Source organism: Schistocerca nitens, chromosome 2 (assembly GCF_023898315.1).
Source record: "Schistocerca nitens isolate TAMUIC-IGC-003100 chromosome 2, iqSchNite1.1, whole genome shotgun sequence".
In the NCBI taxonomy this organism is placed as follows: domain Eukaryota; kingdom Metazoa; phylum Arthropoda; class Insecta; order Orthoptera; family Acrididae; genus Schistocerca; species Schistocerca nitens.
The window spans coordinates 1060810854-1060955032 of record NC_064615.1 but is presented as its reverse complement, the minus strand read 5'-3'; positions in this window follow the sequence as shown (position 1 = coordinate 1060955032).

The following is a 144179-nucleotide window of genomic DNA, read 5'->3' as shown; positions in this document are numbered from 1 at the left end:
CCGTCCCACAAACTGGCGGCACCTGTACAAGACAATGCATGCGCGTCTGCATGCTTGGGTTCGACATTCCGGCAGTTACACCGGTAATTAACGTACCAGCATTTCACATTAGCAATGACTTATCTCGCGCTTACATTAAGCTGTGATCTTGCACTTTTAATCACTTAAATATATTACTCAGAGAAATATTCTCGAAATTTCTTTACTCTACGTTATTAATTTTTGGTCTTGCGATTTTTTTCCTTTCAGTGTATATTAATTCAACGTGTATAAATTGAACGATATAAATATGTTTAAATGTTTTAAGTAGTAGTTTCACATTTCGAGGAATTTAAAAAAATAAAAAGACGTTGGCATCTGCAAGAACCGAACGCAGGTCCACGACTTACCAGTGTGTGCTTTGAACAATGCTACAAGCAGAATGGTCCTTCAAATTAAATACTTTCACTTGTAAATTGTCTGTATACACACAGCTCGCTTATTGAACCAGCTTGAATATACTGATTATTAGGTTAGTAGAGGATCATAGTTCGATCTTAGTACCACACAATAAATTAATCGAGTCACATTAAAATTGGCTGCAAAACACACACACATGGGCATTACTGCTGACCAGAGGTACAGTCTAAAGTGCATTTATCAGTGAGAATTTCCAAAGTAAACAATGTTATACTTCAAAAACTCGTCTCTAAAACTGATATCAAAGTGGAAAGTATATGGCACTTCGATGGAATAGCATACTGAATGGTAGTAATACACATGTGTTTGCTATGCTTTCAGAGTCATACAAACATGACAGCGGCTCCACACTAGGATATTAAATTTATCTTGCAGTACAAAATGTTTGACATATTCTGCTGGATTCTGTGCACACAATATGAATAACACATCTTAATTTAACAATTAACCAATTTGTTATACCGAAACAGAATCACTTTAGTGTAATGATTTTATTCATGCTTATTATACACTTCAAAAGCAAGAAAGTGTTCAGCAGCTGGAAAGTATTCCACCTTTCTTAGACAGCGTCTTCCAATCATGGACGCCATCTTCATTAACGTAATCATCTCTGTCTTCATCATCATCTCCATCACCATCATCGTCTTCATTCCGGTCATCCTCTTCTTCTTCTCCACAGTCTGCTTTCACAAATACATTACTTTCCTTGACTTTGGTGTCTTCATCTTCTTTGCCTTGGTCTGTCGTCTTCTTTTTAAATAGCCGATCTCCTTGTATTAATATCTGAGTCTGATGGGAAGTTAAGACGTATGCTTCTTGAATCGCCTTTTCAAACGCTCTGTAGCTTCATTTGTTTTAACATGGTGTGCACATCTCCTTGGACTGAATTCATTTCCTCTCTTTAATCTGATATGCTGTGTGACAAAATATATTCTAAATTTTTCCGGCGGCTTTCTAAAAGATAAACCATCAGCAACAGCTTGATTTGCCGATTTCAAATCTTCTGCAGTTCATTTGCTACCCACCTGAAACATGATAATGGATGTCAATGGCTCAGTGATGGTCGATTAACGGGAGGTGGGAATAAGAATTTTGAAATTTTTCTGGTGAATTGAAGGTTCAAACAAATTTCGGGTTTGCAGCCGGTCATCGTTCAACACACACCACGTTATTTCAACTGGGCCCCTGTCAGTCATCCTCAGGTGGCCCATCGAACATTGACAAAGACGTCCTACGTTCCGTGATATATAGCGCGCTACGAGTATTTCGCATATGCGTCAAAATAAAGTTGACAGACAGACAGACCACACTACCCAGCGGCAGCGCCCACGTTGGTGGAACCACGACCTCAGCTGTTCTGTGCGTTATCGCTCGCCGCGGTTGTTGGCGCAATCAGCCGCCTTCGACTAAACAAATCTTAGAGATGGTGCGGTTTCACGCACTGTCCAACTGATAGCCACTGTCATGGTTCATCGGCTTTACCACCAGGCGTACTTCCACGGATTCTTTAATAACGGAGTATCAAAAAGATGTTTCTGTGGCCAGAATCATTGTTTTGTCATATTACATTGAACGTCCAGTGGAAACGCAATGTTCGGCAATAGCGGACTTGCTTGATTGAAAAAGCCGAGTGCAGCGTTCTTCCACGGCGCGTCTGGTCTGATCTGTATAAGCCATACCTTCCTTGCAATTTATTTCGTAAATTCTGGCCTTTCGGAGTAACAAATCGTCCTTCACTGATCACAGAAAGTATGCAGTCGTTGGCGGTGGGAGGAAAACCACTTTCACATGAAATTTGCGGAGAATTCTTGCTATCTTAAACACCAACCTACATAGAGAGAAACGATTACCACGATAAAATAAGGGAAATCAGAGCTCGTAAGGAAATATATAGGTGTTCGTTCTTTCCACGCGCTATACGAGGTTGGAATAACAGAGAATTGTGAAGCTGGTTAGATGAACCCTCTGCCAGGCACTTAAATATGATTTGCAGAGTATCGATGTAGATGTAGAAATGTTATCCAGAATAGGAAGAAAAGCTAAAGATTTTTCCGGCGTTCTTCTCTTTATCCTCTTCCCGGTTCTTGATTTTAAATGATAGCGCCCTGTTAATCTACAGAGCAGAATATTCACTGTCTTTAGGCGGGCGAGCTCTTTAGCAAACTACCTGGATACGAGACTTTGTGAACTCCGCGTGCAAGTAGTTTAAGCACTCTCAGTTAGCGATGTGTGATGGTAACTCTACGCTTATAAATACAAATCAGTATAAGTGATCTTACGATAAACTAAATGTCCCAGAGAGCCATCATTTTTCCGTCCAACGAAGACACGCAACTAAGGCAGATAACTGTATTTCTCTATTTTTATGGTGAACCGAATGTTGGTATGAACGGCACTCTGTCCTCGAAATCCTCCAGAAAAAGGTTGGCCACCAAGGGAGACACAGAGCTGCCCACGGCGACGCCGTTCAGTCCGAATAGGATGAGGTAACAGCGTGCAGAAACAATGCATTGTTGTCCGCATGAAATTCATCGCCACTTAGTACCAAAGAATATGCAAGAGGGACGTTTTAAAAACTGATTCCACATCAAAACTAGGTACAGTCGACATGGCGTAAGAAGGTCGCTGACAGCTCGCAGCGCTGTTGACAGGTCTCAGCTGCGAAGCGCTAGTAGCAGCAAGCGGAAACAGTAGCCGTCAACAGAGCCGTGACAACACAGGGGTGTTTCCGTAGAGACGTTTACAAATCGCGTTGCGCTATTGGTTGAGGTAGCCGCGCGAAGCAGACGTGCCCAGCCCACTGCAACAGTCAAGGATCAACCTACGCCCACTCAATTGTAAGCGATCTGAACTGCTTAGACGGTGGGAATCCAGTCAGCTGCGTTGCGGATATGATGTGAACATTTGCCCACAAATGGTCTCAGCAAAGAAGCAAGCTGTTTAACGAAGTCGTATGTAGGAGCTCCACTGCTGCTACGTATTGGACGTAAAGGAAAATTTTCTTTGTAAGTTTTTGGAAGACCATAAAGTGTTGGTGGCGCACAACCATTTGGAATTAACCTTTTGATGATCTCCTGAGGTGAGGAGGGGGAATCCGGGAGTGCAGAAGTTTTGCGTTTCACACGTCCTGTATGGTCATGCTTTAGGTAGAATCACTTAGTAGACCATCAGTTTTAACATCATACACTCAACCAGGTAACAGAACAGTTGCATAAGGTGTTAGCATTCAGTACAACAACATCAGGATCCTCTCGTAGATGAGATGTTAAGTTACTGCATTGAGGAGAAGCATTCAAAGTGCACGGCAGGTTTCCCTTCTTTTTTTTCTGCAGCAGCCTAAGGAAGACATCGTACGCCTACCTGAACACTACTCACGAAACTTATTAAAGGCGGAGTTCCAGGAGTATATGCAAAACTGATCCTCTTGCTTAATACAGACATCATTGCGTGATGCAAATTTTTACCCGTGAACCTGACAACGGACCGTCGTGTAGTTATCTCTTGTGGCGATGAATGCTGTGCCAATAGAGGATCAAATTTCGACATCTGCTGAAAAACTGTATCCTTATGAATCCAGTCGAACTTGGCTGAAAACACTTTCATGAACCCGATCCCATGTACAGGAGAAACATTTGCTGCAACCTTTTGACGCAACTAATAAAATTCTTCTGAAATAGTATACAGTGTCCGTCTTGTGTAGCAAATGCTTTCTTTACAATAGCATGATTAGCCTTCTCAATAGTCTTCGATAGACTGTGTCATTCTGGAAAATTTTGGTATTATACCGTGCTCCTGAAAACTCAAGAAGAAGGCTACATAACTTAAAAATTTGGCTCTCTTACCACGCAGCTTGTCGGAACTTCGGACATCTGAGGCCACCTCCTTCCCGTAAAAGCGTATGACGTGAAATTTAACGTTTTGCCTGCAAACTGAAGTTATTTGAACATTCAGTTCGTCTGTTGGTGGCGACAAGCAAGATGAGCATAACCCAGCAGTTGATTTTATTTTACATCTAGGAGTTTTGTGGAATACTACTTAAAGTAAAACTCGTTTCAGCAATTAATAATTCGTTACTTACATCGCGTAAGGAAACATGCATGATGTCCGAAGGAACACGGATTCATTCTCCTTAATGATGCAAGAACTTCAGTATCGTATTTATCCACTTATACTAGGCAGCGACTTTAAATGAAAATGTCCTCCCCAGTACGAGAATTTCGTAATTTGAGTACAAGTGCAGGTTGTGACGCAGAGAGCGCGACATATGCAAGTATCGGTCTGGCCATGAGTTTTGCACGGAGAACCAAAGCGATTGAGGTGGCCGCTCGCCTAAAGTGAGAAACCCGAGTTCGAGTCCTCGTCTGGTCGATTATAGAGATGATGGTTTTTCCTATTCGCAACTGCGAATACATTTCATGTATTTCATAATGGCTGTAGTCGCCACAGTGCCTATTCCTTCGGATATGCATGCATGTCTGATGCACTTTTTTCTTAACGACACAGACGCTATAATATTGTGCAGTCGGGTTAGATATGCAAGATTTATTGTTATTCCACTAGCAAAGCTGTGCTAGTGTCACCATCTTGGATTTTGCTCAGGAGAAGAGGAGAGGTGGAGGGGGAAAAGGGGCATGGCTTGACGATGTCACTAATAAGACTAATGGTATAACTGACAAAGAGGGCCTGGTTGTTGACGCCATTCGTGTTCACATGGCAATGAGGCGATAGAGTTCAAGGTTATTTTGTAACCAGAATACTCATTACTTTCCTACTACTTACTACTTGGAAAATCATAGGAAAGCGTAGTCCATCTATAAATGAGACTGCATATGAAACACTAGTGTGACCCATTCTTGAGTACTGCTCGAGTATTTGGGATCGCTGTCATGTCGGATTAGGGAAGACATCGAAGCAATTCAAAGGTGTAGTGCTACATTTTTTACCAGTAGGTTCGTTCAAAACGCTAGCATTACGGAATTATTTCGCGAACTCAAATGGGAAACCGTGGAGGAAAGACGACGCTATTTTCACGAAACACTATTAAGAAAAGCGGCATTGGGGTCGACTGCGGAACGATTCTCCTGCGGCCAAAGTAAGGACCACGAAGACGAGATAAGGGAAATTGTTGGTCGTACAGAGACATATAGACAGTAAGTTCCGCCCGCTCCATTTGCGAATGGAACTGGAAAAGGAAGGACTTGTAGTCGTACAAGGTACCCTCCGCTATGCGCCATGTGGTGGCTTGTGCAGTATGTGTCTAGATGTAGATATATGCGAGCGCGATGTTACTGCGACGTGGATGCAAAGGGTACCACCCACTATACCGCGTATAGGGGTTTCTTGTCGTCCCATTCGCGGATGGAATGCTTAGAGAACAGTGTGCTTCAGCGCTTCTGTGCATGCCGTAATTCGCCCTAGTCTTGTTTCCACAGCTGCTCTGAGAGCGAAACGCAATTAATTGCAATAAGCTGGTAGATTCATCACTTAATACTGGCTTGGCGGGATAATTGGCAACTGTTCTCAGGTGCTACAGTATTTCCGTGATGCCAACACGTCGGTCAGAGGTATTCGATCCGATCTTCTTATGATGTACACTGGCAGTCCCATTCGGAATGGTTCCCACACACTTGGGCAACATTCTGGGATTGGACGTACGTGTGTTTTGTAAGCAGTCCCGTTTACAGACATTGATCATTTCCCAATATTCTACTAATGAACCGAAGTTCACCATCTGCCATACCTACGACTGAGCCTCTGTGAGCATTGCATTTCACATCCATCTAGATCGTTACAGTCAGGTATTTGTATGAGCTGAACGACTCAACTTGTGTCTCACTGATATTATAGTCATCAGATGCTACGGTTTTTTGTTTTCTTTCTGAAGCAGACAATTTTATATTTCTGAACATTTAAACTAAGTTGCCAGTCTTTGTATCAGTTTGAAACCTTATAACGATATGACTGAATATTTGTGCAGATTTGTCACACAGTGTTTCATTATAGGTAACTGCAGCACCTATAAAAATGTGAGGTTACTGTTAATCATGTCTTCCAGGTCATTAACACTCAGCATAAACTAAAAGGGTTCCAACGCACTTCCGTGGGGAACGCCGGAAGTTACTTCTACTTCGGCCGATGATACTCTATTGAAGATAATATGTTTCGTCCTCGGCTAGCAAGAAATCTTCACTCCAGCCACAAATTTCGTTTGATACTCCATTTGACCGTTCTTTGTGTTTTTTTGAGTCACCCGCCTTCTGACTGATTTGATACGGTCCTCCACGAATTCGTCTCTTGTGGCAACCTCTTGTGACGTAGTGCAGGATTAAATGTTTTCTGGAAGTGTAGGAATGCTGCACCTGTTTCAGCGTTGATTCATGGCTTTCAAGACATTATGTGAGAAAAGTGTCAGTCGGGTTTCGCATGACTGATGTTTTAGAATTAATGCTGGCTAACATGAAGGGATTCATTCTCATCGAGGTACCTTGTACCTCACTGACTCGTTCGTTGATGTTTCGTGTGCTACCTGTCAACATTTTTGTGGTGTCACTGCCAGACACCACACTTGCTAGGTGGTAGCTTAAATCGGCCGCGGTCCATTAGTACATGTCGGACCCGCGTGTCGCCACTGTGTGATCGCAGACCGAGCGCCACCACACGGCAGGTCTCGAGAGACGTACGAGAACTCGCCCCAGTTGTACGACGACGTTGCTAGCGACTATACTGACGAAGCCTTTGCTCTCATTTGCCGAGAGACAGTTAGAATAGCCTTCAGCTAAGTTAATGGCTACGACTTAGCAAGGCGCCAATTGTCACAGTGCATGTATCTTACGAGTCTCATTTGTATAGTCAAGAGAGATGTACCAAAGGAAGCATTAAAAGTTAAGTATATTCCAAAGCTACGTATTTTCTTTATAGCAGTCATAACTTATCCTGTTCCAGACTTGACGCCAGTCGGCGTGTGTGTACGCGTGCCTTTCGGCTTCCTCCTCAGTGTGGCGTGACTAGCTTGTTACGCCACAACAATTTTCATGTACCTGTTTCTTATGTAATGTTGGAAACATACATTCCTGTACAGCCCGTGCATTTGGGAGCATGTGTGAATGAGTATAAATTTATAACAGGTTTGTGAAGTGCAAATGATGTAGCACCAGAAATACTGCAGAATGGCAAAAACTGCCAAGTGCACATTTGAATCGAAGTCTTTCGACGTCAACCGCTGCTAACATGGAGGGAAGAGGCAGAATGAGTAAAGAAACACCTTAAGTAACTTGTACACCAACTTTATAAACAAAACGCTATTTTTAATCTAAAACAACCAAAAATGTACAAATGTATGTATCCAATTTGCAGAATAACCACAGAAGATGCTTTATAAATAAAAGCGGAATGCATCTGGTGTAATTCTCTTTCATTAAATTGCACCCAGCTCAAGACGGATAACCCATAGTAACTGACAATAAATTTTCATCGCCTTCAGTTGAGCTAACCATAACGTATTTGTTTATACTTGGGTCAACAGTCGCAAGTAATGGTCAGAATTAAAATTTAATTCGTTTCTTTATCTGACCAATGATTTTACATTATTCTTGTTATTGGTGCTGCAGAATATGTAACAAATTAAATGCTGATACCATCGTTGTGTTTGCAGTAAAGACAATAGGTTCACAATAAATACAATTTTTAAAAGCCATAAAAAGTGGAATAATAATCGCTTCCGGTACCTCCATTCGCCAGTATGAGAGCAATATCTCCTTAATTATTGGGGGGGGGGGGGGGGATGCCGACTCAATGGGAATGTACAGAGAATGTAATGAAGAGGCTAGGACATGATTATGGTCTTGATATGAATCAAAAGGATGTGTTCATTCAGTGCAGTGTCTCGTGATAGAGTGTGAGTGAATAGTGTGACATTAGCTTTGCAGTTAACTAGAACAGTAAAATTTGTACACGTTGAAGTGTTCCAAAGTAATAGGCTTGGGAAAACTGAGTAGAATTTCTGAAGTTTACCTAAGGTAGCGCAGGAGGCTGTCTCAGGTCAGTAAGCAACAGCGGGGTGGACTGCCAACATGGAAGGACTGCTGATGTTACATGTATTACGGCCGCAAGATAGAGTTGATTGCTGGACAACGAAAAGTCTAGATGTCTAAGGCAGCAATTTAGCGGAATGACATGAGAGAGAGAAGGGTGCCGTGACACAGAGTGAAGTAATAAGGCGTAAAAAAAAATCGCCAAACAGCCGTGCAAATTGAGAAATTATTTTATTTTATATTCGCTACCAGTTTCGGCAATTCAATAAGCTATCTTCAGGCCCCATATGCATCTACAACAATTATCGATATTGGTATACTGGGGCCCTCTGGTTTTCGGATGTCGTGAATTTTCAAGTGCTTCCTTCGAAGACTTGAATGCAACTGCCGAAACTGGTAGAAAAAATAGTGTAAAATAAGCTCCCAATTTGCAACGCTGTGTGGTGAATTTTTTGGTTAAATATTTTACCAGACACTGTCCCACTTGCACAACGGATCAACAGAGAAGTGAATCCATTCTCGCCACACAGTAGCAACGTACACGAGAGGGTTCCTGTATAAATTTTACTCCTTTCCAGTGGCTTGATCTACGTGTACTCAGTTTGCAGCAGTTCCGCCTGCAGTGTGTGACGGAACTGTAAGTGCAGCCTGGAGGACATTGCCACAGTGCTGCTATGGACAATATATTTGGTGGAAAGCTGTCGGCGACATCCACCATCAGGCCTTCTGGTTTGACTGCTGGACCCAGGGGGCAGACAACTACTGTCACTGCAGACGGGCGCGCCGTAGCCACCGCCAGACTCCCATTCCTTTGGACGTACACTCCTGGAAATTGAAATAAGAACACCGTGAATTCATTGTCCCAGGAAGGGGAAACTTTATTGACACATTCCTGGGGTCAGATACATCACATGATCACACTGACAGAACCACAGGCACATAGACACAGGCAACAGAGCATGCACAATGTCGGCACTAGTACAGTGTATATCCACCTTTCGCAGCAATGCAGGCTGCTATTCTCCCATGGAGACGATCGTAGAGATGCTGGATGTAGTCCTGTGGAACGGCTTGCCATGCCATTTCCACCTGGCGCCTCAGTTGGACCAGCGTTCGTGCTGGACGTGCAGACCGCGTGAGACGACGCTTCATCCAGTCCCAAACATGCTCAATGGGGGACAGATCCGGAGATCTTGCTGGCCAGGGTAGTTGACTTACACCTTCTAGAGCACGTTGGGTGGTACGGGATACATGCGGACGTGCATTGTCCTGTTGGAACAGCAAGTTCCCTTGCCGGTCTAGGAATGGTAGAACGATGGGTTCGATGACGGTTTGGATGTACCGTGCACTATTCAGTGTCCCCTCGAAGATCACCAGTGGTGTACGGCCAGTGTAGGAGATCGCTCCCCACACCATGATGCCGGGTGTTGGCCCTGTGTGCGTCGGTCGTATACAGTCCTGATTGTGGCGCTCACCTGCACGGCGCCAAACACGCATACGACCATCATTGGCACCAAGGCAGAAGCGACTCTCATCGCTGAAGACGACACTCCATTCGTCCCTCCATTCACGCCTGTCGCGACACCACTGGAGGCGGGCTGCACGATGTTGGGGCGTGAGCGGAAGACGGCCTAACGGTGTGCGGGACCGTAGCCCAGCTTCATGGAGACGGTTGCGAATGGTCCTCGCCGATACCCCAGGAGCAACAGTGTCCCTAATTTGCTGGGAAGTGGCGGTGCGGTCCCCTACGGCACTGCGTAGGATCCTACGGTCTTGGCGTGCATCCGTGCGTCGCTGCGGTCCGGTCCCAGGTCGACGGGCACGTGCACCTTCCGCCGACCACTGGCGACAACATCGATGTACTGTGGAGACCTCACGCCCCACGTGTTGAGCAATTCGGCGGTACGTCCACCCGGCCTCCCGCATGCCCACTATACGCCCTCGCTCAAAGTCCGTCAACTGCACATACGGTTCACGTCCACGCTGTCGCGGCATGCTACCAGTGTTAAAGACTGCGATGGAGCTCCGTATGCCACGGCAAACTGGCTGACACTGACGGCGGCGGTGCACAAATGCTGCGCAGCTAGCGCCATTCGACGGCCAACACCACGGTTCCTGGTGTGTCCGCTGTGCCGTGCGTGTGATCATTGCTTGTACAGCCCTCTCGCAGTGTCCGGAGCAAGTATGGTGGGTCTGACACACCGGTGTCAATGTGTTCTTTTTTCCATTTCCAGGAGTGTATTTCTGCAGCGGCTTCTCACCTGTCAGAGGCCACAGTGTAACTCAGTCCGACTTCGCACACTCCGTGCAGCGCCAATGGATGCCTACTGGGGCAACAAGAGCAACATCAACAAGAGAAGCCTGGTTACCCGCTGCCCCGAGCTGTTACTACGAGGGGAATGCGGACAACATCGGCCGTCCTGTGGCCAGCGTCGCGTGTCGTTGCTGGAGGCTGAGTCTACTTCAACACCGTTGCAGCGGCTGAGACGATGCAGCCCGCTGGTGTCAGGGCATTCCGGCAAGTCATGCGCCACTTCTGCTGCGTATTTTGGAACAGTAAATGCTTGCTTCTTAATGATATTTTGTTAGCTCCCCCTCAGAGTTACAGGAAGCTATCCTCTCAGTACACTGTACCACTGCGATCAACAACACTAGAGGATTACCTTTGTATTTTGGTGTCAGAAGCAGCACACCTGCTGCCGTCCTTGAAGGAGATGGTTGGTTGATTTGGGGGAAGGGACCAAAGAGCGAGGTCATCGGCCCCATCCGATTAGGAAAGGAAGTAGAAGGAAGTCGGCCGTGCCCTTTCAAAGGAACCATCCCGCCATTTGCCTGAGGCGATTTAGGGAAATCACGGAAAACTTAAATCAGGATGGCCGGATGCTGCTTTGAACCATCGTCATCCCGAATTCCAGCGTGCTAAGCACTGCGCCACCTCGCTAGGTGAAGAAGAAATCCCGATTAGTTGTTGTTGTTGTTGTTGTTGTCTTCAGTCCTGAGACTGGTTTGATGCAGCTCTTCATGCTACTCTATCCTGTGCAAGCTTCTTCATCTCCTAGTACCTATTGCAGTCTACATCCTTCTGAATCTGCTTAGTGTATTCATCTCTTGGTCTCCCTCTACGATTTTTACCCTCCACCCTGCCCTCCAATGCTAAATTTGTGATCCCTTGATGCCCCAAAACATGTCCTACCAACCGGTCCCTTCTTCTAGTCAAGTTGTGCCACAAACTCTCCCCAATTCTATTCAATACCTCCTCATTACTTATGTGATCTACCCATCGAATCTTCAGCATTCTTCTGTAGCACCTCATTTCGAAAGCTTCTATTCTCTTCTTGTCCAAACTATTTATCGTCCATGTTTCACTTCGATACATGGCTACACTCCATACAAATACTTTCAGAAACGACTTCCTGACACTTAAAGCAATACTCGATGTTAACAAATTTCCCGACTAGTATAAGACAGTAATTTCATCCATATGCTGTACGGTGAATGCAGTGATTTATTTGTGACTGCAAGGATTACGGACAATTAGTGGGTTTTTTGCCAGATGTCTTGTTGTATTTATATGTATAAGATTAAGGAATGGAACGCCGATGATGTTCTGAGAATGTATGTCAATTGTTACAGTTCTGAACGGGTGATGCTGTACCTTGTGGGCAAGGAGTATGATCAATTGTGTTTAAATATGTAATAGTAATAGCTCTGAGTTCCCATTCAGGCAGAAAATTATGTTATAGCAAGTGTATGGTAATAGTCTATTTAACTCTCTGTATCATCGTTTCCTCTCTTGCTGGCTGCTGGGTTTTATGTAGTTGTTAAAGGATCAACCAATATTGTTGCCGCTAACACAGGGGCCAACTATGGAGAAAAGATTGAGAATGTTATCACCTGAAGTAGCTGTTTTATAGGCACGCAATGCGAATACTTTGAAGCAAGTACGGGCTAGGAATGCAGGCCTAGGAGCTTTAGCCGACAACAGGAAAATTGAGTGAGCTGTGTGAGGAAACACGTCTCTATCTAGTTTACTTGCTCCCGCCGTACGTCCAACCTACCTTTGATATAGTTAAATCTGTCTACATTCTGGGAGTGAGAAAGAATGAGACGACTGGCAGGAAGATTTCGTGACTAGCTGGATTGAGAATAATAGGACATATCAAGAGTGTATTGCACGCGAGGAAGGTCATAGTAGGGAGAAAGAAGGTGGTAATGGAAACTTATTTAATGTACTGACGTTATTGGAGTTAGGGAGTGTAATGTAAAAGTATCAGCGCCAATATCTTGTGGAAATGCAGAGTCCGAAGTACCTGTGGTGCCACAGGGAGTAAGTGTGTGCTCTACGGAAGGTTCAAAATGGTTCAAATGGCTCTGAGCACTATGGGACTCTGGGACTCAACTTCTGAGGTCATTAGTCCCCTAGAACTTAGAACTAGTTAATACTAGCTAACCTAAGGACATCACACGCATCCATGCCCAAGGCAGGATTCGAACCTGCGACCGTAACGGTCTCGCGGTTCCAGACTGCAGCGCCTAGAACCGCACGGCCACGTCGGTCGGCCTCTACGGAAGCAAATGAATGTATAAGTACGTGATGGGTAATTCTGATTTAGGTGCAGTAGTGTCTGTGCCACTTGGTCATAATGATTGTTGTTTGGAGACTGTGGAGCTTGTGCTAGAAGTACGTACTGGATGTGCCACCGATTTTTGCGTCTTGCAGAGCGCTACTGTAGACGCTGATGTTATGGTAGAAACTATGAGGAAGTGTTGTGGCGTAACAAGCTAGTCACGCCACTCTGAGGAGGAAGCCGAAAGGCACGCGTACACACACGCCGACTGGCGTCAAGTCTGGAACAGGATACGTATTGAATACTATAAAGAAAATACGTATCTTTGGGAATATACTTAACTTTTAATCAATCCTTGTGATACATCTCTCTTGACTATACAAAAGAGACTCGTAAGATACATGCACTGTGACAATTGGCGCCTTGCTAAGTCGTAGCCATTAACTTAGCTGAAGGCTATTCTGTCTCTCGGCAAATGAGAGCAAAGGCTTCGTCCGTGTAGTCGCTAGCAACGTCGTCGTACAACTGGGCGAGTTCTCGTACGTCTCTCGAGACCTGCCGTGTGGTGGCGCTCGGTCTGCGATCACACAGTGGCGACACGCGGGTCCGACATGTACTAATGGACCGCGGCCGATTTAAGCTACCACCTAGCAAGTGTGGTGTCTGGCAGTGACACCACAGGAAGCATGAAAGAGAACCAGTAGTTGAAAAGGGACTGAGACAGGGCTGCAGACTAGCCCCCATCTTACTGACCAAGCTGTAAAGGAAAAAAAAAAAAAACTGAAGTACCAATTGAAGTTCATGGAGAAGAAATAAAAACTTTGAGGGTTGACGATGACATTGTAATTCGATTAGACACAGCAAAGGACTTGCACGAGCAGTTGAACGGAGCGGACAGTGTCTTGAAAGGAGGATATTATGAACAGCAACGAAAGCAAAACGAGGATAATAGAATGTAGTCCAATTAAGTCAGGTGATGCTGAGGGAATTAGAATAGGAAATGAGACAAAGTAGTAGACGAGTTTTGCTATCTGGGCAGCAAATAACTGATGATGGCCGAAGTAGAGCGGATGTAAAATGCAGACTGGCTGTGACAAGAAAACCTTTTCTGAAGAAAACATCAATTATAGATTTAAGTGTCAGGAATCTTTTCTGAAAGAATTTGTTTGGACTGTAGCCATGTACGGAAGTGAAACATACATGATAAACGTTTAGACGAGAAGAGAATAGAAGCGTTTGAAATGTGATGATGCAGAAGAATGCTGAGTAATAGATGGATAGATCATGTAACTAATGAGGAGGTACTGAATATAACTTGGGTGCAAAGAAATTTGCGGCACAACGTGACTAGAAGAAGGGATCGGTTGGTAGGAGACATTCTGAGACATCAAGGGATTACAAATTTATTACTGGAGGGAAGTGTGGGGATAAACATCGTAGAGAGAGACCAAGAGACGAATATAATAAGCAGATTCAGAAGGATGTAGCTTGTAGTAGTTACTCGGTTGGGTGGTGGTTGATTTGGGGAAGGAACCAAACAGCAAGGTCATCGGTACCATTCGGTTGGGGAAGGAGGTCGGCTGAGCCATTTGAAAATAGCCATCCCGGCATTTGCCTGAAGCGATTTAGGGAAATAACGGAAAACCTAAGTCATGATGGCCGGAAGGGGGTTTGAACCGTCGACCTCCCGATTGCGAGTCCAGTGTGCTAACCACAGTGCCATCTCGCTTGGTCAGTAGTTACTCGGTGATGAAAAGCCTTGCACAAGATAGCATAACATGGAGAGCTGCATCAAACCAGGCTTAGGAATGAAGACCACAACAATAACAACGATGAAGAGCGCACAGGAAGCTACTGATAACGTTAGTTATCTTGCAAATGTTGTGGTTAATGAAGCAGAACAGGGGCACTTAGTATTATTATTACTCTCGATTATTTCCATTTAGGAGAGGATATTGACTTGAGCCATCACAGCATACTTCAGTTTTCTTCAAATGGCTCTGAGCACTATGGGACTTAACATCTGAGGTCATCAGTCCCCTAGACTTAGAACTACTTAAGCCTAACGACATCACACGCATCCATGCCCGAGGCAGGATTCGAACCTGCGACCGTAGCAGCAGCGCGGTTCTTGGCTGGAGCGCCTAGAACCGCTCGGCCACAACGGCCGGCTCAGTTTTCATCCTTCGTTTTGTTCCCAAAACCTCTTCGCCGGCCGGAGTGGCCGAGCGGTTAAAGGCGCTACAGTCTGGAACCGCACGACCACTACGGTCGCAGGGTCGAATCCTGCCTCGGGCATGGATGTGTGTGATGTCCTTAGGTTAGTTAGGTTTAAGTAGTTCTAAGTTCTAGGGGACTTATGACCACAGCAGTTGAGTCCCATAGTGCTCGGAGCCATTTGAACCATTTGAACCCAAAACCTCTTCCTTAATTGACTGTGTTTTTTCTTCCTGCTGCCTGTCCATTTTTTCCCTGTCGTTTCTCTCGTTGAGTATTGCTCAGTTTTCTTGTTTTCGATTTTGCTTCTGAACTGTTTCCTGTCCTCAATTTCATCTTCCGAAATTTTCACTTGTTTGCAGTCTTGTGTTTTTTTCATCCAACTAGTCTTCAATTTGCGTACATTAACGATATTAAAATTTTTGTTAGTGAGTCTTTTTTCATCCGTCTTACATAGGTCTTCGTAGAAGTGTAGGCGCCATTTCCTAAATTCATCCATGATGTTGTCTGTGTGGCATCTGACCCAAGATCCGCCATGGAGAACAGCCCCGTAGATTTTTCTAAGAATTTTTTGTTCTTGTTTCTCTATGTCACCAATTTTTGCCATCCTTCTAATTACTGTGGTTTCTGTCGCATACAAGGCTTCTGGTGAAACAACTGTTGTAACGTCGTAGTTTTGCATTACGAGATAATGATATGTTGTTACAGTGAGTCCATGTCAGTTTGTATGCCTTTTGCAGCTTGAATATTCTTTCCGTATTGGAGATGGTGTTCATTCCTGTGTGTTGGATGGTATCTGCTAAGTACAAGAATCGAGTGACATCTGAGATTTATTTATGAATGACTTAGATTCGTCGCCACTTATGATGGCACCGCTTTCTGCAAAGAGGGAGGCAGGAAGACAAGAAGGATGAAAAATGCTTGTAAGGCTTATGATCGACCCGAAAAGACGGAATCCTTTCAGGAATGTGTGCCTGACGATCACGGTAAATTTGTTGGTAATGATGAGGGTGAGAAAACACGCCGTATAAGTGTTATTAACGACACAGTTAAGCTTGGGGAGAATTTGTTTAAGGAGAAAGGGAGAGTTGCATGTGTTACGTCATCGTAAGGGTCTATTATCATGAAAGAAGAACCACTTAAACTCAGTGCAGCATCACTAAGATTCAATGCACACGATAGCGTGCCGAAGAACAAAAGGAAGTTGTGTTTGAAAGGGAAAGGTATAAGGAAGCATGACACTGCAGGGTGAAATCAATATGTGAGCAACTGTAACATAAGAGAAGTTGTTGGAGCTACGACCAGTATGTTGTATGTGTAAGTACCGTAAGTAGTTTTTGTGTAAGAGTAGTTTTAAGGATGTGTGTCTTTAGGAAATGGAAGGGAAATTTTCGTTTCAAAAACAGAATTCGAGATCTTTCAAAACAGAGGGTTAAAAACTAACCTGACAGGTAAAGAAAGGCGAAACATAACAAATAACTGAGTGGAACCAAAAAAATGGTTCAAATGGCTCTGAGCACTATGGGACTCAACTGCTGTGGTCATAAGTCCCCTAGAACTTAGAACTACTTAAACCTAACTAACCTAAGGACAGCACACAACACCCAGCCATCACGAGGCAGAGAAAATCCCTGACCCCGCAGGGAATCGAACCCGGGAACCCGGGCGTGGGAAGTGAGAACGCTACCGCACGACCACGAGATGCGGGCTGAGTGGAACCATTTGCTGTAGAATGATTTGCTGAAGAGAAAGAGTTTTATAATTTTATTGCACTATGTGTGGAGACGAGAGATGTTGATTGGTTTATCAGTTCTGAATAATAAGTAATTGAGAACGAGAGTAATAGGTTACTAATTACATTTGCAGTAAAAGAGATTGTGAACTGAGTGTATATGGGCTACGTTATGAGAAGAAATTATGGTAATAAGCAAATAATGACTTCGAAAACGTAAGTAATAGTAAAACAAGTTGCTCAGTAAGCTAAACGCTGAGGAATAATGTTGGGACTAAAAGCAGGAACTTTGGATTCGTGTTCAACTCAAATTTACAAAGTGAAAAAGGTCAAATGAGTGGGAGGGCTGAGTCGACTTCCAAATTGCATTTTCTCAAAAGCACATTGCTAACTCACGTTTGCTGTTGCTACTCGACTCCAAGCAGCTTCTCTTAGGAGCCGCAACAGTAACACTGCCCACAGCACCACTCTGAACTTCACAAGGCGAAGGTTGCGCCGGAGCTCGAATACGTCGTAACAGTGATGGCTTTTTGAGTTAGCACACAGTATAAATTTTTTTGTAAATGTTTGTTCTGGGGACACCACGAGTCAAGTTCTAGGCGGGTTTCTTAAGGGAAAGGGAAATGAAGTACTTGAAATGACAGACTTTAGAATGGAGCAGAATTTTTCAATTCTACCTCTGGTAATACAAGAGGTGAGCAAGGCAGGTCAATGCACAACAACTGGGCAGAATGTCAATAAGAAAGTACTGCTGACGTTACATGTAATATCGACAAAATACAGAGCCAATTAGTGCACAATATAAGAACTGGGTGTCCAATATGCCAACGCTGCAGAATGAGATCATAGAGAGAGGAGGATGCTGCCATTGTGTTGACTAAGCACAATAAGCAAGAAGAAATAAATCAGACGCAATAACGGTCATTCAGATAACTGTCACTGCAGAATATACCCGCCAGTGCCTCTGAAAGGCAAAGTTGAGACACCTTTCATTTACAGCCAGAGTGTCCAGAAGACTGACTGGTTAAGAAAAGGAGACCAAGTGAAGTCATTGTCACCTGACAGTAGCAACACACATGGTGCAGTTTCTGTACAACGATTACTCCTGTACAGTGACTTGATGTACTTTTACTGATTCGCAGCCAACCAAACTATGGGTTGGACCTATGTCGGTCCATCGTGTGCTTGTCGAGACCACCTTCAATCTCTGATGCGACAGGGGACATCGCTACTGGCACCCACGGTGCTGCCATTTTGGGCCAATATTGATGGGGGAGGTGTGGCCGAAACCCACTATGACGCCTTCTGGTGGCCTAACCAGTGGCTCCAGGGAGCAATCAACAATCGTCATCATGGAGGAGCGTAACTGCTAACTGTCTTCTGTTCCTGTGGACATGCTCAGATGTTTCTGGCCATCTGTCCTTAGTCCTGACGGCGTCGGCTGGACGACTCAGCCCAACTTTGCACACTCTGTGCAGAGCCGTGGCGTGGTTACTGGGGTACCATCTACTATGTCAACGAGAGTGCCCTGGTTACTCACTGTTTCGAGCTGTTAATGCCAGCTTGTATGTTTGTTAAGTTTGAACTATGCTTTGTTGTTGTTTTTAGCTGATATCTCTAATATTACTACAAAATGTTATAGAAATGAATAACCAGCTAATTAACTAACTATATTTTATAATTTTTAAACATCAGTATTTAAATTGATTTGATAGTTATATGTAGAAAAAAATATGAGTCTGATATTTATTTTTCTGTATTACAGTAAACATCATGCAGCAGTAACTCATATTTGATTTTTCTGTATGACAGTGAAGATCATACACCAGTAACCTATATTTGAAACTGTTTTACTTGAATGTACAGTTTTCTTTAGGATACATTATATTATGAGGGTATACACCACATTCAATATTAACAGCCAGTTGCAGCTTTAAGCAAAATTTTCAACTTTCCTTTAAATACTTATTTCCGTTCATTTGTGATAATCAAGATGAGTAAAAATTTAAATTTATACATGTTAGTCAATAAACAAACAAGACGCCGAAGCCAATATCGTTAAGATGTTACATTTCTGTATGAGTCAGAGTCAGTACGTGTGGTGTGCGTACTGTAAGACCTTCGGTACACACACCATCAGATTATTTGACTTGTCGCTCTAACGAAGTAGGCGAGTGTCAGCAATATGTCTCGTGGTCTTATCGTGGCGTGTTTATCTTCTGCCGTTAGGTCAGACGATAGAAATGCCACTTGCACGCTTAGAGTAGCAGTTTGACCGTGACCAACTTTAAACAGAAATTGATTAATTTTCACACACATTTATTAAAATAATAAAAAGCATAGACATTACGTAACTTGATTCTGGATGCTATTTACAATTGACAATCTGAAGTTCCTTTGGTCTTGGTACGTTAATCTTATTCTCACATATCTCTGATACTTGACAAAGTGTCTATACATTTATCTTCACGGCTATGTACAGGAATATGATAATCTTCTTAGGTGCAGACTGAAACTTGACTATAGACTGGTACAGACTAATGTAGACTGGTACAGACAGGTGCAGACAAATGCAGACTGACTAATCGGAGGTTTGTACACTCGTTATAATACCTCGCGCGTTCATGTATCACTGCGCGAGTATGATCCGCAAGGAGAAAAGGTTCTACGTTAGCAGCAATCTCATTGGCTGCGTTACATACACTCCGGGAAATTGAAATAAGAACACCGTGAATTCATTGTCCCAGGAAGGGGAAACTTTATTGACACATTCCTGGGGTCAGATACATCACATGATCACACTGACAGAACCACACAGGCACATAGACACAGGCAACAGAGCATGCACAATGTCGGCACTAGTACAGTGTATATCCACCTTTCGCAGCAATGCAGGCTGCTATTCTCCCATGGAGACGATCGTAGAGATGCTGGATGTAGTCCTGTGGAACGGCTTGCCATGCCATTTCCACCTGGCGCCTCAGTTGGACCAGCGTCCGTGCTGGACGTGCAGACCGCGTGAGACGACGCTTCATCCAGTCCCAAACATGCTCAATGGGGGACAGATCCGGAGATCTTGCTGGCCAGGGTAGTTGACTTACACCTTCTAGAGCACGTTGGGTGGCACGGGATACATGCGGACGTGCATTGTCCTGTTGGAACAGCAAGTTCCATTGCCGGTCTAGGAATGGTAGAACGATGGGTTCGATGACGGTTTGGATGTACCGTGCACTATTCAGTGTCCCCTCGACGATCACCAGTGGTGTACGGCCAGTGTAGGAGATCGCTCCCCACACCATGATGCCGGGTGTTGGCCCTGTGTGCCTCGGTCGTATGCAGCCCTGATTGTGGCGCTCACCTGCACGGCGCCAAACACGCATACGACCATCATTGGCACCAAGGCAGAAGCGACTCTCATCGCTGAAGACGACACGTCTCCATTCGTCCCTCCATTCACGCCTGTCGCGACACCACTGGAGGCGGGCTGCACGATGTTGGGGCGTGAGCGGAAGACGGCCTAACGGTGTGCGGGACCGTAGCCCAGCTTCATGGAGACGGTTGCGAATGGTCCTCGCCGATACCCCAGCAGCAACAGTGTCCCTAATTTGCTGGGAAGTGGCGGAGCGGTCCCCTACGGCACTGCGTAGGATCCTATGGTCTTGGTGTGCATCCGTGCGTCGCTGCGGTCCGGTCCCAGGTCGATGGGCACGTGCACCTTCCGCCGACCACTGGCGACAACATCGATGTACTGTGGAGACCTCACGCCCCACGTGTTGAGCAATTCGGCGGTACGTCCACCCGGCCTCCCGCATGCCCACTATACGCCCTCGCTCAAAGTCCGTCAACTGCACATACGGTTCACGTCCACGCTGTCGCGGCATGCTACCAGTGTTAAAGACTGCGATGGAGCTCCATATGCCACGGCAAACTGGCTGACACTGACGGCGGCGGTGCACAAATGCTGCGCAGCTAGCGCCATTCGACGGCCAACACCGCAGTTCCTGGTGTGTCCGCTGTGCCGTGCGTGTGATCATTGCTTGTACAGCCCTCTCGCAGTGTCCGGAGCAAGTATGGTGGGTCTGACACACCGGTGTCAATGTGTTCTTTTTTCCATTTCCAGGAGTGTATTAATACGCGGATCGGCGGAAGCAGAATTTGGTCCGTCTCTAAGGCAGCGCCATCTCGTTGTACAGAGACGGACGAGTGCTCCGCCTGCGCTGTTGTGCTTAGCGGGGCGCGCTCTAGTGGAAAGTTGTGTACGCGCTGACTACACGGAACTATGTACACAACAGTAAGCAATCGTCACTCTTCGAATAAGTATGGGAAGTAAGCAATGAATAACTTCGTCAACCATAGTGTACAGTATCACACACTGCGGTAACATGAGCATCATGGAGCGGGAATCCAGCTCCTCCGTGTTATGTATTAACCACACTTCTAGTGTAACACTCACCATTTTGCCAGCAGTTCTATGAAACATCTGCGTGGCATACATGTTTAGCTACATTTTGGAACATGATATATAATACACACGATGTGAAATGTAGATTACGGGGTGAAATTTTCAGGTGATTTTCATTACAGTGGTAACAATGTCTCACCATGAGTCATAAAAGTATATATATTTTCCAAATAAACGAAATTAACAAAGACCCCGTGGACTAACGTGGTATGTTGTGAACACCTGTCGCATTCTGTTTCTTCTGTGAGTCTCATACACAAACTGGTTTCCTCATTGCTGTTGGATTGGAAAAAGGGAACACTGAAGTTCAGCAAGCTCTCTTACAAATTTCATAGGTATCTCAAGAAAAACTCCTGTATGCAACAGTTTCCTAGAAATAACCCGCTTTTCCCTTGTAGAGACGGCGGGTATGCGGCTGATAACGCTGACATGACGAACCAAGTATCGCAACGTGGCACGAGGAAAACATAATACAGCAAATTTTTTTTGAGATATCACGTTACGAAATTGCTGAGAAGGCGGCTGATAACGGTGACATAACCAACAAAGTATCAGAAGAAGGCAAGAGTAAGGCAAAATACAGCAATGCTTTTGGAGATATCACGCTAAGAAATGGCGGGTGAATTGCGTAAACATTGCTTCATTATTCTATAATGTTGAACTTCCTAGTGTCTTCAAACATTCATCGTCTGAAGTGAAACTTGCTTTTTACTAATTGCGTCCAGTGTCCATACGTATTATTTCATAAGTTAGGGCTACTGAGAGACAGGTACAAAATCCTCATTTCATTTAAAGCTACAACTTTACTTGTGTGAAATCTGAATGCGATGCTCTGCAGCAGGTTGAAGTGACATCCAACCCAGTGACACTTACCAGTTAGCATAATAAATTTCCATACAGTTTGACAACTGAGGAGACGCACGTAAAACAACCGTAACATACGTACTTTTTTGTTGTACTCCACGATTACCAACTACACTCCTGGAAATGGAAAAAAGAACACATTGACACCGGTGTGTCAGACCCACCATACTTGCTCCGGACACTGCGAGAGGGCTGTACAAGCAATGATCACACGCACGGCACAGCGGACACACCAGGAACCGCGGTGTTGGCCGTCGAATGGCGCTAGCTGCGCAGCATTTGTGCACCGCCGCCGTCAGTGTCAGCCAGTTTGCCGTGGCATACGGAGCTCCATCGCAGTCTTTAACACTGGCAGCATGCCGCGACAGCGTGGACGTGAACCGTATGTACAGTTGACGGACTTTGAGCGAGGGCGTATAGTGGGCATCCGGGAGGCCGGGTGGACGTACCGCCGAATTGCTCAACACGTGGGGCGTGATGTCTCCACAGTACATCGATGTAGTCGCCAGTGGTCGGCGGAAGGTGCACGTGCCCGTCGACCTGGGACCGGACCGCAGCGACGCACGGATGCACGCCAAGACCGTAGGATCCTACGCAGTGCCGTAGGGGACCGCACCGCCACTTCCCAGCAAATTAGGGACACTGTTGCTGCTGGGGTATCGGCGAGGACCATTCGCAACCGTCTCCATGAAGCTGGGCTACGGTCCCGCACACCGTTAGGCCGTCTTCCGCTCACGCCCCAACATAGTGCAGCCCGCCTCCAGTGGTGTCGCGACAGGCGTGAATGGAGGGACGAATGGAGACGTGTCGTCTTCAGCGATGAGAGTCGCTTCTGCCTTGGTGCCAATGATGGCCGTATGCGTGTTTGGCGCCGTGCAGGTGAGCGCCACAATCAGGACTGCATACGACCGAGGCACACAGGACCAACACCCGGCATCATGGTGTGGGGAGCGATCTCCTACACTGGCCGTACACCACTGGTGATCGTCGAGGGGACACTGAATAGTGCACGGTACATCCAAACCGTCATCGAACCCATCGTTCTACCATTCCTAGACCGGCAAGGGAACTTGCTGTTCCAACGGGACAATGCACGTCCGCATGTATCCCGTGCCACCCAACGTGCTCTAGAAGGTGTAAGTCAACTACCCTGGCCAGCAAGATCTCCGGATCTGTCCCCCATTGAGCATGTTTGGGACTGGATGAAGCGTCGTCTCACGCGGTCTGCACGTCCAGCACGAACGCTGGTCCAACTGAGGCGCCAGGTGGAAATGGCATGGCAAGCTGTTCCACAGGACTACATCCAGCATCTCTACGATCGTCTCCGTGGGAGAATAGCAGCCTGCATTGCTGCGAAAGGTGGATATACACTGTACTAGTGCTGACATTGTGCATGCTCTGTTGCCTGTGTCTATGTGCCTGTGGTTCTGTCAGTGTGATCATGTGATGTATCTGACCCCAGGAATGTGTCAATAAAGTTTCCCCTTCCTGGGACAATGAATTCACGGTGTTCTTATTACAATTTCCAGGAGTGTATATTTCAACAAGAGACCCCCAGTTGAATTTTTCTTGCTAGTATTTACTTTTCAAGTGTTGGATAGAGTCAGTCATTCAGTTGTTGAAATTCATCAGGCTACAGGAGGGCTAGTGACAGCTTCATGGGAACCCAAGACCTTGAGAAACTTTGTACATATCTAGCATTCCTGTCGAAAATTTTGTCTTCAATTTCATGCTACGAAAAATATATTTCTTCAATGACTAGAATTAACACCGCCAGAGCTAGTTATTTAGTTAATTACATGTTCCATAGTTCATTTGTAAGTTTTCTATCGAAATGATGTGTAACGGCTCAGTTTGAAGGCTATGTGTTCATTGCTTGACTATGCGGATGGAGGTGACTATTTGTAGGTTAGTAAATAACACATGGCTAAAATTTAGCCAGAATGTACATATTATCATCTTAAGATGAGCCTGAAAAAGTTCAGTGACTCGTTATTGGAATAAACGAGTAGTTCAAAACAATGACTGGTTGCAGTTTTCTTTCTATATGTTGAATGAACCGTGAAGGAATCAGAAACAACCATAATGGATAATCTTAATTTTGTGATTCAAGTTACTGCCTCCTCGTTTGCATACCAACTTATTACTTGAAGAGACGAAGCACGGATCATGTAAGTAAAGCCCAACTATGTTTATGAGCCTTGCACACAACTGCCCCTCTAACTAGCAGCTATGCGGAGCTATCGAACTGATAAAGACCTATACCAATAAAATTTCCACACAACTCAAGATAACCCTTTCACACGAGCCTTTGACAGCGATAAGGCGGGGGGCTTAACGTCACAAACATTACTGAACGCACGGATGAATGTCCTAGCATCTGCGTAGAATAAGTCCTGAAAGTCTGGAATGCAGTTCTATTTCGCATGTAGCTACACTTGCCAAATCTGTCTCCTTCTATAATTTTGTTAGGTCCACTCATCACCACGATAAGGGTTGGTTTCATTCATCATATTTCGTATTTTCCAGTATATTGACAAAATAGAGGCTCACCAACATAGACGCTTCGATCAGAAGAAGACACATTGACCGACGGAAGATATATTGGAGCAGGTTTGCTGTCAAAAAAGGCAAAAACGATTAGTCTGCTAAATATGGTTTATCTTTTTGATGGTTAGCTACACACTTATATCCGAGGAGAGAAGTACATTAGAATCTTGGATATATTCGTGTGTTTTTGCTATAAGACACTGCATCACTTGTTAAGTAATGCAGCAGATTGTTTTTGGTTTTTTGTGTAAATAAGGGGAACCATAACATGTGGAATAATCGAGTCTACTGCCGGATGTTTGTGTCGCTCTGGCACAATATTTCGGCCACGTAACTCGTTGCCTTCTTCAGGTGCTACTTGAGACTGCCGTGTTGGAGGATCTTGTCCAGTATTTATGCCCAGGGGGTGCTGGGTGCTCTCTTTGGCCGAAATATTGTGCCAGAGCGACACAAACATCCGGCAGTAGACCCGATTATTCCACATGTCAAGATCTCGCCGGGAAAGCCTGAAGAGTTACATACAAGAGGAACCATGTTTATACCATACATTCACTCCTGGAAATGGAAAAAAGAACACATTGACACCGGTGTGTCAGACCCACCATACTTGCTCCGGACACTGCGAGAGGGCTGTACAAGCAATGATCACACGCACGGCACAGCGGACACACCAGGAACCGCGGTGTTGGCCGTCGAATGGCGCTAGCTGCACAGCATTTGTGCACCGCCGCCGTCAGTGTCAGCCAGTTTGCCGTGGCATACGGAGCTCCATCGCAGTCTTTAACACTGGTAGCATGCCGCGACAGCGTGGACGTGAACCGTATGTGCAGTTGACGGACTCTGAGCGAGGGCGTATAGTGGGCATGCGGGAGGCCGGGTGGACGTACCGCCGAATTGCTCAACACGTGGGGCGTGAGGTCTCCACAGTACATCGATGTTGTCGCCAGTGGTCGGCGGAAGGTGCACGTGCCCCTCGACCTGGGACCGGACCGCAGCGACGCACGGATGCACGCCAAGACCGTAGGATCCTACGCAGTGCGGTAGGGGACCGCACCGCCACTTCCCAGCAAATTAGGGACACTGTTGCTCCTGGGGTATCGGCGAGGACCATTCGCAACCGTCTCCATGAAGCTGGGCTACGGTCCCGCACACCGTTAGGCCGTCTTCCGCTCACGCCCCAACATCGTGCAGCCCGCCTCCAGTGGTGTCGCGACAGGCGTGAATGGAGGGACGAATGGAGACGTGTCGTCTTCAGCGATGAGAGTCGCTTCTGCCTTGGTGCCAATGATGGTCGTATGCGTGTTTGGCGCCGTGCAGGTGAGCGCCACAATCAGGACTGCATACGACCGAGGCACACAGGGCCAACACCCGGCATCATGGTGTGGGGAGCGATCTCCTACACTGGCCGTACACCACTGGTGATCGTCGAGGGGACACTGAATAGTGCACGGTACATCCAAACCGTCATCGAACCCATCGTTCTACCATTCCTAGACCGGCAAGGGAACTTGCTGTTCCAACAGGACAATGCACGTCCGCATGTATCCCGTGCCACCCAACGTGCTCTAGAAGGTGTAAGTCAACTACCCTGGCCAGCAAGATCTCCGGATCTGTCCCCCATTGAGCATGTTTGGGACTGGATGAAGCGTCGTCTCACGCGGTCTGCACGTCCAGCACGAACGCTGGTCCAACTGAGGCGCCAGGTGGAAATGGCATGGCAAGCCGTTCCACAGGACTACATCCAGCATCTCTACGATCGTCTCCGTGGGAGAATAGCAGCCTGCATTGCTGCGAAAGGTGGATATACACTGTACTAGTGCCGACATTGTGCATGCTCTGTTGCCTGTGTCTATGTGCCTGTGGTTCTGTCAGTGTGATCATGTGATGTATCTGACCCCAGGAATCTACATCTACATCTACATCTATACTCCGCGAGCCACCTTACGGTGTGTGGCGGAGGGTACTTATTGTACCACTATCTGATCCCCCTTCCCTGTTCCATTCACGAATTGTGCGTGGGAAGAACGACTGCTTGTAAGTCTCCGTATTTGCTCTAATTTCTCGGATCTTTTCGTTGTGATCATTACGCGAGATATATGTGGGCGGTAGTAATATGTTGCCCATCTCTTCCCGGAATGTGCTCTCTCGTAATTTCGATAATAAACCTCTCCGTATTGCGTAACGCCTTTCTTGAAGTGTCCGCCACTGGAGCTTGTTCAGCATCTCCGTAACGCTCTCGCGCTGACTAAATGTCCCCATGACGAATCGCGCTGCTTTTCGCTGGATCATGTCTATCTCTTCTATTAATCCAACCTGGTAAGGGTCCCATACTGATGAGCAATACTCAAGAATCGGACGAACAAGCGTTTTGTAAGCTACTTCTTTCGTCGATGAGTCACATTTTCTTAGAATTCTTCCTATGAATCTCAACCTGGCGCCTGCTTTTCCCACTATTTGTTTTATGTGATCATTCCACTTCAGATCGCTCCGGATAGTAACTCCTAAGTATTTTACGGTCGTTACCGCTTCCAATGATTTACCACCTATGGCATAATCGTACTGGAATGGATTTCTGCCCCTATGTATGCGCATTATATTACATTTATCTACGTTTAGGGAAAGCTGCCAGCTGTCGCACCATTCATTAATCCTCTGCAGGTCTTCCTGGAGTACGTACGAGTCTTCTGATGTTGCTACTTTCTTGTAGACAACCGTGTCATCTGCAAATAGCCTCACGGAGCTACCGATGTTGTCAACTAAGTCATTTATGTATATTGTAAACAATAAAGGTCCTATCACGCTTCCTTGCGGTACTCCCGAAATTACCTCTACATCTGCAGATTTTGAACCGTTAAGAATGACATGTTGTGTTCTTTCTTCTAGGAAATCCTGAATCCAGTCACAAACCTGGTCCGATATTCCGTAAGCTCGTATTTTTTTCATTAAAAGTAAGTGCGGAACCGTATCAAATGCCTTCCTGAAGTCCAGGAATACGGCATCAATCTGCTCGCCAGTGTCTACGGCACTGTGAATTTCTTGGACAAATAGGGCGAGCTGAGTTTCACATGATCTCTGTTTGCGGAATCCATGTTGGTTATGATGAAGGAGATTTGTATTATCTAAGAACGTCATAATACGAGAACATAAAACATGTTCCATTATTCTACAACAGATTGACGTAAGCGAAATAGGCCTATAATTATTCGCATCTGATTTATGCCCCTTCTTGAAAATGGGAACGACCTGCGCTTTCTTCCAGTCGCTAGGTACTTTACGTTCTTCCAGAGATCTACGATAAATTGCTGATAGAAAGGGGGCAAGTTCTTTAGCATAATCACTGTAGAATCTTACGGGTATCTCGTCTGGTCCGGATGCTTTTCCGCTACTAAGTGATAGCAGTTGTTTTTCAATTCCGATATCGTTTATTTCAATATTTTCCATTTTGGCGTCCGTGCGACGGCTGAAGTCAGGGACCGTGTTACGATTTTCCGCAGTGAAACAGTTTCGGAACACTGAATTCAGTATTTCTGCCTTTCTTCGGTCGTCCTCTGTTTCGGTGCCATCGTGGTCAACGAGTGACTGAATAGGGGATTTAGATCCGCTTACCGATTTTACATATGACCAAAACTTTTTAGGGTTCTTGTTTAGATTGTTTGCCAATGTTTTATGTTCGAATTCATTGAATGCTTCTCTCATTGCTCTCTTTACGCTCTTTTTCGCTTCGTTCAGCTTTTCCTTATCAGCTATGATTCGACTACTCTTAAACCTATGATGAAGCTTTCTTTGTTTCCGTAGTACCTTTCGTACATGATTGTTATACCACGGTGGATCTTTCCCCTCGCTTAGGACCTTAGTCGGTACGAACTTATCTAAGGCGTGCTGGACGATGTTTCTGAATTTTTTCCATTTTTGTTCCACATCCTCTTCCTCAGAAATGAACGTTTGATGGTGGTCACTCAGATATTCTGCGATTTGTGCCCTATCACTCTTGTTAAGCAAATATATTTTCCTTCCTTTCTTGGCATTTCTTATTACACTTGTAGTCATTGATGCAACCACTGACTTATGATCACTGATACCCTCTTCTACATTCACGGAGTCGAAAAGTTCCGGTCTATTTGTTGCTATGAGGTCTAAAACGTTAGCTTCACGAGTTGGTTCTCTAACTATCTGCTCGAAGTAATTCTCGGACAAGGCAGTCAGGATAATGTCACAAGAGTCTCTGTCCCTGGCTCCAGTTCTGATTGTGTGACTATCCCATTCTATACCTGGTAGATTGAAGTCTCCCCCTATTACAATAGTATGATCACGAAACTTCTTCACGACGTTCTGCAGGTTCTCTCTGAGGCGCTCAACTACTACGGTTGCTGATGCAGGTGGTCTATAGAAGCATCCGACTATCATATCTGACTCACCTTTGATACTTAACTTAACCCAGATTATTTCACATTCGCATTCGCTAATAACTTCACTGGATATTATTGAATTCTTTACTGCTATAAATACTCCTCCACCATTGGCGTTTATCCTATCCTTGCGGTATATATTCCATTCTGTGTCTAGGATTTCGTTACTTTTCACTTCCGGTTTTAACCAACTTTCCGTTCCTAATACTATATGCGCACTATTTCCTTCAATAAGCGATACTAATTCAGGAACCTTGCCCTGGATACTCCTGCAGTTTACCAATCTTACGTTAACTTTTCCTGTTTTTGGTCTCTGAGGACGGACGTTCTTTATCAACGATGCTGATGTTCTCTCCGGTAAGCCGTCAGGTATTTTATCGTTTCGCCCAAGGGGGGGTCCCTCTAACCTAAAAAACCCCCGTGTGCACGCCACACGTACTCTGCTACCCTAGTAGCTGCTTCCGGTGTGTAGTGCACGCCTGACCTGTCTAGGGGGGCCCTACAGTTCTCCACCCAGTAACGGAGGTCGATGAATTTGCAACCATTATAGTCGCAGAGTCGTCTGAGCCTCTGGTTTAGACCCTCCACACGGCTCCAAACCAGAGGACCGCGATCGACTCTGGGCACTATGCTGCAGATATTAAGCTCAGCTTGCACTCCGCGTGCGATGCTGGTTGTCTTCACCAAATCGGCCAGCCGCCGGAAGGAACCAAGGATGGCCTCAGAACCCAAGCGGCAGGCGTCATTCGTTCCGACATGTGCTACTATCTGCAGCCGGTCACACCCAGTGCGTTCAATAGCTGCCGGAAGGGCCTCCTCCACATTACGGACGAGACCCCCCGGCAAGCACACCGAGTGCACACTGGCATTCTTCCCCGACCTACCCGCTATTTTCCTGAGGGGCTCCATAACCCGCCTAACGTTGGAGCTCCCTATAACTAATAGGCCCGCCCTCTGTGACTGTCGGGACCTTGCCGGAGAATCGGCCACTGGCCCAACAGGCGAGGCATCCTGTGGTGGCTCGGAAACGATGTCATCACCACTAGGAAGCACCCCGTACCTGTTGGAAAGGGGTAAGGCAGCCGCCACGCGGCCAGATCCCACCTTCGCCTTTCGGCCAGGCACGCGCGAGCCCACCACTGTCCGCCATTCACCCTGGAGTGATGGCTGACCGGTAAGATGCTCACTGCCGGAAGACGCAGCGACATCAGGGGTTCCATGTGATTCCAAGGCCACCGAAGTAGGCATAGGTCTCACCACAGTTGCCCCAACGCCACTACGAGCCGACGCCTGCGCCTCGAGCTCGATGAGCCTAACAGACAAAGCCTCCACCTGCCCCCGAAGAGTGGCCAATTCTCCTTGCGTCCGCTCACAACAACCACAGTCCCTACACATGACTATGTTTACCCTACTCTATACGGTGACAAATTCCCAAGATAATCTTCTGATGAACTACTCTGATAATCAAGAAACACTCACTGAAATACGAGACGCGAAAACTACGCTAGGTTTTCCCAGAAAAACTATTTAAAAGCTAAGCGCAGCAAATAAGTACAAAATAAATTTCTCTCCTAACGATCAAGAACTGTTAGTTTCTATGCAGAGCAGATAAACACAAATAGAATCCCTTCCTTAGTGGAAGGTCGTAAACAAAATGCAAAATAAACGCTTTATACAAACAGTACTCGCTGCTGCTGGTGCTCTCGCTCTGGCTGTCACGAGACAATGTGTCAATAAAGTTTTCCCTTCCTGGGACAATGAATTCACGGTGTTCTTATTTCAATTTCCAGGAGTGTATATACTTTTTATTTCCGAAGTCAATACCATAATTATTCTGAAAATATTTCTAATGTCTTTCACTTACACAATTTTTTTCAAGTTATATTATAGATTGTCAGAGATTTAAAAAAGTGAATTTGGAATGCCAGTTTTGGCAGCAGATTCAGTTAGTGGTAACCACTGTTTGGTAAAGACTATATTTGATGTTATTTTAAGCTGTCTGATCTTCTTTCATAAAAGCATGGAAGTGTAGTGTTAAAGAGAATAACACTACCATTTTCAGTACAATGGTCAGACAGATAGCCGGCCGAAGTGGCCGTGCGGTTAAAGGCGCTGCAGTCTGGAACCGCAAGACCGCTACGGTCGCAGGTTCGAATCCTGCCTCGGGCATGGATGTTTGTGATGTCCTTAGATTAGTTAGGTTTAACTAGTTCTAAGTTCTAGGGGACTAATGACCTCAGCAGTTGAGTACCATAGTGCTCAGAGCCATTTGAACAATCAGACAGATATTTGTGAGCTATAGTATTAGCATTGCTGATAAGTGAATATCAAGTGTAAAAAATGAAGTAGATTTTGGCGGCATATCATAACGAAAATTTCTTGCTGATATAATAAAATGAGAACAGGCAATCAACTCAGATTTTTGTGTAATTATATTCTCGTTTCATTTTCCACTCGCTTCCCCACTCTCATTGACTGTACATGAAAGCCAGCAAACAGACAACACTCGACAGTCAGGTCTAAATAACAGTATTAAGAACAGTAACTAAATACTGCACTCAGAGTGTTTTAAAAATGTGTGACATATACCATTTTCCAAATGTCTCCCTGCTCTCATTGAGTGTACATGAAAGCCAGCGCACAAACAATACAAGTGTAAACGACAGTATTAAGCACAGTAACTAAATACGAATATCTCCACTCAGAGTGTTTTAAAAATACACCTATGTATACCTATAACTATACCCACCTATACACCTATATACACCTATAACTACCTATACCTATACCCAGCATATTCCTATGCTGGGTAGTACTGGTCAATATTAAAAATTTCTACAATGATATGCAAAGAAACTACCTGTTGAGATACTGGCCAATCTGTTCCTCTAATTTCCAGCTGTCTGTTACATGGAAGTAGGCATTCTAGGAAGTGCTGTATATGCTTATCAAGAATCCTGATTCATCCTTCAGCCCTTCTTTGCTATGAGTCACGCACTCTTTGAAATATAGCCTGGCTCTATACGGGCTGCGCCACGTGCGTTCGTCACACGCTGCTGTAACGAATGCACATTACCAATGTGTTGGGCATACGCCAGTGCTTTTGAATTTCCCCATAGCTAGAAACTGGTCGAGGACGTCCGGTAGGCCAGTAGTCTGTTAGAACTTGGCACGTAACATACTTTAATAAGCTTGAACAGTCCCCTGCTGACATGCAGGATCCATGGATTCATGAGGTTGTCTCCATATCGGTACACGTCCATCCACTCGATACAATTTGGAACGAAACTCGTCCGACCAGGCAACATGTTTCCAGTCATCAACAGACCAATATCGGTATTGAAGGGACGAGGCGAGGCGTAAAGCTTTGTGCTGTTCAGTCACAAAGGGTACACGAATGAGCCTTCGGCTCTGAAAGCCCATATCAATGATGTTTTGTTGAATGGTTCGCATACTGACACTTGCTGGCCCAGTATTGAAATCTGCTGCGATTTGCGGAAGGGTTGCACTTCTGTCACGTTGAACGATTCTCTTCAGTCGTCGTTGGTCCCGTTCTTGCATGATCTTTTTCCAGCTGCAGTAATGTCGGAGATCTGATATTCACGGTACACTCGTGAAATGATCGTACGGGAATATCCCCTTTGCATCGCTACCTCAGAGATGCTGTGTCCCATCGCTCGTCCGCCGACTATAACACCACCTTCAAACTCACTTAAATCTTGATAATCTGCCGTTTTAGTAGCAGCAACTGATCTAACAACTGCGCCAGACATTTGTTGTCTGTACAGGCATTACCGACCACAGCGTATCTCTGTATTTGAATACGCATGCCTGTACCAGTTTCTTTGGCACTTCAGTGTAAAGCAGGATGGCCCTAATGAGGAGGTGCTGAATAGAGCATTGCTGATGAGAAAGTTGTGGCACGATCTGACTAAAAGGACGAATCGGTTGATAAGAGACATTCTGAGATATCAAAGGATCACCAGTTTAGTATTGGAGGGAAGTGGGAAGTGTGTGTGTGTGGGGGGGGGGGAGCAGGGGGGGGGAGATATCTTACAAGGAGAAGTTCTCAGCTGTGGGACTGAATTTTTGAAACAATCTGTACACCTATACGGTGACGTAGGTTAAGGTCCAAGGTATCACACCCTGCAACCATTCGTATAGTGGGTTCTCGTTTGCGAGTAATAGACGAGAAACAGCTTCTACAGCTTTAAAAACAGGGGCGAAACGGTTAGCGTGCCTCCACACGTGCAAATGGTTGTGGGTCAGAATCTCATAAGGGGCTTTGAATTTTTTTATGTTTGAATCTTTATCGAAATGACTGTGATCGTCATTTTTATTCAATTAAAACTAGGTTAAAAGTATGTTTTTTCTGTTGCTTTGTCAGATCATAGCATTGAGTGTGTGAAGTGTTTCAGTTGCTCTCATTTCTTCTTCTTATCATTCTTTTTCCACTTGGAATCTTTGTGCCTGTGGATTTCATTATTTTTATTTATCTATCACAATATTTAAACATTTGAAGATGCCGATTTAGCCGTTAAAAACATAGAAGAAATAATCTGTTGATATTGATGTGCAGTGGTGTCCAAAACGTAGTTTTCGTTACAAGCTGTACATAGTTTTGGATAACAATCGTCACATAAATAATTGAAACATAAATTCGTATTGCACTGTGCACAAGATAATGCGGATAAGATTTAAACAAAAGAAGGGATTATAAGTAAAACACCCAAATTCCAAGAGAACGTGGAAAAAAATAATGGCTGCAATAACATGGACGAAAATATTAGACGATGAATGGGAAGAAATTAGATCGAAATCAATTAATAACAACAATTAAATTCGCATGCACAAAGCTTCCAAGTGGAAAAAGAGCAATATAAAGAAGAAATGAGATCAATTGAAACAGTTAATACGCTCATTAGTATGGAGTGACAAAGGAACAGAAATTAAAAAATTACATTTAAACCAGTTAATTGAATGAAAATAACGATTAACGCCGTTTCGATAATGATTTAAAAATTAAAAAAAAATTCTGAGCACCTCTCGTGTGTAGAGGGTAAAATTGTAGAGGGAGACCAAGAGATGAATACATTAAGCAGATTCAGTAGGCTGTTGTTTGTAGTAGTTATTCGGAGCTGAACGGGTTTGCACAGGACAGAGCTGCATCAAACCAATCTCCGGAACGAAGATTACAACAAAACAGTGCTTTATATATACACGATGGTCAGAAGCAGTCCTAAAAGCTTCTGATGGTGTTACAGGGTAGGCTGTGCTGAGAAATAATTGTTACGAAAAACCTTCGGTACACTGTGCCGTTTCCGAGTTGAACAGCAGTGAAATTAGCCAATCAGGCCGTTGCACAAGCGAATTCAAGCGGCCCACCAAAAACCGAATAAGAGAGCGATACAAAAATTGGACGAGGGACTGTGGTAAGGACCGAAATACTGTCTCATACGCTATCATGTACACTCTGAGAACAGCTGACACTAACTGTATCTGACGGGCCGCTTGAATTTTAGCGCACAACGGCCTGATTGGCTAAATTCAATGGTACTTAACTCGGAAATTGCGCAACGTGTCGAATTTAAAAAAAAAAATAATTTCTAAGCACAGATTACCTTGCAACACCATTACAACCTTCTCAACCTGTTTCTGACTGCATTCTATAGTATTTTGGTAATTAAAAGTTAAATACATATGACGTAAACGAACGCCGTCATATTCAGTTGCACAACAGGCATCAGATCAATAGACAACATCAGTATATTAATGAGAGTTTAGAGCTCAATAAACAAACATTAGCTTTCTAACATGCGGCGCCACCTCCGCATCGTTTTTTCTGCAGTCCTCAGACTGTGTAACACAAAACCTGGACACTGTAAATGAAAAAAAGTGCATTGAACACGGCACTACCAGACGACACGAAAGATCGCTCATGAGACGAATGTCTACGACGATCTTAATACCATGCCGGGAAAAATTATTAGTTTCTTATGAGTCCTACTACGCACAAGAGATAAATAACGTAGAGAAAAACAATGTTTGACTGAGATCTAAATCATGTACCACACGTAAATAGCTTCGTGCACGCAGATTAAGGATAAAAAAGTAGTGATGTGGAATAAATTTAGTTATGAAAGCCAGTCATCTGGTAACTTCATTTAGCTTTGTCCTTTTTGAGGCGAAATGAATTGTAAGTATGTCGTTCCATCCTCACAAGCAGCTCTCTCGACGGATACTTTGTTTCGCCGTTATTGTAGATTTGCTGTTACTGAAGTGGAATTAAATTTTCCCTGTTATGGCACTGTGCCACGTATAGCTATGGAGCTGAAAGGTAAACAGGCAGTTAAGAAAGAAAAGTTTCTTTACGTACATGTGGAGTAAATTTCATTATTGGACGTTGGCGCAGTGGGAGAATGTTGCATGGTCTGATGAATCCCGATGTCTTCTTCATCGTGCCGACGGGAGGTCGCGAATCCGTCGTCTTCCAGGCCAACAGCTGCTTGACACCTATACTGCGGGATGGAGACAAGCTGGTGGTGGCTCAATTATGCTCCGGGGAACATTCATGTGGGCATCCATGGGTCCAGTGCAGCTCGTGCAAGGCACCATGACGGCCAAGGTGTATCGTACACTGGTTGAAGACTATGCACACCGCTTCATGACGGTCATGTTTCCTGCCGGCAGTGGCATTTCTCAACAAGATAATCGCGTCATGTCTTAAGGCCAGAAGTGTGATGGAGTGGTTCGAGGAACACAGTGGCGAGTTCCAGTTGATGTGCTGGTCCCCCAATTCGCCAGATCTGAACCCAATCGAACATATCTGCAATGTGATTGAACGTGGCGCCAGAATCCATCGGCCCCCTCCCCAGAATTTACGGCAATTAGGTGACCTGTGTGTGTAGATGTGGTGCCAATGACCTACCAAGGCCTCACTGATTCCATGCGACGTCGCGTCGCTGCTGTTATTCGTACCAAATATGGACGTAAGGACTATTAGGTAGCTGATGGGTGTATACGTCTATGGTCAATTAATACACGATTTTTTTTTTGAATATTCGTTGCCATATAACAGTTAAGCCTAATATCATTGCATCACTATCAGCAACGCCACCTACTGGCAAAATACCGATACTGTCACTGGTGGTGGTGGTTAATGTTTAACGTCCCGCCGACAACGAGGTCATTAGAGACGGAGCGCAAGCTCGGGTTAGGGAAGGATTGGGAAGGAAATCGGCCGTGCCCTTTCAAAGGAACCATCCCGGCATTTGCCTGAAACGATTTAGGGAAATCACGGAAAACCTAAATCAAGATGGTTGGAGACGGGATTGAACCGTCGTCCTCCCGAATGCGAGTCCAGTGTGCTAACCACTGCGCCACCTCGCTCGATACTGTCACTGAATGCGTTGTTGCAATGTATGCTTTTCAATAGCTTGTCTAATACTGCGGGTTTCATGTCAGAGAGCGAGTGAGTGGGTGCTCCCGAAAGGAATCATGAGATGACAAATAAAATTACTTTGATGACATAGACCGATTGTGTTTCTATTATCAACGCTCATTCCATTGCTGTCGTTCTGTAATTCTCTCAACAGAAATTCTACAAAAACGTCTTTTTGTAATAACGTTGACTCTTGATCCGCTCGATTCAAATAAAAAACCTCGCACCTGAAGCAGGTTAAAACTAGAGTTCTTAAAATTACGACTCCGCGCCGTAAATCAATTTCGTTTGCGCGATGTAGTTTTTCTTGTTTGAGAAACCCGATGACAGCGATTATGAAACACCGCAGATAATAGGTATTACACATTCCCAAAATTGTTCACATACTCTATATCCAAGGGAGCCACTTTAATCCTTTCTTTTCTTCTCTTCTTCTCTCATCCCTATCGGATTGGCCGGCCGGTGTGGCCGTGCGGTTTAGACGCTTCAGTCTGGAACCGCGTGACCGCTACGGTCGCAGGTTCGAATCCTGCCTCGGGCTTGGATGTGTGTGATGTCCTTATGTTAGTTAGGTTTAATTTGTTCTAAGTTCTAGGCGACTGATGACCTCAGAAGTTAAGTCGCATAGTGCTCAGAACCATTTGAACCATTTGAATCTATCGGATTATGGCCTTGATAAAGTGATTGCTTTGGAGACGTACCATACGAATTAATTCCAGGGTCCCCTTTTGAAATAATATTTCATTATGTTTTGATAGCTGGCGCCAGCGCGATTTAATCGCGATGCACAGTCAGTAGAACAGCAGACAAGCGTTGAGGGACATCCCCATTGATGACGCACATTAAGGGACATTTCGAAAGAGTTTACATCATCGATCACGATGTCCTTTGGATCTTCCTCTTCGACATATTTTGTAATGACCTCTGTACCAAATGTACTTAACCGATACGAGGGGATTTAGCAGCACTTTCTTGTTGTTCGTTTAACACGTTTTCCTTCTCTGTCTGCCGGCCGTTGTGGCCGTGCGGTTCTAGGCGCTTCAGTCCGGAACGGCGTGACTGCTACGGTCGCAGGTTCGAATCCTGCCTCGGGCATGGATGTGTGTGATGTGCTTAGGTTAGTTAGGTTTAAGTAGTTCTAAGTTCTAGGGGACTGATGACCTCAGATGTTAAGTCCCATAGTGCTCAGAGCCATTTGAACCATTTTAGCCTTCTCTGTCTTATCACTAAGAACCTTGTTTACATATCACTGCATACTCCTGATAAACTAGTGTACCTTGCAACTACTGAAAGATTTTGAGCGCCACGTTTAGGAATGAAAACTGTCTTTATCAACACTTCAAGAAAGGTTATCCGTTACGTTTTTCGCTCAGTCATATCGTTATCACTTGCACTAGTGAGGGGAAAAAAAGAGATCTAACATGTCACTACATGCAGCTGAGGTATTGGTTCGTAAAAACGCTTGTGAAGATGACGGTGCCTACGTTTCGCCCATTATGTGTGGTACAATGTTGAATTCAGGTCACATCGGAAAGAGTGGGAGCTGCTTCGCGTACTCTTACTCAGTCCATTGTTTCAGCAGTTTCAGGATGGTGCTAGTGGACGTTACGATTTTGGTAAATACGTTGTGCTCATCTGACCGAATTTATGGATAATTTAATATCCTAAAATACGAGTATAAAATGATTCGGAATAATGAAGCACGGAGTTCGTTTCACCTCCTAGGCAACCAAAATTTTAGAGCGTAAGTCACATTTCACACAGTGATACGTGAGAGATGCTCAATAACGACTGGTACTCATGTTCTACAAATTTTTATTTCAGAACAGTTTTCTTTATACTGGGGTCCACAGTGCCCCTAAACAGGTTGAAAGAAGGCATTATTCTGCAGAGCCTATATTTATGAACTTATTTCAGTTTCTTCTGCCGGCGAATTTCGACAACATGGCCATTTTCAAACTATTCTAGAGGACATGTGAAAGAAGCTTTTAAACACGAACACGTGCGATAAGTAAAGGATTAAGAAAGGTGTTAAATATATGAGAAGATGGAAGCAAACAACGTAGAGTACCACACGAAAAAAGGATTAAAAACCATTCACAGGTATTATACTTAGTTCATTATAAGAGTAAACCTGATGCAAACAAACAAGAGCATGGTGATTGGTCAGCAGCCGTATCTCTCGTACACTAGTGTTGTTCAGCTCTTGGAAGTAGGCCCAGCTTATGTATTAGAAATCGTATTACTACGTCACTGTAAATGAAGCTTTAAGACATTCTGATGTATTAACAGCCATCAACGTTTTTGTTAATCAAACTTTAACTACGTAATTTTTATTTAAATAATCGTGTACACAGTCTTTGTAAGCGCTACTTGTGCTCTGATTGTCTCGCTGTTCATGTGTACCGCGAAAATGGATGACACTGCTTCCCGCTTCGTAGTGAAACACACGCGCGGAACACCGTTAATGGCTAGAAACAAGTGTTCTGAATGTTTTTCACAACATTACAGAGAAATATCAGCTTTGACGTTTTTTGAGAAACAGGATGTACTAAAAATATGGGACCGTATCTGAATTATATTCGTAGTAAGGTCGTAGGTTGACAACCGCGTGTACAGCTGACCGGCGCTTCGAATCCCGTTGTGATCTACAATTTCTTTTTCTTCGGTTTGAATACCTAAATCATTTAAATATGAAATTTATCAAATATGTGGTAATTAACTCATACTTAACTATCATTTTTTCTAGAAGAATGAGCGTCATCTAGTTACTAATTACATATCAGACGCAGAATTCTGCTTTTCATTGCAAGCACACATTCTTAATTATCCATATATTATAAAAGATTGCTAAAGATTTTGAAGTTAAGAAAACATTACACAATTAAATTTTTTGTAGAAAAATGAAATACTCTTTGTCTGAATATGCCCATTTTTTCATAGAACAGAGCCAGAGTGATAAGCGTCTTAGAAACACGGAAAGCAATTTTCGCGGCGTCGAGGACACTGTACGAATGCTTCATTTTTACAGCTGCCACCGTAACACTGCAATGTGAACCCAACAGAATTGATTTGGAGCCAAGTTGAAGGATATATCACGGGAAATAACAAGACATTTAAGCTGCCAAACGTACTGCAAGTAATGCATCACACGTCACTGCTTAGCGATGGTGAAATGCAGAACAGCACATCTTAAAAGAGGAGGACGAAATGGTGGACTTTTCAGAGGCTTGAGATTCTATCGCTGATCGGCTCCTTATCAACGTAGCAGCACTGAAATGTACCGCATTCCTCAGAGTTCTCTATGGAAGAAGTTCGGGGGTTAACAGAGGACTGACTGTAATACCTTCAATGGCTTCAATATTTAACTACATGGTGAAATCTCAGCAGTGCGGTTTTACGCCGCACATATCTCCTTTCCTTTGGGCCTTTGTGCAGCTTGAACGCAGGGTCGGTCTTGTTATTACGGATTTGGCAATGTTAGTGGCAGAGGGTGGCCAGATACCCTTCCTCTGCCACCTCGCACCCTCCAGAATGGAGTAAGTGTAGCTGTCTGTGTTTAGTGTAAGCCATGAAATAGTGCGAACGTTTTCATATATCTGCAAGTCGTGTAACTGAGGTGGAACGTGGGGAACAGCCCGGTATTCACCTAGCGGGATGTGGAAAACCGCCTAAGAACCTAATCCAGCCTGGCCGGCATACGGGCTCTAGTCGTTAATCCGCCAGGCGCGTTCGATCTGTGGCTGGTGCGCCTACCCAAGCCCAGAAAAAAGCGCATTAGCACTGTCAGCATTTGTAAAATGTAATGATGATCTTAAAAAGGAACACTTCATTGTTATCAAAAGATGAATGACCTTCCCTCGGAAAGGTCGTTTGTTGTTGAGGAAAACGTTGGGCGTTGAGGAGGGTAGGAGGAGGGGGTGTAGAGATGGTGAACTGTTGCGTTGCATCAGTGGAGTAGGAATGGAGGTTGGGAGACGACAAGGAGGAATAGTTGTGGCAATCGTAAGTCCACAATTTGAAGGGGAAAGGGGCAGAGAGGTGTTTGGAGGGAACGAAAAGGGATCCGTGAAATGGGTGGGGTGGATTTACAGTTGATAGTATGTGTACATGTCGGGATGGAGTTGATTGTCTGGGGGGGGGGGGGGGGAGTTTCATTGGCAGAAGATGTAAAGTCGTGGACAAAACGAGCGAGACCCCTCGCCTTTTCGTTATGCTGACCGCACAGCTTTAAAGTCTACTACACAGCATAACAGGCAAGACGACGAAGTGCTACCAACATACTCTGCATCGGCGTGAAATTCAAAATCTATCCGAACTTTGTGAGACTGTTTTCAATCATGTGTAAGGGTATATTAATGTTGATTAGTGTGTTTAACACAACACTAAATTAGGGCGTGACTTCTGAAGATATATCATTATAGCAGAAACCATGGTCAAGGTTTAAAATAAACATAATTTAGTGCAACTATGGGCTGTTTTTAATTCGAGACAATTTCGTAACGCTTGTTGTTTTCGCTGCCATGATGAAAATAATGAAATTGTAGAATACATTTGGCAGCTACGCCACCGTTTATTTCCAGGTGTGGTGCAGAATTATCCTACTAAATTTACTCGCTAATAACAGTATTTTGTTATTTCGATAAACATCCCGAATGATTGTCACATAAGCGATGACATAAAGGTAGAAAATTCATGTTTTTGAGTCCAGAAAGCTCTATGCAACAGAAACTGCATATCATTTTGCCATTTTCATTGCGAAATTGCCGGCATATTCATTTCTGGTGTAATAATAGAGGGCTGTTTGTTTGGGTTGTCTACTAGCGTAGTGAAAGGTGTTTGCTACTGCAAGGGAAGTCTGGTTTGTTTTCGGTTCTAATCTCTATGCAAGCAGATAGGCTATCAGTAAAGCAATTTTATGGTATTCTCGTGTCCCTAATACGTTTTATTGCTACCTTTACTCTGTACCGGCGCCCGTGGGTGTCAATATGAAACTCTTGTAGAATTTCATACTTATTACTGCCTACTTTTTCCGCTTCTGTCAATAACTGAATTGACATAAATGTGGCACTGAATGATTTTTAACTGAATTTAGTTATGAATCTTCACACATTGGTAAATTTGCAAACTTTCATGGTAGGTCAGCAACAGTAATCCAGTATGACTGGTCTCAACGTTGGCACAGACAGTTTCGCGGCCGAATGCGCATAATATGTTGCTAATTCGTAACAATCTGGGGTACTTTGTCTTACTAAAACAGTTATTTCGATAAGCTAAAATTCATTTTTATAAGTACAGTTCATACTAACTAGCGTTTATTCTTTCATTTATATCCTATATTTAGTGTTGTGTTAAACACACGAATCAACATTAATATAGTCTCACACATGATTGAAAACAGTCTCACAAAGTTCGGATGGATTTTGAATTTCACGCCGATGCATAGTATGTTGGTAGCACTTCGTCGTCTTGCCTGTTATTCTGTGTAGCAGACTTTAAAGCTGTGCCGGTCAGCATAACGAAAAGGCGAGGGGTCTCGCTCGTTTTGTCCACGACAGGAGTAGGGTTGGCGGGGTGTGTCGGTAGAGCAGCAGCAGCGCAATAGAATTGGAAATTAGAAGGGAAACAGTAGAATTACTAAAGTCAAATTTACGGATGGTGTAGGTTGTTCAGTGTTTAGTGTGAGTGAGGAGAGGTGGGAATTTATTAGATGGTAAAGGATCCACGTGGTGGAAGGTAAGCGGATGTGGAAAGCGAGATGGTGTGCATGACGTTCAAGGATTTGGAGGGAATTGTAGAACAAGGGTGGGGTATAGACTCATGCAACATTTGTGCAGGAGAGGATGGCTCGGATAAAGATTTTGCAGCTGTGGAGGACAGTGCACTGGTGCAGTATCCTAGTGCAGTCAGTTAGTAGTTTTAGTTTGTTGTGCGGTTTTTGTTGGATGGTTAGTAGCTGAGGTTTCCGTGTTACTTGCCGGTCGATGGTCAGTCCAAGATATTTTAGTGTATTAGTTAACTGGACAGGAAGATCGTAAAAGGTATGCGTACATTTTCGACTTTGTAACTCTGTATGTGCAGCGTAGACTGCTTGTACATGAAACTAATTACTGAAAAATGTGATTACTTAAGACCTGTATATCGCAATCGTGTGACGTCACAGTGGACAATTTTCATCTGGAGGATACGCCAAAATTAAATTAACAAAAAATTACACATCAAATGAGCTGCTAAATTTTGTTTGAAGAAATCATCCATATTACTTTAATAAAATTCCACATGTGATTTACATAGCTAACTTCCGAAACAAAATTCAGAATACGAAAAATGTTTCACACACGGATATATTACACTGTTCGCTGAAATGCAATTTGTATAACAAGAAAATAACTTCCAAACTGAATGTAGGTTTTTCTGTCTAATCATTGATTAACTGTGTAATGACATTGTTCTGTATATGTAGTGTAGCTTTATAACTATGGCCATTAACTATTCTTGCACTTACCTCGATACAGTAAAAATTCTCTCGAAAATGGAGCACAGCAAGCAGCGCCGCAGCAAAGCTAAACTGAAATGGTAAGCTAAAAATTACGTAAAAAAGCGTGTGTACCGTAGAGCAGTGCGGACACAAGCAACATAGAATTTCTTCCACAGGAATAACTTTGGGTGCAAATACTCTACAAATGATTTTTTTTGAACAATTTTATAGCGAAGAATTACTTTATAGCTTGACTTTCAACATCGTGAATAATATTGGCTTTATACAAAAATGACTGATTTTTTAACTGTTTAATTATTCAGAAATTTTGATTTACACTGAGATTAACTTTCGCAAACTGATCTCAATTCTTTCATTGAAATGTATATGTGGATGAGAAGAACTAACTTCTCTAGCTGTGAGCAGTCCAATCGATAAATGTTTCAACCAAATCTCAATAGAGTGCTAACGACGCACAAGTATGCAAAGGTGCGGTTTTACCTTGAACCACAATTCTTCAGAAAACTCTTTTCTCATTATTGTCTTATTCAATCATTTCCATCAAATCTATATTTAGTATTTAGCAATTCCTTTCAGATAATGATTTCCTGGCCATTCAGTTCCACGTCTGCTTCCCAACATACCTCGACTAACAATAATGCTCTCTCTGTGAGTGCTGTCAAGTAGAGATGCTGTAACAACACAACCAAAGGTCGCGGATCAACATGGCTTGCTCTTAGGTACGTGCATATCGATACAAAAAAGTAAGAAGTTAACAATTCTGTAATGACCAAGATGACATGCACACCTCACATAAGGTGGAAGTCATGGAGGCAGTAAATGCAGGTGGTTCGTCCCATAATTAATGCTCGGGTTCTGGAGGGGTTGATCTTGAGGAGCCATTGATTACACCAGGACAGAAACTGATTGACGTGGATTTGGATGAACCGCAGGGATTTCTCGAGTGTAGGATAGAGGGAGAGAAAAGCGGAGTCATCAGCATACTGACGATGATGGAAAAAAAACCGATATACAGGTTGGGATAGTAGGTGTGCGAGGTTCAGAAACTGATCATCAGGAGAGACGATGGGATAGAAACCACACTGATTAAGACGTTTACATAAACTTCAGTCATCACTTTCAGACAAGTTAAATCTTAACAGATTACAATTTCAAAAAAGTTTCGAAAAGTTCCTTGCTGTATGTATTTTTCTTTTTTCTTGAACACTGTCCACTAAAGAAGAAATTCAGTGTTTACAGATAATGTGTCTCAAGGATAGAAGTACAATGATAATAGAGAAGTGAGTTTACATGGAAGCTTACTTCGACAACCAACCTCAACATAAAGCAACAATCTACACAATATCACAGAAAATTCAAAAGCGGCCTCACATCACAGTACACAGCCGCTGTGTCTCCCTGCAAGTTGATATTACTCTAAAATTTCCTAAAAAAAAATCCGTGCAGCTACACTCACGGATGAAGCAGAACATTACGTTGTTTCAATTATCATCATCGGGACAGACAACATTAATTCACAGTACCATCAAGGAACTAACTATACATGTTAAGCATGGCGTCACACCGGTATAATTTAGTCTGTAGTATTGACTTGTAAATAATAACACAATTATTAATAAGAAATTTTTTAACTTGAAATGGAATGCTTTATTATATCAATGTAACACTATTTAGAGATACAGTAAAACTACCAAGTCCGACTGGTCAAAAGTTCCGGAATTTCATCTGCACACGTTTAGCGTCGGAATTACATTTCTATATTTTAAAAAAACGTAAGGTTACCAACACAGATTTTTATGTATAACATAGCCCATACAGCCTAAGCAGGCTGGCAGAACTTATTTAAATGAATTGCGGAAGTGCAATCAGTTACTCATGACACGAATCACACCAGCAGGTAACAGACTTAATAAAACCTTTTTTTAAAAAAAGTTCCTTAGCTCAACTTAATAAAACTTTTTTTTTATAAAAATGTTCCTTAGCTCACATGCACACTAAATAGAAAGAGTCCAGTGGCTCGTACTACTAGGCAAGTAAAACAGCATGGAACACCCATATAAGCTAAAGCCATCAAGGACCTATTTGTATGGCGCCAAAACTAATATCAGCAGTGATACAGATAATCACATTAATTGGAGGTATAAGGATCAGCATTTCAGCGTTCACACTTAACTGCCTTAAGTACACCCAGACGACAGTGTTTAGTAAGCAAGGTCAAACAAAATTCATCATCTTTTCCAATATGGTTTAACCGGCACATTTCAGTATACCACCACATTAAATGGTAATGCTAGCCTTAGTATTTGCCAGGAGCGTGGAATACACACTAGAGCCGACATTATCTTTAGGACAATTTGGATAAACGTCACCAGCAGGTATGGCAACAGTTAGTACAAAACACACTTCAGTACCACAGGTGACAACGGAATGCGTTCTAGTTGTACCTGAAAGTCAGATTAGACACAGTTCCTGAGATAATTAACACACATGATTGTACTGCACCTGAGCTCCATACAGACTTACGCCACGGCGTGACTCCGGTGGTGAGTGGAAAGGCAAAACTACAGTATCGGAAATCAGTAGAAAGGCAGGGAAATAATACTACAGTATCTGAAACATGCATGTATCGAATTTATTATACGTATAAGACATAAGCAATCGTGACGGAATTGTGTAGTTTCTTTCATAACGCGAGTAACAAAATAAGGCATTTGCATTTTATGGGTGGAAAATTGGTATAAAGGCACTCAGTATCGTGTTGTTGATTATTGGTACTTTGTCCAACCTGCATTCTTTCAGTATCGTGTTGTTGATTATTGGTACTTTGTCCAACCTCCATTCTTTCTAATTACTTCAAAAATTCTCTTCAGTTCTGATTTTTATAAGGATTTGTAGTTCTTGCAGTGAAATTATCGCCCACCCTTCTCGGATCGCTCTTTTCATTGCCTTTCATTTGCGATAAACACGCCTTGCAAGTATTCACAAAGGTTTTCCACGGTGTTGAAATCCGGGCTACGTGCAGGCCAAGACAAGTGATCGATACCATTATCTTTCTTTGGTTGTAGCAGAAATATGCACAGGTGCATTATCTTATTGAAACATTAGACTTTCATTCCCTACATCCTAATACATTCTGATCAGTTCTGTCTGTAGCATAACAGTCTACATCTTAGAGTTCATTCTAGTGTTCAGCCACGCAACGCGTGATTTACCAAGAGCGCAGAAGTCTACCAACTCATAACGCTTCCACCACCACGATTTATGCCCGCTCTTACCTGCTGCTCTGTTCTCAGGTTATGCCAATGACACTGAAATCCATCTGGCGCATCCAAATTAAACCTTTTCTCATCACTGAAAATCACTTTACCGCATTCTAAAGTCTATGACACTTATTTTCAGCATACGCTAATCTAGCACGTTTATATTTGGGTGTTAGAGCAATTTTCTGCAGTCGTTTCTTGAATGCAAGGTATCAGTCATATGACAAAATTTGTCGTACACGTCCAGCAGTTACTGACAGCAATAAATAAGCAAAAAATTGTGAAGAGTAACAGTTTGTGGCCATTGCTCACGCAATCCCAATCGTTGCGATGCCTGAAATAATTTTATACTTTGCCCGCATTTTCCGTTCTGTCCAAATGGTCGCGCCCAATTTAGTGAAATTATCAATCACTGTACTTGAACGGTTCAACGTCTTGGCGATTTGACGACTACACAGAACCATTTGCTTGTATGCACCGAGTTTTGTCTTTTCACCAGCGATAACTGTTTTCCGCTTGGCATTGTCACAGCCGCCCGGTGTGGCCAAGCGGTTCTAGGCGCTTCGGTCTGGAACCGCGCGACCACTGCGGTCGCAGGTTCGAATCCTGCATAGGGCATGGAAGAGTGTGATGTCCTTAGGTTAGTTAGGTTTGAGTAGTTCTAAGTTCTAGGGGACTGATGACCTCAGATGTTAAGTCACATCGTGCTCAGAGCCATTTGAACCATTTTTTTGGCATTGTCACAATAGTGATTTATGTATACAACACGCACTGTCACTAATGATGTCTATTTACTGAAATGAAATGATCGTATAGCTTTGTTGGCCGGGAGGCCCCGTGCGGGGGAGTTCGGCCGTCGTATTGCAAGTCCGTAGTTGACACCACTTCGGCAACTTGCGAGTTAATGATGATGGAATGACGATGATGGACACACAACACCCAGTCATCTCGAGGTTGATAAAATCCCTGACCCCGCCGGAATCGAACCCAGGATCCCGTGCGAGGGAAGCGAGAACGCTACCGCAAGACCACGAGCTTCGGACTGACTGTTTACTATCTTATACACACTAACACCGCACAGATTCAACTGCCGTTTTACCGAGTTCCACCCTTTACGTACTGAATTGTTGATGTTTAGTCAAATGCGGTACCATTTGACTGCATTTGTCGGTCTACTGGATGTCATACTATTGCATATACACCGTGCACAACTATTCCAACCGGCATTGTTAATTTTCCTAAAAATTTCTATGCTTTTACACTGATTTCCACTACTGTAGCTCAGGGTCTGCTGACTTAAATTTCGAAAACCACTATGCCTCAGCGATTCTTAATGCTTTTACACTGATTTCCACTACTGTAGCTCAGGGTTTTCTGACTTAAATTTTGAAAACCACTATGCCTCAGCGATTCTTAATGCTATATAAGAGGAAAAATTGGAAATTTGTGGTAAGTTTCTATGGGACTGATGAGGTCATCGGTCCCTAGGCTTACAAACAACTTAACGTAACTTAAACTAGCTTACCTAAGGACAACACACACACCTATGGCAGAGGAAGGACTCGAACCTCGACGGGGGCAGCCATGCAAACCATGACAAGGCGCCGCAGGCCGCGCGTCGTATGAACAGGAACGACGAACCAGGCAAGCATGACCGCCAGGAAACAAGGGCAATTGGACGTAGCACCGCAGCGCGATACAAAAATTTCAGCCGCAACCGTTAACTTCCCAATGGTTGTCTCTCTCCCTCTCTGCCCTTTCTTCCGAGTCCCTTCCTCTCCCCAGGCCTCTCGTAAACACCTCCCGCCACACTTCCACGCCCCAGCGAGCAGCCTTCCCGAGCCGGGCACCAAAGACCTTCGTAATTGCGGGTACATCGATACCAAAGAAACCATCGATGTACCCACTGCACAGCACAGCAGTGAAAACGGAAAAGGGGGTGACAGTGCCGACAGAGAAGGCGACGGAAGGTTCATGGAAATGTCGCCAAGCAAAAGTTACAGTGTTCCATGTATGGATTTTGATTTTAAAAGGTGCCAGAATGAACGAGTAATTACATGCGGACTAGAGAACATACCTGAAAAAAAAAGGCATACTGCATTAGATTTTGTATGAAAGAATGAAGCATCAGAATTAAAGCGGCTAGTGTTTGTTTAGAAAAGGGGTGGTTCAACCTTTTTAGTCCCGAGATCTACAACAAACAGCTTAGAGATACAGTAACTTGAAAATTCAGGAAGGTGTAGGTACAAAGCAACACTATAGCCGGAATGAACCATTTTAATTATACAAAATACGTAAAAGGTAATGGTGTCTCCACCAAAAGTTGTAGGCCTCCTCCTCGGTTTTCAAGATAATGCTCACGTGAAAAAAATTAAAATATACCCCACTGAAAATGCTGGAAAAGAGTTTACTGAGGTACTTGGCTTTGCTTATTACTACCAAGTTTTGAGACTGAAGGTCTTCTGGCTGTCTGCTTGCAAATAGATTTGTTTTTGAAGAATGTCCGCCTTGAACAAAACACACAAAGAAAAAGCAAAAAATTGTGTTTTGCTCAAGGCGAACCCTCCCCAAAAGCTTATCAGTTGGCAAGTTTATTATCATCTGGTGAATAATTTTTCAGAGTCAACCTTACACAATCTGAAAGATGGGAATCAGTCAGTTGATTTCTACACTTACAAGGCAAAAAGATCGCAAGAAGCGAGTGATGTTTACGGCATTCGACGCCCCACATATTGTCTACCATGCAACCACAATATTGTCTGCTAATGGCAACAGGGGGCGGAACTGGAGGCATCCAGTGGTGAGCACAGCATGAGGCCACGGAGCATAGTTGAACGGCTTAGTAGACGAATAACTCGCAACAGTGCCACAGTGCTAGTGGTATTGATACAAAGCAGAGCAATAGCAACGATAAAAAAAAGAAAACATTGCATTATATCTAAAACAACAGTTGCAGAAGTTGTCATTTCGTTAGGAAGGAACCCAAGGAATTTCGCAAAGAAGTTACAGATGAAATAATAGCGTTTCTACAAGATGAGTCAGTGGAATGTGTGGTGACGGGTATGCTCCACTGTGCGGACAATGTGCATGAGGAATACAATGATGACGATGAGAGCTTAATAAGTGGAAGATATACTGAAACAGTTGTCCAACCATGTAGTTTATTATTCTTGTCGGACAGGCGCCACAAATTGAGCCTCCAATGAAACGCAGTTAAGGAAAAAAAAATGGTTCAAATGGCTCTGAGCACAATGGGACTTAACATCTGAGGTCATCAGCCCCTAGAACTTAGAACTACTTAAATCTAACTAACCTAAGGACATCACACACATCCATGCCCGATGCAGGATTCGAACCCGTGACCGTAGAGGACGCGCGGTTCCAGACTGTAGCGCCTAGAACCTCTCGGCCACCCCGGCCTGCCAGTTAAGGACAATCGTTGTCCAAGGAGCGGGTACTAAATACAATTACGTGCATGAAAGATCACCCGCAGCATAGTAAAAACACGATGACGGAAATATTTCGGATTAGTCCGCAGAAATATGACCCTATCGTGCATAAGAAAAACTACGGATGTTCAAGAGAGGATAAGGCGCACTTGTTTACGCGTTTCAAGCATGCTCGATATAGTTTACAGGATATGTATGATAGTGACCTACTACGTTATGTACATCAAACAGCGCGCTACATACTAGTAGATTACAATGATTTCAAGGATATCAGTGTAGCGGTGCATATTTTGAAATAGTGCAATTAAATTGGAAGACGTAAGGTAATGAAATTTCAAACGAAGCGTCAAGCTGACGATGCACAGCAAACTGTGGCCGCAGCCCGAAAATTTGTAGATGAAATAAACAAACTTATCCCATCATTTAGTAAGGAATTTGTTTTCAACTTCGACCAATCGTGATTTAAATAGGACATGCATACGAAAGGAACCGTGGAAATGAGAGGTGCCCGGGAGTTGTATCAAGATCAAGTTTCATAAGTGCCTCAACAGATTCGTATACAATTATGCCGACCGTTAATCTGGATGGTAAATTGGGTGGAAAGTTATTCATTGTGCTGCGAGAAGTTGTAGGTGATCTGCCCCACTATGATTCTTTCTCATGCGCGCGACCTTGCAAGGGCAGTAGAGAATAACTATATTTATGTCACAACAAGCGAAAGCGGGAAAATGGGCGTAAGAGAACTACAACTATGGTATGACCACCGTCTTTGGCCAGTTGTTTGTTGTTTCCCGTGCCTATAAAACATGTTACCACACTATCTGGAGCTACACCTTAAAGGATAGCCAGTTTCACGATAAACACCATGGCAGACTGAAACTTCCTGGCAGATTAAAACTGTGTGCCCGACCGAGACTCGAACTCGGGACCTTTGCCTTTCGCGGGCAAGTGCTCTACCACCTGAGCTACAGAAGCACGACTCAGGCCCGGTACTCACAGCCTTACTTCTGCCAGTATCTCGTCTCCTACCTTCCAAACTTCTCATTCTGGAACCATAGCAGACTGTTTAGAATTCGGATGCATGCCTTCACATTCCGTCAGTTGTCATCACCCCATTACAGTAATATGATTCTGTATGCATTCTTTAAGAGAGTATACCTAGCTAAACATCTTGCACGGTTTATAGCTCCCAAGGAGTTCGCCTTCGATCTTGATGGTGCGAACCTTGTGGTCACTGTGGCTCGCCATGTCTCATTCGGCGTACATGATGAAAATTCTTGAATGTCGATGATGCCCATTTTGTGAAGTGTAATACATACATCCCATAGGAGGTTGATCTCTCACTATTTTTCTGTCGCCTCCTCATGCATCTGGTGAGCCATTAGTAGATAATATTTGGCCTGCCATAATTGTTAATACAACACTTTGAAATGAGTCTTACTGAAGACTGAACTTGCGACCTCACACACAAGGGTTCCTTGTTAGATTTCACTATGTTCACAGTTGAAAACGGTGCTTCACATAAATAAGTTGATCCAAAAAACTATAAAACATATGATGCCACTTTTATAATGTTAGGATAGTTTTGTACACTGACTAACATGCAAAAGTTATCTTCACTGTGGTCTGACTTTAAGAAAATGTCGTTTTGAAATCGAAATATTTCCTATTCATGTTCGTTCTCATTACAAGAGAAAAGAGTGCATATGTCACTTGAAATATGTTCCACATACACTTTTTGGGAAGGTTGAGCTGTGAAAGCTAGAACAGGTGGCATTACCTTGAAATCTGAAAATCGATTTTCAGACTCCATCTTCAGTGCTATCATATTTGCCCTATACTTCTTTGCAGCTTCTTGATCCAATGATGTTTGTTGATCGGACAGTTTGACTGCATTTGAGGAAAGTGTTTAACATTTAACTTCAGTAACTTCGCTATCCAAAGGTCAAGTTTTTGCAAGAAAAACTTTATAGAAGACATAAGAGAGTTATGACAGTTTGTTTTTATCTTTGAAGTAATTTGTTTAACTCATTTATTTTAACTGTTACATCAGATACAAATTCTAGATCCAGCAATCAACTCAACATATATTGTGAGTAACTTACCTCTCTTTCAGATACAAAAGACTTTATCGGTGGCCGAAATTCTCTAAATCTATTTAGAACCATACTTCTACTCAAGTCATCGAACCTCTGTGTGCAACAGCAGGTCTCCATACTAGATGTCCAATTATTTTAATAGCACTGTAGTATTGTGAGCGAACTGTATTCACAGGTTTTGTGACAATACTCAAAACAGGTGCAATTTCCAAAATATGTTCACAAAGCGCTTGCTGATGCACAATGCAATGGTAATAATTGAAAGCCACGAAAGATTCATCGTTCCCACACAATGTTACAAATCCTTTGCGGTTGCCCACCAGGCAAGGCACTCAACAGTTTCTGAACTGTCAATTTATATTCAGAAAGTATTTGAATGCATTGTAAAAAACTTCTCCTCGTGTAGTGTCTTTCATTGTCAAAATCGTAAGCAAGTCTTCTTTTACACAGAAATCCGAAAGTATCAATATTACAGAAATCATAACTAGAGGTGAATCGACTCCGTCTACATGAGAAACACAAGCAGGATTGAAAATCTTTTATCAATTGACCTTTAATACTTTCTGTAATTAATTCCACTTTTGTTGTAACATGAGGTCTTGAGAGAGCCATGCCTCTGATGGCTGCTAGTATCTCCGTCTTGGCCGGCCGCGGTGGTCTAGCGGTTCTAGGCGCGCAGTCCGGAACCGCGCGACTGCTACGGTCGCAGGTTCGAATCCTGCCTCGGGCATGGATGTGTGTGATGTCCTTAGGTTAGTTAGGTTTAAGTAGTTCTAAGTTCTAGGGGACTGATGACCACAGATGTTAAGTCCCATAGTGCTCAGAGCCATTTGAACCATTTCTCCGTCTTGTTTTTAAATATGGAAAACAAGGACTCACTAGCTATCAGAAAGCACACCTTAACAACCGTGCTATCGTCAAATAGTTTGGCATGTTTCATCAGTACTTCTGGTACGCAAATTGATCCTATGTTTGGTAAAAGATTGTCTTTTACAGGATTTACAAAAAAACATTGCTATGAATGTAATCTACTTTTTATATTAGAAAGGTTTTATTTTCTCAACAGCTGCTTCCGATCCCAAAGTTTGTGAACCGTTTTTAAATGGCGTTCAATATTCCCCTTTTTAGGCATGGCTCACGTAGCATTATACACTCATGTTCATAAATTAAGGATAATTGCAGAATGTGGTGCCACTCAACGTGACACTATACAAAACTGGCGCTAATAGCATAGGCACATAGGGAACACACACGACACAGATCTGTAAGTCCACAGTATTGGTGATAAGTTGAGAAAACCGTCCCGAAACACATGTGCTACATAACGCCGCTGTTTCCTGCACATGTACCCCGACATCAATATGGCATATGATCATCATGCTCACGTACCCAGGCCGGACAACGGGTTGGCATACTCTGGATCAGGTGGTCGAGCAGATGCTGGGGTATAGCCTCCCATTCTTGCACCAGTGCCTGTCGGAGCTCCTGAAGTGTCGTAAGGGTTAGAAGACGTGCAGCGATACGTCGACGGACAGCATCCCAGACGTGCTCGATGGGGTTTAGGTCTGGAAAACAGGCAGGCCACTCCATTCGTTTGATATCTTCTGTTTCAAGGTACTCCTCCACGATGGCAGCTCGGTGGGACCGCGCGTTATCATCCATCAGGAGGAAAGTGCGAACCACTGCACCCCTGAAAAGGTGGACATACTGGTGCAAAATGGCGTCCCGATACAACTGACCTGTTTCAGTTCCTCTGTCAAAGACATGCAATGGTGTACGTGCACCAATCATAATCCCACCCCACACCATCAAACCACGACCTCCATACAAGTCCCTTTCAAGGACATTAACGGGTTGGCATCTGGTTCCTGGTACACGCCAGATGAAAACCCGGCGAGAATCACTGTTCAGACTATACGTGGACTCGTCCGTGAACATAAACTGGGACCACTGTTCCAATGACCAGGTACTGTGTTCTTGACACCAGACTTTATGGACTCTGCTGTGACCAAGGGTCAGTGGAATGCACGTTGCAGGTCTCCGGGAGAATGAACCATGTCTGTTCAGTCATGTGTAGACTGCGTGTCTGGAGACAACTGTTCCAGTGGCTGCAGTAAGGTCCCAAACAAGGCTACCTGCAGTACTCCGTGGCCGTCTGCGGGCACTGATGGTGAGATATCGGTCTTCTTGTGGTGTTGTACACTGTGGACGTCCCGTACTGTAGCGACTGGACACGTTTCCTGTCTGCTGGAATCGTTGTCATAATCTTGAGATCACACTTTGTGGCATACGGAAGGCCCGTGCTACGAACTGCGGTGTTTGACCAGCCTCCAGTCGCCCTCGTATTCTACTCCTCATAACGTCATCAATATGTGTTCTCTGAGCCGTTTTCGACGCACAGTCACCATTAGCACGTATGAAAACGTCTGCTGCACACTTACTCACTGCGCCGTACCCTGACATGCACAAACACACTTCTACGTATGTGGACTGCTGCCAGCTCCACCGTGCGACGACCACAGGTCAGATGCACCACATGGTCATACCCCGAGGTGATTTAAACCTGCAAACCGCCCACAAGAGCGTTGTTTCACCATGTATCAGCATCATCCTTAATTTATTACCATGAGTGTACATCAAATATATACACCTGTCTTTATGCGCTGTATAAAGAACTATTCTTCGAAATGACCCTGGAAGTAGTATGTTTTCCTGTGTTTAGCTCCTGTTACTTTTCACAAACACATTACCAAGTATGAACTATCACTTGGCACTTGTGGAAGATAGCCAGTCGTTGCGTATAGGTATCGCTAACTGGCGTGCAAGATAGAACCATAGTGAAGCTCTGATGCGTACTACGCTCATGAGGATGCACATCACTTACATGCAAGGAAAGATTCTGAATTAGTTTGGAACCAATTCAACCAGTTTTGAGTCGGCTGAACTTCACATGAAAAGACATTTTTATTTGCACTCCATAATAATGACGATAGAAATGTAGGGGCATTGTGTAATTCAACAGAGAAAATTTTGACGTGGAGTATTACAATAAGATGTATTGATTCAGTGACAAACATGAAGATGAAATTCAAATATGATCAGAGCTATACCGGCGACCTTCGCAAAAGCAATAGGTAACCATTCGAGCACCTCGGGCGCACGTACAGCGTACATGGCCCCTGCATGTCTTAACGGACGACACCAGGGAGGCGGTACCAGCGCCAGCAGAGGCCAGTTGTTCCAAGGGAGCTGTTCGCGTCTGCCACACACGTGATCAGAAAACAGTGCCGTGGGTATTCCACCACCGGCCGCTATAAATGTCGGCGCCAGAGCTACACAGGTCAACAGTTTTACCAACCACTAAGACAGTAAGATCGTGATCCACCGGTGAAGCTGTATTTCAACCTCCCACAAAGAAAGGTTGTTTCCCTTGGTGCAGTCGGACTGTTTCGAGGATAGACTTTTCTGTTGCTAGGCTGGTTGAGCCGTGCGCGGCTCGTGTTCATGCCGTTTCTTGCTTGACAGCCTGTCTTTACGGAAGTGTCGCCTCGTTTCTACTCGTGTCACAAGGTTGCTGGCTTGCCTGTCCGTGAGTGGCACCAGCAGCGCGTATCGATAAGAGCACTGTCGTATTATCTTTGAAGCGACCGCTAGTATTTCAGCCTCGTCGTGTGTCGGCAGTTCAGTCGGAATGTAGCGCCAGTGAGATGCGGACAGCTATTACTCGCCGACCGCTGGCGACACACATGCACTGTCCGACGGAAGGAGACTGGAGCGGGAACTACCGTTGGTTGGTCGTTCGGTGGGTCGTCTCATTGGGCGACGTGTTTTTGGTCTTTTGACCGTTTCTGGGCCTCGTCAGTTGGTCATCTTGCCGGACGTGGGTCGGTTCCTTCCTTGTGAAGAAATTTTGGGTGGCCAATGGGCAAGTGTTACCTCTGCGTGGTTGGGTCCGAGCAAGTGTGCCCGGTTCGCCGTGTCTCCGGATTCCGAACGGACATGGAGTTGAGTCGGGATGGAGCTGGAGTGAGGTCCGGACAGCCAAGACTCGCCCGACTCTTGCTGACACACATGACTTGAGTGGGGAAGGTCGTGGTTGGTCATTCGCTCGGTCGTCTCATCGAACGACCGCTTCGAGTTCTCTGTGTGTGTCGTCATTCGTCCTGGTAGTACCACAGTGATTGCTTTTACGATTGTTCTAGTTCTTGTGGAAGTGTTTTCGTGGAACTGTGTCTAGCTTGTGTAATTTCGACTGAGCAGTTATGTTAATGCTGTCTGCGTATTGGAGCAGGCAGTCCGTCTGTTGGGACAGTGCAGAGAGGAAGTCTCCGCGGCGAGGGCATTAGCGTAGTGTTCCGCAGTGTGTTTTTCCTCGCCGTGTTGATGCTGTCCGTACCGCGTGTAGTTTGACAGCCTTTGATGTTGATCATGTTTTTGAGTGGTTATCGTGCCTTGGCTGTTTTTAGACGCCAATTTTGAAGACGTAGTGCTGCTGGTATCTTCGTCCTCGCTGAATTTTCCGTTGTCGTGCCGCTGGTCGGCGCAGCGGAATTGGTGAGGTTGTTGGTCGGTCCTTCAGCCGTCCCTGGGTCGGGTTGCCATCTGATTACTGAATCTTATTCTTGGCTGCCTGTCTCACCTAACCTTACGTTAGAGTTACCTCCTCAGGCAGACCCTTGGAACACTTCTGAGCACCATTGTTCTGTTGTTTAGATTGTGACTTTTGTCTCAAGTACGGTGCGAGGCCTTCAGCCCTCTATTAATTTAGTTTGTTTTAATGTTAAGACAAGGCCTTCAGCCGTCTGAAGTTAAACTTTGAAGATTCTTGTTTGAACTAAATTTTTTAAAAGAAAAAAGGGAAATTTTGCTCTATTGCAAATCCTTGTTATCCAGGTCTTAAGCCATGAGTTGTTCTATGTGTTGTGTCTAGACAAGACAGTCGAGACACAAGGCGAGGAAGCCGAAAGGGCACGCGTCAACTCACGCAGGCTTGTATAGGTCTGAAACACGATACGTAATGAATGCTATAAAGAAAAGTACGTAGCTGCTATAATACTTAACTTTAATCCATCATTTGTATACAGCATTCTTGATGATACAAGTGAGACTCTATCTTGAAATGGTTAATGGCGCCTTGCTAGGTCGTAGCCATGGACTTAGCTGAAGGCTATTCTAACTGTCTCTCGGCAAATGAGAGAAAGGCTTCGTCAGTGTAGTCGCTAGCAACGTCGTCGTACAACTGGGGCGAGTGCTCGTCAGTCTCTCGAGACCTGCCGTGTGGTGGCGCTCGGTCTGCGATCCTGACACGCGGGTCCGACATGTACTAATGGACCGCGGCCGATTTAAAGCTACCACCTAGCAAGTGTGGTGTCTGGCGGTGACACCACACTATGTTCAGTTTGTGGCCTTCAGACGAGCTTTTATGTCAAATATGGTTCAAATGGCTCTGAGCACTATGGGACTTAACATCTGAGGTCATCAGTCCCCTAGAACTTAGAAGTAATTAAACCTAACTAACATAAGGACATCAGACACATCCATGCCCGAGGCAGGATTCGAACCTGCGACCGTAGCGGTCGCGCGGTTCCACACTGAAGCGACTAGAACTGCTCGGCCACACCAGCCGGCTATGTTAAAAATTTTTAAGATAAGGCCTTCAGCCATCTTAAATTGAAACTCGAAAATTCACTTTTAAAACCTTGTTAAACTTTCTTCTCTATTGGAAATTCTTGTTATCCAGGCCTTAAGCCTCAGTTCTTCTGTGTCCAGTGTGCGGCCCTCAGCCGAGTATTTACGAAAGATTTTCTTTTTTAAGTAAGGCCTCCAGCCGCGTGTATTCCTTAAAGCAATTGCAATAACTTGTGTTCGGGCTTTCAGCCGTATCGTTTTGTATCCTTTTAAGGGCATGTGTGATTATGGGGCTCCGGAAAGGCTCAAAATCATGAAAAGTTCAATTTTTACTTTTTTGCGTTTTCTGAATCTGCAGACTATTACCTTTTAATAGATATATAATTTACTCAATTCCGAAGACTACAACTATTTTTAAATTTTTTTTGAAATGTGTTCTACATGGGCGTGACCCACTGTGGCGCTGTAAACTGCTGTCAAATGGTGTTATTATTAACGTCCGTGTTCATCAGGTACGTTTTAGTGATGTGAGATAAAGTATGTGTTGTGGCTAACCTGTGATGGTTCAATATATATCGCTGGAATGGGAACAAGACTTCGGCGACTGAAAGCTTCGTACAAAAAACAAAAACTCAGTGATGGTAAAGGGTTGGATGGGAAGGTTAACTGACAGTGTAATTGACAAAATACAGAACTATTATGGAATGGCTATTAGGCAAAATACACAAAGTGTCGACGAAATGAAGAAGGCTGTTTGGGCTCTTTTTTTTCATACTTCTTCAACCGATGAAAGTCCCCAACATAGCTTGTGTCCCAAAGAAGAAGACAGTTGGTGTAAATATAACAAAGGATTGCTAACTGGTGAAGTGTACACCATAAGCATAGTCTGCCTCATGCAATAATGGAGGTGATAAAACCTATTTTGAGAGACTTAGCAGCACCTGAACTGTTGAAAAAGTGTATTCACGGAAAAACTCAAAACCCCAATGAAAGTGTCAATAGTGTTATATGGTCGAGAATCCCCAAGACTGTATTTGTTGGAATAGAAACACTTCACTTTGGTGTGTATGATGCTGTTGCGACTTTCAATGATGGCAACATTGTAAGGTGCAAGGTATTTAGAAATATGGGAATGAAGATAGGTTCTAACATGGTACGAGCGATGCTTGCTTTAGACAAGGAATGCCTTCAGGCTGCGGACAGGACTGTAAAGAGTCTAGAAATACAAGCAAGAGTAAACAGGAGGAGGAACAAGAGGAAGCTGGAGGAGGAGTTTGCAGAGGATGAAGATAATCCATCCTATGGACCTGGAATGCACTAAAAAGTTAATCCAATCTTTGTCGCTCGATTCCCAAAACTTTTATTTTTTCATACTAATTACATGTTTTCTAAGGATCTTCCAAACATATTTGTTTCAAACTTTCAGTAAATGTTACACAGTACCTTCTGCATAATTTAACACAGCCTTTTTCCAAAAAACTGTATATTTTTGAATATAGAAATAAAAAATTGCAAAAAAATGTTGTGAATTTTCATTACAATTGAAAAAAAATCATCTTTAATAACTGAACTAAAATTTTGTAAAATCCTTGTGTTAAGTTGTAGCACATATTCCAATAAATAATCTGTAAAAAGTTCAACTTCCTACCTCAAATACTTTGTGAGGAAAGATGTAATTTATAAGCGTTATTTTAACTTTGCAAGTATAGGGCGTTCCGGAGCCCCTTAAGTGTTTTTAGGAAAATAAAGTTTGTGTGTTTTGTGCAACTGACAGTAACCGATTTTGGCCCCTTTCCACAACCATAATCGGATCCGCTCTGTCCTGTGAAACCAGATTTCACTGGTGTTACTCAGGACAGCTTCATCGGACTTAAAATACTTTATATACAAGTGAATTTGTCTACGAAGATCCTGTGTTACTTTGCTAGAATTTTGAATCGCCATACTGCCAAGCCTTCATACCTGAGAGACACTGTAGTTGTGATTTTGTTATTATCGTCGAAGCAGACGTCTTCTGTCATTGGTCAATAAACTTTTGAAAACTTTGATCACTGTATTTCCTGTGTCGATGTGAGCGACACGTCAAAAAGTGTAAGAATCATAAGCGCCTTGTGTTACTAACAAATTTTCGAAAATAAAAGAGGCACTGGCAACATTCTACAGGGAACCTATTTGAGCAAACTGCACTGAGTCACCTACGTGGGACTGGGGCTGCAATGCGAAGCAAATTAATTGTAAACGCAGCTAACGTGCTAGACATCGAACACTTTGGCACTCTACTGCTAATGAAAGGAAAGGGTGGTAACTGCATCCGCTGTGCATGCGTAGAGGCGTGAAATCGACTGACGGATTCCCTGGTTGCTGGAGCAGCAGATGTTACCACAAACAACGAATTTCGGCTTGTAGGCGACGGATGCGATTCGTGGCCGGGCTCGCTGCGATTAGGCTGGCGGAATCCAAGGTAAAAGGACTCCAAAACCGACTGGAAACTCTATTTATCCGGGCGACCAGACAGGTACGTCTCTAACAAACCACTCTCTGACGAAGTTCAGAACAGTAAGTAACGACCAACTCTTGCGACGATCTGGACGGCGGCTCCCCTTGTATTTTCACGAGGGAGGTGGCGCAGTGGACTGGAATTCGGGAGGACGACGGTTCAAACCAGCGTCCGGCCAATCTGATTCAGGTTTTCCGTAATTTCTCTATATCGCTTCAGGAAAATACAGGAATGGTTCCTTTGAAAGGACACGACCAACTTCATTCCCCATCCTTCCCTAATTCGAAAGGACCGATGACTACGCTGTTTCGTCCCCACCCCAAAATTAACCAACCAACCAACTACCCTGTGGTTCCCTCGCCAAGGCTCCGCCAGAGTTTCTGCTCTGCTACGTTAGTGACCAGCCAATCGCGGCCCAACAGCAATTGTGTCGCCAATCATAGCTATTAAACAAAACCTGCGTATATCCCACTACAATATTACGTAACCGTAGCCGCCAAATACATCTATTCTTGTCAGTTCCTACGGTTGCCTTAATTATGAGCTGACATAAGAGTCAACCTTCCAATCCAGCCTCCGCGAGATGTCTGCATGGGAAGCTTTTGGGTGCTCGATTCCGTATTTCTGGATTTCAGGAAGGCTTTTGACACTATACCACACAAGTGGCTCGTAGTGAAATTGCTTGCTTATGGGATATCGTGTCAGTTATGTGACTGGATTCGTGGTTTCCTGTCAGAGAGGTCACAGTTCGTAGTAATTGGCGGAAAGTCATCGAGTAAAACAGAAGTAGTTTCTGGCGTTCCCCAAGATAGTGTTATAGGCTCTTTGCTGTTCCTTATCTATATAAACCATTTGGGAGACAATCTGAGAAGCCGTCTGCGGTTGTTTACAGATGTAGCTGTCGTTTATCGACTAATAAAGTCATCAGATGACCAAAACAAACTGCAAAACGATTTAGAAAAGATATTTGAATGGTACGAAAAGTGGCAGTTGACCCTAAATAACGAAAAGTGTGAGGTCTTCCACATGGGTGCTAAAAAGGAACTCGTTAAACCTCGGTTACAAGATAAATCAGTCTAATCTAAAAGAACTAAATTCAACTTATTTACCTAGGTATTACAATTACGAACAACTTAAATTGGAAGGAACACATAGAAAATGTTGTGGGAAACGCTAACGAAAGACTGCGTTTTATTGGGAGGACACTTAGAAAATGTAACAGACCTACTAAGGAGACTGCATACACTACGCTTGTCCGTCCTCTTTTAGAGTACTGCTGCGCGGTGTGGGATCCTTACCAGATAGAACTGACGGAGTACATCGAAAAAGTTCAAAGAAAGGCAGCACGTTTTGTATTATCGCGAAATATGAGAGAGAGTGTCACAGAAATGATGCAGGATTTGGGCTGGAAATCATTAAATGAAAGGCGTTTTTCGTTGCGACGGAATCTTCTCATGAAATTCCAATCACCAACTTTCTCCTCCAAATGCGAAAATATTTTGTTGACACCGACCTACATAGGGTGGAACGATCACTACGATAAAATAAGGGAAATCAGAGCTCGCACGGAAAGATATAAGTGTTCATTCTTTCCGCGCGCTATACGAGATTGGAATAACAGAGAATTGTGAAGGTGGTTCGATGAACCGTCTGCCAGGTACTTAAATGTGATTTACAGAGTATCCATATAGATGTAGATGAAAATAAATACTGTAATATCTCTGTTCAATTAATATTGAGATTTTACGTAGGTATTTATTTGAACGTATTCGAAACTGTAGTAAGAGTGATGCATGAAAAAAAAAAACAAAAAAAACAAACAAAAAACCCTTGGTTTAGAGGAAAATCAATATTAAGGTACTAATATGTTCCCACAAAAAATAATTATGGATCAGATATTGAAATTAACTAGAATACAGGAAAGCAGGTAGCGACATGACAAAATAGAAATAACATATGACGTATGATCCTTTGCTGGTCATTTAAGGGGGGTAGGACGTCAAACGGGCCGATTTGGAGCAGGAGAGGCACCACAGGACATTTTATTTTCTACTGTCTATACTTTCACAAATAAATTCATAAAACTTTGTCAGCATAACCAGGAAGGAGGCAGGATTCACACCCATAGCAGTGGAAGAGCAAAAACATTTTAGATAGGAAATTTCATAATTTTTTCACTTACTGTTGGCTGCATTTGTTGCTATAGGTACAGTATGAAACTCCAGAATTTTCCGAATCTATTAAAAACTGTGGTAAAAATTGAGATAATTAACTACAAAATTTGATTTTCTTCTAAACATAAAGTTTAAAACGTAACAGCTCATCAATTTTTTCATAAATTAAATAGATTTTTGAGTTTCATACACCTGTAAGTATGGTTTGTATGCTGTGCAAAATTCATCGAACAATCTCTCTGACTTATGAAGAAAAGTGTACCTATAGGAACAAATGAAGCCAATAGTAAGTGAAAAAATGATGAAAGTTCACATGTAAAAAAAATTATTTTGCTATGTTTTTGAATATCGGCTGCAACGAGCGTGAATCCTGAATCCTTCCTGGTCATGCTGACAAAGTTTTATGAATTTTCTTGTAAAAGTATAGACAGTGGAAATTAAAATGTCCTGTGGTGCCTCTCCTGCTCCAAGTCGGCCCGTTTGACGTCCTACACCCCCCCCCCCCTTAACAAAGGAAACTGCTAAAAAGTAAATAATGTACAAGCAGTATGTTTTAGAAGAGTGAAAACACAAATATATATTTTCTGCCAAGATGAGTTGCGGTCGTGTTTGTAACAAAATTAATCTGCACGTGCAGTCCTCAAATTAAGCAAGTTTATCACATGCAGTGTCTCGTTTTTTGTAACGCAAGTTCAAGGGCTATTCGTGGTGTAGCTAGAGACGAGCTGGTACAGAGGGCGGGTGATCACGTGAACCGCGCCCACAAGGGGGCACGTGGGAGAGTTGCGGCCGCGCTGTGAGAAGACTCTGACGCAGTAGCCCATCGCAGGCAAATCAGTGGAAGAGCCAGACGGCACACTACTCTGAAGTTAGTTGACATTACACAGGAAGTGGTCGGGGCTGAACCGTCGCGACTCCCCAGCAGTAATGAGCACATCGAGGCAGCTGAGGCGGCCTGTGGGTCGCCAATTACGCAAGTTTACCTGTGGTTGCGTGTGTGCGTCCCTAACTGGCACAGAAATTAGGATCAGAGTGAAGCTGTGGTGAATGCAACACATCAGATACTCGCAAGCAAAGACGCTGAATTAATATGGTCCCAAGGCGACCCGCCTTGAACCGGCTTCACATGATGAGACTGATTATTATTTCCCCTGAAAAATAATGACAGGTAGGAATGCAGGGTAATTGTGTAGTTCAGTAGAGAAAATTTTGTAACTACAATACCGCAATGCGGTTTATTGACTCAAAGACAAACATGAATATGAAATTCATATTTGAGCTTTACGAGAACCATAAACAGAACAAAACTAGATACAAACACTGACAAAATCTAATAGGTGATCCATCTGAACAAACATCGGAGTTTGGTTGCAATAATTACACGTATGTTGTTTGAAACTGAAGAACAATATTTTATTCAAAATAATTTCCTCTGCTATTTATACATTTCTCGCACCTCTCCGGCAGGCTATGAATGCCTCGCAAAAAAAAAAAAAAAAAAAAAAACTGTTCTTTTGCAGAGAACAAAGTCAGCGAGCCATTTTCGTACATTTTCAAACGAATTTAAGCGTTGTTCAGCGAGAGCGTGTCCCAGAGATGCAAACGGATGATAATCAGACGGAGCCAAGTCTGAAGAATAAACCGCATGTCCTAGTATTTCCCTACTGAACGCTTCGATCGTTTCTCTAAACCAGTTTTGATGTGCGTAAGGAGCAATATGACTTTATACATCTACATTTACATCCGTACTCCGCAAGCCACCTGACGGTGTGTGGCGGAGGGTATCTTGAGTACCTCTATCGGTTCTCCCTTCTATTTCAGTCTTGTATTGTTCGTGGAAAGAAATATTGTCGGTATGCCTCTGTGTGGGCTCTAATCTCTCTGATTTTATCCTCACGGTCTCTTCGCGAGATATACGTAGGAGGGGGCAATATATTGCTTGACTCCTCAGTGAAGGTATGTTCTCGAAACTTCAACAAAAGCCTGCACCGAGCTACTGAGCGTCTCTCTTGCAGAGTCTTCCACTGTAGTTTATCTGTCATCACCGTAACGCTTTCGCGATTACTAAATGATCCTGTAACGAAGCGCGCTGCTTTCCGTTGGATCTTCGCTATCTCTTCTATCAATCCTATCTGGTACGGATCCCACACTGGTGAGCAGTATTCAAGCAGTGGGCGAACAAGTGTACTGTAACCTACTTCCTTTGTTTTCGGACTGCATTTCCTTAAGATTCTTCCAATGAATCTCAGTCTGGCATCTGCTGTACCGACGATTAATTTTATATGGTCATTCCTTTTTAAATCACTCCTAATGCTTACTCCCAGATAATTTATCGAATTAACTGCTTCCATTTGCCGGTCTGCTATATTGTAGCAAAATGATAAAGGATCTTTCTTTCTGTGTATTCGCAGCACATTACACTTGTCTACATTGAGATTCAATTGCCATTCCCTGCACCACGCGTCAATTCCTTGCAGATCCTCCTGCATTACAGTACAATTTTCTATTGTTACAATCTCTCGATATACTACAGCATCATCCGCAAAAAGCCTCAGTGAACTTCCGATGTTATACAAAGTGTCATTTATACAGGGTGTTACAAAAAGGTACGGCCAAACATTCAGGAAACTTTCCTCACACACAAAGAAAGAAAATATGTTATGTGGACATGTGTCCGGAAACGCTTACTTTACGTGTTAGAGCTCATTTTATTACTTCTCTTCAAAACACATAAATCATGGAATGGAAACACACAGCAACAGAACGTACCAGCGTGACTTCAAACACTTTGTTACAGGAAATGTTCAAAATGTCCTCCGTTAGCGAGGATACATGCGTCCACCCTCCGTCGCATGGAATCCCTGATGCGCTGATGCAGCCCTGGAGAATGGCGTATTGTATCACAGCCGTCCACAATACGAGCACGAAGAGTCTCTACATTTGGTACCGGGGTTGCGTAGACAAGAGCTTTCAAATGCCCCCATAAATGAAAGCCAAGAGGGTTGAGGACAGGAGAGCGTGGAGGCCATGGAATTGGTCCACCTCTACCAATCAATTGGTCACCGAATCTGTTGTTGAGAAGCGTACGAACGCTTCGACTGAAATGTGCAGGAGCTCCATCGTGCATGAACCACATGTTGTGTCGTACTTGTAAAGGCATATGTTCTAGCAGCACAGGTAGAGTATCCCGTATGAAATCATGATAACGTGCTCCATTGAGCGTAGGTGGAAGAACATGGGGCCCAATCAAGACATCACCAACAATGCCTGCCCAAACGTTCACAGAAAATCTGTGTTGATGACGTGATTGCACAATTGCGTGCCGATTCTTGTCAGGCCACACATGTTGATTGTGAAAATTGACAATTTGATCACGTTGGAGTACATACTGACGAAACTAAAATGAGCTCTAACATGGAAATTAAGCGTTTCCGGACACATGTCCTCATAACATCTTTTCTTTATTTGTGTGTGAGGAATGTTTCCTGAAAGTTTGGCCGTACCTTTTTGTAACACCCTGTATATACTGTGAATAGCAATGGTCCTACGACAGTCCCCTGTGTTGCCTTTTTACACATTCCGGTCATTTTCTATGTAATACTCGATTGAAATCGATCATTTCCTACGAGTACCGATCAGTGTTAACGGTTTCATCAGGTCTTAGCAGATCATAATGGATGACACGCTTCTGATTCATCCCCCCTCCCCCTCCAAACACAGAGCATTGTCTTCTTTCAAAAGCGATTTGGTCTTGCAGTGGATGTCGATGGTTTGTCTGAATTCACTGATGATTTACGACGCTTAGGATTCTCAGAATATATCCGTTTTTCATCACCTGTCACTATTCCATGTAGAAACGACTTTCTTTTGTATCCGGCGAGCAGTATTTCACAAATTGCCTATTGATTTGCTAGCTGTCTTTCATTCAGTTCATGTGGAACCCATATTCCCACTTTCTGCACCTTTCCTGTAGCTTTCAACCAAAGAGAAACGGCTTTCTACGTCACATTCAATTGTTCCGCGAGTTCCTGTTGAGTTTGAGTATCATCTTCATCCAATAAGGCCTGCAATTCGTTGTCTTCGAACTTTTTCGGTGGTTTCCCGCGCTAGTCGTTTCTCACGTCAAAATCACCAATTTCAATTTTTTGAACCACTCGAAACACTGTGTTTTCCGAAGAGCATGCTCGCCGAAAGCTTCGAAAAACATTCGATGCGATTCTGCAGCAGCTTTATTCAAATGATAACAAGAAACCAATGCTGTCCGCAAATCGTAGTTCGCAGGCAAAAAACTCGGCATGTTTATGGGCTTGAAACAGAGGCCGATGTATGGAACTTGGGTTACTGTGTGTTGACATTTGTCGTCAGCCGTTACAGGAAGCAGATGGAGCTGCAGACACGGTCTCACGGGCCCTACACTGGCGGCTAGCACCACCTGTAGGGAAATTCCAATTTCATCCCTTACACCTGGTAAATGTGAGGCACCTACAGGGGAGAACGATTGAACTGTATCAAATCAAATCGTATAAAAGTTCTGAACGGTTTGCGTTAGGACCTTCAAACTGCACGGTTGGCCGCGGGGCACGATGGGAATTAGTGTACACATGAGCCCGCGCCGTTAGCGACGAAGCCCACTTTCGTTTCGATGGGTTGGTCTATAACATTTTTGTGGGGCTCTATTCAAGACATGGTGTACAGCAATAATCACAAAACCATTGCTGAGCTAAAAACAGCCATTCAGGGAGTTATCGACAGCGTCGATGTTCCTACACATCTGCAGGTCATGCAGAATGTTGCTATTTGTCTGCACCATATCATCGCCAATAATGGCAGGCATATCGAACATGTCATAATCTGAATCCTAATATCTGTACTGACGTTTAGATGTTGAATAAAGCGTGTACACGCAGTAGTTTGCAACTAATTTACGTTTTCTTTCATGTAGTTCAATAATTGTCACCCTCTCTCGGTCTAAGGCGTTGCAGTCGTGGACTGTGTGGCTGGTCCCGGCGCAGGTTCGAATCCTGCCTCGGCCATGGATGTGTGTGATGTCCTTAGGTTAGTTAGGTTTAAGTAGTTCTAAGTGAAGAGTAGGGGACTCATGATCTCCGATGTTAAGTCCCATAGTATTTAGAGCCATTTGAACCATTTTGAAGCAGACAGGTAGGAGTTTAACAAACTACTGTCTGACAGAAGAGCACAAGGGTAAGTAACATCCGACGCCTGCGACGATGAGGTCGGCTCCCCATGTGTTCCCTTCGCCACGGCTCCGTCAGAGCTTCTCCTCTGTTCCGCTAGTGACCAGCCAATCTCAGCGCAACAACAATTTTGTCGCTAATCATGGCTATTAAAAACGGCATATTTCCCACTGCAAAATTACGTCACCGTATCCGCCAAGGACATATCTCCCCGTCAATACCTACGGTGGCCGTAATCATGAGCTGACGTAAGAGTCAACCCACCAATCACAACCTCCGCGAGATGTCAGCATGGGAAACTCTTGTGTGTGACGCTAATGGTCTGCGATATGGACACCCACTTTCGCGAAGCCCCAGCAGACAACGCCGCCGCCCTTAGCTTCGGTCGACCGTCTTCTCTCTCAAAACACTAACATCAGAAGGCGAGCCGCGGGCTAAGACCTCAAGGCGCCTGTCCTACCTCCCGTAATCTCGAAGTAGGTGAAGTTAAGGAATGCTACAACCTAAGTAGAAAATAACCCGTGACGGACGGAGCAGGGAGGACATAAAAAACAGCTTAACACTGGCAGAAAGGGCATTCCTGGTGATGAGAAGTGTGCTTGTTTCAAACATAGGCCTTAATTTGAGGAAGAAATTTCTAAGAATTTATTGTACATCTGAAGCACAGAATTGCATGGTAGTGAATCAGGACTGTGCGAAAACCGGACCAGAACAGAATCAAAGCTTTTAAGAAGTGGTGCTACAGAAGAATGTGGAAAAGTAGATGGAGTGATAAGGTGAGGAATGAGGAGGTTCTTCAGAGAATCGGCGGGGAAAGGAGTATATGGAAAACACTTCCAAGAAGAAGGGACATTACGTAATAACTTCCATGGTACTGGAAGGAGCTGTAGAGGGCAAGAACTGTAGAGGAAGGCAGAGATTGGAATAAATCCAGCAAATAATTGAGGACGTAGGTTGCAAATGCTACTCTGAGATGAAGAGGTTAGCACAGGCGAGGAATTCGTGGAGGGCCGCATAAAACCAGTCAGAAGACTGATGACTAAAACAAATTACATGTGTATTCTCAAGTGTCCCCGCTTAAAGAAAGGCAGACCTACGTTTATGAAATTTCCAGACTTGGAGAAAGCTTTTCACGTCATTCGCTAGAAAACACTGTTTGAAATTCAGACCGAAGGAGGGGTATTATACTGGGAGCGAAAGGTTATATACAACTGGTACAGAACCCAGACGGCAGTTATAAGAAGCGAAACGTGTGAAACGTTAGCAGTGGTTGAGAAGGGAGTGAGAGAGTGTGGTACGTATTTCCGCTGTTGTTCAATCTATACCTTGAGCAAGCGGTAAAGGAAAAAAAAGAAAAGAATTCGTGAAGGAATTTAAATTCAGGGAGAAGAAATAAAAACTTCGATTAATGCCGACGGCATTGTAATTCTGTCAGAGACAGCAAAGGACGTGGAAGGACAATTGGATGTAGTGGACAGCGTCTTGAAAGGAGGATATAAGACGAACATCAACAAAAGCAAAACAAGCATAATGGGGAACAGTAGAATTTAATCAGGCGATGCTGAGGGATTAAGATTAGCAAATGAGTCACTAAGTAGTAGATGAGTTTTGCTATTTCGGCAGTAAAATAGCTGATGAAGGTCAAAGTTAAGAGGATATAAAACGTAGACTGACAATGGCGAGAATAGCGTTTCCGAAGACGAGAAATTTGTTAACATCTGACATAAATCTAAATTTTACGAAGTCTTTTCGAAAGGTATTCGGCTGGAGTGTAACTTTGTACGGAAGTGAAATGCGGACGGTATGCAGTTCAGACGAGAGGAGAATAGAAGCTTTTGAAATGTGGTGCTACAGGTAAATGTTGATGATTAGGTGGGTAGATTATTCGGAGGTGAAGAGGCTTGCAGAGCATGGAATAGCGTGGAGAGCTGCATCAAACCAGTTTTCCGACTGAAGACCTGAGGAACAACAACATCAGCTGATGATCAAGGAATTGAAGACTGAAAGACTGATCCGTCATGGCGTTTTACGCTCGCAGGTTGTCATATACTCGTTTTCCAAGTACGGTGTAGACAACACTAAAAAGTTTGCTTCTATCCGACAAGCAAACATATGTAACCTGACCTCACAATTTCAGGAGTAAACTTGCAGATATCAGTCACAGCAGACGATCCCGCACGGAAATTTGGGCCATGACTGTGACAGTAGGCAGTTGTGTCCTTCTGAATGTACAGCTTCTAAACTTCGCGCGCAGTGGTTGTTTGTCATTCTCTGCACCCTACCGTAACCACTGAGAGCTCATGCGCGAAGTATTGCACAGAAAAGTGACAATCAGAGCCCACCAATTCACGCGATGTTGACGACAACGGAAGAGAAGGGCGTCACTTCTGCTGCATTTATTTTGAAATCTTGTTCAAGAACACATTGTTTTACGCGAAAAGAGTACTTAATACACTACTGGCCATTAAAACTGCTACACCAAGAAGAAATGCAGATGATAAGCGGGTATTCATTGGACAAATATATTATACTAGAACTGACATGTGATTACATGTGCATAGATCCTGAGAAATCAGTACCCAGAACAACCACCTCTGGCCGTAATAACGGCCTTGATACGCCCTGGGCATTGAGTCAAACAGAGCTTGGATGGCGTGTACAGGTACAGCTGCCCATGCAGTTTCAAGACGATACCACAGTTTATCAAGAGTAGTGACTGGCGAATTGTGACGAGTCAGTTGCTCGGTCACCATTGACCAGACTTTTTCAATTGGTGAGAGATCTGGAGAATGTGCTGGCCAGGGTAGCAGTCGAACATTTTCTGTATCCAATAAGGCCCGTACAGGACCTGCAACATGCGGTCGTGCATTATCCTGCTGAAATGTAGAGTTTCGCAGGGATCGAATGAAGGGTAGAGCCACGGGTCGTAACACATCTGAAATGTGACGCCCACTGCTCAAAGTGCCGTCAATGCGAGACGTGAAACCAATGGCACCCCATACCATCACGCCGGGTGATACGCCAGTATAGCGAAGACGAATAGACTCTTCCAATGTTCGTTCACCGCGATGTCGCCAAACACGGATGCGACCATCATGGTGCTGTAAACAGAACCTGGATTCATTCGAAAAAATGACGTTTTGCAATTCGTGCACCCCGGTTCGTCGTTGAGTACATCATCGCAGGCGCTCCCGTCTGTGATGCAGTATCAAGGGTAGCCGCAGCCATGATCTCCCAGGTGATAGTCCATTCTGCTGCAAACGTCGTCGAACTGTTCTTGCAGATGGTTGTTGTCTTGCAAACGTCCCGTCCCCATCTGTTGAATCAGGGATCGAGACGTGGCTGCACGATCCGTTACAGCCATGCGGATAAGATGCCTGTCATCTCGACTGCTAGTGATACGAGGCTGTTGGGATCCAGCACGGCGTTCCGTATTACCCTCCTGAACCCACCGATTCCATATTCTGCTAACAGTCATTGTATCTCGACCAACGCGAGTAGCAATGTCGCGATACGATGAACCGCAATCGCGATAGGCTACAATCCGACCTATATCAAAGTGGGAAACGTGATGGTACGCATTTCTCCTCCTTACACGAGATATCACAACAACGTTTCACCAGGCAACGCCGGTCAACTGCTGTTTTTGTGTATGAGAAATCGGGTGGGAACTTTTCTCATGTCAGCACGTTGTAGGTGTCGCCACCGGCGGTAGCAATTTTAATAGCCAGTAGTGTAGTAAGACCTGCACCAAGGCGGCCGGACCTGCCCTGCAAGGGGCCTCCCGGCCATGTGCTGTAAGGATTCCGCGGATGATAACGAAAGAGGTCCTGCTGTGAAAAGAAATGGCACTGCAGACCGTCAATTCTGGCTGTTGCTCCTTATGGCTGGCGGCAGTCAGGTTGGTACCTTTCGCTTCGTAAACTCTTTTCTGTTTATTTTGTTTTATTATTATTATTATTATTATTATTTGCGTAACAACGCATATACGAAAAGAGCCGCGAAATACCTTTTAGTAATGCTGTGCCATGAAGTTCTGTATAATCATTAATTCTCAACAAAACAGAATATATTGTATTCTTATTGTTCTGTATCTGGCTTTCTATTAAAGGAACATTTTTCGTTACTGTAACTCACTATAAAACTCAACATATCTTCCCTACTTTATAGTTATTGAAAATGTTAATGAAAATTACTTTGTTATGAATACTGATGTTACAGTTCGCAATGATTGTTCAACAACAAAATTTTGCAGTGGATTTTTGTTATCAGTAAAACACCAATAAGTACGACGACTAGCACAAGAACATGAGACTATTATCGGAGAAAAATACGTTTTTTACTATAAGTTTAGCCAGACCAGAACTAAGCACAGCAAGATTCCTATTATATTAAGAAGGTAAATTATCTTTTTTTTTGTACTGTTAGTAATATATTATCAGCAGCCCGCGTCAACCTGCAAAACACATCATAAAATCTGCTGCTCTGCTCTGCAAGTCCGGAAGCTGAAAGAAATAATTTTATTTCACTATTACCTTCCCGCTTCTTTGCGGTATGATAGATTTCATTTAATGCAGTTTGAATACGCCGCGGCAGCGGCTCGTTCGTTCGTAGCGCAACTCTGCACCACGGATAATATTTAAATAACTGAAAATGTCTTAAAGGGATGGGATAATATGCCAAGCAAGCTAGTACAAATAATAATGCAAGGTTTCATTAAATAACTCTATTCAAATCATTTAAATATGTTAATTATTACAAAAAAAATGGTTCAAATGGCTCTGAGCACTATGGGACTCAACTGCTGTGGTTATCAGTCCCCTAGAACTTAGAACTACTTAAACCTAACTAACCTAAGGACATCACTCACATCCATGCCCGAAGCAGGATGCGAACCTGCGACCGTAGCAGTCGCACGGTTCCGGACTGCGCGCCTAGAACCGCGAGACCACCGCGGCCGGCTAATTATTACACACCTTTAAAATGAGTACGTAATGGCGTACATCTCTCAGTCTCGACAAAAGAATGCGACGTTAGCATACAATACAACGTCACAGGCTCTCCTTCTCACGTAACTCCAAGAAGAAGACAGACAAATTAATGTTCGTTCTGTATTATTTATACTAGTTGCATATTCTCATCTTTGTTTGATATTTATCGTCTGTGGCGGTTTCAGTACTCGCCGACACAGATATTATCTAAAATAAATAATAAAAAACGTACATAATTCCATACAATAACAAAACATGATACACGATGTTTTCTCTTTATCACATAATATGTCTTTTACTAAGAGACGTTACATACCCTACCGCTGTCCGGGGCGTCTCTAGACATGTCTTCGCTGGTCATGGCGGCCCACTTAGAAGCGAGCGGGACTTATCACTAAAGACAATTCTACTTCAGTCAATGAAATTCCAGGCCGAAGACGTGCCTGGAGTCAGCCCCGTCAGCGGTGGGATACCGACTTGAGTACGGATTTCTGCTGCTTGTGTTGTTGTTCGTCAAATTCTACCTTGGTTACCAAGGTCGCCGGATTTCTCCCCAGTTGCGAAAGTATTACTGATATTGCCCTCCAGCCAGGTCGGGATTCTGACGATATAATGTGTCAGTTGGACATAATTTGGCACAATATCCCTCAGGATGATATCCAACAATTCTATCAACCTGTGCCAAGCCGAATAACTGCGTGTATAAGGGCCAGAGGCTGACCAACGCTCTATTGACTTGCTCAATTTGTGAAGCTCTTTCTGCTAAATAATCATCCAATTTTTTTGAAACTATAATTATTCGTTTGTCTATACATGCATATCACATCTATCCATTTTCGTCCTATTCGGATAATTCCTTCGTTATGGGTTGGTTTTTTTTCCCTTGGAGTGTATGTTCAGTATTATTTATTTGAAAATCAAAATGAATAAGCCAGAGCAACAGAGAAATTGTTATTAAATGGAGTTATTGATTTTCATTCACAGTTTAATCACGCCACTCACATTAAAGAATACAGTCATGGTTGAAGAATAGCGCAACTCCTTCAAATGTTCTACATTGCTTCCTTAACGACAAACTCATTCATTTCATTAATTTACAATGCTTTTGTGAACAGCAACATGAACGTGTTCAAAGCAAGAGATCTCTGGGACCAAGCACAGGCTAGAGACCGCCCACTTTGATACGATGAAGAAAGCACTAACGGTTGTGCTGTCATCGATGTTATGAACAAGAAGCTCTTACTCAGTTGTACAGTACTTCGCGCTGTAGCGTGGCGAAGCGAGTGACAAACAGTCGGAAAGCGCGACGTATAGAAGCTGTACATTCAGAAGGTCATAACTGCGTACTGTCTGTATTCATGTGACTACATACGCACTTAATATGTTCCAAAACGCCGCGCATAAAAACTGGATTCTCCGGTGCTCATACATCAAATTCTGTTGGTGAAAAATCCGTAGGATCGTGTGTTTCGGATAGCCCTTTGGCTAGGGACTATTGGTGTACCCAAAAGAAGGATCATGTGACTGTCACAGTCCTACAGTACAGGGCCAGAGTATGAATATTACACACTTCCTCCTGCTTACGCAAATGGAGGAAATTGGTTGGTTCTTTTCGCATTAGACGTGGCCTACGGTAGGCTTGATGGGACTTATAGAGCCAGCGTTAGTTCTGGGTAGAATCCTCGAAAACCCAAAAAAAAAGGCATTTTTTACTATGTTTTCGCCGTCACGAGCGGACCAAAACCCAGACAATGATTCTAAAATGGCTACGCACAGCAAATGGCTGAAAGTCTTCACGATTAATTTCTAAGATCCCGATCTACAACAAACTCGAAAATTTTATTGATATCTTTATCCGTTTCCAAGATACAGAGGTTCAAAGTCAGTCCACTTATACACGTAAAATCTGGTATGAGGTGAAATCTAGATAATAAAAAAGCGCAGAAAATTGCTCAAACGATATATTCTCTAGGCACTTATCTGGAAGCCACATCCCCCAGTTTTCAAAAAACTTTATCCCTTATCGAGTTACACCCCAAAAACTTGTTATTTCGGGTACCAAATCTCAGTCGCGGATTCCAGGACGGCTATGCGCAACAAATGGCTGTAATTTTTGAGATGTATTGCTAAGATGCAGACCTCGAACAGGCTTATAATTTTCTTCTTATCTTTACCCGTTTCCGAGGTATAGAGGTTCAAATTACCTTACTTGTACACGTGAAATATGCACGTAAAATCCGGTGTGATACGAAAACATAGTTTATAAAGTGACGTAGCACGGACAAATATGCTGTGAAGTGCCTCCCTTATTATCTGGGAACCTCCAAGTTGCTGTTCCAAGCCGGCCGAAGTGGCCGTGCGGTTAAAGGCGCTGCAGTCTGGAACCGCAAGACCGCTACGGTCGCAGGTTCGAATCCTGCCTCGGGCATGGATGTTTGTGATGTCCTTAGGTTAGTTAGGTTTAACTAGTTCTAAGTTCTAGGGGACTAATGACCTCAGCAGTTGAGTCCCATAGTGCTCAGAGCCATTTGAACCATTTGCTGTTCCAAAGCACAAGCAAAATTTGTTTGCTCTTAAAATCCGGTCTGAGATGTAAAATTAGTTTGCATTATTTTAGTTTCACATAAGTAAAATATCTAAATTTTACACACCAAGACATTAGTTTTCATACGAGATACATGCCCTGCTGCAGCAGGGAAAGGGACGAAACTAGCGGAAAAATGTTTGTATCGGAGAACAAAAAATGCAAATACGTTCCTGCTGATTTAAAAGAATTTGACTAAAAAATGAGGTAGAGGCAGCAGTAGTCTACCTTGATGAGCACCTTTAAAAATTTTCCCAAATATTTTGGCACGCGAACATTTTCCCGGTTTGTTATGCTCAGAGAGAAGAGGAGAGTGGCAGTGACAAAGAGACGGAAAAGTATAAACACTGTAGCCGGTGATTGTTTCACGGAAAGATTGAATTAGACAATGGCAGTGTGAGAGAAAGAGAGGGACACAGTGGGAGTGGAACACAGTTGACAGTGATAGAACATCGCTAGGATAAGAGAGAAAGTGACGGTGTCGGGGGAGGGTGGAGGGAGGAATAAAGAGAAAGTGGAAGTGAGCGAGAGCCAGTGGCGGTGAGAGAGAGAATATATGTCAGTGACAATGAGGAAGAGAAAGATGGTGACAGCGAGAAGAGACAGCAGTAGTAGGAATGAAGGAATGAGAGGACGGCAGTAGGAGAGAGCAAGAGGGAGATCGTGACATCGAGAGGAGACTCTGGTAGTAGGACAGAACGAAGGGGACTGTGGCCTTTACGCAGGAGAGACAATGACAGAGAGACACAAAGAGATAATGACAATGACACGGGCTGAATGAGGGAGCGAGAAAGGGCATCTGGGAGTGGATGGGTATGAGCGACTTATAGCGGCGGAGTAGTCGGTGTGAGTGAGTTATATACAGTTAGGGGAGATTGTGGGAGTTTAACGTGAATTGAATGTTAAAAATAGTGCAAATATGATGGCATGCCAAAACTTTCGGGAAATTTTTGAAATTGTTGAGGAAGGTGGATATCAGACCCAGTAATGGATGATTTAGAATTAACGAGCGGATAAATGTTCCTATCGGAGCACAAAAAATATGAATATATTCCTGTTTGTTTACAAGATTGACTGATCTTGTAAACAAACAGGAATATATTCATATTTTTTGTGCTCCGATAGGAACATTTATCCGCTCGTTAATTCTAAATCATCCATTACTGGGTCTGATATCCTGAAAGGAAGGTTTTTCTCCTTACAATGCAAGATCAGGTTAGTGACGTTTCCTTGTGAGAAGAGTATCATCTCGACACTGCGACGGCACATCTGGTCATAGCGATACCGGGTCTTATTTATTCGATAATGGCTCGTTCCCGGTGAAGGCAATTACGAAGTTTGAAAAAAAAAAAAAGCGTTAAACAAGACGATAAGCGTGGGGCGGGGGGCTGAGGTCATCTGGATCAGAAAGGCTGAGCTGTGTCGCTGATCCCGGCTCCACAGCCGGCGCGCTTAAAGGCTTACAGGTCGCTGAACCCCTGCAGAGCCGCTGGCGGGCCGAACCCGTCCTGACGGTCTAACGTGTTTTCGAGTCACTGTGCCGTGTTAAGTCTGGTTTAGAACGGAACGAACACAAGCGAACGAGCATCAGCGAGCGCGAATTCTCGCTGGTACAAACTATGGGCCAAACATGTTTGCGAGTCAGCGTACTATCCGTTCTAAGTCTCTTTTACACCTGAAGGAAAACGAGCGAAACAGAATCAGGGAACGATAATTTTTTTATTGTGCAAAATGTAGGCTAGCGTGAGCGAACTGCATTCGCTAGCGTTCGTTTCACATTCGCCGGTGTTCGATCGTGTTCCGCTGGCTGTCGGTCATTTAGCGAACCTTTCCGCTTCGTTGCTAGAAAGAGTCTGCTGTCTCGTATGCGAACTATATTTGTTGAGCGAGCCTGAGCGATGGAGTGGTAAGAAGAGCATTTAATGTCGAACATAGAAGAATATATAAAACTTCTGAGGCTGTCGAGATATAATTACTGAGTCTTTTGTTATGTTGGACGCGTGATCTCCCGTGGCTAGTTACAGAGCAATAATGTAATAACGAGATATTCAGTTTGTTACGCCAGTTACCTTCGTTTCTACGAGTATATCTAAAAACCAGTGAAAAAGTCTGTATTCAATAATTTCCTTTCCAGTTGGCCCGCAGCTTGCAGAGGTCGAAGAGTAGCATATTTTATTTTAAGTATAAGTGTTTTGTTGCACTATTTATTTATGTACTCGTAGTGATACAAGTTACCTGACGAGCTTTCTTCGCCAATTTGCCATTATCAAGTGCACGTGTCAAGATGGTAAAATAAGTGTAATACTGCTGCCTACGTTAGTCTATGACATCTTATGCGTACGGGTTAGCTGGTATCCAGTGAACTATATGACATCTTGGAGCATAAGTGTCGGTTGTATTTTTGTTATGATACGGTAACGTTATTTATATGTTTAATTCTTATTTCCGAGATCTTACAAAGTTATTTTTTGGAGCCAAAGGTGTCAGAAAAGCTGTCAAAATTAACTAAGATAATGCACATAAAAGTTAACTTATAAATCATAGCAAAAAGACAGCCGACATTTACACTCAAAGATGCCATCTGGACCACTACAGATCAGCCACGTCGTAAGCATAACATGCCTTATGTAGACATAGACCAACATAGACTTAAGGAGCAATATTATACCTATTATATCACCATCACAGGTGCACTTGATAATGGCAAATCGCCGAAGCGAGCTCGTCGTGTATCTTGTGTCACTACGAGTAAATGCACACATAAAAAAAAGGGCATCATCTCGGCTGCGAAAGTTCCGGAACCTGTACAGAAAATGGGAATAGAGATCAACATAAACATCATTTCCGCCCTTTTTATTGCTCATGAAAACCACGCATTGCATGTTGTACCACCATACAGCGAATCTTCAGAGGTGGTAGTCCAGAATTCTGTACACTCCGGAATCTCTAATACCCGGTAGCACATCCTCTTGCATTAATGCATGCCTGTATTCGTTGTGGCATACTATCCACAAGTTCATCAAGGCACTGTTGGTCCAGCTTGTCCCACTCCTCAACGGCGATACGACGTAGATCCCTCAGAGTGGTTGGTGGGTCACGTCGTCCATAAACAGCCCTTTTACAATCTATCCCAGGCATGTTCGATAGGGTTCATGTCTGGAGAACATGCTGGCCACTCTAGTCGAGCGATGTTGTTATCCTGAAGGAAGTCATTCACAAGATGTGCACGATGGGGGCGCGAATTGTCGTCCATGAAGACGAATGCCTCGCTAGTATGCTCCCAATATGGTTACACCATCAGTCGGAGGAAGGCATTCACGTATCGTACAGCCGTTAGGCGCGTTCCATGACCACCAGCGGAGTACGTCGGTTCCACAGAATTCCACCCAAAAACAGGAGGGTACCTCCATCTTGCTGCACTCGCTGGACAGTGTGTCTAAAGCGTTCAGCCTGACTGGGTTGCCACCAAACACGTCTCCGACGATTGTCTGGTTGAAAGCATATACCACATTCATCGGTGAAGAGAACGTGATGCCTATCCTGAGCGGTCCATTCGGCATGTTGTTGGGCTCATCTAAACCGCGCTGCATGGTGTCGTGATTGCAAAGATGGACGTCGCCATGGACGTCGGGAACGAAGTTGCGCATCATGCAGACTATTGCGCTCAGTTTGAGTCTTAACACGAAGTCCTGTGGCTGCACGAAAAGCATTATTCAACATGGTGGCTTTGCTGTCAGGGTTCCTCCGAGCCACAATCCGTAGGTAGCGGTTATCCACTGCAGTAGTAGCCCTTGGGCGGCCTGAGAGAGTCATGTCATCGACAGTTCCTGTCTCTCTGTACCTCCACCATGTCCGAACAACATCGCTTTGGTTCACTCCGGAACGCCTGGACATTTCCCTTTTTGCGAGCTCTTCCTGGCACAAAGTAACAATGCGGACGCGACCGAATTTCGGTATTGACCGTCTAGACATGGTTGAACTACAGACAACACGAGCCGTGTACCTTCTTCCTGGCGGAATGACCGGAACTGATCGGCTGTCGGACCCCCACTGTCTAATAGGCACTGCTCATGCATGGTTTTTTTACATCTTTGGGCGGGTTTAGTGACATCTCTGAACAGTCAAAGGGACTGTGTTTGTGATACAATATCCGCACTCAACGTCTATCTTCAGGAGTTCTGGGAACCGGGATCATGCAAAACATTTTTTGATATTTGTAAATAAAAAGTACAGCAAGAAACTTGCCTTAAGCCTACTTGAGTTGGACAATAATATGGAAACAACGAAAGAAACACACTGTTGTACATAAATGCTTATGCTAGCGAAACCTGGAGGCTGCACTGTTAGATTTGAGCACGAACGGCACCTTTACAATGACCTCAATTTTAAAAGTGTCAGCCGTGGTCTGAACAGTGTTCTGTGTAGTTGTGACTGCATTTATGTCCGAGCTAATTCAGTTGGAACGCCGGGAAGTTGTTGATGCTAATATGGTGGATGCTTCCATAAACAAGACAGCCGAAGTGCTTGGTGCCAGAGTGGCAGTGTATCGAATATTTATAACGCACGCAGGGAAAGCGAAAAGACATCATCCGCTAAGCCACAACGTGGACGAAAGATTGAATTCAGTAAGCGAGCTCACGTTAATTCAAGAGGACTGTTACAAAAAATGAGGGACGGCAGCTGTAAAAGCCGCTTCAGAACTCAATGTCCCACTCGCGAACCCTGGCAGCACAAAAACAGCAAGAAAGGTGATTCATAAGAAGGGAATTGTAGTGCAAACTGGAGTGCAACACGACTCACCAGTGGTACATATGACCGTAACAGGAAAACGTGACGCCGAATTGATTAAAACCTGGACTATGGAGCAGTGGAGAAAAGCCATTTTGTCGGACGATTTTTGATTCATACTATTTCGAACTTCTGGTAGAGTTACGTCCCGAGAGTGAAACATGGCCAGAGTGCGGTAATGCTTTGGGCAGCCCTATCGTGGTATTCCACGTGGCTCAGGGTGCTCTGCAAGGCCGCAATACTACCAAGGATTATGTGGTCATTTTGGGTGATCAGGTCCAGCCCATCGTGCAGTGTCTGTTGCCCAATTGTCATTCTGCGTTCCAAAACGATAGGAGTCCCTGTATATACAGACCGTATTATTCAGAGCGGCTTTTGTGAACACGAGACTGAATTGCATCTCCCTTGGCCGCCACGATCACCAGATCTCAATATTGTTGAGGCGTTGTGGTCTCGTTTGGAGAGCAGGGAGGGTGATCGCTATGCACCTCCAAAACGTTGCCTGAAGTGACCCCTATTCTGCAGGAAGAATGGTATAACAGTGCCTTGAAAACCATATATATGACCTGTATGTGTCCATTCTAAGAGGACTGGAAACTGTTTTGAATGCCAACGGGTTTCCTACACAGCACTAGGCATGCCAATGTTCGTGTTCGTGTTCCCATGTTTTTGTCCACCAGCTGTATGTACTCTGATGTGGTTGCTGTCGCTACGAGAGCAGCTCGTCACAGAATCTTTGCGCCGCTTTTCCTTTGCGTTCCGTGACCCTATACACGAGCTGCATGCCAGCAAAATGTACATCAGTAAACCTATCCATACTGTTGTGTTACTCTGTTGTACAGCTAACACCGGCGGAAAAACAAACCCGAGGCAGAACCGGGAAGTACTGAATGTAATCTTGAGGCAAAAGAGTATGGTGGACATTATTGTCGTCCACAGCCCCGTGAATGAGCGGAACAAGTTGCTATTGCATTGAAAATACCCGCACAATGGCCCAAATGTCGACATAGTGCACTGTGTCTCTTGTTTAGGAACAGTTACAAAGATCAATGGGGTAAGAAATCAAACTCAATATAATTAATCTGCTACTGGCCATCGGAGACCATGTGTCCCCAGGTACTAAAATTTCCCGCCAGGCTCAGCGGCCCTGGGAGCAACAACCCGGCGACCAAAGGCGAGATCTCAGAATAGTCGGGGTTACATTAGCAGTTAACTCTTCACTCAGCTTAACGGCCAGGGTCCGGTGTGCATCGAAGTCGTCGCTCTCGCAGCTACCCCTCCTCGATCCGGCACTGGCAGCACACCGCCAGCGGCCTCGGCTTGTCCGCGCGCTGCACGGACCTGCTCGCTGCTGCGCCCCCAACCGACCTGATGTCTGTTCGCAACTCCTCAAAATCCAGTACGCAGACAGCATTAAAATAACTGCTCATTCAAAACCACAAGATACACACGGATCCGGGAAAACAATTCCACCAACAACTCACAATACTAAAACCAGTCACTGTGAAACAACACAGACGAATTATAAGTCGGCACAAACACTGAGAAGTCAGAAGCGGTCGGAAGACCAAATGTACGTCGTCCGCTGCGACGACCGACCGAACGAACAACCAATGGTCGTCCCCGTTCAAGTCAGTCACGGGAAAGATCCCAGTATAACTCGTCGACTGACATCTTATTGCCATGAGGTCACTTCGGCGAGCGGACACACACACACAAGTGAAAGTTGCACTACTCGAATATCACGCTCCCTGACATGGTCGTGTACCCTCGCGACCACATCCTTCCGCGGGCAGTGCATGTGTGTCCCCAGCGGTCGGGCGAGTACTGGCTGTCCGGACCTCCTGCTGCTCCGTCCCAACTCAACTCTCCAAAGCTCGACACACATGACGACCCGGAAATACTAGAGGACGCTCCAAACATCGTACCACAGTACGCCCTATCGATAAGTGCTGCTGCTGCCACTCGAGGACAGACAAGGCGAGAAAACGAAGTGGCGCCATTGAACACACTACGGAAACGAGACGCCACTATCGTTATTACAGGATGCCAAGCAATGAACGGCATCAACGCGAGTCGCACACGGCTCAGATACCTTTAAGAATTCTTCTGATCTATCGTAATAAACCGCTGTCATTTGTTCAATGCGATAAATTTCCTGTATCTTTGAATCATGCTACTGATATGTTACTCGTCTGCAATGAAATATAGCAATAGCTACGAATTATCAATAAATCTCTCTTTTCTCAGAGAGATATATGAATATATATACACTACTGGCCATTAAAATTGCTACAACATGAAGATGACGTGCTACAGACGGGAAATTTAACGGACAGGAAGAAGATGCTGTGATATGCAAATGATTAGCTTTCCAGAGCATTCACACAAGGTTGGCGCCGGTGGCGACACCTACAACGTGCTGACATGAGGAAAGTTTCCAACCTATTTCTCATGCACAAACAGCAGTTGACCGTCGTTGCCTGGTGAAACGTTGTTGTGATGCCTCGTGTAAGGAGGAGAAATGCGTACCATCAAGTTTCCGACTTTGATAAAGGTCGGATTGTAGCCTATCGCGATTGCGGTTTATCGTATCAAATGGTTCAAATAGCTCTGAGCACTATGGGACTTAACATCTATGGTCATCAGTCCCCTAGAACTTAGAACTACTTAAACTTAACTAACCTAAGGACGTCACACAACACCCAGTCATCACGGTTTATCGTATCGCGACATTGCTGCTCGCGTTGGTCGAGATCCAATGACTGTTAGCAGAATATGAATCGGTGGGTTCAGGAGGGTAATACGGAACGCCGTGCTGGATCCCAACGGCCTCGTATCACTAGCAGTCGAGAAGACAGGCATCTTATCCGCATGGCTGTAACGGATCGTGCAGCCACGCCTCTATCCCTGAGTCAACAGATGGGGACGTTAGCAAGTCAACAACCATCTCTACGAACAGTTCGACGACGTTTGCAGCAGCATGGACTATCAGCTCAGAGACCGTGGCTGCGGTTACCCTTAACGCTGCGTCACAGACAGGAGCGCCTACGATTGTGTACTTAACGACGAACCCTGGTGCACGAATGGCAAAGCGTCATTTTTTCGGATGAATCCAGGTTCTGTTTATAGCATCATGATGGTGGCATCTGTGTTTGGCGACATCGCGGTGAACGCACATTGGAAGCGTGTATTCGTCATCGCCATACTGGCGGCGACCCGTGGCTCTACCGTTCATTCGATCCCTGCGAAACCCTACATTTCAACAGGATAATGCACGATCGTATGTTGCATGTCCTTTACGGGCCGTTCTGGATACAGAAAATGTTCGACTGCTGGCCTGGCCAGCAAGTTCTCCAGATCTCTCACCAATTGAAAACGTTTGGTCAATAGTGGCCGAGCAACTGGCTCGTCACAATACGCCAGTCACTACTCTTGATGAACTGTGGTATCGTGTCGAAGCTTCATGGGCAGCTGTACCTGTACACGCCATCCAAGCTCTGTCTGACACAATGCCAAGGCGTATCAAGGCCGTTATTACGGCCAGAGGTGGTTGTTCTGGGTTCTGATTTCTCAGGATCTATCCACCCAAAATACGTGAAAATGTAATCACATGTCAGTTCTAGTATAATTTATTTGTCCATTGAATACCCGTTTATCATCTGCATTTCTTCTTGGTGTAGCAATTTTAATGGCCACTAGTGTATATGAATATCTTACACGAGGGTTGGAACTTTAATAGTGGCAACTATTTATTTACAGCTCGTACAAAATATATACGTGTTTCAAAGTTTTACTGAGCTTCAAAATAGTCACCAGCATTATGTATAATCGTTTACCAGCGATGTGGAAGTCGTAGGATACTCTTAGCCGTGCCAGTTGTATTGACAGTTCGAGCGGCCCCGCCTATTGCCCGCCGAATTTGTAGCAGTTCTGAAGCGAATGCCGTGAAATGTTTCGTTCAGTTTAGAAATCGAGTTGAACTTACGAGGGCTTAAGTCAGGGGAGTGCAGTAGGTGGTGTAGCACTTAGCAGCCCCGTCAGTCAAACAAATCAGTAACAGCTTGCACTATACGTGCTTGAGCATTGTCCTGCAGAAAGTCTCATCACTTCTGTCTCTATGCTGTTAATGGAACACAAACTACGACCAGCAACTGCTATTTTACATTCAAAGTGAAATTCTCAACTTTGCTTTCTTTAGCGCTTGCAGATCACTGTATTCTTTGTGGAAACCTTTATCTTTTAGCAAAATCAGTTTCTGATTCTGATCTCTATATCCGATTTTCGAAGAGCCTACAAATATTAACGCTCTTTCTATCTGACTTCATCCACGTAAATCTAGCACATTTAATGAAAATTATATGATACTGACTTCGAAACTACCACATTTGTATACAATAACTGTAATCCAAAACATAAGCTTTCTTTTATACTTCATTCACAGAGTATCATTTTATTTGAACCTTTTAATGCATTTCAATACAATTATCTCTACGTAAGTGATCGAGTGCCAGCAACAAACTAATCCCTACAAATCGGTAATAACACAATGAGCAAAAATAGAACAAAAATCGTAAAGGCCACCGTCTCTTTGACCCTGACAATTAACAATCAAAGCAAAGCTCTGCCTCTTCGAGCGTTGACGTGACGTGACACGCCACAATTCCGTAATTGATAATAGGCCACTGGTCACTTTTCACTCGGCAAGTGTCAGTTCAGTAACGCGCGGTTCGTTAATGGTTCCACTTTACTCATTTGCGCACTAAATATCGACTAATGATACGGTCTAATTAACTGATTGTGGGCCAGTTTAAACTAATGAGCCAAATGATGTCCGCCATATATGATAAGGCTATAAATTGCACTAAAATGCGCTCGAGCCGTAATTTCGTTCGATGGACATCTAACAACCTAATCCATCAATGACAGACCAGCAAACAGCCCAACCCTCTGGACAAGCTATAAGCCACTAACAACACGTCTCGACCAAACAATCGGATACCTCCGAACCACCATAAAATTCAGTATTTTTTTCGTATGAACACTTTGGTCCAACTGTGCCTTCCACAGCTTAAATTTACTACAATTAACTATAGTCGCCAATAGCACTAATAAAATATAGGTAAAGACAACTCCTGTCAGTCTTTCGCAAACTCAATGGCTTAACTGCTACGATGAAAACTCATAAGAAACTAAGTGTTCCAGGATAGGCCTAGGTGGGGGCGGGGGGGGGGGGGGACAAAACTGACGCAGCTACGACAATTCACGGTAGTCTCTCCCGAAAAATCCGACTTACCGGACCCGTTAGCCTGCTATAGAATCAATCTGGTCATGCGAGACAATTCTGTACCCACGTCCAAGGCTTGCTAAAACGACCGCCTTGAGACTATCCAACTCTCACGATGTCTGTATCTAGACAGGCTAAGGCTGAGCCGTATGCGGCTCGCGTTGGTGGCGTTGGTCTGTTGGCTTCGTGTAGATAGTAGCGTCTCGTTTTCTTCTTCTGTTTACTGGCGCCACTACGTTTGCTAACGTTGTCTGTCTGAGAGTGGCAGCAGCAGCGTTTATCGATATCTAGTACCCGTACTATCTCTGGAAGGACGTGAAGGGTTTTTCGGGTCGGGTTTGTCGGTAGTTCGGTTGGGACTGAGCAGCAGAAAGGTCCGAAAGCGCGAGAACATGCCGGGAACGCTGGCGGCATGGAAGCATTGCCGAATCGAGGGGCTGTAGTTTGGAGGGCCACAACCTCGTTGACCACCTGTCCCAGGATGTTGAGTTGAGTGAACATTAATCCAGTAGTGAAACCTCCACTGCTTTGTGATCACGCCATTTGTTCGTCCATTGCTGCTCGCAGGGTCGCCGTGAGACGAATGGCAACAAATGGAGTGTGTCGAGTTGGCGGAATCTGTTAGCCGTCTTCTACTGCCTGTTATTAGTTTTTGAATTTTGTGTTATTATTGGTGAAGTGCAACCAGCGGTATTTTACTGCCTAGTAGCCGCTATGGCCCCAGTTACCTGCCCTGGAGGTAAGCGTATTTTTGCGGCACTGTACTTTTCCTCGTCTTGCCAATGCTGTCCGGCATGACAAGTAGTTCGACAGCCTCCTTGATTGCGGTGTGGATTGTGATTTCTTTTGTCTACCTTGGTTGTAGTGGTTCCTTCTGCCTTTCGATGTTTTAAACACCGGATTCTGAAGACGCAGTGCTGTCATTTTGTCCTCGCTTGAACTATTCCATCGCTTTACTGGTTATCACGCGTTAGGTGGATTTGGTAAGAGGACTGATCGACGTTTAAACTGTACTTAGTTTGAACTGCCATCCTGTTAGGTGAGCGTAACTCTTGGCTGCCTGTCTCACCGCTTACGCGGCTGTAGGGACTTTTCTCAGCTCAATCCTTGGAGCACTGTCTGTGGACCACTCCCTTCTTTATTTGCTCTCATTGTGTCAACTGTTTAAAAATAGTATTTTGTTTAAATTATTCCTATTGCTTGTGGCCTTCAGCCGACAAGTAATTTGAAGAAGTTGAATTCTTCTTAACAAGGCCTTCAGTCATTAATACTCAGTTTTTTTAATGATGGTTTAAAAAATTATTTTGGTATTTTTAACGTGCAATTGTCTTCCTCATTTGTAATTCAGGCCTTCAGCCGTTAATTGTTCTTAAGTATTGCTTGTGGCCCTCAGCCGACAAATAATTTTGAATTCTTCCTTAATAAGGCCTTCAGCCGTCAGTGTAACGTGTGTTACAGTCAATTTTTTTTAAAAATGATTGTTTGTAAAAAATTATTACCATAAATAAAGCGTATGTGCATACTGTGCAACCAACGGTAACTGATTAGGCCCCTTTCACACCTTTTCCTGCTTTCCCTAAGTCCCACATATCAAAGATATACACTCCTGGAAATGGAAAAAAGAACACATTGACACCGGTGTGTCAGACCCACCATACTTGCTCCGGACACTGCGAGAGGGCTGTACAAGCAATGATCACACGCACGGCACAGCGGACACACCAGGAACCGCGGTGTTGGCCGTCGAATGGCGCTAGCTGCGCAGCATTTGTGCACCGCCGCCGTCAGTGTCAGCCAGTTTGCCGTGGCATACGGAGTTCCATTGCAGTCTTTAACACTGGTAGCATGCCGCGACAGCGTGGACGTGAACCGTATGTGCAGTTGACGGACTTTGAGCGAGGGCGTATAGTGGGCATGCGGGAGGCCGGGTGGACGTACGGCCGAATTGCTCAACACGTGGGGCGTGAGGTCTCCACAGTACATCGATGTTGTCGCCAGTGGTCGGCGGAAGGTGCACGTGCCCGTCGACCTGGGACCGGACCGTAGCGACGCACGGATGCACGCCAAGACCGTAGGATCCTACGCAGTGCCGTAGGGGACCGCACCGCCACTTCCCAGCAAATTAGGGACACTGTTGCTCCTGGGGTATCGGCGAGGACCATTCGCAACCGTCTCCATGAAGATGGGCTACGGTCCCGCACACCGTTAGGCCGTCTTCCGCTCACGCCCCAACATCGTGCAGCCCGCCTCCAGTGGTGTCGCGACAGGCGTGAATGGAGGGACGAATGGAGACGTATCGTCTTCAGCGATGAGAGTCGCTTCTGCCTTGGTGCCAATGATGGTCGTATGCGTGTTTGGCGCCGTGGAGGTGAGCGCCACAATCAGGACTGCATACGACCGAGGCACACAGGGCCAACACCCGGCATCATGGTGTGGGGAGCGATCTCCTAGACTGGCCGTACACCACTGGTGATCGTCGAGGGGACACTGAATAGTGCACGGTACATCCAAACCGTCATCGAACCCATCGTTCTACCATTCCTAGACCGGCAAGGGAACTTGCTGTTCCAACAGGACAATGCACGTCCGCATGTATCCCGTGCCACCCAACGTGCTCTAGAAGGTGTAAGTCAACTACCCTGGCCAGCAAGATCTCCGGATCTGTCCCCTATTGAGCATGTTTGGGACTGGATGAAGCGTCGTCTCACGCGGTCTGCACGTCCAGCACGAACGCTGGTCCAACTGAGGCGCCAGGTGGAAATGGCATGGCAAGCCGTTCCACAGGACTACATCCAGCATCTCTACGATCGTCTCCATGGGAGAATAGCAGCCTGCATTGCTGCGAAAGGTGGATATACACTGTACTAGTGCCGACATTGTGCATGCTCTGTTGCCTGTGTCTATGTGCCTGTGGTTCTGTCAGTGTGATCATGTGATGTATCTGACCCCAGGAATGTGTCAATAAAGTTTCCCCTTCCTGGGACAATGAATTCACGGTGTTCTTATTTCAATTTCCAGGAGTGTACATCTGGATAGTCTGAGGCACATATGTGAACTGTCCATCTCTGTGATGAAAATCATGTGGGAACCATTACAGGCGGACAAATAGGTAACGGCATCTCAACTTTTGACAATTACTGCATCACCGGCAGCGGCCTTCGGTAAACTCGAGCGGCGGCCGGCTTCTTAGTAGCGCTATCGTAGCGTCTGAGATGGCCAGTGGTTGGCTCGCAGGTACAACATGCGCCAGCCTTCTGTCATCATGGCGCGTGCCGTGGGTCTAGAACATAGTTTTTACACATCGTCTACTGTATCATACCCATGAAATTATACATCTTCACTTGGTTTTAATACACAAATGTGTTGGGATACCAAGCAATAGTAAAGGCAAAAATAAGCCGTGCGTCTGACACAGCACACCAGCATCCAGAGGGAGTGTGGCTCAGTGCGATTATACACGGTGTTTATAAATGAATATCGGGGTTTTAACGCATTATAATATTTATTATACACTGCTGGCCACCGTAAATGCAACACCAAGAAAGACAAGAGGTAGCACAACAAGATATATTTTGTAGATAACACGTTGACCAAGTATCAAATGATTACGTTGACAGACGTCTGTGACATGTGGTTCCTGCCAGAATCAGTAGCCAGAGTAGCCGCCATTGTTGGAGATCACCGCTGCCACGCGTCTCGGCATTGAGTCAAAGAGACGTTGGATGTGTTCCTGGGGTACAGCAGCCCAGGCAGCTTCCACATGTTGCCAAAGATCATCTGGTGTGGCAGCTGGGGATGTAATCTGGGTCACTCGTTGAGCAACCATGGACCACATGTTTTCTATCGGCGAAAGATCCGGAGAGCGAGCCGGCCAGGGAAGCAATTCAATCTGTTTATTGACGAAGAACCTTTGGACAATGCGTGGCACGTGTGGTCGCGCATTATCCTGTTGAAATATGGCTCTGGCCGAGCCCTGAGGGTAAGGAAGGACAACTGGCTCCAGCACCTCGGATATGTAGCGCCGGCTATTTAAAGTACCGGCAATGCGTACTAGAGGCGTGCGAGAGTAATATCCAATACCGCCCCATACCATAATACCCGGTGCAAGACCAGTGTGGCGGTGCATAATGCAGCTGTCCAGAATCCTCTCTCCACGGTGTCTCCACACTCGAATCCGACCATCGTGGTGCTGCAGACAGAAGCGTGCCTCGTCAGTAAAGACAACGTCATTGCATTCTGCCGTCCACATCCGTCTGTCATCACACCATTGGCGACGGAGACGTCTGTGGTTCTGCGTCAATGGTAGACGAAGCAATGGACGTCTTGCGGACAGACCACTCTGCTGTAAACGGCGTCGAATGGTACGCGCAGACACTGGATGATGCGTTACAGACGCAATGTGCTGTGCTATGGTTCGGGATGTCACTGAGCGATCCGTCACTGCCATGCGCACAATTTGCATATCAGCACGTGCAGTGGTGCACCGAGGTGAATGCGATCGACCACGTCGGTCCGTCGTACCCTCCTGCATCCAACGGTCACATATCCGCATTACAGTTGTTTGGTTTCGTCCAACACGACTAGAGATTTCTCTGTATGATAATCCACAATCTCGGTAAGCCACTATCCTTCCTCTGTCGAACTCGGATACTTGATCAAAAGATGTTCGCTGTTGTCTACGAGGCATAACCGATCGTCTTGTGAAACAACCACAAGGTAAACACACGTGCCGAACGTACACATGTCGAAATCGCCAAGCCTTAAATGGCGCTATGAGGTGGCGCCACAGGCGCGCGTGATGTGCGTCTGCGCTGAAATTCTAATCAGTTGCATATCTCATCGCTGCAAACCCATGGTGTAAATTTGACTTGGTTTGGATGCTTCCTTCAGGGTGTTGCATTTACGATGGCCAGCAGTGTATTAAACTTACAGTTATAAATGATATGTCAAATGAAAGAGCAACTCAAGCAGTTTTACCAAGAACCTTATAAATGTTCAGTGTGAGCACCATTTGTCACACGGCACACATCAAGTCTGTAGCCGAGTTCTTTCCAAACGTTGATAAGTGTGTCTTCAGTGATTGTAGCGACAGCTGCTTCAATCCGGTTTCTTAATTCAGGGAGGTCTGCTGGTAGCGGAGGCACGTACACACGATCCTTGATGAAGCTCCAAAGGAAAAAAAATCGCATGGCATTAGGTCGGGTGTACGTGGAGGCCATACAAAGCAAGCCCTGTCATTGGGCCCCTTGCGGCCTATCCAGCGGTTGGGTACAGTGAAGTTCATCCAATCACGTACTCCTGTATGCCAGTGAGGTGGTGCACCATCTTGCTGGATAATGAAGTTCTCTGGCTCATCTTCTTCCCACTGAGGGAAGAGCTCTAGTGTATCAACGTAAGAAGTGCCAGTTACAGTAGGTTCACCAAAAAACTCGACTATAGACTTGATGTGTGCCGCGTGACAAATGGTGCTCACATTGAACATTTATAAGGTTCTTGGTAAAACTGTTTGAGTTGCTCTTTTATTTGACAATCATTTATAACTATAAGTTTAATGTAATAAATATTATAAAGCGTTAAAACGCAGATATTCATTTATAAATACCCTGGATATTACACCACAACTGTCAGTTGGCAATCTTTGGCTTTATTTACAATTTCCCGTTAATTCTAGCCGTGTTCATGTGCATAATGGAGCTCTCGGCGGTGCTGCATTGCAGTTCAGTAACCCGTCACGGTTTTGGCAACCACTCCTTGTATGCAGAGTGCAGTCGTGAGAGGCTGCTCTGATACGCCTTAGTATTAGGATAAGAACACAAAAGATCACAACACTAATCCATGCAACAACAATGTTAACCTCTTGTTACATTTAAATCCAATACTAATATCATAATGTTGGCCATACTGTAGCGCTCTAAATGAAATGGTCTACAACCATAATTTCTTTGTTGGTGCAATAATTGACCAACATCCGTATGATTTGTAGAAGTTTATTTTATTTTATGAACTTCTATGTGCTACCAGTTTCGGCATTAAATTGATGCCATCTTCAGGTCCCACTCGTCATAGTGGTAAAATCGCTATACACGGAAGGAGCCATATAACTGGATCCGCGAATCAATCGTCCTGCAACAGCTCTTGGTGTCGCCTGGCCACCAAGAGCTGTTGCAGGACGATTGATTCACGGATCCAGTTATATGGCTCCTTCCGTGTACAGCGATTTTACGACTATGACGAGTGGGACCTGAAGATGGCATCAATTTAATGCCGAAACTGGTAGCACATAGAAGTTCATAAAATAAAATAAACTTCTACAAATCATACGGATGTTGGTAAATTATTGCATCAAGAAGTTCACGCCGGCCGTCGTCCCACGATCCATAAAGGATCAACGAAGATAATTTCTTTGCTTTTCTGCAACTTAAAACAGTGCAGCTGCATTGGCCTCATGGAGACGCCGGAAGAGTGAAGGCGCATGTGTGGCGACCTCATGGAGACGGCAGAATGGTGAACGTGTCCTGATGGCTAGGCTGTCTGGCAGTGTTCGTTGGTTCACAGCCCAGCTGTGACAGCCTCGTGGAGGCAGCGGAAGAGTGAAGGTACTTTAATGGCTACACTACCGGAGAGTGTCCATCAGTTCACAGCCTTGCTGTCGTGCTTGTAGCAGAGTCCGAAAGGCCTAAGCGGCATGGGGTTGGAGACGAATACACTGTCGTGTCGATAATCTTCTCGTCTAGGTCAAGTGCATGTACAGAGCCAATGCGTTCTTGCTAATGCGGAAGACAAACACTATCACATACTTCAGTCTCGTCGAAAAGTTCGCGGAGGCTGGTGACTGCCCAGAGAACTGTGCCAGTACTGAGGACGCTGCCGGGATGGTTAAATGCTGGATACAGCACTATGCTCCTGTCTTGTGTAGTTACACACCGATCGATGTGGTGCAGTGGTTAACACACTGGACTCGCATTCGGAAAGACGACGGTTCAAACCCACCTCCGGCCATCCTAATTTAAGTTTTCCGTGACTTCAGGCAAATGCCGCGATGGTTCGTTTCAAGTGACGCGGCCGAGCTCGTTCCCTATTTCGATCTTGTTCTCCGTCTCTAATGATCTCATTTCTGGTGGGACGTTAAACACTAATATCCTCCTTCTCCTCTCTTTGTGTAGTTATAGAATAAACACCATAAATTTAATTATTTGCTCCTCTTTCTGGTTTTGCAGCAATGACCCTGAAGGGTTGCCTAGTATCGTAAAAATTTACTGTGTAATTCAGTACACAATGGAACAGTGTCTGTGGCAGATTTTGGCGCAAGAGAGCTGCCTGAGGCTTACTCCACCGCTAGCAGATAAGGCACGCTGGGTTAGGGGGGGGGGGGGGCGGTGTGAGTGACGTGGCCCCCAGCACGCTGCATCCATCACTCACTTCCGGCTGCCGTATCGGACAGGTCGTCTCCGCCGCGACCTCAAAAAATGCTGACGAGCCCAGCTCGATAGCCCGCCGAGCTCCCGTGATTACCTGCCGCCTTTCAACGACCGCACTTAAGCGGGCCATCCAAGCTGCAGGCTGCGCAAATCCTCTTTACAAGGGGTTAATGAGCTGAAGACTGTAGCAGAGTACAGTACTGACAGCTCCTAACTAGGATGAGCTTCCGTCAACATGACGGCTGATGCGTCATCTTAGCTCTTTCAATGTGCTGTGGATCGTCCTTCCATTTTTACTGTTTCTGCTGTCGCCGTACATATACAGAAAGATCATAACAAACTCTATCTATATTTCCAGCATCAGTTAACTATCAAAAATCTAGCAAACAATATAGACATTTACAGAATGAAATTTTCGCTCTGCAGCGGGGTGTGCGCTGGTATGAAACTTTCCTCCAGATTAAAACTGTGTGTCGGACGCTTGCCCCTTTCGCGGGCAAGTGCTCTAACGGCGGGCTACCGAAGCACGACTGACGACCCGTCCTCACAGCTTCATTGCCGCCAGTACCTCGGCTCCTACCTCCCAAACTTCACGAAAGTCCTCCTGACTAGCACTCCTGAGAGAAAGGATACTGCGGATACATGGCTTATCCACAGCCTGGGGGATGTTCCCAGAACGAAATTTTCACTCTGCAGCGGAGTGTGCGCTGATATGAAACTTCTTCGGAAATTAAAACTGTGTGCCAGGCCGATGCTGGAACTCCGGACCTTTGCCTTTCGCGGACAAGTTTCGTTCTGGAAATACCCTCCACACTGTGGCTAATCCATATCCGCAATATCTATTCTTTCAGGGAAGGTAGTTCTGCAAGGTTCGCAGGAGAGCTTCTGTGAAATTTGGAAGGTAGAAGACGAGGTACTGGGAGAAGCGAAGCTGTGACGACCACTCGTGAGTCGTGCTTGGGTAGCTCAGTTGGTAGAGCACTTTCCCACAAAGGTCTCGGTCCGGCACACAGTTTTAATCTACTAGGAAGTTTCATTATAGAGCACGTTCCAAGAGGCATGGTCAATATCGCAAGTGGCGTGACCGCGTGACATGGCGTAATAGTGGTTTCACCAGGTAGTGCCGGTGACCCTGTTCTCTTTTTGGCCTGAGCAATAACAATAACAATTCATATCGGATTATTCATATTTTTAATATTTTTATCCATTTTAATGATTTAAGATATTTATGGTCCAATATATTGCTGAAAACATACTTCTTTCTTTCATGTATAGTTGACGGGAATCGTAGCAACGTGGTATCATCCTTTGCATTTTAGGCGGTCTTTTGCAGTGTCGGACAAAGCTGTCGTTTGGCCGACGGCCGGCGACTGCAGCCGCATTGTCAGGATATCAGGTGCTGTTAGCAGTAAACTAAAAACATAGAATAACTATTCACAGCAAACCAACTTAATACTGTGACGTGAAGATAACATGAAAATATACAACTCGTATTCGTATTGTGCTGACGCTGATTAGTTGATAATTATTAATAATTATTCTCTGCATACCAACCTAGTAATATGACGTTGAATTAGAGTTAATGTTCGATCGTCGGTCGAAAATACATTGACAGAAAATAAAATCGCGACACCAAAGAGCAGTTATGCGACATAAACAAAAGTTGAAAGGCGTGTTTCTACATCTAAAAGATGTCTATTCAGATTTCGAGCCAGTCGATTTTTTTTTTTTTAAGTGAGTGTTACCAGGATTCAAACTGTCGCTTCGCCCACGATCCTCTCTGGCACAGCGCTATCGCTAACCACTTGACCACACTTTTTTTTTTTTTCGAAATCCACTGCCTAGCTACGCGCCCACAACTAAGAAAATGTAGACCCTGCCAGGATTCGAACCTGAAATCTTCTGATCCGTAGTCAGACGCGTTTACCATTTCTTGTTTTTAATTTTGACGCTCTATCCGACTTTTCTTTTTTGTTCCCTTAGACCTCTTCCACTTCAGGCGTTGGCCCCTATCACCCATACTACCCGACAAACCTATTTAACCTAAAAAAAACAAAAAAAAAACTAGTGTCACCGCCACTTTCACGCTAACAAACTTTTATTTTTATTTTTTATTCGTTTATTTATTTTTAATTCAAGCTGGGATCTCTTGTTTACCGGGCAGGTGCAGTAACCATTACACGATCTTTTTTTACTTTTATTTTTACCGAAACTAAATAAATCTTCTTTGCGTAACAAACTGTCCTATATCCATAAAACAGAATAAAACAAAATCAATCAAAAACTTCTGAAATTGTTGTTTTTTATGTATATTTATTTATTTTCCATATTGTGGCTTCTGCCAAAATTAGTTTTCCTGGGGCACCTTGACTTGGCTTGCTTACATTTTTTTCCAACTTAATTAAAATGATGTAAACTTAGTACCGACTCGCTTTATTGTTGCGCGCCAACCAAAAATTACCTCTTCATTATGGCAAAGAGTGAAGTAAGAAATTTTGAAACAAAGCTTTGTATTTCGGACTCTTTTTAAGATTATGGTGCTCCTCCATTATATACTGTATGTATTCGTCCATACTCGCATGTTTAGTCGTAATTGCAAAATATGCGAACTGGCCGAGAATCTAAGTGTAACTATTGTTCTTTGTTTCAAAAAGAAATGCCAGTCTGGTTGAAGTTGTTCTTTAAGTGTTATAGCAGATTTTGTAGTCCTAGTAATTGTTGAAAGTTTTTTGTGCCAAGGTATCTACAGTATGGCAATGATCGCAGTACGGGCTCTGCTTCAATTTGATACTGTGCAGTTTTTCATCTGTGGGGACCTTCTCGCTTACAGTGTCTACCATGTGGACACTACTTTGGAGTGGAGGATGGAATTGTTAATATTTTTCCAGACGTTACTCCAGTTCACCGCTGGATATTTCGCTTCCCCGGGATTTTGCCTATGGTGTCTGCTTAGGTGGTAATACATCCTTCTGGTGTTAAACTGCGTTGGAGTATCTTGAGGTAGTAAGTTCGGACGTAGTAGAGTTGAGCGCTGATACAACCAACATAGACTGGAGCCATTTTGTTCGTTAAATAACGTTTTTGTAATTGTCGGATGGGGTGTCTGCAGTATTCTGCGGATACGGTCCATATACTGGGTGTTACAAAAAGGTACGGCCAAACTTTCAGGAAACATTCCTCACGCACAAATAAAGAAAAGATGTTATGTGGACATGTGTCCGGAAACGCTTAATTTCCATGTTAGAGCTCATTTTAGTTTCGTCAGTATGTACTGTACTTCCTCGATTCACCGCCAGTTGGCCCAATTGAAGGAAGGTAATGTTGACTTCGGTGCTTGTGTTGACATGCGACTCATTGCTCTACAGTACTAGTATCAAGCACATCAGTACGTAGCATCAACAGGTTAGTGTTCATCACGAACGTGGTTTTGCAGTCAGTGCAATGTTTACAAATGCGGAGTTGGCAGATGCCCATTTGATGTATGGATTAGCACGGGGCAATAGCCGTGGCGCGGTACGTTTCTATCGAGACAGATTTCGAGAACTAAGGTGTCCCGACATGAAGACGTTCGAAGCAATTGATCGGCGTCTTAGGGAGCACGGAACATTCGGGCCTATGACTCGCGACTGGGGAAGACCTAGAACGACGAGGACACCTGCAATGGACGAGGCAATTCTTCGTGCAGTTGACGATAACCCTAATGTGAGAGTCAGAGAAGCAGCTGCTGTAGAAGGTAACGTTGACCACGTCACTGTATGGAGAGTGCTACGGGAGAACCAGTCGTTTCCGTACCATGTACAGCGTGTGCAGGTACTATCAGCAGCTGATTGGCCTCCACGGGTACACTTCTGCGAATGGTTCATCCAACAATGTGTCAATCCTCATTTCAGTGCAAATGTTCTGTTGCTGTGTGTTTCCATTCCATGATTAATGTGATTTGAAGAGAAGTAATAAAATGAGCTCTAACATGGAAAGTAAGCGTTTTCGGACACATGTCCACATAACATATTTTCTTTCTTTGTGTGTGAGGAATGTTTCCTGAAAGTTTGGCCGTACCTTTTTGTAACACCCTGCACTGTTTCTGGATGTCTTTAACGCCCAAACCACCAGCGGGGTGGGTTAATACTATGGTTGGCATGGCGATTTTAAAGATATTTCCGCTCCAGATGAACCAATACGCTGCAGCTAAAGGCCTGTACGCCAAGTCCTTGGATACTGGTAACATTGCTGCGACGTGATATATCTTGCTTAGGGCATAGCTGTTAGTCAATAGATCTCTCTGTATCCGATTTAGCGTCCTAGTTTTGTGTTCACGGAGAGTAGGCCTGAATATATTTAGTTTATGGTCGCAGCTGGCAACTGTCATCTGTCGTGGGTTGGACATTAAAATCATACCTAAGTGGTTCGTCTTCTCTGTCCTTCGTAGCCATGTTATTTGAATGCTCTCCATATGGGGTCCGACAGGTAAAATTTTCGATTTGTGTTCACTGAGTTTGGCTCCAGAAGAAGTGGCATAAGCATGGATTATTTGTTGAACGATTTCAATTTCTGATTGCGTGCTAATTATCACACTGATATCATCAGCATAAGCGTGACACGCGGTATTTGTACCCAATACCTGTAGACCTTGTAATCTGTTATGCAGGTTTAACAATGACGGTTCTACGGCGATTGCGTATAGTGTCATAGAAAGGAGGCAGCCTTGTCTCGCTGATTGCTTAATCGGGACTGGTGAACTTTAGTTGGCCATTAATTTTGATTCGAGAGGAAGTTCCGACTATACATTTACGTATGATCTGAATAAAATGGGCACTGAACCCCATCTGTTGCATTACGGTTAATAGAAAATGGAGGCGAATGCGATCAAATGACATCTGATGACTTTACTTGACGGTAAATGTCAGCGTCATCTGCAAACAACCTGACTCCTGCTCAGATTGTCTCCAAAATTGTATAGAGAAAAGGAACCGCAGAGGGGGTATAACACTACCTTAGGAAACGCCATAAATCGCTTCTGTTTTACTCGATGAGTTTCCGCCAGTTATTACAAACTGTGACTTGTCTGACAAGAAATCACGACTTCAGTAACACAACTGAGACAATGCTCTATAGGCAGGTAATTTGAGCGCTGTTAAAAGCCTTCTGGAATTCTAAAAATGTGGACTGAATTTGACATCCCCTGTCGATAGTACTCATTACTTCATGAGTATACAGAGCTATTTGAGTTTCACGATATTTTCTGAATCCGTGTTGGCTATTTCTCAATAAATCGTTTTCTTCGAGGAAATTCATAATGGCCGAACACAGTATATGTTCCAAAATTCTACTGCAAATCGACGTTAGTGATATGTCTCTGTAATTCAGCGGCCGGCCGCGGTGGTCTCGCGGTTAAGGCGCTCAGTCCGGAACCGCGCGACTGCTACGGTCGCAGGTTCGAATCCTGCCTCGGGCATGGATGTGTGTGATGTCCTTAGGTTAGTTAGGTTTAAGTAGTTCTAAGTTCTAGGGGACTGATGACCACAGAAGTTAAGTCCCATAGTGCTCAGAGCCATTTGAACCATTTGTAATTCAGCGGATTATTTCTATTCCCTTTCTTCTATCTGCATCGCTTAAGGTGATTTCTGGGACACTTCCTCAGAAAAGGAAGTTCTGTAATGACCTCTTTCCGCCTCTATACCGTCCACAGTGAAATACTAAGAAAAGACTTGGAAACTGTATTTATAAAGAAGAGACATTTAAAAATTGAATAATAGGTGGACACTAGCCGCTCAGGCGAACATGTATTGTTCTCATGTATTGGCATTATAATAATTTCTCTGTGTAAGTTTCGAGGCAAAGAAATATAAAGATGCACTCGAAACAAAATGATCTAAAGAGGCGACAAGATGCGCTCTTTTGTTAATGTTTTAGTCGTCTTCACTTCTTCTCTTGCCTTGGTTGCGTGTAGACGGACATCTTGCGAGTGCTTTCAAATGTAAGCATATTTGAACTAATTAAGCAGATAATACATTGATTTAATATTATTGTTCACTTTTAATTTGTAAGAGGTGATCTAGATTTCATGTAGGCCGTCCTTGAATTAAGCTGCATTCGAGTAATTTACGGTGCAACAATCGCAGCGGCCGATGCAACCAACGACGCCATTACGTGGCGATATTAACTTATAAAAATTAGCGTAAGCGAAAAACTCGCCCGCTATTAACATGGTATACATTTTTCTCCACAGCCGCCTGACGTTGCAGAAAATACTTAGCTTTAAGATTCTTATTTTCAGTACAACAGCCGAGAGCCAGAGCCAGGACTCCGACTAAAATGCAGTGATTAACGGAGGTAAGAAAAAATACTCACGCGCGTGTGTGGGCCGCAATTGTAATTAATAACTAAAGATTTTTTGCTTTAAAGTGAACTGACTAGCCGAGGAAATTAATATGATAAGTTTATTCCATTGTTCAACTTATATGCTCATGTTTTAAGATTCAGCGAGTCTTATGTCATTAACGTAACAAATAACTACCATTGAAGATTCATATTGTTAAAAAAGAGACAACTTCACAAAAGTATTTAATTGTACATCAAAATTGAATGAAATGTTATTTTGATTAAGGCCCACCACGTAAGTCGGCAGCAATCACCATTACCAATCAAGTTCTGTAGTAAATAATAAATTAAATTACGACGGCCGACCTCTTTTCGCCTCTAATGATCACGCTGACGACGGGAAGTTAATAAAACCAATAGTCGATGCTATTTTCTTCGTATGGTAACGTAAGAAAGATTTTTGACACAGAACACTTGCGAATATTAGTGGCGCTATCTTTTTGTTACTGAACGGCTGTATTCTTCTGAACAGCTAAGCTGCCATTAAACAGTGACGTTGATTTCACAGTTGACTGCAGTTCTTCTAATTGCACTTTGATGAGCGTGAGTGCCTCAGAGCGAAGCATTAGCTAACTGTTTCACCGTAAATGTGGTGGCTAACACGTTTTCACTGACGTAGGCTATGGAGAAATGGTGCGCACGTATTGCTTCCGCAACGTCAACGCTACTGCTAAAAGCGGGATATCGTGAGCGTTGATGTTTTTTCTTTCTCAGAGATTTTAGCATACCGCGTGAAAGTGTTGGGCTGCCCAGATGGCATTTTTCACCTGAATGGGCAGTTACAAAATGAACAGAACCAGTAATTCATTACTGAGATCGTTCAGCGTAAGCCTACAATCAGCATGTCATCTCCCGATGCGTCACGACTACGCATAGGTAGCACATGCTTGTATATATTTTCTCTACAAGGTGTGAAACACTTTCAAGTTGGAGACAGTGCTGCTCTTATCACTAATCACTGAAGAAGCAACATTTTCACCGAATGGAATTAATAACATACATAGTTTTATTTACAGTTTGTGTGTTCATGATTTAAATTATTTCGTTCTGTTTACTTCTTAGAGCTTAAGTCTTAATAAACCTTTGTAATATTGTCCAGTTTTATGATCTGAATCATTAACCTCTCTACACTGAAGCACACGGGGAAACTGGATTCACGATGATACAGTACTGCTTTAGACACTTTACGAACGAATATTCAAATCGAACTAATCTGCCGGTAACTCCAATACACAAATAAAATACTAAATCGCAGGGTTTTATGCGCCGTTGAAATTAACTACCGCAACAAACACAGGTAAACGATATTTCGCTGTTTGTACTTATGACAAAGTCACAAACTCTGAAAATATAATTATTATAAAATCAGATACAATAAATGAGACTGGGTGTGTAAATTGTATAATCGCAAGGCGCTACGCTGTGGTGAATCGGGTTTGGAAGCATATCAAATGTATTAATAAGATTATGCTAGGAGAGTGACCACGTCGTGATGAGATAAAACTACCGTATCGTTTACTATGCAGGCAGGGTTCATCAGTGTGTCCACTTAGTGATTTGTGCTGATACTCCTAAGAGTCGCTCCACTGAATGAAAGTGTAAATTCAGTTTCAAAAATAATTTTGTTTCAGTGATGTAGCTCGTCTATTACTACGCACACTATGAAAAGATAAAACAAGTGGGTACAGTACCTCCTGACATTGAAAATAGGTACAACATTCTTCGTTATTCTTGTCAGTACAACATATTTTTTCTAATAATAACTCAATTTCAATTAATGCAGCGAAGCCGGATACCAGTGTGGGAAAGAATGACAATTTATTTATTTAATTGATCACATGGGCACTCCCACAAAATAAATCCCTACATCCAGTTTGGTGAGATCTGTAAAATGAATGAATGTATGGTCGTCTGCTAATCGCAGATAGTGAATGTGAATATATGATCATCTTTGAGACGATTCTTTAGTCACCTTTGGTGGGACCAAAGAGATGAAATTTACCTGAACTTCGAGCGCCTGAAATGCTGCTGACCAATACGGTAGCATGGTGCTCCCCCACCTTGGCGGAGGTGCGAGATCGGCCATGTTTCAGCACTCTGCCGCTGGATCTAGTGTTGGTAAGACCTGTCTTAGGTGTGCTCCGTAAAGACAAAAGAGTGGGGACATGGTATGCATGTGAAATACTTAAGAGTAGTTTGGAATAATAATTTCTCTATTTCAGGAACTTTTGTGGGGAGAATTAAATGTCAGGCAGGTAATATTAAGGGGATCGTAGTAATCTTCGGAAGTGACCAACGGTCACAATGAAACCACGTGTAGCAATAAGTTGAAATACTTCAGAGTGCTTAAGTTAAGCTGAATTACTAGCGTGTGTACTATAAGTTGGAAATATTTAAGAAATGGCGTGTGCAGGACTTGAAATTAGAGACGAGTACTTCCACGTGGTGAGTACTGTGTGAGTCTCAATCTGTGTATAAGACAAAGGATAAAGAGAAGTACTCGTCCATGGTATCAGTTGAGGACTCGCGTGTGTGACGAATATGTTCTTAATATTACTTTGCGTCTTGTGTTTCCGTGTGACGCTTGATTCAAACTATAATACTCTGAGAGAGAAGCAAGGTGAGTCAGCCGTCTATCCAGCAACGGCACTTGGCTTGCATTGCACAGGAAGACGTGCATATATCCTCCAGAGTTCATAGTAGGAAAGAAAAATTACGAAGTGGGGCAGTGTCGTGTGAAACTGGGATAAATACTAATTGAAGTGGGAAAGCTGAAAGTGATGTGATTATAACGTTGTGACTATTCTTTGTATCGTATGTTGCCAGTGTGATGTGTTTCATGAAATTTAAGTATGTGTGGTTGGCATGGGAGAGTAACAAGATAATTTCAGGGGCAGTGGGTTATGGATGTTCCTTTTTGTACCGCTCGGTCTGGAGGAAATTTTCGTAATGATGGGTGTGAGAGTCGAAGTGTGAGATATAGAAAACGATCCACCATCCTATCCAGAAAGTGCACTGTAGCGTTAAATAATTAGAAGACCATAATATAGAGAATCACCAATGTAAAGCCATGCCCACTGGGCGGAATTTCTCATGTGTTATTGTTGTAGGTCATAGAATTTGTGTGTTTAGGTTATAGAATTTATCGGAATAAATAAGATAGCGAAAAGAAAAAGATTGGTGGCCTTTTCCTTCGAATAGTATGTTGTCACGATACCCAGAATTTATAATGTGTGCGCCATTCATATTCAGTGCGATGGCCACGTGTTGATCAAAGCCGTTAAATAAGAAAGAAAATGTGGTATTGCTTGTGCGTAGTGAACAGTCGGAGTTGTGTAATTTACTAATAGTCAGATGTGCGTTTCCGTACCCGTTGCGTAATATTCAAACAGGAGAATAACTTGTAACTTAATTGTGAGTACTAGAGTTCATGTTACTCGATAAATAAGAATGAGTCCACTCGCTTGGCAGACCACTCATCTTGCAGGCCTGACTGCTTGATGCCACAGTATGAGCAAGGCATGTGGGTGCCTCTCATCCTGACTGTCATAGTTCCGTAACAGATCGCTTACCTGCTGAGCGGCTGTTGGACTTCGTCTCCTCCTATATATGTTTCGTTCACCAGTAAAGAATTAATTAAACAAAGAGGGACAGCAGGGAAACTAAAGACAAAACAAAGTTTATAATTCTGATAATGAAGTAATTTATTCATAAATTATCCCACAATTATGAGGTCGCACTGCCACAAGGTATCGCTCACAAGTAATAGCCTCTTAGCCAGCAATCAACTTAGTGTAGGATAAGTCAGAATGTACAAATCTTTATACACAAAAATTCAGGCTGTGTATGCGGTCCAAAAACTCGAAAAGTAATCGGTAGATTGACTTGAAATTTTTTCACAACTTTGCATTCGCATACGAACGCGTTTTTTCTTTACCTGAGAATTCATTTTATTATATGCTATCGAAAATGAAAATGTAAGTTACTTTGAATCTCATTGTTGCATTCTATTCAGTTCATTTCTTTTATTTGAGATGTGATTTGATTATCTGTTTACGAAAATCGACTTCATTTCTTTGTTTCTTTCCAGTTGAGCGTCCAAGACAATACACCGAAACTCATTCCGGGGCAAAAGATAGCATCTGATACCGTCATACAAGCTGTGGCGCACCAATCCTGTGGATTATACTTTTCAGACGCTCCAGTTGGAACTGGGGGTTGGGTTGTTTTTGGGGAGAAGACCAGACAGCGAGGTCATCGGTCTCATCGGATTAGGGAAGGAAGAGGAAGGAAGTCGGCCGTGCCTTTTCAAAGGCACCATCCCGGCATTTGCCTGGAGCGATGTAGGGAAATCACGGAAAGCCTAAATCAGGTAGGCCGGACGCGTGATTGAATTGGAACTGGGAAAGTGTTATTAGCTTCCTGGGCCCTGGGAAAAATCCATTCGAACGAACATATTGCGTCAGCTCTTTTTCTTCTACCATTGCTGTCACGTCTATGGGAGGAGTGAAAGCGGCGCATTCAGCTTTTAAATTGTCAGTCAACATGCAGTTCACGGAGAACTCCACACGTAACCTTTCATAAACATCAGGAATGGGTAAGTTGCCTCAGGCGTGCAAACACGTTGCATGGGATGTGTGTGCAATGGCTCCTAAGAAGTCACTGGAAGCATTAGACCATACACTGAAAGACTTGTGAAAAATCAAAAAAATGGTTCAAATGGTTCTGAGCACTATGGGACTCAACTGCTGAGGTCATTAGTCCCCTAGAACTTAGAACTAGTTAAACCTAACTAACCTAATGACATCACAAACATCCATGCCCGAGGCAGGATTCGAACCTGCGACCGTAGCGGTCTCGCGGTTCCAGGCTGCAGCGCCTTTAACCGCACGGCCACTTCGGCCGGCTGTGAAAAATCAGATTCCATTTAGTGGAGCGTTGGTGTCACTGTACGGTGATTTTAGGCAAACACTTACAGTTATTGTACTTTTAACAGTGCAGCACAGTCAGCAATCGTGATAATCTAATATATGAGAAACTATCAGCCTCGACTGCGGTAATGAAACCAACCTTTACCTAGGTTCCAGCCCAAATAATTGAGCATTCTTCAGAAGTATTGGTTAAAAACAGTCTTGGTTTGCAATTTTAGTTTTTTCATTTTTCACCGACGCGTTTCGCCTTATTTAGCCATTTTCAGTTTATCTAAATATAAAACAGAGAACAAATACATCTATTTAAGAATCGTGATCGTGTTGTGCAGAGTTGGATAACCTATAAGCATCTATAAACAGATCACCTATTGAAAATATAAACAGAACACCTACTGAAAGAGCAAATACCTTAATTTGGTATTTCTTGAGAATCCTTTAGTCAGTGTAGCCAGAGGGCATCGTCGAATACATCAGGTCAACATCGCCTTCGTTAAACTCAGTAAAAACTAGAAATATAAAATAATAAGATCATTACCTTTTCTAGATGGACACGAGAGGCACCAAAATCTGCATAACGCGTTCCGGTTTACAGGAGCGAGTAACAGTAAGATAGGGGCTCAGGTAGTAAGCATAATGCGCGACAGCGTCGTGTGCCAGTACTGAAGCCTAATACAGAATCACCTCAAGAGGTGGCGCTGCGACGCAGCAGTGATAAAAATGAGGGATCGTAAACTGGATATACATACGCACTAAGACTTTATAAATGTAATGCCCATAAAACGTTGATAAGATGGAATTACTAGTGGCAACACCTGTGCTTAACTTATCCTAAAATCACAAAATCACAAAAAAAGCGCAGGTGTTGCCACTAGTAATTCCATCTTATCAACGTTTTATGGGCATTACATTTATAAAGTCTTAGTGGCTATGTATATCCAGTTTACGATCTCTTATTTTTAAACACTGCCGCGTCGCAGCGCCATCTCTTGAGGTGATTCTGTAATAGGCTTCAGTACTGGCACACGACGCTGTGGCGCATTACGCTTGCTACCTGAGCCCCCATCTTACTGTTACTCGCTCCTGTAAACCGGAACGCCTTATGCAGATCTTGGTGCCTCTCGTGTCCATCTAGAAAAGGTAATGATTTTATTATTTTATATTTCTAGTTATTACTGAGTTTAACGAAGGCGATGTTGGCCTGATGTATTCGACGATGCCCTTTGGCTACACTGACTAAAGGATGCTCAAGAAATACCAAATTAAGGTATTTGCTCTTTCAGTAGGTGATATGTTTATATTTTCAATAGGTTATCTGTTTACACATGCTTATAGGTTATCCAACTCTGCACAACGCGATCGCGATTCTTAAATAGATGTATTTGTTCTCTGTTTTCTATTTAGATAACCTGAAGATGCCTAAATAAGGCGAAACGCGACGGTGAAAAATAAAAAAACTAAAATTGCAACCGAGACTGTTTTTTAACCATTACTGTTAAGCACTGGTTTGCTGTTATGCCACATATGGACTGGAAGGATTCTTCAGAAGAGATACCTGAATCTACAATTTGTCTAAGAGGGCATGGTCTAGAAATAAGGCTAGAAATTGGCTGTTTTAGCTTTATTTCTAGACCATGCGCTCTTAGACAAATTATAGATTCAGGTATATCTTCCGAAGAACGCTCAATTATTTGGGCTGAAACCTATGTATAGGTTGGTTTCATTACCGCAATCGAGGCTGATAGTTTCTCATATACGTGCAGTTATCCCTCGCTGAACACCAGCTGATGCCTGCTCGAAATATTCAAGTTTCTGTAGTACGCTCAGAAAATGCATCTATTAACAAATATGAGAGTTTATTTTCGAACCAATCCAACATCTGACATTTTTCAAGACAATTAGTCAAATACTGGATAAGTGAGGTCTGGATATTCCTGCGTCATGGGCTACACTGTTTTTCGCCCCGCCCCTCCCCTTTAATAGGTGGGTGGTTCTTACCCTCGCAGTAATTCTTCCCTGACACTAAGTGGTATGTGTACCATGTTTGGTTGTAGTCGGTCCACAGGCTTAGGACGAGATTTTGAACATACTTACACATATTCATACGCATATCTATTTTTATAATTTGTGTGGCTTATGCATGTCTACTGAAGCCTGTTTAAGATAGCAAACAATACTTTGGGCAGAGTGTGTTATTGTACACTTTAAAACGGCGGCTAGAATGGGAAAACAAATAATTTTAACTTACACTCCTGGAAATGGAAAAAAGAACACATTGACACCGGTGTGTCAGACCCACCATACTTGCTCCGGACACTGCGAGAGGGCTGTACAAGCAATGATCACACGCACGGCACAGCGGACACACCAGGAACCGCGGTGTTGGCCGTCGAATGGCGCTAGCTGCGCAGCATTTGTGCACCGCCGCCGTCAGTGTCAGCCAGTTTGCCGTGGCATACGGAGCTCCATCGCAGTCTTTAACACTGGTAGCATGCCGCGACAGCGTGGACGTGAACCGTATGTGCAGTTGACGGACTTTGAGCGAGGGCGTATAGTGGGCATGCGGGAGGCCGGGTGGACGTACCGCCGAATTGCTCAACACGTGGGGCGTGAGGTCTCCACAGTACATCGCTGTTGTCGCCAGTGGTCGGCGGAAGGTGCACGTGCCCGTCGACCTGGGACCGGACCGCAGCGACGCACGGATGCACGCCAAGACCGTAGGATCCTACGCAGTGCCGTAGGGGACCGCACCGCCACTTCCCAGCAAATTAGGGACACTGTTGCTCCTGGGGTATCGGCGAGGACCATTCGCAACCGTCTCCATGAAGCTGGGCTACGGTCCCGCACACCGCTAGGCCGTCTTCCGCTCACGCCCCAACATCGTGCAGCCCGCCTCCAGTGGTGTCGCGACAGGCGTGAATGGAGGGACGAATGGAGACGTGTCGCCTTCAGCGATGAGAGTCGCTTCTGCCTTGGTGCCAATGATGGTCGTATGCGTGTTTGGCGCCGTGCAGGTGAGCGCCACAATCAGGACTGCATACGACCGAGGCACACAGGGCCAACACCCGGCATCATGGTGTGGGGAGCGATCTCCTAGACTGGCCGTACACCACTGGTGATCGTCGAGGGGACACTGAATAGTGCACGGTACATCCAAACCGTCATCGAACCCATCGTTCTACCATTCCTAGACCGGCAAGGGAACTTGCTGTTCCAACAGGACAATGCACGTCCGCATGTATCCCGTGCCACCCAACGTGCTCTAGAAGGTGTAAGTCAACTACCCTGGCCAGCAAGATCTCCGGATCTGTCCCCCATTGAGCATGTTTGGGACTGGATGAAGCGTCGTCTCACGCGGTCTGCACGTCCAGCACGAACGCTGGTCCAACTGAGGCGCCAGGTGGAAATGGCATGGCAAGCCGTTCCACAGGACTACATCCAGCATCTCTACGATCGTCTCCATGGGAGAATAGCAGCCTGCATTTCTGCGAAAGGTGGATATACACTGTACTAGTGCCGACATTGTGCATGCTCTGTTGCCTGTGTCTATGTGCCTGTGGTTCTGTCAGTGTGATCATGTGATGTATCTGACCCCAGGAATGTGTCAATAAAGTTTCCCCGTCCTGGGACAATGAATTCACGGTGTTCTTATTTCAATTTCCAGGAGTGTATTATTTTGATATATCACACAAGAAGTGTTTGGTTCCACTGTTCGTTTAGAAATGCGGTACGAACAGTATATGGACGGCGAAATACAGTGGAGAGCAGAAGACTATCCATATGCTATTTTTCTCAGAAACATGCAAAATGACACCACAGGGACCACGAACAGCTGAGACAGTTGGTTGTCTATCATTACAAAGATGGATGATGATGATAAGGGTGATGATGATGCCGCGCGGATTAGCCGAGCGGTCTAAGGCGCTGCAGTCATGGACTGTGCGGCTGGTCTCGGTGGAGGTTCGAGTACTCCCTCGGGCATGGGTGTGTGTGTTTGTCCTTAGGATAATTTAGGTTAAGTCGTGTGTAAGCTTAGGGACTGATGACCTTAGCAGTGAAGTCCCATAAGATTTCACTCACATTTGAACATCTGGTGATAATGATGATGTTTGGTTTGTGGGGCGCTCAACGATGCCGTTATCAGCGCCCGTATAAATTCCGAATCTTTGCACTCCAGTCTTGCCATTTTTCTGAATGATGATGAAATGATGAGGACAACTCAAACACACAGTCCCGGGGCGGAGAAAATCCATGACCCAGCCGGGAATCTACCCTGTGATCCTTGATACAGGGGCAGCAGCTCTAGCCACTAGACCACGAGCTGCGGCCCGAAAATGTAGACATTCATTACATTTCGACTTCGCAGTGTAAAGCAACTTCGACACGTATATGCACTACCGTCAATCTGCCCGTAAGATATCCCAAAAGAAAACCGAGACTGTACCGAATTTGTGGTTATCTGGCTCCGTGTTCTTAATGAATTAGGACCACGTTGTAGCGGACATCTTGCGTTATGAAAAAGAAAGAACAGCGAGTGCCGTGGTAAAGTGGTTCGGACTCGTGCGTGTTATTAAGTTGGCGTTGGGTTCAAAAAAAGATACGGCCGATTTACTGTCACTCCGTTGTGGTGTTCAACTCTTTTCCCCTTGCTGCTGTCAAGGGCTTTGGCTTAAGTTCCAAAAAGTTGTAGAAAGCCTTTAACGCAAGTGGAAAGATTCTGAACTCGTAATAAGCGTTGTTTAAATTCCATTCCTTCTTGATGCTTTCAAACTGCCTATACCTTGTTTTTGTCCGCTCACCATGTCTTCACGGGTCGGAATTTAATCTGATTATGGCAATGTTAGTGGTACAGCGAAGTGTGGCTGATGCCCTTCACCACCTCACACCACCACCAGCGGAAAGGAACTTGTGTACCTCAACTGTCTGCTGCATCTAGTGTCATCTCATGTCAAAGTGTGCGAATGTTTTCAGAATGTTTGCTAATCGTGTAACTGATACGGTGACGTCAGGTAGCCCTGCAACCCATTATGGATGGATGTATTTTTTGTTAACGTAAGGTTTTAAAGTACACTATGTGATCAAAAGTATCCGGACCTGGCTGAAAATAACTTAAAAGTTCGTGGCGCCCTCCATCGGAAATGCTGGAATTCAATATGGTGTTTGCCCACCCTTAGCCGTGATGACAGCTTCCACTCTCGCTGGAATACGTTCCATAAGGGGCTGGAAGATTTCTTGGGGAATGGCAGCTTATTCTTCACGGAGTGCTGCACTGAGGAGAGGTATCGATGTCGGTCGGTGAAGCCCGGCAGGAAATCGCCGTTCCAAAACATCCCAAAGGTGTTCTATAGGATTCACATGAGGACTCTGTGCAGGCCAATCCATTACAGGGGTGTTATTGTCGTGGAACCACTCTGCCACAGGCCGTGCATTATGAAAGATGCAATCACCATCCCCCCATTGCTCTTCAACAGTGGGAAGCAAGAAGGTGCTTAAAACATCCATGTAGACCTGTGCTGTGATAGTGCCACGCAAAACAAGCACCCTCCATTAAAAATACGACCACACCGTAACACCCCCGCCTCCGAATTTTACTGTTAGCACTACATACGATGGCAAATGAGGTCCACCGGGCATTCGCCATATCCACACCCTGCTATCAGATCGCTACATTGTGTACCATGATTCATCACTCCACACAACGTTTTTCCACTGTTCAATCGTCCAATGTTTACGCTCCTTACACCAAGCGAGGCGTCGTTTGGCAGTTACCGGCGTGATGTGTGGCTCTTGAGCAGCCGCTCGACCATTAAATCCAAATTCTCTCACCTCCCGCCTAACTGTCATAGTACTTGCACTGGGTCCTGATGCAGTTTGGAATTCATGTGTGATGGTCTGGATAGATGTCTGCCTATTGCACATTACGACCCTCTTCAGCTGTCGGCGGACTCTGTCAGTAAACAGACGAGGTCGACCTGTACGCTTTTGTGCTGTACTTGTCACTTCATGTTTCCACTTCACTATCACATCGGAAACAGTGCACCTAGAGATATTTAGGTGAGTGGAAATCTCACGTACAGACACAAGTGACACCCAATCACCTGATCACGTTCGAAGTCCGTGAGTTCTGCAGAGCGGCCCATTCTGCTCTCTCACGGTGTCTAATGACTACTGAGGTCGCTAATATGGAGTACCTGACAGTAGGTGGCAGCACAATGGACCTAATATGAAAAACGTGTGTTTTTGGGGGTGTCCGGATGATTTTGATCATATAGTGTATGTGATGACAATAACACGAAAATTCTTAACAGTGTTCATTCTGTTCTCATTCCTTGTACCTACACTGAAAGTACTCCGAAAGTTAGGGAGGATGGAAGACTGTTGCCTCCGTTAGCGATGACACCATTAGAATGGACAAGAAAGGTCTCTTAACGGCTGATCAGTTCAAAAAATTCTTCAAATAGCTCTGTGCACTATGAGACATAACATATGAGGTCATCAGTCCCCTAGAGCTTAGAGCTACTTAAACCTAACTAATCTAAGGTCATCACACTCATCCATGCCCGAGGCAGGATTCGAACCTGCGACCGTAGCTGTCGCACGGTTCCAGACTAAAGTGCCTAGAGCCGCTCGGTCACAGCGGCCGGCTGTCCAGTTCCCAGAAGAAATAAGTGTTTGACGAAGCAATTTAGTGACTTAGTAAGATACAGAATTTTACGAAATACGTCAAGTAAATAATAAAATAATAACAAATCCTCACACTTTCCACAGCTGAACGTAAAATATAGTACGAGTTTAACCATTTCGTGGTATTTTGTGTATGTTACCTATTACGTAACGTTGTTACTAAGCTGTGGGGAAACGAATTGCTGCTGATATGAGTGAAGAGGGAAACCTGATATTATTGCTACAGTTACTTCTCTCATTGTTATTTATATATTTGTATTTGTACTCTGGTCTCATGCATTTGAGAACTACTTGCCCATGCTGTTCCCCTTTCTGGTGGGTCACATACAAATGACTTATGGCAAACGGAGAAATTCGTTCATACTTCCAAAAAGATCTCATTTATTTAGGAAGCTCCTTTCACTAACGTAGCTCTAATGTTGCATTAGAACTGTATCGAGAAACGTTGGTTTTGCAACTGCCCGAAATGATTGTTGGGATCGTTAGTCTTGCCAGCATTGGATAAAGGGTCGTCGATTAGCGTAGTATTTACGGAGAACTACATGTGTACATTTCGGAAAACAAATAAACAATTATTTTTTCCTTGAATATAAATTAAAGCTGATAGGAAAATCTTCTACACATCTGATACGGTGTATGGAGGATTAAAAATCAGCAACGTACCTGATTTGCTAACTTCATCTACATTGTGTGCATGTAAAATTAATTTCACGCAGTTTAGCTCATATTGGTAGTCAGGTGGTATGTAACATGCTCTCGTTGCGCCTGCTTTAAAGTGTCTTTCCATTATAAATGAGTTTCTTGGTGTGGTTAAGTAAAGGTGTACTTTTTGTTGTACATCCGAGTTTTTGTTTCCATTTTATGTATAAAATGGGAAGATCTCGGAAGAACACCCAGAAACAGAGCATTAAGAAATGATTCTGTTGGTCACAGAACCTGTAAAATAATTCGAGCTCCCGTATCTGGTGTTAACCTAATATCCACTATTACGTGCCGGCCTAGGTGGCCGAGCGGTTCTAGGCGCTTCAGTCCGGAACCGCGCTGCTGCTACGGTCGCAGGTTCGAATCCTGCCTCGGGCATGGATGTGTGTGATGTCCTTAGGTTAGTTAGGTTTAAGTAGTTCTAAGTTCTATGGGACTGATGACCTCTGAAGTTAAGTCCCATAGTGCTCAGAGCCATTTGAACCACTATTACGTACACGTCGAGTGGAATTGAGAAGACAATGGAGGGGGAAGAGAGGTAGTCGCAGGCACAGTAGATGAGTATCCTTAATTTGTTACAGAAGCAAACATAAGTACCTTCACTGAAAAAAAATACTCCCACTTTGATAGGCACTCGTATTAAAAAGCGTTGCACTAGACTAGTGGTGTAAAGTGCCTGGACATTTATAAGCTGGAGCAAATGCCCAGGATAAATGACCGGGCAAACGTCCAAAATTAGTAAATGCCCTGGCATTTACGCATTTCAATATCAACTGACAAGCGGCACTTATAAAAAAATTTAATCTAATATTTTGTATTGGAAAAGGTGTTTTACAACCGAGTTGATGAAGTTGCTTGAGATTTAGGGGATCGTTATTACGGAAAATAAATTGAACTGTAAACATAGCTTTTTACATCTTTAACGAGGTTAATTTTTTGGGGTAGTGCATAACAAAGAAAGAAAACAACACTCAAATTTAAAAGTAGTCTTTGAAATAAATATATTTTATATTACGTAGCTAGCCTGCAGGTAGTATTTTAACTTATACTATACTACTGCAAAAATTTTTAAAAAATGTAATTTTCTTGATCTTCGTATGTTGAAGAAGAATCATGAAGTTCCGACTCTGACTCAGATTCCCTTGAATCTGATTTCTCGCTGACCACTGGGTTCCTCTCCATTTTGTCTTTGACTGGACTGTTCAGTATGGGATTCTCCTTGGGATCAACTGGCTTATGTCTGTTTCTGCTCAATTCATCAACTTCCAGTTGTAGGAGAGGGAAGTTAGTTTTGCAGCTCTCTGATGTGAGTCGGTTGCTTTTTTTTCTGTGAATTCCTCCAAAACTGTTGAACGAACGCTCTTTAGCAGCAGATGTAACGGGTGTGCTCAGAATGTTTTTGGAAACTTTTGCCAATTCACAAGTTCCTCTTAAGCCTTGCCGCCACAATAAAGAATTTGCGCGATGATTTTATCTGACTCACTCCATCCCACACAAATTGTCTGGATCAGATTCCTTGTATGTACCTATTATCAGCAAAGTTCTCTATAACTTGGAATGCATTTAGTCCATTGTTGTTAGCTATACCACAAACAAAGCTTATTGCATCAAGCACGTCGATAGGCTTCAGGTTATTACCTTGTACTGCTGGATCGAGAAGATTAGCTGCAAGGTGGGCATCGATTCTTTGTTATTAAATATATGTTAGTGTTCTCATTTTATCTCCACTGCATTGCAGTCATGCCAAAATAAATAAAGAAAGGAGCAGAATAGAAAACTATAATCTGTTTCAAATCTGCTGCATCTGACAATAAAGCATACTTTTTTTTCATAATGAAAACTGTTTAACATTTAAGAATAAATTTATCGTCAAGATACACTTGCGTGTTGTTTAATACATTCAGTAACAATTTTGCTATCGATAATCATTCTTCAATATTATTCAGAGATTTAACATGGATTATAAAGTGCGTTACATAAAATAGCGATGATTTAAAGAGAATGTTTTCTTATAGCGGCTTATCACTACACTGCGGTGTGTGTGTGTGTGTGTGTGTGTGTGTGTGTGCGTGAGTGCGACAGAGAGAAACCGAGAGCAAAGAGTAAAACTATAAATGATAAGCTGCTGTCGGAAACACGCGCCGTTCCTTTGTACAAGTTGGAATTTCCAGATCTTGGCACGTAAAATTGCTTTGGGGAATTTAACGGGCAAACGCCTATTTATAAATGTCATGCCAACTGGGCATTTTCCCGGCGCACATCACTATAGTGGACCAATTTTGGTTCGCAGCTCACACGGCACTACAGGACAACAGATGACAAAACAAATTCCGCTGCACACATAAAGGAAGCCTCCTTTGTGAAGTCCCTGCGGAAATGGCAGACTCGGATGCGAGGCAACCGTCAACAAAGAAAAGACTGCTAGTGTCTCCAGTGAAGTGACCTTACGGCATTGAATTCAGCGCAACTAAACGTTCACTCATTCTGGAAGTGACGCACGTTACAAAAACAAGCACCACATTCTGTTACTGCCAGTCATGTTAAAGCTGCGTATGCCATATTCGAACCCAGATCTATGCCTTTTGGAAACTACAGGGAGTAAACATCATTTTAGGAAAAAGCCTAGAAGAGAAAATAAAATTTAGTTTCTGCTACGAAATTTTGGAGTGAGGTAGGGTGAAACTGAAGTATTAAGTTAGCCAGGATACATACTCGGACAGCTCAGCTGGTAAGAGCGTCGCCGGCGGAAAACACAGCTCTGGTTTCGAGTCAGTGCTCTGTGCACTGTTTCAGCTTGACTGGGAGTTGTGTTGCGACTAGCACATCGCTGCAGAGGGACCGATTCATCCCTAAAAGAGATTTGAAAATTTACACACTATTAACTGCCTGTTTACATCAGCACGACAGCCACCAAGCAGACCTGACAACAGAAAAAGTCCACTTGAATATACAGGACGCTAAAGAACATGGTACCTGCTAATACACTCCTGGAAATTGAAATAAGAACACCGTGAATTCATTGTCCCAGGAAGGGGAAACTTTATTGACACATTCCTGGGGTCAGATACATCACATGATCACACTGACAGAACCACAGGCACATAGACACAGGCAACAGAGCATGCACAATGTCGGCACTAGTACAGTGTATATCCACCTTTCGCAGCAATGCAGGCTGCTATTCTCCCATGGAGACGATCGTAGAGATGCTGGATGTAGTCCTGTGGAACGGCTTGCCATGCCATTTCCACCTGGCGCCTCAGTTGGACCAGCGTTCGTGCTGGACGTGCAGACCGCGTGAGACGACGCTTCATCCAGTCCCAAACATGCTCAATGGGGGACAGATCCGGAGATCTTGCTGGCCAGGGTAGTTGACTTACACCTTCTAGAGCACGTTGGGTGGCACGGGATACATGCGGACGTGCATTGTCCTGTTGGAACAGCAAGTTCCCTTGCCGGTCTAGGAATGGTAGAACGATGGGTTCGATGACGGTTTGGATGTACCGTGCACTATTCAGTGTCCCCTCGACGATCACCAGTGGTGTACGGCCAGTGTAGGAGATCGCTCCCCACACCATGATGCCGGGTGTTGGCCCTGTGTGCCTCGGTCGTATGCAGTCCTGATTGTGGCGCTCACCTGCACGGCGCCAAACACGCATACGACCATCATTGGCACCAAGGCAGAAGCGACTCTCATCGCTGAAGACGACACGTCTCCATTCGTCCCTCCATTCACGCCTATCGCGACACCACTGGAGGCGGGCTGCACGATGTTGGGGCGTGAGCGGAAGACGGCCTAACGGTGTGCGGGACCGTAGCCCAGCTTCATGGAGACGGTTGCGAATGGTCCTCGCCGATACCCCAGGAGCAACAGTGTCCCTAATTTGCTGGGAAGTGGCGGTGCGGTCCCCTACGGCACTGCGTAGGATCCTACGGTCTTGGCGTGCATCCGTGCGTCGCTGCGGTCCGGTCCCAGGTCGACGGGCACGTGCACCTTCCGCCGACCACTGGCGACAACATCGATGTACTGTGGAGACCTCACGCCCCACGTGTTGAGCAATTCGGCGGTACGTCCACCCGGCCTCCCGCATGCCCACTATACGCCCTCGCTCAAAGTCCGTCAACTGCACATACGGTTCACGTCCATGCTGTCGCGGCATGCTACCAGTGTTAAAGACTGCGATGGAGCTCCGTATGCCACGGCAAACTGGCTGACAGTGACGGCGGCGGTGCACAAATGCTGCGCAGCTAGCGCCATTCGACGGCCAACACCGCGGTTCCTGGTGTGTCCGCTGTGCCGTGCGTGTGATCATTGCTTGTACAGCCCTCTCGCAGTGTCCGGAGCAAGTATGGTGGGTCTGACACACCGGTGTCAGTGTGTTCTTTTTTCCATTTCCAGGAGTGTATTAAAATAATTACGCAGTACATACCGTAACCGCTAATGAAGTCGAAGTCAGATGGTATTGGAAAACTACTTTCTTAGCTTGTACTTTAACTTCGGTCACTAGAACGAATCGGTTTAAATGGTAAAGACGAGTTGGAAGGACTCAACCGTTAAAAAATAGCTTTATACTTTTGATTGAACAACTGACATCAAAACGTTCAGCAATAGTAGACTATAATGCCTGCTCACACGGAGATCATTGTTTGGATACGCAAAGACTGAAGAAAGATGGCGATTTCTCACTTATTTGTTCCTCAACAGAATCCCGTCTGATACTGCGCTTCTGTCTTCTTGTTGTAGTACGAGAAAGTTGAGAAACGCTCCGAAAGCAAGTATCTCCACGATAGTTAAATAGCACGCAACAGTTGATACACCACAAGCACCCACTCAGAACGAGTTCACTCGTGGCGAATACGTATAGCAATGTTGCCCGGCAACTGCTGGTGACGAATAGCGCTTTAGTCTATTGTTGAGAGCATCGCCCGGGACGATTACAACAAGCGACAATCGCTTTCGATGTTTTATAGCTTTTTATCACTCGCAATACGTAACTGATCCCCATGATCGTGACTCCTCAGAATACTAATGATAGATTACCAAGCCAATAACAAGGAAATTTATCTCTTCAAGCAATGACAAGCTAGTAATGGTTTCAAACTTTGCCCTAAACTATATCACTTACGTTTTCTGCAACTGAAGCGTCTCACTTAACAAATTTATTGAAATGAAGGTAACGTTCAGCCGCAAGAAGCTACGTGTATCAGGAATTACACGTCGATGCCTGAAGGATTGAGTAATAAGTACAGAACTCGTAAAATATAAATTACGAAAAAAATTTGACAGGAAAGACATCTGTTTAAGAGAGTTCTTTAAAAGGTACATCACAACAACGGTAGGATCGAGACCACTAGATAACATTCCTCTGTGTGGCAATAAGTCCCGACGCAAATTAATACTTTGATAATGCAAATGTCAGAAAACAAGTTATTAGAGATGGCGCAGCCATTGAAGCTTGTAAAATCATATTCATTACAATAAGTAACATTTCTAAATCAAGTTTTGTCTTTAAATCACATGACGAACATTTTTAATAGGACTGCGATACGGGACTCCTATCCAACAAATATTGTCCTTTTTAAATAGCCACGAAAGATTTCAAATATTGTTTTATTCACAAATAACAAAATGTGCGCATATTCAATCCTGAAATGACGTGACGTAAACTTTTGTGTTGGACAGGGATTCTAAACCAGATCCTGATCGAGTCCTAGCTATGCACAGCCAAATGCTGGATATGAAACTTTTGACCAATACCGAGATAGCTGAAGCTGAAATGAAGCGACAAGAAAATTTTGCCTTACCAGGATTTGAACCTGGCACCTATCGCCATTGTATTCCAGCCACGAATAGATGATAAATATCGGTTTATTTAACCATTAGCGAGATGTTTGTATATTTGAACTCACTGCGTTACGAAAAGTTCTCTGCTGATTCGTAGACGAAACTGCACATACCACTGTTACTAACTACAAATGAAGAGACGTTAACAATCAATGTCTTTCTCGCCTGTTTTTAGGTGCTTCATGATTAAATCTGAACTGATATAACGAAAAGTTCTGTATTGTCTGCGCGTCGAAACCGGCACATGGCTATTGTTTACGATGCACGAGAGACTATTTTTCAGCTATAGTTTGGTATGTTCTTGCCACAGCTAAAAAAGAACACGATGAAAATTTCCGTGCAAACCAGAATTCGATCCTATACAGGGATCTTTCGTGGGGATTCAAACATAAATAAATGGCGTGTTATCTTACGTGATAATTGGTTCATTAATAAAATGAAGAAGAAAACTTACTGGTGGCATGGTTTCTGCTTGCCGCGACAACCGCCTACGTGATGGCCCAATCTTCGCTGACTCTCCTCCAGTCGGTAGCAAAGGGACATCATGTATAATGAGGATGTGGAACAACGGTGCACCCCTGCTTTGTTCAATTAGTGAAGATCGTCCGTCTGTTTTTGTTAGAATGGTTACGTAGCATGAACGAACCCTTCTCTTACGGATGTGGCGTTGGATTGTCCGCCCCCGGTAGCTGAATGGTCACAGTCTGCCGTTGGCGCTCGGACTTGTTTACGTCCCGGCTGCGAACGCTCGCGGAAGAAGTGGTGTTTACACCGTCGTTATCTCGCGTCCGTCGGCCGTCGTAATTTAATATATTATTATTATTGTTATTATTATTATTTGATTGTTGCCGACTTACGTGGTGGGCCTTAATAAAAATGATATTCCATTTAATTTTGATTTTACGATTAAATGCTTTCCTGAAGTTTTTCAAGTCCTTTCGTAATATAGCACTGGGGACGCTATAGTTACTCGCGTATGTTACTGTTTGAATCGAACGCAATGACGCACAATTTTCGAAAAACCACGATACTGTTCACGTTCTGTGACGAGTATGAAAGGCCGAAGGCTTTCGAAATCGAACGTTTTTTGAGGGACAAAGTTCATCTTAATTACACGGAGCTTATTGGAATTCACTTATCAATCATGAGCAGCACTCTTTGCGTAAAGATGTTTGACGACGCAACATGCGATAGAATCATTGAAGCCGCCAAACGAGGATTCCAGTTCCGATACTCCGAAGTTTTAGTAGCTCATTCGGGCCCGGGCGTGCGTACGATTCGGATCTTCGATCTGCCTTTCGAGGTACCCGAATCATTGGTCACTGAATCACTCCAGCCATATGGCAGAGTTATTAGTCATACGGCCGAACGTTGGGCAACTTTCAGCACGTATGCAGTGCTCAATGGTGTCCGACAGGTGCGAATAGCCCTTACGAAACATGTACCATCGTACACAAACATCGGCGGCTATAGAGCTGTTGTCATCTATGATGGCCAGCCCCGGACATGCTCCGGGTGTGGTGGTGAATGACATCTTCGATCTGTGTGTATGCAGAGGAGACTCGTGCAACTCCCCAGTGGAGACTTCTAGAACTGGCTACACCAACGTCACTGCCGCTGACGTACTTGACGGCGCTTCTCGGGGAGGTGTCGCAGAGGTCGGAGCGTACTACCGAACCTTCGCCGCCGTTGATTGAGGCGCCTTCGGGCCACACTGAAGAAGGAATGGCTCCGACCGACCTCCAATCCCAGACACTGCAGGTGGTGGAGAAAGAGGATGACAGCATCACGCAAGGCATGGAACTGACGTGGAACGGCCCCAGGGCGTTGTGGCGGTGGCGAGACAGCAGAAAATACAAGCTTCGAGAACACCAGAGGCCGAGGTTAGGACCAGAAAACAACGCTCGCCGAAGCGTCGCAAGAAGCGCCGACCAAACTCTGCGGAGACGCTCCCTTCTCTTCTTGGTAGCCCTGCTAACACTATGGACCTGTCCCACTTGTTACCGCAAGCTTCGGATGTTGCTGACCAATTGAATTCGGACAGTGAAAAGATGTCATGTCGTTCAGACGAAGCATCCACTCAGGGGCCCGACATCCATTCTGCGGCGGAATCTTAAGCTGCGAAAGATTCCCAGATGCCACACATCAGTTCAGCACAGGGCAGTTTGGAGCACCCCAATAATATCAGTTGGAATGCGCAGGACGAAGAAATGACCGATGCGGACCCTCCCATCCGTCCGCATCTCAAGAAACCTAAAGCAGCAGGGAGACGTCCGTCGGGCGACCCTCTGCGGGTGTGTAGAGGGACTATCGATACAGTGAATTTTCGTAATTTCAACATTATGCAGAGATGACAACTACTCGAACCCAGGCATACAGAATAGGGACAGTGAACGTAAATACCATTAGATCGCCCGTGAAGCAGCAATTGTTTAGGGACATGATACGAGTATAAGCTTCGGATATGGATATACTGATGGTCCAGGAAATCTACATTCCTGAGTTCCAGGACGTACATAGATACATCTCCTACACCTCGCCTCACTCGGGCAACGACAGTGGAACGGCGATATTGGCCGGAGACGGGATTCCGGTTCGCGGCCGGCCGCTGTGGCCGTTCGGTTCTAGGCGCTACAGTCTGGAACCGCGTGACCGCTACGGTCGCAGGTTGGAATCCTGCCTCGGGCATGGATGTGTGTGATGTCCTTAGGTTAGTTAGGTTTAAGTAGTTCTAAGTTCTATGGGACTGATGACCTCTGAAGTTAAGTCCCACAGTGCTCAGAGCCATTTGAACCATTTGGTTCAAATGGCTCTGAGCACTATGGGACTCAACTTCTGAGGTCATTAGTCCCCTAGAACTTAGAACTACTTAAACCTAACTAACCTAAGGACATCACACACATCCATGCCCGAGGCAGGATTCGAACCTGCGACCGTAGCGGTCTCGCGGTTCCAGACTGCAGCGCCAGAACCGCACGGCCACTTCGGCCGGCCTTGAACCATTTGAACCGGTTCGCGACCTGGCTTATCTGCCTTCGGCACGAGGACTGGCGATAACTGTAAATGGAATTCGTATTCACAATGTTTATGCCCCTTCTAGCACAGATAACAGACGGGTGCGTGCGAGATATTATTCGGAAGAGATCGTGCACTTATTTCCCGGCAGATTCGATCATTTCATTATAGGTGGTGACTCCAATTGTGTTTTAGCCCAAAAAGACCAGACTTCACATTACAATACCTGTCGTGGACTGCAAGTGATATGTCGGGACCTGGAGTTATGCGACACCTGGAACAGGATTCATAGGAACCGTGAGGGATATACTTATCGTACCAGTCACTCGGCGAGCAGACTTGATCGAACATATGTTTCGGTTGGCCTACGGGATAAGGTGGTCGACGCGGAACGATGGGCTGCGGCATTTACTGATCATCTGGCTTACATTTGTACCATATCACTCCCTCGGCAAAGTGTGTGGAGAAGCCGCGGGACGTGGAACTCTATTCGTCACTTTTGGCGGACCCCGAATGTCGTCAGAGAGCCGAGAAGGTATGGGCCATATGTCAATGCCGTCTACCAACATATGCCTCAGTGCTTCAATGGTGGCTCGATTGTACTAAGCCAACAGTAAGAAGAGCTCTCATACAGTATGGTCGGGATAAGACAAGATGGCAAAGAGATATTCTTGATTGTTACACCATGCTGCGTGAGCTGTCATTCCAGGTGCCGTCTGCAGAACATCATGCAGAAGTTCATCGTGTCAAAGCACAAATCCTATCGATCACGCGACGACGACTGCGTGGCATCCCGATACGGGCAAGATGTCTCGACACCATGTCTGGGAATGTACCTCGATGCACCATGTGTAAAACAGTTACCGTAGCGGTCGCGCGGTTCCAGACTGTAGCGCCTAGAACCACTCGGTCACTCCGGCCGGCTACAGTTGCATGGGGGCTTAATTAAAATATAAAATGCAAATAATTTTTAATTTTTTGCTTCAGTAGCTGTCTGTTCGGTTACGAAGTCTCGTAAACGGTTGGCCCTGACTAGTATTATTACGCTATCTGACTGCATAGAACAATAACAAGAATGAAATGGAAATTTTCATTAACACAATTAGTTAATTAAGTCCCCAGCAACTATAAAACCTACGAAACCAAAGCACAAGTATAACTGTTCTGTGTGTGGAAGTATGACTCAACGTACGCATCTGGCACGGTTCTTCTTCAACAACACAAGAAATTTTAAATATCATTTATACTGAATTAATTAAAGAAAATAGAAATACCATAATTACTCAAGAAAACCAGAATTACACTCTAATACAAGAACACAAGCCAGATGCTTTGTTGACTGAACCTGTAATGACGCATTATTCAGGACATTGAAATAATGAGAAAGAAAAGAAAAGTAGTTTGTTACCTTAATTTATATTGATGAAAGGCACTCTAGACATTACAATCTCTCCACACCGACTCGCTACTATCACATCACAACAAGAACTTTTCAGTATCACATCTCAGCAAGCACTGCCTACTAGCTCATCTCAACAAACACTACTCACTACGACATCTCAGCACTGACTACCACGAGTTCTCCCAAAGCACTGCCCACTACGAGTTCTCAATAATCACTGCCAGTGGAGGCGGCGGAACAATACTCTCTAGCGCGATCTCTGGCGCTGTGGCTCAGTGTAGCCACCTTTCATATGCCCTTCCTCCACAGGCTAGAATTTGATGGTATTTTTGCCAGCATTGGTGGTGAAAATACCACCAAATTCGTCAAAAAAATACAGACAAAAATAAAAGATAATATTAATGCGTAAATATCATATAACTAGATAAAATTTTGGCTTTGCACTGACCTTTCAATAACCTAATATATAAAATACAGTAAGCAATACAAATTCTTTCATACATGTGACTTTACATAATAGTTTACACAAGTATTATGTGGTTAAACAGTTCAATCAATAGCGTCAGCAATGACGAATATGTGCAGGTAAGAGTCTCATAACTTTTCACAAACAGTAATACACAAAAAATCAGTTTATACAAATATTCACATAAACGCTTTCCATAGCCCAAGAAACAAGTAGTTGACAGTTCCAGCAGTAGCACCCAGCAATGGTCAACAGGTGCAAATACCAACAAGTGACATTTTTTCAGTAGAAACAGTCCATCAGTGGCACCCAGTAATGTTGAGTAGGTGCCGACACCAACAAGTAACACCATTTCAGTATAAGCAGTTCCATCAGTGGCACCAGCAATGTTGAATAGGTGCAGATATCAACAGGTGACATATTTTCAGTAGAAGCAGTCCATCAGTGGCACCCAGCAATGTTAAATAGGTGCAGACACCAACAAGTAACACCATTTCAGTATAAGCAGTTCCATTAGTGGCACCAGCAATGTTGAGCAGGTGCACACAGCAACAGGTGACATCTTTTCAGTAGAAGCAGTCCATCAGTGGCACCCAGCAATGTTGAGCAGGTGCAGACATCAACAAGTAACACCATTTCGGTAGAAGCAGTCCATCAGTGGCACCCAGTAATGTTGACCAGCTGCTGACTGCAGTCCATAAAATTCACTATCACTAATCACACTGTTCATCAGCAGAAATTAAACATGTCCTAGTGGCACCAATCATGTAGAAAAAGTGCAAATAACAGTTCATAATATTCCCTATCACTAATCACACAGTTCATCAGCAGAAATGAAACATGTCCAGGTGGCATCCACCATGTTGAAAAGTGCAGCACCATCACTAATCAGACAGTTCAGGCATGAACAATAGTTTGAATACACGTACAATGCTTTTACACTAAACATACAAATCATAACAAACACACAAATGATATCAGATAATTGTCCTATTAACTATTACAATACACAAATACCAGTAAACCTATAATATTTATGGGTGTCAGTGCAAGCCACAACAACAAGTAAAATAATATTTAGGAGATAGGTTGGGATCACTTCTCTGGGATTATAAAAGGAAAACACACAAAACACACTCACTCATCTTTCATCCACATTTAGTGCTACTGTGTAGTTGAATAGTGTTAACTGTGTAAATGCAATTCTGTCAAAATTTTATGTTCATCATGTGTATCAAGTAGTAGTGGCAGCAATGTATAACAGTCAATAATAGTTAGTCAACGTCATAGTCATCATGTCAAGACCAATGTTTGCCAAGCCAGATCAAAATGTACGGTTGCTGAACAACTGTCAGTGAGCCAAGATATGCAAATGCTTCCTCTCTCCAAAAAAAAGTATATACTGCTTATTGATTTAACAAAGTGTGTGTGTAGACAATCTTCTTTGTACTTGAGTGTTCTAGTCTGCCATCTTCATCCTCCTTGTTCCATATAGACCAACAAAAAAAAAAATATGCTCCTCACTTACTTCACCTCTTATCCACCAAACTCCAATAATCATCAGCATTACATAATCTCAATACTTCAATAATACCTCATTTACCTTACCTCTTGTCCACGAAACTCCAATAATCATCAACTTCACATAATCTCAATACCTCAATAATACGTCGATACATATAAACCTCAGCACCAATATCATTTCACTTCCATAACAACTCTTTCCTCTAGTCAGTCTCCTCGAACAAGTACAGACAAAATCCTAGTGCAACTTCAATTCAGCATCCCATATAATCCGAAGACACAGTGTCCTCACACAACCTCTGTATAATCCATCTGACCCAAATCTTCTACTCATTATAAATTATAAGATACATTTTGGTTCCTTGTCCATCGTTAAATAAAAGAAATGCATACATGACCTCTAACAGACTTAGTTCGAATAACTCTCAGTAATTAAGTACGATTACGGAGTGTGAATGATCATAATATTTCACAGTGTGTACACCACTTCAAGATTTATGGCAAACAGAAGCAAACATGTGGAGTATTTCTTGTGTCAAGTGTCACTTCCTATTTCAATTGCTCACGAAAAATGCAGTGTAATAACTGTCAATGGTCTAAACCTAGTGTTGGTATGTCATGTCGTTAGCTTCCTTCCTATTAGCATAAATTTATACAGCATCCATAAAACCTCCAGCTCATGTGACTTCTATGCAGTTTCATGTACCAATGTCGTTCGTAGAATTATAGCAGTTCATTTTCTTATCTTAAAAATATCAGGCACTGAGCGTAAGCAAAACATGCAATAGCGAGTAAATATACCAGTAGAGAACAGAATGTCAACAAATGGATGCAGCACAATCCCTACAACGAGGCTCTGTCAAGCAAACAATCTATAATTAATACCACAGTGTAACCTAAACTCTATGTTCGTACACAGTATATCAGCATTTCTATATTCTAAATTAAAGAGTAGTTATGACAACAAAACAGAAGTGTGTAAATATGCAATCCATACGCACAGTAGCAAACATGTATCTTACATAATAAACAGGCCATTATCATCATATCAGCATAAGCAAATAAATGTTCATACGTAATCTTAATAAGTAAACATGAAGGCGCAAGCAGATAAATCACAAAGTATAACTTACATACATATCCACAGTCAGCACAATTAATCAGTTGACAATTACAATTTAAATAAATAAGCACAGCAGGCACATAATAAAAAAAATATAACATCAGTGAAAAAGCATAGCAGCCAAGCGATGCATAATATACGCAAGTAATAACAGTGTTCATTAATAAGACATTGTCAAAATCAGTAAATGTACACCAGCACGTCGCTTCACAAGTAAATTCATAGAACATGAAATTAGCACAAAGTATGAATCACGTAATCGGGAGCAGCAAATTACGTTTGAAGTACGTACCTAAGTGGAAATATGTTACCTGAAAAAGAAACTCAATTAATAGTTACCCTTTTTAGTTTATTACTTTTTTCTTTGAAATTACATTCTTCCTGAAATTTTCTCCATAGCAAGTCGTCTTAACGTCGGACACGCACAGAATTTACCTGAAGGTCTTAAATATTTTATACAACCGTATCCTGAAAAATACTGAACGTTAATAACATAATTTATAAAGTCACCATAGCTTTATACAGAATTTAGTCGGAGAAATTAGACTGTGTATTTGTTTACGTCTGTCAGTGCATTCACACTGTGCGCTCGATCAGCTGTAGGCGCGTGACGTATGAAGTAATTGTTTGCGGTCAACGACTGCCTTTTGCGGCGCGCAGACTTCACTGTTGCTTTGAGTATCTGCCGCCGCCGGAACACGGCGCGGTATCCTTGCATTCTCCGCCTGTTTACGTATAACTGTTGGTTTCTCAAAAGTATGTCATTCCACAAAAATTTTTACGTTCGATATATGATGTATTCCCTTAGCGCGCCGAGATTTAAGAGTTTCTACTTCCACAGTATTATCATGTATAATTTTGCGAATCCTATTTGGACCGTTATAAAGCAGAAAAAATTTGCGACACAAGCCTTTTCCTTTATGAGACAAACGATGAGACTTAATTAACACCTTTTGACCAACTGACAAAATTTTTAAACGACCAGGACGTTTAGCTGATTTCTCTCTTCTAGCAGCCGCAGATGCAATATTTCGTAGAGCCAGGTTGACAACTTCAGAATGCCGCAGTTTCCGTGAAGGCGGAAAAGGAACGATTTCAGAAATGCGATTTGTTGGTACTTTATTTTTTAATATCAATAGAGGCGGTAAAGAAGTTGAGTCATTAGGAAGTTCATTCAGAATGTTTTGAAAAATATGAAGATACTGATCCCAAGTTCTGTGATTCTGATGACAATAAAGACGGCACAATTTATTGATTTCCTTCATCCATCTCTCTGAAGCATTAGATTGAGGGTGAAAAAGTGAAATAAAAATTGGTTTAATCTTACGACGACGTAGAGTACGAAGCCAAATTTTAGAGCGAAACTGTGATCCATTATCTGATATAACCTTATCAACATGACCAACTTCTTTAAGAAAATGTTTGATGAAAGCATTAGATACTGAACGAGCTGTTGCTTTGCGTAAAGGTGTAAAACACACATATTTTGATGTCAATTCCACTGCTACGAAAATGTACGCAAAACCATTAGTAGAACGAACCACTGGACCGAACAAATCGACTGCAGCCATGTCCTTTAATTTCGCTGGAATGATAGGAAACAACGGTGCTCTGTGAGAAATAGTTGGCGGCTTAGCCTTTTGACATAATTCGCATTTGGCAAGAACAGATCGAATACGTTTTTCCATATTACTGAAGTAACAATTTTCTCGCAATTTATGAAAGCATTTTCTGGGACCAAAGTGCGCATAACTGAAATGTGTGTACCAAATCATCCAATCTAACAAAGCGTCTAAGAAAACTACAGACACCAAGGAAACTACGAACATCTCGTTTTGTAGTAGGAACAGCATAATTACGAATAGCGTCTAGTTTCTCTGGATCAGGAAGAATACCGTCTGTAGAAATAATGTGACCAAGAAATTTCACCTGAGAACGACCAAATTCAGATTTTTCCAAGTTCACTGTAATGCCAACTCTTGCAAAAATACGTAATAATGAATCCAAAATTTTGTTATGCTCACTCCAAGAACGTTTAGCAATAAGAATGTCGTCAACATATGAAGTAATATTGTCACGAAGATAAACAGGTAAAATTTCATTTAAACTACGAATAAATGCTGCAGAAAATATAGTAAGTCCAAACGGTAATTTCCAAAGTCACTTTTGGGTAAAACAGTCAAATCAGGTTAATCTTTACCTACTGTCTAGATAGATTGATAGTAGAAGAATTGTCTTTTTTTAGATACAAAGAATAGTGAAAGAGTAGGCAGCGGTGCAGAAAACTAAAAGGGAAATAGCACCACTACAGCTCGGGGCCCTGTGAACGCTACGGCACATATTCACTTAGTGTAGTGAATCCCCTGAGGATTTTAATAGCTGCACATAAATTTCAGTTTGTGACTTAGTGGCAAATTTGGCGTAAGTGCGTACGTAAATTGATCTAACCATGAACATGGATGTATCTCATTCTTAGAATTACGGAAGATTTTAAATTTCCGAACATTCAAAAAGTGTTTATAGTCAAAGTTTTCGCCTCGTGGCGACAAAGACCTACCGCGTCTGACCCAGTCCCCATGTCGATTATTGTCAAGTTCGCGCGCCTGGCGCTCTCTTGTTGCATCCCGTAAATGAAACAAATTATTTTCTTCAAACCCCTCTGGTATTTGTGATTCTAAATTTCTTTTGCCGTCTTTTACTACGATTTCGCCTTCAATTTGTTTGACTTGCTTTTTTAATGCCTCAAATTCCCTTTTCACGCGTTCATTAAATTTTCCCTGATTTTCAACATGCTTATTTATGTTCTGATACTCTTCGGTTTCTGCAAATGGCAATGGTGCTGTATCATCTGAATCTCTATCCCCATGTAAACTAAGATTTGTCAATTTATCTGAAATCTCCTCAACTCTTTCCGATAAGTCACCTATTTTTTCTTTCTGTTTACCTACGTCTTCCGTAAGTGTCGCGACTCGGGTTTCAGTGTTGACACATTTGGTAGTTAACTGTTCATATTATTGTGTTAGGTTATTTATTCTGTCATTTGGTACTGATTCCTCGATTCTCTCAAATATTTCTTTCTTATCGTGTGCACGTTGTAAATTTAACTCTGAAAATTTCTGTACTATCACGCGATCTCTTTCTTCCTGTTCTCTATCCTGTTCCCTTTGTCTAATCTCTACTGCAATTAATCTATTATTGTGAGAATTCAAAATCGGTTGTACTTCTTCTCTGATTTCTTTCTTTAACTCATCTTTCATATTTTTGAAACATGTCCCTATTCGTGAGTCTAACCGTGTTTCCATTGTTCCCATCTCAATTTTAATTGTTCCTATTTGTGAGTCTAACCGTGTTTCCATTGTTCCCATCTCAGTTTTAATTGTTCCCATCTCAGTTTTAATTGTTCCCATCTCAGTTTTAATTGTTCCTATCTCTGTTTTAAATTCAGATCGAAAATTTAATATTGCACTCATCAACTGCTCCATATTAACTTGTTCGAAATTCTTTTCGCCCCTAACATTTCCCGCAAAACCAGGTTCCTTCGTCATCGCTGTAAAGCTATCTGTGTTCGATACTGTTCCAGAATCTTCTGTCGTTAATCTCGAATTCTGAAAATGTTCTAATTGTGAAAAGTTTTGAATTGGTTCCGGACTATTTTCCCGACTTATTACATTGTTTTCAACTCCATTATTCATCATCCTGTTCTCCTGTATTGGCGAGTTCGCCGTGTTAACAATTTCGTTATTCTGACTATTCATCATTTTTGCCTGTTTCATCGATCGCGTAATCATTTACAAAACATTCAAAGCTCGTCACTGTACGAAAATTACACACAATGACACTTTATCTCCAACAATACCATTCACACGAAATGTTTCCCTCAAACACGATTATTCGAACAATTGAAAAAATTGCACTAAATTGTCAAACCCGTAGACAAGACAACAAAAAAAATAAATTTTGAAAAAATACCATTACAAGAATGCCAATTACCACATCTACACATGCAAAATAGACTACAATTACTAAACTACAAATTACTACAACAATACTACTGTCTACTATTTTTACAATCAGAAGAATTCCAAGGGACGATCCGAAGCAACGGTCGCCACGTGCATGGGGGCTTAATTAAAATAAAATGCAAATAATTTTAATTTTTTGATTTAGTAGTCTGTCCGTTTACGCAAGTCTCGTAAACGGTTGGCCCTGACTAGTATTATTACGCTATCTGACTGCATAGAACAATAACAAGAATGAAATGGAAATTTTCATTAACACAATTAGTTAATTAAGTCACCAGCAACTATAAAACCTACGAAACCAAAGCACAAGTATAACTGTTCTGTGTGTGGAAGTATGACTCAACGTACGCATCTGGCACGGTTCTTCTTCAACAACACAAGAAATTTTAAATATCATTTATACTGAATTAATTAAAGAAAATAGAAATACCATAATTACTCAAGAAAACCAGAATTACACTCTAATACAAGAACACAAGCCAGATGCTTTGTTGACTGAACCTGTAATGACGCATTATTCAGGACATTGAAATAATGAGAAAGAAAAGAAAAGTAGTTTGTTACCTTAATTTATATTGATGAAAGGCACTCTAGACATTACAATCTCTCCACACCGACTCGCTACTATCACATCACAACAAGAACTTTTCAGTATCACATCTCAGCAAGCACTGCCTACTAGCTCATCTCAACAAACACTACTCACTACGACATCTCAGCACTGACTACCACGAGTTCTCCCAAAGCACTGCCCACTACGAGTTCTCAATAATCACTGCCAGTGGAGGCGGCGGAACAATACTCTCTAGCGCGATCTCTGGCGCTGTGGCTCAGTGTAGCCACCTTTCACAGTGAAGCGGTAACAACTTATCTAGAAACTGTGTAAACTTACTTCTGTGAAACTGTAATAACTTGCCCCACAACTTTAATAACTTGTCCTGCAACTTAAACAGTTTTCATCACAACTGTAAAATCTTCCCCCCTATTACAGTAACAACTTCCCCTACAAGTTGCCTCCAAAACTGTATCAACTTGCCCTGCAAATGTAACACCTTGACTCAACCTATGCAACTGTATCATCTCGCTCTGCAACTGTAACAACTAGCCTTGTGCGAAACACATTGTCAGTTTTCGGGCAATTGATTATATTTTCAGGGTAAGTTGACACAGTTCCAGAGCGAAAGTTGTTACAGTGGTGGGGAAAATAGTTTCAGTTCAAGTTAAGACAATTTGGGGGGGGGGTTTATACAGCTAACGACGAGTTTATTTAGCTTGTGGCAAGTTAAAACTGTAATGGAGCAAGTTTGAAACCGTTTACAGGCAAATCGATACAGTTTATGAGTGTACCAAAGGAGGAAATTATGCACATGATTTCCACATCTACCTCACTATCATCATCACAATCACTAAGTTTCATCTACCTGATTTACAAACCACAATAAAGTTCGTCTCTCTCAGTCTCTCTCTGTAATTCCTAGTAGCTGACGTCTGTATGGTTTATACACCGTACCAAATTTCCACTCTCTCTGTAATTACATTAATGAGCCAGCAACATTTTAGTATTTTACATAAGTATGCTTACTTTAGTGATGCAATTATATTACAGAAAATGAGAGAAATACAGTTTTCCACAAGATTCCACTGTGTAACAGCAGAAGACGACAACATTTTGAACTATAAGATGAAGCTAATATCCTAGTATGGCGTCACTATAGCGTTTGGCTCACTTTGATATCTGGCCAGATTTTGGCGAATTTATAAGTGGAAATAACATTGTTTATTATAGTACTTCTCGTTGATGAGTGCACTTTAAGCTGCAAATTAGATTAGCGTCAGTGCCCATGTGTGTTGGCGTTGTTGTGGGAATAAGTTTTGTGTGATTACCTGAATTCAATACGTGGTACAGAGATCGAACTAGACTTGTCTACTATAATTTATTTCAGTGCTTCCAATGAGCAAGTTCCGTGAATTTTAATAAGTAATATAGACAATTTAGGTGAGAAGATACTTAATTTGAATGTCCATTATGCTTCCAAAATATGGTGCAACAATCAAAGTTTGGTCATTAACAACTGTTGCTAAACCTTTAAGTTTTTATCAGTAGTTCCAAAAATGCAAGCAATGCGTATGTATTTTAATCTTATAGAATAATTACACTACTGGCCATTAAAATTGCTACACCGAGAAGAAATGCAGATGATAAACGGGTATTCGTTGGACAAATATATTATACTAGAACTGACATGTGATTACATTTTCACGCAATTTGGATGCATAGATCCTGAGAGATCAGTAACCAGAACAACCACCTCTGGCCGTAATAACGACCCGGTTACGTCTGGGCATTGGTCAAATGGCGTGATCAGGTACAGCTGCCCATGCAGCTTCATTACGATACCGCAGTTCATCAAGAGTAGTGACTGGCGTATTGTGACGAGCCAGTTGCTCGGCCACCATTGACCAGACGTTTTCAATTGGTGAGAAATCTGAAGAATGTGCTGGCCAGGGCAGCAGTCGAACATTTTCTGTATCCAGAAAAGCCCGTACAGGACCTGCAACATGCGGTCGTGCATTATCCTGCTGAAATGTGGGGTTTCGCAGGGATCCGTTGAAGGTTAGGGCAACGGGTCGTAACACATCTGAAATGTGACGTCCACTGTTCAAAGTGCCGTCAATGCGAAGAAGAGGTGACCGAGACGTGCAACCAATCGCACCCCATACCATCACCCCGGGTGATACGCCAGTATGACGATGACGAATACACTCTTCCAATGTGCGTTCACCGCGATGTCGCCAAACACGGATGCGATCATTATGATGCTGTAAACAGAACCTGGATTCATCCGAAAAAATGACGTTTTGCCATTCGTGCACCCAGGTTAGTCGTTGAGTACACCATCGCAGGCGCTCCTGTCTGTGATGAAGCGTCAAGGGTAACCGCAGCCATGTTCTCCGAGCTGATAATCCATGCTGCTGCAAACGTCGTCGAACTGTTCGTGCAGATGGTTGTTGTCTTGCAAACGTCCCCATCTGTTGACTCAGGGATCGAGACGTGGCTGCACGATCCGTTACAGCCATGCGGATAAGATGCCTGTCATCTCGACTGCTATTGATACAAGGGCCGTTGGGATCCATCACGGCGTTCCGTATTACCCTCTGAACCCACCGATTCCATATTCTGCTAACAGTCATTGGATATGGACCAACGCGAGCAGCAATGTCGCGATACGATAAACCGCAATCGCGATAGCCTGCAATGCGACCTTTATCAAAGTCGGAAACGTGATGGTACGCATTTCTCATCCTTACACGAGGCACCACAACAATGTTTCACCAGGCAACGCCGGTCAACTGCTGTTTGCGTATGAGAAATCGGTTGGAAACTTTCCTCATGTCAGCACGTTGTAGGTGTCGCCACCGGCGCCAACCTTGTGTGAATGCTCTGAAAAGATAATCATTTGCATATCACAGCATCTTCTTCCTGTCGGTTAAATTTCGCGGCTGTAGCACGTCATCATCATGGTGTAGCAATTTTAATGGCCAGTAGTGTAGTTTAAGACAGTCGTGTCACTTCTGCTTAGAGTTGGCAGTCTCCCATAATTTAAGACATAACAAAAATTTATTTTGCTGCAAAGTTCGAGTTTTCGTTTGCGATCTTAGATCTGCACAATGAGATGACGAAGATCATGGGATGCCGATAAGCACATAAACAGACGGCGGTAGTATCGCGTACACAAGGTATAAAAGGGCAGTGCATTTGCGGAGCTGTCATTTGTACTCAGGTAACTCATCTGAAAATACATGAAATGTTTTCGCAGATGCGAATATGAACTACGGTAAACTGTAAAGTGGAATGACAATGAAAATTTGTGCGGGACCGGGACTTGAACCTGGATTTCCAGCTTACCGCGAGCAGTCGCCTTCCCTTTAGACTAGCCGAGCACGAATCACCGCCACACCCAAACTTCCGTATGTCGTCAGCCATGTGAATTAACAGACCATGAGCTCTGAATGGTAGTTTGAAATACACTCCTGGAAATGGAAAAAAGAACACATTGACACCGGTGTGTCAGACCCACCATACTTGCTCCGGACACTGCGAGAGGGCTGTACAAGCAATGATCACACGCACGGCACAGCGGACACACCAGGAACCGCGGTGTTGGCCGTCGAATGGCGCTAGCTGCGCAGCATTTGTGCACCGCCGCCGTCAGTGTCAGCCAGTTTGCCGTGGCATACGGAGCTCCATCGCAGTCTTTAACACTGGTAGCATGCCGCGACAGCGTGGACGTGAACCGTATGTGCAGTTGACGGACTTTGAGCGAGGGCGTATAGTGGGCATGCGGGAGGCCGGGTGGACGTACCGCCGAATTGCTCGACACGTGGGGCGTGAGGTCTCCACAGTACATCGATGTTGTCGCCAGTGGTCGGCGGAAGGTGCACGTGCCCGTCGACCTGGGACCGGACCGCAGCGACGCACGGATGCACGCCAAGACCGTAGGATCCTACGCAGTGCCGTAGGGGACCGCACCGCCACTTCCCAGCAAATTAGGGACACTGTTGCTCCTGGGGTATCGGCGAGGACCATTCGCAACCGTCTCCATGAAGCTGGGCTACGGTCCCGCACACCGTTAGGCCGTCTTCCGCTCACGCCCCAACATCGTGCAGCCCGCCTCCAGTAGTGTCGCGACAGGCGTGAATGGAGGGACGAATGGAGACGTGTCGTCTTCAGCGATGAGAGTCGCTTCTGCCTTGGTGCCAATGATGGTCGTATGCGTGTTTGGCGCCGTGCAGGTGAGCGCCACAATCAGGACTGCATACGACCGAGGCACACAGGGCCAACACCCGGCATCATGGTGTGGGGAGCGATCTCCTACACTGGCCGTACACCACTGGTGATCGTCGAGGGGACACTGAATAGTGCACGGTACATCCAAACCGTCATCGAACCCATCGTTCTACCATTCCTAGACCGGCAAGGGAACTTGCTGTTCCAACAGGACAATGCACGTCCGCATGTATCCCGTGCCACCCAACGTGCTCTAGAAGGTGTAAGTCAACTACCCTGGCCAGCAAGATCTCCGGATCTGTCCCCCATTGAGCATGTTTGGGACTGGATGAAGCGTCGTCTCACGCGATCTGCACGTCCAGCACGAACGCTGGTCCAACTGAGGCGCCAGGTGGAAATGGCATGGCAAGCCGTTCCACAGGACTACATCCAGCATCTCTACGATCGTCTCCATGGGAGAATAGCAGCCTGCATTGCTGCGAAAGGTGGATATACACTGTACTAGTGCCGACATTGTGCATGCTCTGTTGCCTGTGTCTATGTGCCTGTGGTTCTGTCAGTGTGATCATGTGATGTATCTGACCCCCAGGAATGTGTCAATAAAGTTTCCCCTTCCTGGGACAATGAATTCACGGTGTTCTTATTTCAATTTCCAGGAGTGTAGATGCATGGGACATTCCATTTGGAAAATCGTTAGGGAATTAAATATTCTGAGATGCAATGCGCCAAGAGCGTGCCGAGAATACTAGATTGAAGGAATTACCTCTAGCCACGGACAACGCACTGGCCGATAGCCTTCACTTAAAGACCGAAAGCAGCGGCGTTTGCGTAGAGTGGCCAGTCCTAACAGATAAGCATCACTGCCTGGAATGACGTCAGAAATCACTGTGCACCATACGATGAAAGTACTAGTTCGGAGAGTGCGGCGAAATCTGGCGATAATGAGCTGTGGAAGGAGACGACCGATGCGAGTGCCTTTGCTAAGAGCACGACGTCGCCTGCAGCACCTACCCTGGGGTCGTGACTACATGGGTTGGACCCTAGACGACTGGAAAACCGCGGCCCTGTCAGATGAGTCGAGATTTCAGCTGGTAAGAGCTGGGTATGGTTCGAATTTCGCGCAGACCCCACGAAGCCATCGATCCACATTGTCAGCAAAGCGCTCTGCATGATGATGGTGGCGGCTTTATAATGGTGTGGGCAGTGTTTATATGGATCATTGACTGGAAATGGTTGTGGTTGGAGACCATTCACAGCCACACATGGGCTTCATGTTCCAATATAATGATGGAATTTTTATGAATTACAACGAGCCACGTCACTGGACCATAATTGCCCACGACTGGTCTGAAGAACATTCTAGGCAGTTCTAGCGAATGACTAGGCCGCCCAGATCACACGACATGAATCCCACAGAGTAATTATGGGACTAACTGTGAAGTCAGTATGTGCACAAAATCCTGCACAGGCAACTCTTTTGCAATTAAGGATGGCTATAGAGGGAGAATGGCTCAGTATTTATGCAGGGGAATTCCAACGACTTATTGAATGCATGCTACGTCGATTAGTTGCACTATGCCGGGGAAAAGGATGTCCGACACGTTGTTAGTTGGTATCCCATGACTTTTCTCACCTCAGTGTGTTTATTCTTACATGTGTGTGTTCGTACTCCACAAATCATATTTAATTTTATTTTGGTGTCAGAGATTGTATTTCAGAGTTATCGACCTTCCATCTCTGTCTTGTTGCGCTATCGTCCTTGGCTTCGTTTATTCTTTGGCTCGTTCCAGTATCGTCTTGGGTCGTGTTCTGATGAACGTAAACATAGCGAAAGTCTTCTAGTATGTTTATGAAACTATGCTATATAACTGAAGAGGCACACTAAAATTTTCGTCAAAACACCTTCTTCCTTCCTTGCTATAATCTTGTTTCGCCAATTTGATTTTAATTTTGGCTACGTTGTGTGTCAGTATGTCGTTTTCGCATTGCGTGCTTTGATTAAATTTTGGTGTTATTGAGTAGTCGATTATGGGAAACACAGTTTTAGAGAACTTAGTCACTATAGTTGTGAGCATTGCACTATTCTTCAAAAGTTGTTACGGTACGTAACCTAGACTACACCCAATTATTCGTAATAAAGTAATAATTGCCAATCAGTTTCGTCGGCTATATTTTCTAGTGTAGAACATGGTACAGTATATGGCTCCCCATCCCCCTCTACCGCTAAAATGGTGCTTTCTAAGGTGAAACATTGCAGAAAAACTTTTAAAAACAACAGATGATGACAGCTTGTTCTCTTAACCATGAAATACATTCTTTCCGATTGAAATGACTGAACCCTTTATGTATTTTAGATGTTAACATACCACTGTAGCACGTGAGTATCATTACAGAACAATTTTGATGTGCAAATATTTGAGGGTGCATTGCGTCTTATGGCAATTACAGAACTAAGTAATGAAACTAATTGCTGTTAATAATTCAGACTGCCTATCTGTTTGTGTGCTTGCCAGCTTAGTATAGTATTTTATCCAACAAGCATTATCTGCAGTTATAAGCTCAGTCATGTTAATTTTGCTACATCGCCTGATTATGTTTGTTTGTGTGTGTGTATGTGTGTGTGTGTTTGACGGAGGGAGGGAGGGAGAGATTATGGAAAACAACATTGTGCCATTTGACATACTAGTAATTACTACTGTTTTTTGCTGGTGACGTATTTTTGAAGATATTTTAGATGTGCAAAGAACGTCCTGACACTTGAAGAACATCGTTGGACAATTTAGAGGTGTAAAATAATGTATTTTATGCTCTGTTGTGTCTTACACTATCTATGGTACAGAACTCGAAATTTGCACATTACCTAGTGCAGCTTAATTTTTACGTTCATGGCGTAAACATTGTGTGTGTAGTATGTGTGTTTCGCTGCCGTACTTTACATATGGAAATATTAGACAACACAGTCTTAACCGTAATTTTTGCATGAACGCCTTTGCAAAGCGAAGGTACAATAATTCAGATCGTTCAGATACTACTGAGGACTGTCAAAGTGCCTGGTTTGGAATTATTGTATTGTTTTAGCTGGCATTAAAATCAAATCACAATGACTAACTGTTTCATTTTAATCCTATGCTGATATTACCTGGAAAATGGCTGGGGGGAGGGGGGGTTGGGAAAGTGGGGAATGGAGGAGGTACAAAGCCCAACTGGACTAGTACAGCCATCTTGCATTTTTAAATTTCCCACCAACACCATCTTGCGTTTTTAAATTTCCTGCCACCACAATAGGGAGTCTTGAATGTCACATCATCGCCATGTTGTATTTTTTTATTTTACTATTACAGCCATTTTTTAAATTCCCACCAGATTCATCACCAGCTAGCGGTGGAATCTTCAACTGTGTGTGATGTCCTTAGGTTAGTTAGGTTTAAGTAGTTCTAAGTTCTAGGGGACTGATGACCACTGCAGTTAAGTCCCATAGTGCTCAGAGCCATTTGAACCATTTTTCAACTGTGGCATGGACTCATCATAGATATACTACTGCAGTTGTACCTCAGCACAACGCTGACAGTTCATAGAGATGCGTGACAGGGCATTGTCCTGTTGACGAACGACACTAGGATACCGTCACACGGCAAGTAAAACGTGAAGACACAAAATATCCGTCACATACTGTTGCCCAATCAGATATTCCACTATTACTACCAGCCATAAAGTGATATCATACCCGATCGCTTTCCACGTCATGACACCAGAGGTAACACTGCTGTGTCTCTGGAAGACATTGGAAGAATGGGACCTCTCTCCAGGTCACCGCCATATTCGCTGACGAAGGTCATACAGGACTGTACAGAACCACGACTGACCCACTGAACACAATGTGGCACGATTCCCTTGCAGCATAGCTTCTCATTCACGACAACACTCCATTCGTAGCCATTTGTGTTACGTTATTAACGGAAGCCTGAGCATGGGATAGTAATTCTATGGTCAGGCTGCTGCTAGTCTTCAACCATTAGTGTGGGATGACTCATAATATGGCGCAGAGTCTTTTCCTAGTTCTTGGAAGGCCGGCACAGATGTGAAGGGGCTATTTTGTTCTTGGAGCATAATACGGAGAACCCCCTTTTGGTGAACAGAAGTGGATGACTGGGACCTATACAGCGATTATGCATGTACTCACTTTTCGATGCAGTACAATATACGGCACTGTCACTTACGAATACCCCATAAATCTTAATATTAGTCGATTCCACCAGTTGGGCAAATGGAGACGAAAACCGTGGCCCCTTTTAAAAGTCTGCCAGATGCTGATGACTTTTGTAATATTCTGTCCGTACGAATTTCCTCAACTGATTGTGCTGTGTCCTTGGTTGTTGCCTCCACCACGGCCGCCATCTACACCCTGACATGGCTTCACCAGCTTCCTCCAAATGGAAGAGGAATGCCGTGTACCGCCGGTGCCTGATTTTCAGGCACACCCGCCACACAGTGATGCCCAGCGGGTTGCCGTCCCACCAGACTTCTGCAGCCGGCGCTGTTCGACTTACCTGCGCCATACGCTGCAGTATGGAGAGCGCCACATCACTGGACACTATTTCTCATCCGCGAAGCCACGTGACGCCGGCCTTTTCTGGTATCCCTACGCCGGGCGGCCTGTGTAGTAGAGTGTGCCGCCGAGTAAACGACGAGTCGCGATACAGCGCCACCGGAAGAAGACAACGCCAGTGCGCCACAACCGATTCCGACCTTTGAAAGTAATTGGCGGTGAGAACGTGTCTACTCTCTCTTGTACCTTCTTGGAACTGTATTCATAGGGTGACAGTTATTCTTATCAGGTCAGGACGATATGTGCGGTCGCCTTTCTACTGATGTCAGGTTTCGATAATCGGACGGCTATATAGAAGCTGTCGTGGTTGATCACACTGGTTTTGGAGCTCCGCTTAAGGTGCCGTCGGGCGTTGTGGTTGCCCCTTTTAAACATTACGGTAACGTCGTCGCTCACGATGCTGAAATGTGGAAGACGTCCGAAACCTACCGTGTCCTCTGTGGTGTCCGTCACATAAAAAACTGAACATGCTCTCCAACCAGCTGCAGGGCTGTCGTCATGTATGATGGCCAGCCGCGCACTTGTCCAGGCTGTGGCCAGGAAGGCTACGTCCATTCTGAATGTTTCCGTCTTAAACTGGTTCAGACGCTGACTAGAGACGTCGCTCTCCCTGAGGCGCCCAAATGTTACCTCTGTGTTACGCGTCCATTGGAGGAGGGGGGGGGGGGGGCTTCCTGTTGCGCCCACAATGAATCAGTCGGCGCCGGCGTCGGATCGTCTCGACGTCACGATGGACGTTTTGTCTCTCTCTCCTACTTTGCCACCGGAGGCAGTACCAACGGGCGATGGCCTTCATTAGCCCCAAGCTCTCTGTCCAGACCCCGTGGTTGTTGAAGCTGTATCGACCTCCTCTTTTCTGCCGTGTGGCCGCTTGTAGGGCGATACCGATCCGCCATCCAACACGGAACAATATGTTAGGAAACAACCGTCGCCGAGGAAACGGAAGAGACAGCGCCGTACCCCTTCTGATGACTGCCTTTCTCGTATGAGCACACAGGATAACTACCCTCCTACTCGTGACTCGCTGTCCTCTGACGCCCTGGCACCTGAGGACACGTCGTCTCTCCGCGCCACCATCTTCTGCCAGCATCCACCTACCGACGTCGACCTTCCCCCGCCTGTGTCTGATGTGGTGGCCCCCAATGTCTGTTTCTGACGCTACCTGTGGGCCACCTCTTATAGTGTTCCACTGATTCGGCCCGCTGAGACGTCTGACTCCTGGGCGCACGAAGTCGATGCTCAGGATGGAGATAGGGTCGGCTCCCTCCCCGCCGCAGTGATGTGCCCCTCCACAAGAGCCTAACGGGGAGCTCCTTATGAATCCTCCGTGTTTGCATCACCCCCACCCTCCTGGTGATGGCAGCTTTTCGAACTTACCGCACAGCTTCAGTCCACGGGTCTTTCGTATGTCAAATTAGAAGTAAGGTTTGCTATCAGCGGCTTTATTTGAATCAATAGGTTTCTTAGACTCTTTCTTACGTAACAATTTCTTGCTCACTTCTGAAACACCACTTTACTTTTCTTTAATCTGTTTCTTTGTGCTTGTTACAAAGTACATGACAGGATCTGTCACATGTGCAAACCAAAAAACGTATACAGAAAAGGGGTCATGTCAGACGAACAGCTTCTGATGACCCCAGCATGTCTGCTTTTTTTAAAATTAAAATTTGAAACATCCTGGCACATTAAAACTGTGTGCCGGACCGAGAATCGATCTCGGGACCTTTGCCTTTCGCGGGCAAGAGCTCTACCAACTGAGCTACCCAAGCACGACTCACTCCCCGTCCTCACAGCTTACTTCTGTCAGTATCTCGTCTTCTAAATTAAAATTTATTTGTTGTTGTTGTTGTGGTCTTCAGTCCTGAGACTAGTTTGATGCAGCTCTCCATGCTAATCTATCCTGTGCAAGCTCCTTAATCTCCCAGTACCTACTTCAACCTACATCCTTCTGAATCTGCTTAGTGTATTCATCTCTTGGTCTCCCTCCACGATTTTTACCCTCCACGCTGCCCTCCAATGCTAAATTTGTGATCCCTTGATGCCCCAGGACATGTCCTACCAACCGATACCTTCTTCTAGTCAAGTTGTGCCACAAACTTCTCTTCTCCACAATCCTATTCAATACCTCCTCATTAGTTACGTGATCTACCCACCTAATCTTCATGCAGCTTTACAATTTTCATGTTTCATGTAAAATAACAAATTCCCGTTTTAAAGTAGAGAAAATTAAAGAAAACCATAATAAAAACCAATGGAATAGAATATTATATGCAAAGTAGCAAGGGGATTTATTTAAAGAGTTTCTAACGAACGTCCCTCTTGTTTTACAACTAATATATAAAACCAACGTACGTATCGTTAACGTCTGTACCGTCTGGGAGTCTTTGTGTTCGAGATTTTAGTGCCCGAGCTTTTAGCATTTGAGTCCTGACTATTCGCATCTCTAAGTTCATGCGCCACTGCGTGAAATAGTTAACTTCATCGGAAGCCAGGCTAATTAACAGTAAATTTCTGTTACTTTAATTTATTGTCAAAAGTACGAAAACTGACAGAACTGAGATGAAGCTAAGATCCAGCGAACATCTCAATCGATAAAGGATCGATAGCATTAATTCAACTGTTGACGAAGCTACTATTCAAACATCGCGTCGAAACTTGACTTTCGATTATAGGCCCTGTTTGGAGATTTATTATCGGGCTAACATGTGACCATTCATAGTAGTGAATCATACCAAAGGAAGTATTAGCAAAAACCAAGTTAATGAAAAACTGTAGTGTCCTACTGTTTTGAACAGAGTATCACGAGAAGTGAACAGTGTATTGCATTATCTCTGGACAATAGTAATAATAATAATAATGATTCATTCCACATTAATACTAAAGGCAACAATTTTCACCGGAGAAAATGTGTTAAATGAACCCTGTGACTTTTGAAGGAAACAGTACAGTACGTGTGCTACGCAAATCGAAGATACCAGTCCATTTTGAAACACGAATCGACCGTCTAGTAATTTTTCATGACCATCTTTGGCGGCAACGGTACAACAACGCAGCTAGCCGATAGTAATAATTTGAATCTAAACTTGTTGACGGAAGAGTCTGATACAAATTAGTACAAAGAGCGGACATAATAAAAAAAAATTGACCGCAATAACAGATGGTGTTGCGTCGCCCCGCTTTCACGTACCTCGACGAGGCGAAGAATACTGGCTGTGCATAGAAAACGGCCATTTCACTTTCGCCGACCGTGGAAGTGTCAGGAGGCAGCAATAGGAGGCGGCACATCAGATGCGATAACACTGTGGTCGATTAATACAGTCGGTACTGCGTACAGTCAATCCTCCGGCAGCAGCCACAGCGTCCGTGTACGTGGTGTGCAAGTCACAGCACACAGCGCTGCGGTTGCGGGCACTATTGTACGTCCGCGCGATGACCTACTCACGTGATGCCGCACATGCGTCGTTCGACAGGCGTGTACTTAGGTCCAGGATGGGCTAGTTCCGTCTCGAGCTCCAAGCAACCAAAAACCGCATCAAGTCTCCGCGACAAGTCTTCGCTACGGACCCCGCCAGCCGCTGCCGCTACCGTTACCCGCCAAGGTGTCGTGCCTCCATCGTCCTGAGACACATCCGACGCTGTACTCCAGTCAGGAGGGCATCGCTTCACGGTATTCGTCGTGGCTGCCCACGAGCCCATCGCCTGTTGGAATCGTGGCGATATGGTATCACCTCACCAACTGACTACGTACGAACTCAACTCCGTAGCGCTTCGTAGGACCATGTCGTTACCAGCTACTGTCTACATGCTCCCAACCTCGTACTGCCTTGTAGGACCATTCTTTACCAGCTGACTGGCTACAAGATCCAGGCCTTGTAGGACCCGGTCGTCACCAAATTTGCTGCTCATGATACTGCCTACGATTTCCCAGCCTCGTGGCTGCTCTCCAAAACATTGCTGTTCCCAAGTCGTCTACACATTATTCTCAGAAGTATTTAGTTTGGACCTTCGCAGAAGTATTTAGTTTGGTCCTCATAATAAATAGTTGTTACTGCAAAGTGTGTGTCTCTCCTTACCAAGTCTCACTTCCCAAGTCTCACTCTGCTTAACGGTTAGAAACACGTCTTGTGTGAGGACGACATGAGAAGACATGGATCCTCGCCGTGGCCGCCACGCAAGCTCCGAGGTTGGACGAGGAGGAACTTTTCAGTCAGAAATGTGGTGTGTTCTTTTTAGTAACTGTCAAGCACTATATATAAGAGATGTGGAAGGTAATCAAACAGTGTTGAGTGCAGCTTCACACACAGCTCTAAGGAGATTATTGTCGCAATTTTCGTTGTAGGAAAGCTGGACAGGAGCAGAAAATACCAGGGAACAAGTTAACACAATAAACAGAAGATTTGCGTAACATGTATTTCTCCAAACTTACGAAGACTTATTGCAAATAATGCAGCAAGAATTACAGTCCAGTTCTAAATGTCAACACGGAAGAGGATATCTGAAGCACAAATTATGGTCTCACAGCCGCGACTAGGAGCCTGCATAGCGTCGTGTAGCGAAGAGGTTTCAACTGCGAGTGGGTCGTGTGGATGCCTCCAAGTGTCCTACATCTCGGTGGCACAGAGCTCTTGTGGTACGGAGACACTAGAGGCGTGGCCAGCTGGCGTGCTCCACTGGGTCCGCTGGATCCCACACGACTGCTATCGGAGTCTGATGCAAACTTGCAATTCTGTTGCCAACTTCGACAGTTGTGGGATGGTACTCATATGTGGTACCACAAACAGAATGGGTAATGTCTTGAAAAGATGTTAAATGTGAACATCAACGAAAGTAATGGAATGTGCTATAGTTAAATCAGGAGATGCTGAGAGAATTAGATTAGGAACTTAGATGATGAAGGTTTTCTATTTGGGGACCAAATAGCTGACGAATGTAGAAGTAAAGACTCTATAAAACCAAATTTACAACAGCAAGAAAACGAGTTTTTGAAACACACATATTTTAACATCTATTATACGAGGGCCATTCAGACAGTAGGGAACGTTTCCGTCTGACGCCGCTAGGCGCGCGCCGATCGCGTATATTTTGATATGTGTGTGCTCGGCAGCTCAGTCTGCATCCATCCGTGGCAGCGGGAATGTCTCTGCGCGTCTGGTTTTCTCGATATTCGAATTTGAAATGGGCTCTGCAATCGAAAATCCCGCCAGTTGTGAGGTGCGGTCTGTGATACGGTTTTTGTGGGCAAAAAACCTGAAACCTATAGAAATTTATCGTGAACTGTGCGAAGTGTACGGGAACAACGTAATGAGTGAATGTTCCGTCCGAAAATGGTGCATTCGGTTTAAAAATGGCCGAACCAAAGTTCATGATGAAGAGAAGAGTGGACGCCCGAGCATTGTGACTGACGATCTTGCCGCTAATGTTGATGACACCATTCGTGAAAACCTTCGCTTCACAATAACGGAGCTTTCGCTTACTTTTCCACAAGTTTCACGAACTTCGTTGTTTGAAATTGTCACTCAAAAGCTAGGTTACCACAAATTTTGTGCACGATGGGTACCCAAAATGCTTACAGAGCACCATAGAGAACAGCGAATGGGGGCAACGTTGACATTTCTGGAGGCCTACCACAAACATTGCGTTTAATTACTGGATCGAATCGTAACCGGTAACGAGGCTTGGGTGAAACACGTCAATTGCGAGACAAAATTACAGTTCCTGGATTGGGAGCACACAAGGTCCCCCCAAAAACCAAGAAAATGTTTGCAAACCTTGTCAGCAAGGAAGTTGATGGCGACTGTGTTTTGCGATAGGCAAGGTGTGCTTCTTATTGATTTTCTCGAACGTGGAGCAAAAATAAATTCTGCCCGGTACTGTCAAACTCTGCGCAGTCTTAGAAGAGCAGTTCAAAACAAATGCCGAGGAAAGCTGACGTCTAAAATTTTGATTTTGCACTACAATTCCCGACCTCAAACGGCAAACCGCACTAAAGAACTCCTTAATTCATTCAAATGGGAAATTTTCCCTCATCCACCCTACAGCCCCGATCTTGCACCAAGAGACTTCCACTTGTTTCGCAAGATGAAGAACTGGTTTGCAA